This window comes from Molothrus aeneus, chromosome 13 (genome assembly GCF_037042795.1).
Source record: "Molothrus aeneus isolate 106 chromosome 13, BPBGC_Maene_1.0, whole genome shotgun sequence".
Classification (NCBI taxonomy): domain Eukaryota; kingdom Metazoa; phylum Chordata; class Aves; order Passeriformes; family Icteridae; genus Molothrus; species Molothrus aeneus.
The window spans coordinates 8,737,579-8,867,973 of NC_089658.1; the positions used below are offsets into that span (position 1 = coordinate 8,737,579).

Below are 130,395 nucleotides of genomic sequence, written 5' to 3' on the forward strand. Positions count from 1 at the left end.
GGACAAGGTAGGTCTCACACACAGCTCTGTTCAGGTGAATTAGCTGATGGCAGCAGTTTGTTCTGCAACCCTTCCACGCCATCAGGCTGATGGCCAGCAGGGGAGTTCATCTCAGGAAAGTGAAAATCCTGGTGCCAAAGAATAAAGCGACAGATTGGAATGGTCTATTTTAAAAAAGAGCTGCCATGTCTAGTTAGTATCATACAGAGATTCACTGCACACTAACAAATGGATGTTGGACTGAGCTTGGAAACTAAAGCCAAAAGTATATGGAGTATTTCAGCCAAAAAAAGAAAGAAAAAAATGCTTTTCTGCACTAAATTGCAGGGAGCAAACATTCCTATTTTACTGATATTCTCCATTTTCCTTGCTTAAATTTATTCCATTATGTTTTTAAGGACACAAGACAAGAAATTCAAGGGAAGTAAAGAGGATTTGATGTAAGCAGCAAGCAAATAAATCCATGGGCCCCTATTCAATTCAGGCTTCACCTGAAGGGATTAAATGTATCAAAATGTATTAATGTCTATTAGAAACAAATGTGACATATAATGTAACCAGTACAGCCTAGCTGAAAGGGAGTCTGCCTCCTCCTGCTGCAGCTCTGGCCTGTTAATACCTTCCTTTACAACTGCAGAGAAAAGTAACTACCAGCAACCAACACTGTCCAGACCTCTACGCACATACAGCCTAGGCACTGACATCAGCATCTCACCATCCCTGGTTTGATATCAGACATAACCACTGCTTCAGCACTCCAAGTGACTGACTTCCACTCCAGAATCAGCTGCCTGTAACATCACCTTGCAAGTCTGGAACTCATCTTTGAAAATTCAGAGCATGAACTAATATGTACACCTGGTTTCTATTGGAGTAGTCTGGGCATTTCCTTTCTTTATTCTCCCCTGTGGTAATAATGCCCCAGAAAGGCTTCCCATACTTCACTGTGTTTTCATGGAATTTCAGAAGTGCTGGGTAAAAAAAGGCCAGGTGCTAATAAACCATTTGAAAAAAACACATTTTATGCCTAGCATCAGCACCTTAATTAAAGAGCTCTCAGCAACTAGAAATAGAGATGTAAATAACTTCTGAGAGAGCTTTTAAGTACAAGAAGCATTTAGCTGAGCCAAATCATCAAGGAAATTATTTAACTGACAGTATTTGACAGAGATATTTCACACAGAGCCTCTCAGAAGCCTTCATATAGTCATACAAGCCATATATTCATACACACATAGGTAGAACTATTGCCAAGAACAATCACCCAGAGGGTGGTGAGCAAGAATTAGTTGGTCATTGCAGCAAGCACCAAAATAACCAGTCCTGAAAGACTCCCTAGAAGGGACTCTGCATCTGAAATTATCTCACTTTATCTGAGTTCACAAGCCATAGTGATACTTGAACAAACAAGCCTATCCCTAGTTAAGTGTGTTAATGCAGGAAGAAATGATGGTATTTGCATATTGTGCAGGATGACTGAAGTTTACAGTAGCTAGGAAAAGCACTCTCTTCTGTCCTTATGAAAAGATGAGAACATGAGAATATTCCCAATAGGACACACTTAGGTACTTGCCAGATGAGCTAATTACATACAGGTAGGATTGTACATCCCTGTGGACAATTGGTCTTCAGTGAAGCACAGAAACATGGAGTGCTCCTCAAATACCCTGGGAATGCTAAGAACAAAGTCTTCCCAAAAGACACCCCTCCTTTCACATAAAAACCCTTCCCCCTTTTTGCTTTTTACCCTGCAGGTAAAACAAGTCACATGCTGACACAGTTTTCAGTGGCCCAGAACAACAACCATCAAGTAAAAGCAGCACACTGAGCCATGACTTACTGGCTGAGGAGCCAGGGTCCTTATGCTGCAAAGGCTGCAGCTTCTGGCACAGAGACACAGAATAAAGCTCAAAGCAGTAACACCTCAAATTGCTTTACCACAAACCACCTTTGTCCTTTTATTAACTCCTGATGTTGTATTCCAACTTAATATACTGTTGGGGTGCTCTGAGCTCATTCAGGACCTTCACACAGGCCCTTTGCTACATGACCCAGAGAGCACAGTGGAGGTACTGCTTGGACAAGCCCAGAGATCTTTACCCTGTCACAGAAAAACACTCTTCTACAAACAGTTTCTATGTTAAAACCTTGAACTCATGTAAAGAAACAGTACAACAGGTTGCAAGAAATAATAATAAAAATTAAATTTAGAGGGCTTGTGATCAGATAAACAAATCAAAACATTATACCTCTTTCAGAATTAGAGTTTTCCATCTGCTTGTAAAAGCTGAGGATGCTGTTGGAGTCATGGAGTTCCAGCTGCTGTGCCATAGCATTGCTTGGAAACTTCCAACCAGTTCCTGCACAGAACAGGCTGAGCAGCTGCTCCTGCTGGATGCTGGCTCTGCAGCCCCTGCTGCTTGGGGCCACAGGAACATTTACCCCCCTCCAAAGAGGCACCAGGGCACCGGCCAGGCAGAACAGCTCGATCTCCCGCTGGGATCAATCAGCTGCTCGCCACTCGAGGGCAGCATTTCAGTAAAATAAAAAAGACATGGGAACAAAAAGGAAGGACACCAAACTGCCGGACTGTGTTAGCTCACCACGAGGATTTTGTTTGCGGGCTGATCTCCAAGCTATTTAAACAGGGAGGTAGAGAGAACTGAAGCAGAGAACTGAAGTGCAAGCAGTGAAGGTCAATACCAGATAAATCTGAGCAGAGACTGTACAGGCACGTTAGTTTACATATGGCTTAGCTACCTAAAGGAAAAACGGATGCACCCACACCCAAGTCTCCCACCCTTCTCCAACAGAAATATTTTATACAAGAAAGGGAAAAAGCTTTCACTCAGAGCAGCCAACTCTCTTTTGACCAGACCTGAGAAAGGTACAGGTTCTTTTACAATAGTGATTTAAAAGCTAAGGAGCAGCACCCAGTACAGTCAGCATACAAAACAATGACCCACTTGGACCATCATCACCTTTTCACTTCCAATAATGCCATGGCACTTCTAGGGCCAGAAGCCTGTAAAAAACAGGCATGAATGCTGCTGGTTTAGTGCTCCACTTACACCAGCTAAAAATAGTCAGGCCAAAAACATACTCCAGTTTTGGATACTGAATGACAACATGGGCTAAGAGGCCAATTAGGTCAAATAAAAATATACCAACAGAAAGAAAATAAACACTGGCAAACTTTGGCTGGAAGGCAAAAAGAGCTCTTGGAATAGAAACTTGCTACACAGCTTCATATGCATTCATGTAATTGTTTTGCCTTCTTATTCCAGAGCAGCTTCCTTTCACACAAGGACAGGCTGCTCTCAGAGGAGTGTCACAAGGGTCACCACCTTCAGGCCTGGGGTGCTGTAAGCTGAGGCATCCTCTGCACTCAATAAATGCAGGTGATTTCAGAAGTGACTCACAGCACATCAGTGAAGCTGCCATTAATATCCACATTACGTCCAGATTTAGTGTGTTTGTTGTTTTTTAGTCAAAAGAGGCTAAAGTAGGGTTAATTGCACTGAACCTGAATTCAGCAGGAAAAAGGAAGATGCTGTTGCTCACTGGGCACCAGCAGGCTCAGCAGTGATGGCAGAGTGGGATCAGGGTGAGGATCCTGCATATCCAGCTGTACCTGTGTTGTAGGTGCATGTGAACAGAGGAGGCTTATGGGAAGCAGCAGTTAGCATGGACAGCTCAGGCCATGTGAATAGAAACACACAGAAGCTCAATTAAAAACATGTTGGAACTCGGAAGCATTCTGCAATGGCTAATGGGCAATTTGACATTCATTTCACTCCAGAAACTGAAATCAAATATCCCATCATGAGGTCCAATGATAATGGAATGGCTCAGAAGGTTCACTGTTATTCACATACACTTAACTTCATGTTTTCAGCACTATTTTTGCCCTCCTCCCCTTCCAAAACGAGCATGATGTGCTGCCATCATCCTGCAGCAGGGTTTACACCGACAGCAACAGATTAGTAACATAAGGCAATTCCCCCAGCAAATCTCTGGGGCAGCTCAGGAGATAAAAGGTGCATTGCCAATGTCTCCTGTCACTAATGTGCTACCCAGTGCAAAAGGAAATGTGCCACTGAGGCATTGTGAAGTTAGTCAACATTGAGCCATCTGCTACAGATAATCTCAGGCTGCATGTTGTCAGTGAGGCATGAATGGAAAGAAGGCTCTAGCCTGACATTTTAGCTTTAAATTGAGTACATTTAATCCAGTAGTCATTGAAGGACAGCAGATACTGTCCCATGGCACCTTCCTAACAATTGCTTCTTAATGCAGAACAGTGATTTATGTAGTTTATGATGTTAAAGGATATATATGATGATGCTGCTCCAAATGCTTTCCCCTTCTGTACTGTTGGCTTCACTGCCTGATAACTTATTAACCAGAAAAAGCTGTAAACAATTTGATTTCAGAGATTTTATGACTTCAAGGGAAAAGTTGATAAACCATAAAAAGGGTATAAACAAAATATGAGCAAAAAGAAAGCCTGAAGGCCAGAGTGTGTCCCTGAAGAGCCAGTGGAGAGCTTGTCCCACACTCCCAAAAGCACTGCCAGCAGAAGCTCCCTGCCTGCCAAGTCCCTCCCTCCCTGTACCGAGTACAGCCTGCTGGCCCCATGTCCCAAGGACACGGCTGGTGTCCTCTTAGACCGAGATGTGCAGAACATGGGGATTCCATCCTACATATTCAGCTCTATTTTCACCTCTATTTTCAGTGTAAACAACTACAAAATTTCCAAGAACTGCCTGTCCTTTCAACATGCACAGGTAAAAAGCAAATATCAGTCAAAAGATGGAGTTAAGAAAGAGAGGCTGAGTGGTATCATCATTTTCCAGGAGATCACACCAAAAGCCACATGGCTGGAGTGTGGCAGCAGCCCTCTGGCCACAGAGAGAAACAACTTTCCCAGGCATTGTCCTGGGGAAAAGTCTGTGAGAAGACCAGAGAAAAGAATGAGACAATTCTCATCTCCACTTGCTGCACCTGTTATTGTGAACAGGTGGAACGTGTTATGGAGATTTGTTTACCAAAGGGTGGTTTCTTAATTGGCCACTGGTGATGGTGTTTAGATTGAAGGCCCAATTAGGTCCAGGTGTATCATAACTGTCTATAAAAAGTAATGGGTTTCTTAGTAATATAATAAAGATTATTGATCAGCCTTCTGAGAATCATGGAGTCAATGCTAATTATTACCAGTTTGGAGGTGCCCTGCAATGACACTGAAGGAAACAGAACATACCTGTGATAGCAGAAGTCAGCCCTTACCCAAACTGGTTTCATCCTTTCCTGTGCAAGATTGCTCCTACCAGAATGGGGCATGCAATGCTCACATTGCTAAGTAGCAGGTGATGGACTAGTAAAGCTGGAGGCAATGAAGAATAATTCATCCTGCACCACAGTCCAGCTTAGAAAAATATTCAGGCTCTGCAAATGGTAAGGAAGGGAAATTAATAAAACTTCACTAGAACTTTTTACAAAGCCAAAAAAGCTCAAAGAATGCAAACCCATAGCATATTGCAACATTGTCTTGTAACCTTAATACAGAAACCCACAGTAAACCCTGCTAAGAGCATTAAATATTAATAATGGCTCCCAGCTGCTACTGCTACATAATGGGCTTATTTTGATGAGGAAGATGTGCACATCTTAAGTAATGTGCACCAGATCAGATGATCCTACTTTCCTTTTGAAATTCATGCAAGACCCTCTCTCCTTGCTGCAATTAATTGAAGAACCCAGAGCTATTATTCTTAAAGGCAGGACTTGTCTCTGATCTTTGTCCTACATTACATATTTTTTTTTTTTGTCAGAAGTTACAACATGAGCAGAGGTGGATGGTTTAGCTTGATACACAACTCATTACCAGAGGACAGCTTTCTTTTACCCTGTACTGTCCTAATTAGTGTGACTCTGCCCACACAAATAGCCCACAAGGACAGGGTTTTCCATTGTTCTCTGTCCTACATCAGTACAACTATTATAAATAGTAATGTTCCTGGCTTGCATCATCATAAACATCAAAGCTAGGAATGCTCACTTTCCATTTATCCTTTACTAAGCAAGCTTGGGCTTCTTCACTGGCAAAGTAGGTGATGAACAGCTGACCACTAACAGAGTGATTAACTAGCCAGAAGGCATTCTCCCCTCTTCTCTACTTACTTTGCCATTAAATTATATGGCCACCATAACTAGACTGAGCTGATACTAATCTCTGTTTTAGAAGATGCTGACTATAGTCTGCTGATTCATATATCTTTAAAAAAATCATGATCACTGTGCACTTACAGATCCAGATATGAATGGTTCTCAATGATAAAATGGCAGCTAGATATCCAATACTTGTTGTCATCTTATCACAGGAGTTCCATCTTGCTGTCTCCTTATCACAAAAGTTCCACACTTTCTTTGTGTTTCTCGTGGGCAGCTCCTCAGAGCACTGACTCTTTCTTCTTCACAAAGCCACCAACTGACTCCAGTTTCCTTCTCACCCAGCCACCCCACTCTTTTATAGCATCTTCTCCTCATTGGTTACAGCTGTGGCCTGTTAGAGTCAGGCCTACCCCTAATCTTTGATATTTGGCCCAGCTGTAACTGCTTAGGGGTGAGATTACTTTCCACACTATCTTTATTTTCTTATATTCTATCCCCCTACAAATGCTCACTGGAAGTAACACAGACTTAAATACAGTTTGTTATTTAGAAGATTCACCATGAAGCATTACTAAAAAGAAAAGCCTCATCCTCAGAAATTAAGAATGACAGAAGAGGCAGTAAGTTCCTAGACATAATGATTCACTAGAGCTACCATTAACTTCTACTGCATAAGTAAATACTGAAATATATATTTTCTGGCTTTAACCAATTTCTGTCAAAAGATTTTATGTAAGAATGCAAAACTAATATTATCTAGGTCTGAACATGTCCCCAGGGTAAAAAAAATGCAGAAAGGGACTTAATCTTTTTCAGACTCAGCTCTAAGTAAGCCTTAGGTCAGAAGACACTCCGCTCATCTTGGCTGAAGTTTATGAAATGAAACCTTTCACTTCTAAAAGTGTGTTTGTAGTGTTTGTAGCTGCTGTAGTCGCAGCAATAATCCCCCAAAGGTGAAATGAGTAGCAGATGTAGGAATGTCTGCAGCCACCCTTGGGACAATGACTCTGAGGAGTGAGCTCCTCTGTTCCATGTTAGACTGATGAGTGTCAAGTCCAATCCTCAGATTTGTGACTTCAGTGAGCAGGAAATGGATTTGGACAAGTAGAGCTCCTTGAAACTGGGAGCTGATGAGGGGAAAGGGATCACAGATGCAGTAACAAGGAAACAGCAAAGACAGAAGAGAACAAGGGGAAAGGAAGTGGAGTCAGTAATGCCATGAGGCTCCCTGAACAGAGAAGGTCACGATCAGTAAACTCAAACTCAGGAGGGGGAACTGGGGAGCTGAGAATCCCAAGGTGACAGCAGGGACTCTTTCTAATGTGACAGGACACAATGGTTTATCAGAATGGTTTCGTGTCCTGACACTGAATAGTCACATCTTGAGGGGCAGGGGTAACCCTTTCCTTTTTCTGCCTGCTAGAGGATCTCCACTCTTCTGGGGTCAGACACAATCTTTAAAATGAAGTGTCACTAGCAAGACACTTCTAGTTTCTTCTGTAACTTTGAATGCAAATTAGAAGATACAGGTAACAATGCCTAAATGAAGATCTTGCTCACATTTCTAACTCAATTTTTTGGTTTAGAGGGTATTCACTTCATGAAGAAAAAGAAGCAGTCAGCTAATCAGATCAAGTATCTTGGCAACACCCCAGATGCAAATGTTCCTCTGGCTATAATATAGATTTTGAGATAAGAAACAAACATTTCCACAGATTGCTGACACAAAGAAAGGACAACCCAGCAAGTCCAGAAAAAAACCCCTCATCTACCCTTGAAAAGGTTTGTTGCTAAAATAAAGCATTCAGTATTATAACACCTGTGGTATCTTTATACCACTGCAAGGGATGCTTCTGCTGTTGTCAGAATCGTGACAGCTGATTTAAAGTGTATTGCACACACTTTCATACAAATAGAGTTTAAGATAACATTAGAGGGAATAATACTGTCTAATATTAGTGTACCTGTCAAGCACATTTCCAAACTAATTTATATTGCATGTTCATCTGATTGTATCACTAATGTTAAACAACATTTCCATTTTCTCAAATTGCAGTTCCCCTTTACTAAAAGCCATTTTAGCTGAAGTAACTGGTCTGAGTAATTCCAGCTCTAGGCAGGCACCCAGATGTTTGTAACTTCCATTAATCAGCCTGAAGAGGCTGAAGCAGATCTATGGCTCCACACTGCACACAGAGTAGACATTTTTAATAAATGCTGACCTGCAGTTCAGCTCTTTGCTAGGTGGGTCATGGCTGAAGTGCTGATGCAGTTCTGCAGATCAAGTTGTTTCACAAGGACTTGAAAGCACTGAGATGTCACAATCTGGTGCTTACTTTCTATAGCTGGTATAAACTCAATTTGGCATCCCTAGGGGACTCTTCAACTTCCCAAATATATTGTAGACTGCAGAAAAATTAAACTGAGCCTTTTCTTGCCATCGGTTTATAGTCTCTTGTACTGCTCTGGTCTGCCTGTGCATCGCCTACAGTCCCTCTGCTCAGGATGGTCACACTGGCTTTTCATGTGATGGTGAGGTGCTGATGTGTCAACTTGTGTGTCTTGCAGGGCAACTTTTGTATTTTCCTAACTTATATCTGGAAACTCGTGGCCAAATTAACAATGTTTCTGAGATCTGTCTTGATTTTAACACTGTATTCCTTAAAGAGACTCCATGACCACCACTGAACAAAATCTGAAAACTACAACTAGGTATTATGTCAGTTGATGCTTTTTTTTTCTTGCAAGTACTAGTATGAATACATACTGGACTGAGGAATGCTGAGGAATGCATGACTTTTGTGCTTAGGTTTAAGATAGAGATCTATCTTTTTAGGACTTCACAGAAAAAAGAATTACACCACACTGGTGTTACACACACAGACACTTCCCAAAATCCCAGCCTGGTTGAGGCTGGAAGTGACCTTTGAGGGACATCTTTTCCAACAGCCCTGCTCCAGCACAGGCACCTAGGGCAGGCTGTTCTGGACACTTCTGGGTATTTTGGTACGTACTATGTCTGTAGAGGATACACACATGTGCATCATTTATTTGTGGCATACAGGTTTTATTAGAAAGCTCCAGTTCAGCAACAATGGATCAGCTTTCCCAGACCACTGCCAGGTTTCTTGGTGAGAAGTACTCACTTAAGAACACATTACAATTAATTTTAATGTAAAATGGTACTCCAATACCTGAAGGGAACTTACTGAAGATGGGGCAAGACTATCTGTCAAGAGTCTGTAGTGACCAGACAATGGGGAATGGGTTCAAACTGTAAGAAGGTAGGTTTAGATTAGATATTAGCAAAATATTTTTTACTGTGATGCTAGTGAGGCACTGGAACAAATTCCCAGGTAAGCTGTGGATGCTCCATCCCTGGAGGTATTCAAGGCCAGGTTGGATGGGGCTTTGATCAACGTGCTCTAGTGGAAAGTGAGAGGTTGGAACTGGATGATCGTCAAGGTCCCTTCCAACCCACACCAAATTAGGGATTCTATGATTCTAAGTCACAAGTTATTTTCCTCGAATGAATTTTCCCACGTCTTACTGTTTCAATAAACCTGGCATAATTAGACTTTCGTATTTGTGCACTTATGGCCGAAGTCACTCCTTTTTACACTCTCTGACGGACCGCACTACTGAGCCTCCCGCCGGCAAACGCGCTGGGGTCCGACCGGCCAGGGGCCCTCAGTGCCGGCTCTCTGGCAGTGTTACAGGGCAGGCGTGCGTTCCGCGACGAGCGCTCAGGGCTGCCCACGGCTCGGCCCTGCCCCGGCCCGGCGGTGCCCAGGCCCAGCGGAGCCGCTGCGGCGGGGCCCGGCCCTGCTCGACTCAGCCCCGGGGCGGCTGTGCCCCGGCCCTGCTCGGCTCTGCCCCGGCCCGGCTGTGCCCAGCCCCAGCTCTGCCCAGCCCGGCACAGCCGCTGCAGCCCGGCCCAGCCCGGCCCGGGCGGTGCGGGGCGGGCGCTCCCCGCGCATGCGGCCTCTCCGCGCCGGGCGGGGCTGCCGGGCCGAGCCGGGGCTTCCGCCGGGGCCGGGCCCGTGTCCGGCGCGCCGGGGGCGGCGCGGGGCCGGTGCCGGGGCGATGCCCAGGGCGGCGACGCGGGGCCGCGGGCGCTGAGCGGGCGGCAGCATGGCCGAGGCCCTGCGGCAGGAGCAGGCGGGCGGGCCCGAGTCGGAGGCCGAGCTGTCGCAGCGGCTCGCCCGCACCAAGGCCCGCTCGTACGGCAGCACGGCGAGCGTGGCCGCGCCGCTGGCCGAGCGCTACGTGGAGCACCGGCTGAGCGCCGGGGACACGCTGCAGGGCATCGCCCTCAAGTACGGCGTCACGGTAAGGGAGCACCGCCGGCGGGGCCGGGAGCGGCGCTTAGAGCCGGAGAGTGGCCTGGGTTGGAAGAGACCTTAAAGCTCATCCCGTTCCAAACCCCTGCCGCGGGCAGGGACACTTTCCCTAGACCGGGTTGCTCAGAGCCCCATCCAGCCTGGCCCTGAACACCTCCAGGGATGGGGCAGCCACTACTCCCGTGGGCAAGCATCTCCTCCATAGCCTGGCGGCTGTAGCCCCCACAGCGGGAGCACTTGGGCCACAGCCGCGAGGTGACAGCAAAAAGGTGTCCCACAGGGCATTTCCTATACACACAGTGGGTAGGAGACAGCGTGGGTACGGCGTTAGTTTAGTTTGAGTATTTAAATTGCTGACATCAGGAGTGTGGCCTGCCCGGAGGGGTCAGCAGGCAGCGCTGGTGCCCAGGGCTGGCAGGTCTGGAACTGACAGCGCTGGGGTGAGCAGGGGGCCTGGGGAAAGGACTCGCACCTGCTGCCACCCGATGAACCTGGATCACACCGCTGTGCACCACTACACTCACTGCAGGCTAAACAATATAATTAGTGTCATTAAACTTAAACTGGAAAAAAGCATCATTTTGAGCTTGACACGCAGACGGCGACAAGAGAAGGAATTTCTTCCAGTAGCTTCAGGGCTAAACATTCTTCCATTGTGATCTGCCCAACCCAGTCCAGAGATGAGGCAGAGATACCACTGATTTGAAAGTGTTGCTGCTTTTCTGCTCATTTTCTAGGGAGAATGTTCATTTCTGAGATAAATGTTGGAAGGCTTAGGCCAGCCTAGGACATGCAGAGTCCAATAAAGTCTACCAGCAGGCCCTTTACTACCATTCCAGATGGGGCAGAAATCACCCACCCTGCCTCATTCCCACTTATGGGGGGTCCATATTCCAGTGTGCAGCTTCAGTAGTCCCAACACAGAAAATTGTTCAGGGCTGGGCAGCTGGAGAGGTGGCACTGGTACAGTCTGTGCCACTTTGACATCGGCTGCAAACAGCACCTTCCAGTTGGGCTCCTTCTAGATGAGCTACAGTGTAGTGCCAAACTATGAGGTTCTGGCTGGAGTGGACTTTTCCTTCTCTTGGTCTGCAGGATCTACTAAAACCTTCTATCACTTTCAACAATACAAACTGATCACTAAAATAGTAGCTTTCTAGAAAAAAGGCATTTCTAAGCTATTTACAACTCCCTTTCAGCTGAAGTTGTGAATCAAACCTGTACAAACACCTCCAAGTTGTTAACCTACCTTTTGTTTATAATGAGTTTGATAAGTTTTTGCTGTGCTAATGACATAAAATACATATGTTGGGATTTTTCCCCAACATCTTATTGGTTGTTTGATTTAATAAGTGTTCTGCTTAAGAAGCCAGAGCCGCATCATTGTAGACTGCAGTTGAGAGAGGTTAAACTGACATGAAATGCCCCTCAGAGCAATGACAAGTTCAGCAGAATCAGCCATTGTGTTTATGCTTTCATGGGTTTCAGCCCAGGGTAGGAAGGTATGCAAACACATTTGCTTTGAGCAAAATGCAGGCTGTTGTGTGTTCACACAATGACAAAGACAGATTTCCTTTAAAGAGTCCTTCTGTTTGCTTCCTGCATCATGTATTCTTGACTGGAAGTGAGAGTTGTAATGGAAACCCCAGAATTATCTTTGGCTGCCATTGCCTCCAGTATTGCTGGTTTTAGGAGTTTCCCCTGTGGTTTTCCTCACTGGGAGCTAATTTGTAGCCAGAGACATCCTGTCCAGTGGCTGCCTTTGCATGACTTGGCATAGACAGTTCAAGATAGATAAAAATACCAGGCCGGGGGAGAGGGATCAGTGTGCTTTGTTTGGTCTCATCCTCTGCCCTTCACCCCCTCCCCTGGATACTGTCTATTCATATTTAGAACTTGAATTGGGTGCATTTTCCTTTTGAGTAAATTAACACTTGAATTCATGTTTATGGTTCAGCCAATTTATGGCTCAGTGTAAGTGCTGTATCCCTTTTGAGGGGAGAAGGATGAGGACAATATTTCACTGTCAGTAGAAGTAGTTTTGATTAATTAGTTCAGCACCAGTTTACAGCTTCAGTTAAAATATTAAGCATGTGCTGAACCTTTTGCACTTTCATTATGATAGATTTGTAGCTAGTGGGCATTACTTCAGTTGTTCTAGCACTAAAAAAAGAAAACTCTTGTTAAATCCTGCTCTCCATACACCTCTGAATGTACAGAGTCACACTGAGTTGTAGGAGTTGTATTGCACATACAAAGTCACCTGCTCAGGGCTGAGGGATGTTCTTTTTAGAACCAAGTACTTTCCTTTTCATTATTGCTCTGTGCAGAGGTACAGACTTCCAAATGCTACTGGCTGGTATTTTAGGAAGAAATAACCAGAGGTAGAGTTACAGTGAAAAAGGAGAGAGAATAGCAGTGCAGTGCATTATTTATCAGCTATTGAAGCATCACCTTCCAACTCCCCTGCAGTAGGCTCTCAGTTTTCAGCTTCTGTATTGTATTTTTCCAGAAAAGCTCCTGCTAGTATTTTAAACTGTTTTTATACCCATCAAGACAGACAACTTATAGAGATTTTAACAATTGACATTTACACTAGAACCATTAGAAGTTTTACTAAGGCCAAACTGTTACTGAGTCAGGTAAAGCTTCCTTTATACTCTTCAGATGGTGCTCAGCCTGGGAGAGAACTTGCACCATTATACTCTTTGAGTCTTACTAAAAATGGTTTCCAAGCTTTAGGAGCTGGAAGAGAAGTGATCTTCTCTCGCTTGTGATACTGGATATTAGCTATTCAGTTTTTAAATGGGATTATTAAATATAAGCGTTTCAGCATTTAGTCATCTGCATCAACAGGTTGAACCCTCGTGGTAACTTTATTCCCCTTGTTTGGAGTCTGCATAATTTTTACCAGAGAGTTCACCTACAGGAGGAGCTGCTAGCAGTTCTGAGCCTTGTTCTAATCTAAATCCAAATCAAAAGTACATTTGTGACAGAATTTTTGTTCTTTGGTAGGCTGTTCCTGTCAGCCTGCATAGGGACTGCAAGGCTATTTAAGGGCAGCATCTTTAGGTAGCACAAGACTTTGAAAAAAGCAGTATTGTGGAGTCAAGTGCACATAAAGCTAGGGTGTTAGCAAGGCTGAAACAGAACATGCACTCTGAAATCACTTTGAATGCAAACAAATTCTCTCCTGAAATAATTGCTGCTGCAAAGAAAGTACAGATTTATTTTAACTAAAGGTTGTATACTACTTCAGAAAGTTAATGCTTTATACGTTGCCAAAACCTAATAGCTTATATTTTTTCTATTTTTTTCAGATGGAACAAATAAAGAGGGCAAATAAACTTTTCACTAATGACTGTATATTTCTGAGGAAAACCCTGAATATTCCGGTTATATCAGAGAAACCATTACTGTTCAATGGACTCAATTCACTGGAATCTCCTGAGAATGAAACTGTTGACAGCTCCCCTTCCTGTGATGAAGGACTAGTGGCAGCTCAGGAAGAAAGTAGCTCTTCTCCCAGTCCTCCAGAGCCTGACAATCAGCCCACTGCACCAGAAGAATTATCTGCCAAAGATTTCCTACAGAGATTGGACTTGCAGATTAAGTTATCCAAACAAGCAGCCAGAAAACTAAAAGATGACAATGTCAGGTAATTGCCACTTTTGGTGTTAAACATTGTAATCTCCCCCTGAAGGCATTGCAGTCTAAGCTGACCCCTCTTTGTGGGGTCTCAGCATCTGTGGCTTTTATTTGTCAATAGCAAGTGCCTGCTGTTCTCATGCACCAGGTACATTCAGAGCACAGCATTAGCAGGTGCCTTGCTATGGCAGTTAGAAAGGCTGCCTCACAACAGATTATTTGGAGAATGCAAATACTATTTCATAAAAGCCAAAAGGCCAGGATTCTCCAAGATGTCTTGCTGTGTAAGTAGGCAGCTATTTAAGCAAAAACATAGTTTTTGGTAGAGTGCTACACAAAGGCCTATGAGGAAGCTGATTATGTACAGCAAGGCATGATTCTATTTTTCTTTTGTCCCAAATTGCCTCATTGTGTAAATATTCTCCATGACACAGTTTCAATTAAGCTTTCCTATCTCCTTTCCCTATGCAGTTCACCCCACTTTGTGCATCCACCTATGCAGACTTCATCTTTTCTTCAGTATTTCCACAGCCAGGAGCTCCCACATATTTACTCATAGAAAAAGCAGTACTTTGTGACCTCTGTGCCACAGTAGTGGCACATATCCCCTCACTTATGTAGGTATGCTATGGAGAGCACAGAAAGACTCAGTACAAGAGTGGATTTCAGTGGTGTTTGTTTTCCATGTCCTTGGGACAAGCTTCCTCAGCTTGTTCACAGTCAATCAGTCTCTTGGGGTGGCTGGCTGCCTGTATTCCCTGCAGAAATCCCCTCAGTGGGGGATGCTGAGGTGGTCCTTCTCACAATAAAAGGTATGACTGCAGGGAACTGGTACTGCTTCTCTTACCAGAGAGCTGGAGAGAAGTTATGCCTGCAGATAGATGCTTTGCTTTTACAAATTTGTTCATCCACCATCTTGGTTCACTTCACATGCTCTGATTTGAGGGCAAGCAGAGGGTAACCTTTCAGGACCAAATTTATTGAGTACAGAATTGCATAATTTTTTTAAACTAAGAAATTATTTCAGCAATGTTAAAACTTTGTTCAGCAGACAAAAGTTTGAAGGAGAACAGTATATTGTATTTAGCTATTGGACAAGCCTCCTTTGGAGAAATATCCCCACATACAACCCTCCATTGCCAGGACACTGGTTTAGAGTCTCAGGGAAGGCTGGAAGGCTTTCACATCTTATCACACTTGTCAGTTACTTTCTTTTGCATTGGTTGCATGAAAGGAAAAATAGCTTTTGGAACTCACAACCTTCTCTGTGCAAACGCATCCACTTCCATTGTTATATTTGAAGCACCATAGAGCACCTATCAAAATATGCTGCTGCTGACTTTCAGATTATTAGATGTATGTAGGTGTTGACCCAGCAGTTAAACTGCATAACAGGAAACCACAGTCCCTGCCAGAGGAAGGCAATCATTTTAACATCCCTCCAAGAAAATAACATGCTAATTTGAAGAAGAAAATTCACTTAGACATTGCTGTACCATGAGCAGAGCCAATACAGTCAAAGTGCCACTGCACAAAAAGTGGCACTGCTGCCACTAATACCCATTTCCTATGCTGCTTCAGTTACAAATTGGGAAATGTAGACCTGGTACCAAGTCACCTCCCAAGAAATAATGTATACAGGAGGATGAGTTATTTTCCCACCTCTTGTTCAGATTGAACAGATAATTCTGTTAAATGCATGTAGCAGATTTTTACTGGTCAGGATGTTACAGGAAGCATGAAGTACAGAGCTGCAGGCAGTCTGCTGAGCAGGATGTTGCCCAAAGCTTCTGAAGAGAAATAGCTTCCTGTGCATCTGATAGTCTTCATAATATTCCCTTCTACATCACTGCCCCTGGCTTTCATTTATGGCTCACAAAAGCCATCCTTACCTTGTCCTCTCCATCACAGTTGGAAAGGACAGACAGACGGACCAAAGTCAATGCTTACTCTGCAGAGAACAGGAGTAGAGAGAGACCATTGCCAAAAACCTTGGAGATACTTTTCAGCTGTGTACCATCAGTGGTATATGTGGGTCCAGACTGGAAGGTGGCAACATTCCTTTCTGTGCTCCAGCAGCTGCCCAGGAGGCGCCTGTTCTTCCTGCCCAGCCCTTTCGTGTCCCTTGCTTGGAGCAGGAAGCCTTTGGAAATTGGACAGCCATGTTAATAAACCAGCCTCATGAATATGCAAGTTTCCTATTCTTAGAGTGAAAACCATTTATGAAATTAAGCAGTTTCCAGCTGCTCTGGCCTGTATTCAGGTTGCCTTGTCAAGGCCTGTGTAGAGCCTGATGTGCCAACATTGCCGAATGCTTCCATGCCTGCTTGAGAGTGCCAAAGGAGCACCTGGAGTTCACCCACTACCACCCAAAGGGACATTGGAGCTCACAAAACTGCAAGCAGAAGCAGACTATCAGCTCATGAACTTAAAGAGCCATAACTTCTCACCATAGCATGAGCCTGATTTGACAGATGGTGAGAACCACATCTACTGAATTGCTGTTTACTTTGGTCTCCTTTAAGTTGCCAAGAACGCATGTGCACACGTGCACTGATTTGGATTAAACCACACAGAGAAGTTTCATAGTCAGAAACTGCCCTGTGCTACAAAGGCAGCTTAGAGTGAATTATATTGTTTAATTAGAACTCTTGGAGTCACTCCCTTAAGTGCTCTTAGAGGAATAAAGCTTAGATAGAAAAACTGGGGAGCACGTAGTTGCAGATTTAGACTAGATATTAAACTGTAATAGCTGTGCAAGCAGATGAGCATAAAAGGTTATAAAATGTGATCCACTCAGTTTGTGCCAGCTGCCTTTCACTATTAGAGTTTATATAAGCACATGACTAGATCTACACATGATAGTACCTTTACTAGAGTTTCATTGAGCAGAAATCGTGAGTTAATGAGTCATTTATTAATCATGCATATTCAGCCAAGATGCAGCGCAAGGCAATAAAGCCTTTTTGTTTAGAGCAATGTTTTTATAGTAGGCCAGAAGAAATGCAAAAGGATTAATACAGTTCTCTGTAGCATATGTTATTAATTCATGTATTTGTATATTAGGAAAGAATACTCATTATAAAGCAGCTGTGATAGTTTGAGAAAACACAGTGGTGCTTCACCTGGCCCAAAGTGCTCTTACACTGAAACTGAAAATGACTTTAGTGGTGCTTTTTGTATCAGATAGTTGAATATGAGCAAGTTGAACCCCAGGTATATAATGCAAGCTGTTTATAGAGTCCTTAAGATAGACTTATACCATCTACTGTGCTTCTGGAACAGGTCACATTTTTCTGCATTCACCTTGGAGTGTCTAATTTTGAAAACCTTGTAACTGAACAGAGCCTCTCTAACCAGTGATGGTGATTCAGTATAACTGCTGTCAGCACAGGAACAGGACCTTGTACTGTCATCTGCTCACTTGCCTTGACCTCAACCTAGGAAAGACTATGGTCTTGAAGCCTTCAAAACTCACAACTGAGATAATTTGCCCAATATTTTTTCACCCTCTTTGGCTATCAGCTGAGAAAAGAGATGCCTCAACAAAGGAGGCTGTCTGTGGAGAATCCTTTCAGACATCCCAAAACTAACAACTCAGATTGCCTCCTTGTTTAATTGTGCATTCTAGGAGCATCCAAGCATTTGAGTGTACTTACAGTCGGGTGTCCTTGCTGTTACAGAAGTGGTTATTTGTGGCCTGATGCACACCATTGCTTGCAGGAGACTTCTTTCAGTTCCTGTAACCCACTGGGCAAAGCGGCAGCAGTGAACGGGAAGAGACAGCACTACAGAGTGTTGTAATGCTGTGCTGTTCCTTTTCCATCCCCTGAAGGAGAACGTTGCTATGACTTAGCACTTGGCTATTTTAAGCATCTTAAAAGTGAAGTAAATTGTTTGGTCATTAAACATACACTGCCATGGTGGTGCTTGTGGGTCACAGACCAGAGCTTTCTTACTTTACTGTCATGCCATGTATCATGGAAAGCTTCTGCAAATGATACATTATTAACATTATAGTATTCCATGGCAGTTTTGGACACAGAACTGGATATAATGAAGGATACTATTTAAATGTCTACAGATATTTGCATCCTTGGTACTTGCTTGGTAGCATCACTAATGTAAATAGATGTACATTTGTAAGGAAGGCTAAAAATCTGTTCTCAGCACTACTGTAACCACACATCCCTGCAGTAACAACCAGTTTCATCCCAGACTTGTTTTTTGGAGGTTTCTGTTTTTGGCAAGATTTTTTCAAGGCAAAGGACATATTATGCCTTTGGCTTAAGATGATAATTTTGGTGGGAAGACAAGTTACTCTGCTGTTTCGTTAGTTTGTAGGGTTCTGTTTTGGGGTGGTTATATGAAATTTAAATTGTAGCTAAATAATCACGTTTATTTGGGAAAAGCCTTCATGGTTTTGATATTGAAATATTTACTTTTTACCTTATACCATTATTAGACTCTGAATAAGCGTACCTTTGTATGGAGGTACACACAGCATTAAAAGCAACCCTTTCACAGTGTAGCAGCTGTAAAGTCCTTCTGTTCTTACCAAAACACTGAACTTGGCAGCAGCTTTAAGGCTGGACTCTCAGGAACAAAACCATGAAGCCTCAGTAGTACAAAGCAATGACCTTTGGGGAACTTGGCATCCTTGATGCTGCACTGCACTAGGTTTACATAACCCCTTTTTTTTAAAGGCAGCACTGTCAGGTGAACAGCAGGCAGACTGATTTTCTTGAGGATGTTTTAAAAGCAGCAGTACTTTGCTTTATCCAGTTATTGCACTAACAATAGCAATTGGGAGCAATTGCTTTTTCCTAAGAAAATCCAAGTGATCAGTGTCAGTGGGGATTGATGTGAGGGAAGTATACATCAGAAACAGCTTGCAGCATCAGGACACAGATCCACCCACAGCTATGATTGACTGCTCCTGTTGTTTCATTTGGTCTCTCTGTCCCTCCTGCCATTCAAAATGTTGAAACAAACCTCTAACTAAGCTTTCTTTTTTTAAAAGAAGAAATGAAAAGCAACACTGCAGGAGCTCCATCATGCCCTCCACCTTGTTATCCTTTAAGTTTTTCTTATTGATTTGATCAAGAATACTTTTTAAAATACATTCTGATGTTGAACTTACACAGCTTTCCTTGCTTTCAGCATTATGTTCTCGACATCTCAGGAACTCCAGAGATGTGTAAATTACAGTATTATATTGCAAATATTCCTCTTAGGCAAGGCTGGCACGGCCTATTTTAACCCACTAGGAAAACTGGTCACCTGCATTTTCATTGCAGTTTTACTGTTGAGAATGGTATGCTCCTGACCTGATGATCATTTTCTTTCTAGAGATGAGGAGAATGAGGAAGGTCCCTATGCAACTTCTTCGTACCACCAGTAGAAGACAGATGTGATGGCCTGAAAACTTTCCATGAAATCAGTTCTTACAGAACTAAGCAGTCAGTAATTCAAAACCCAAGTCTTTTGGACTCATCCTCTCGATGTACTTAAAAGAAGTCATGAATGGGTAATTGCACTGAAATTATGACCTCTTCTGCCTTCCATAGGTTAATGTCCTTATGTTATATCAATAAAAGGTTTAAGCCTTCCAAAACTAGCAATGGCCTTTTTACCCCTTCTGTGCAAACTGTAGCATGGTAGCAACTATATATCCCTGAGGTCACCTTTATGCAGGATGTTGATCTTTAGTAAAGATTTTGTAAATACTTGTTAAAGTGAAATTTGTTTTAAGTATTTAAAAATATTAAATAAGTTTGCTTGTAAATGACAAATGATGGAAGTCATAGGAATTTACTTATTCTGCAAACATAGGCAAGTTTACTGTGAAAGTTTTGTCTACTTCAGGGCTGCAGAACTTGCCTATAAACCTTGTATGTGTCTGTGTGTGGTTATGATGTATTCCTAGAAAGGGGAATTCAGCTTGTGTTGATAAATTAAAGCCTTTTTGCTTAAAGAACTGTTTGCATATTGGATTTCTACTCATAAAAGGGATGAGTTACACAAGAGGTTTTTTTGTGAGATATGACATTGGAATATCAGATGTGTGTTCTTGTGTGCAGTTAAATTTTGTGTGGTTTTAATTTAATAAAATATCAAAAATACTGATGTGTGTGTTCATAATGAAGTCAGCTTGGTTCTAGCCTGTTCTTAGGGAAGAATGGTTTGTCTAGTTTCACAAAGTATTAGGTTGCAATTTCAGGGTAAATAATGTCTTTACCCTATCCATCTAATTCACCCTCCTAAGTGAGACCTGCAAGAGCTATCTGCCCTAGTTGTGCAGTTTGTTAAGATGAATAAGAGGCACATTACCAAGCCTTCTCTGTTCTCAGAAGATGTGCCAGTATTCAGGTATGCAAGTGCACTCCATCTGCAGCTCAGGGACACAGAGTGCAACCTGCAATCACTCTTGCCCTGAAGTTAGGGTATTAGGAACTTGTTAAATATCCTAGATTTTTTCCCCAAGGAGTCCATAAACTTCACAAAGGTTTTGTCACTAAAGATCTGATGGATCCTGACTGAAACAGATGCAGTTTCCTATCACTCAGATCATCAGTATCACCCTAGAATAAAAAGTTTTCAGCAGTATGATAACAGGGAAACAAAAGAGAAAGTTTCATTAACTTCCTAAAACCAGAAGTAAAAATTCAAAGCTCAGCAGGAACTGGCTGCTTTTACTGCTCTACCTAGGGTTAGGGTTCCAAGAACCACAAAGCCCAGAGCTCCAGGCACACTGCAGCTGCCAAAGGCATCCCAAGGGGAACACAGAACTGCCACACCATGGCTGCCTCCACAGCTTCTTACTTGGAAACAGCCCCAGCCCAAGGCTGCTTTTCCTGCCCTTAAGAGCAGATCTGCAGTGGCACACAATATAAGAAGAATAGAAAAAGCTTAAAGTTGAGAAAAAGAAGTTCTGATTTTTCTTCAAGAGACTGGTGGATTACCTTTTGATCTTGTATCTTTCTTAGATTGGGATTGTATCTATTTCTTACATGATTGTAACATCTCTTGTCATTTAATTTCAGTAGAACATGACAAAGGCAGAATTAACTACTTTTCTAAAGGCCACCCTAGCTTCAAGCCCAGCTGTATTTTATTATTCCACAGAAAAACATAATCCTTTTCTTCTGAAGACCTGTTGTAGTGATACCCCCAGTGCTCTAGCACAGCCAGGCCTTCTTTGCCAAGCAGGTCAGAACAGCTCCCTGACACAGGAGCACTGCCCCTCCTGCCTCCCAGACTGGGCTGCCCAACCTCTGGGAAGCCACAATTCAATTGGGCCTTTCCTGATGCCTGTGGGCTACAGGACCCAAAGGACACACAGCATTTGCACCTGTTTTCCCCAACAGAAAACTGCCATAGCCTCAAAAAGCTGGGCAGTGGATAGAAAAGATGCATTCTCTTTGATACACAACAGCAGCCTTGTGCTGCTTCTTGTGCTTTAACCCCAGCTGGCAGCTCAGCCCCTCACTCCCCCAGAGATGGAGGAGGCAGAGCACCACAAGGGTGAAAGGCAGAAAACTCACAAGTTGAGATAAAGCCAGTTTAATAGGCAATGCAAAAGCTGGGCACAAAAGCAAAGGAAAAGAATTCATTCAGCACTTCCCATGGGCAGGCAGGTATTCAGCCATCTCCAAGAGGGCAGGGCTCCACCCTAGGTCACAATTGCTTGGGAAAACAAACATTGCCACTCTGAACACCCCTTCCCCTTCCTCCTCCTTCCCCAGAGGAAGAGCATGGCACACTGAGCACGGCACCACATGGTCTGGTGTTGTCATCTTATTGCAAAGCTCCCATACCTTCTCAGTGATTTCTCATGGGTAGTTCCTCACAGCACAGCCAACAAGCCCCAACTCTCTCCTCACCCAGCTAACCCACTCTTGTACAGCACTCATCCTCACTGGACACAGCTGTGGCCTGTTAAGGGCAGGCCTGTTCCTAATCTTTGATAATTAGTGCAGCTGCAAGCCCTCAGGGGTGAGATTACCTTCTGCACTATCTTTATTTTCTTACATTCTATTCCCCCACTGTCTGGGACATCCCCTGGTTAGGGTTAGGTTTGGGTTAGGAGATGGGGATCAGGTTTGGCATAGGGTTTGTGTTAAGGAATTTGAGATCAGCTGTCCTGCATGGGTCCCCTCCCAGCTTCTTGTGCACCCCCAGCCTCCTCATAGGTGGGGTGAGGAGCATGAAAGGCCTTGGCTCTGTGCAAGCTCTGCTCAGCAGAAACGAAATCATCTCTGTGTTATCAACACATTTGTGTTTCTAGCACAGATCCTAAATATAGCCCTACATTGGCTACTGTGGAGAAATAAACTCTACCCCCACCAAAAGCAGCACACTAATGTAGCTTGTAGTAAAGTGTTTAATAAAGTACAGTATCAGAAACAATAGCCTATTAGAAAAGCTGAAAAGGTGAATACCATATATATTGTACTTATTACATTTTCAGTCATAATTTAGAAGTGAAGGATTTCTGAAGGATCCAGCAGAGATAGAAACAACACAGAAAATGATTTTTGTCAGTTTTGAAACAGATATGTGCAGTTGTTGAAAATACCTTTCTTACCAGGAAGAAAGCAAGCACTATGATTTACTAATTATGGCTAAACACACAGCAGTGCATGTCAAGTTGTAATGTGCTCCAGGTGTTCCCTGCAGAATAAGTACTGATCTGTGATGCAAGTTGAAACTTGCATCATTGGTTTGATTTTATCTTGGGTAAGTCACAGCCCTTTAGGAATGCAGGGTGATTCATCAGGCTGGCTGTGTTTCACTGTCTGTTCTGAAAAGTGTGAGGTACAGATAGATGTTCATTCCATGTACCAGCAATGGAACCAGCATTTGAAGCATTCAAGGAACAAGTTTAGTGGCTTGGGCAGGATGGAAATTGGATTTAGTTTGAGGAACCATAGCTTGATTTCTGGTCCATCTGTCAGAGGCTTGCCCTGTTCTCAGCTACTCATCAGGCTGCTCCAGTTATCTCCACAGGTACCCCCAGGGATGCACAGCAGCAGGGTAAGTACAGAACAACTCCAAGAATGTGCATACTCTGAAGTACAGTCAGGGCATACACATTGTTGGGTTTTTGTTTTCCTAAGTTATGCCACTCATACTTTGTTCAAGCTATAAAATTTGCAAAACTGAGAGGTTAACAAATATCACCACACACTGTTCATAGTCACTGGTCACTACTTGATGACATCTGCCCTTTAGTACCAGACTTGTGAGAGGATGAAGTAAGAAACTAACTTCCAATGAAAACTGAAATTATTCTTATACTACTCATCATGTAGACAGGAGAAGGAAATTTGAGGTCTTTTTAAAAGTAGTCACTGGAGAAGGACAGTTTGTCCTTTTTGTTTTTTCAAGTGCAGATCCTAGGTCACTGCCACTTCCCTATCTGTAGAGATCTATGGTTAGTTACCATCCTCCTGATTTCTGTCATAAATCTAAATTTGGGAAACAGTTTGCTTTTCCCACGTGATGGTCACATAAGAAAGGAAGTCAGAAGCTGTTGCAGAATGCAACTGAAATCTACAGAGACATTAAGAAATTTGGATCTTTGGGAACAATAGCAAATGATAATAAACAAACAAGAGGGTTTAGATGAGAACAAATGCACTGATTTAAAATAACATTAATTCTTTTTACCTGATTTTTTTCTATAGAGTTTCTAAGGGACTATTTGTCAGAGGAAGCTTACATTTTTGAATATGGTTTTTACCATTAGTGACTGATACTGCAATTCAGTGATTCATGTCAGGATGTGTATGAGCAGGCAGTGATGATGTATTTTGTAGAAGCTAGAAAACATTCACTGGCTTATGTTTCATCAGTTTGCAAGGAGTTATGCTGTTACACCTCAGTGCTATCACATTCACTTAATGCTGATTATCAATAATTGATAATTTACGTTGACAATTTACATTTTGCAGGGATTCCAGAGTTTACTTCAGCTGGCTGAGAAACGTTGCTCAAATCTCCTCCTCTTTAATCTCCAGCTGTGAGGAAGGAAATGACCCAAGGAGTGACTTAACACTTACAAAACTTTGTGCTGTGCAGGCGGTGCTCTAAGTCAGTATCTCCATTCACTGGTCTGCATCAGATAATATTTTTTAACTGTATCAATCTCAGACATATCTTAAGATTTAAAAAATATCAGAGAAGGGATAACCTCAGTAATGAATGAAGAATCTGTAAGTAAAGAGTACAGGGCTTTCCTGGAGTTCCTCTACTCAACTGAGTCTAAGGCCTTACATGGGATTCTGAAATTTACCTTTCTAAATGCTTCTTTACCTTTGATCCTTTGATATTGCTTCGTTAGTTCTTCATACATCAAGTTATCCACTCACTTTAAGGTAAAAGACCTCATAAACCATTCTTCCAAAACTTTGTTAGTTGAGGAAGAAGAATGAGGATGACATTTTTGGTTTTGTTTCTTTGGGAAGTACCAAATTCTTGGCTAATGTTAGCATATATAGGCCAAAAAAAAAAAAAGTTTTTCTCCAAGATAATACTGCTCAGCACAGAACAGAGGTCAGTCATCAGACCACAGCCTTGATATTCAGAGATATTGAGATACAATAGATTCTTTAAGTTTTTCTGAAAAGCAGAGGCCCTGTTCCTAAAAGAACATCTCTAGTTGCAAACTTCCCTTTCCATACAAAATGACTTGAATTGCTTTCTTATTTTTTTTCTTTAGAGAAAACAATGGCTATTTACACTTGCTATCAGGATATTCACATCAGGAATTCAACTAATTATGCATGCACAATCATCAAATGGTGCAAAGAGAATGTCCACACATGCTGAAGAAGAGAATATTCTTCTAATATGGAAGGCAATTGTAATGTCTAAGATTTATCAATTAGCTAAGGACACTACAGTCCACATTACAGAATACTACATATAGAAATAAAAAAGGATAAAAAAAAGTGTTAGTATTTAAAACCGAAATAAATGAATATAAAATAATATTAAGATTAATGAAAACTTTATAGGTAAATTATTTTCAAATACTTTATTTAGAGAACTATGAACTATTTTCTAATAATGCCCCTTTACATAGTTGCATCTATAGAAAGCTTGTTGAGTGAAAGCAAAAAATGTAGCATTAAAAGAAATTTCCATCAGAAATGATTGGTTTAGCTACAAAAGTAAACCAAACATGAACAATAAATCAAAGAGAGCATTACAGAAATATTTACCTTATCAAATAGAAATTCAGTGTCAGAATTTGGTGTTTAGGGTTGATTTGTGAATGTAGGAAAATACAGTATGCAGAAAGTGAATGGAGCACTACAGCTCTTCATTTCTGTCTAGACTTGTCAGTACAATGTAAACAGAGCATTTCTAATGATATCCTCAAATTAACAGATCATAAGTCATTGAGCCAGGAGTGGGGGAAACTAGACTAGATTCCTACGGGTTTGGCAGTCACTACCGCTTTACAGGCTGCCATAGATGCGTTTAATGACATCAGCCTCCTCCTTGTCCAGGATGCCCTTGTCCACATAAGCATCAGCTTGCTGATCAATGAAATCTCTCAGCTTTGAAAGATCATAGTCTGAAAAACAAGAATTCATTTGCACAATGAGTCATTGCCATTATACTGCTTCACCTAAGAAACAATGTCATTGTAAATTTTATCCAACCAGTGCACTTTATCAAACATGAAGAGAGTTCTCTCTAAGTGCATCTTGTGAAAACATAAAAAACCCCAAAATATCTGCACAAAGTCTTTTTACACACCACAGTGCTTTTATTATCCAAGAGAAATAATCATCTCTTGCTTTTGATTGATTACTATCAAATGTTAAAGCAAGAACATTTTCCAGTCCAGGGATTTAATGTTCTAGTCTGCACAGCAAAAGCTGTTGTGCCCTATTATTTTCACAACTGTCATGGAATCAAAAGAAAGTACTAAATAGACTGTTTCCAGTTGAAATCCCAGTAAAATTCCCACTTGCTACCATTGCAGTGGAAATGAAAGCAACTCCCTGAAAATAGATCAAAATAATACAATTATTTACCTCGATACAGAACATAATATTCTGGTTTGAAAACTACTGCAGTGAGCAGCCTTTGTGACAGTGTTAGTGTCAGTTTTTGACAAGCTTTCTCTGTCAATCTGCAACAGAGTGCTGCAAGATCCTTCCTCCTCTTCCAATAGATGAGTGCATCTATGCAGCCTGGTTCACACCATATGCATTAAGTAGACTTTTCCTGTGCTGGAGAACATCACTATTTTCCATGAAAAGAATTCTACTGCAGAGCAATTTTTCAAATAACATAGAAAGCAAACCTATTGTGACTCTGGCAGCACATTCAGTATATTCACATATAAACACAATAAAGTTTCAGTTACATAATTAGCTGGATAAATGTAAAGCTTAATTTCTTAGAATCAGAAGAAGAACATCAATACTTTAAATGTTCATACTAAGATAAATGAATTAGCATCTTTCACAAGAATGAATAAATTCTGAATTTTTCAGTATAAATTACTTATTCCACAGAGCCTTCAGAATACATTAAAACTGATTTTTCAATGTCCAATGTATAATATCACACAGCAGTATGTAGAAGAACCTTTTTTCAAACTGTGCATTCTTAACAAAATAGACAATAATGAATTTGTGGTTTTTTAGGTTTCAAAAATTGACCAAAACAGGATAGAAATAGAAAGATATTAAGAAGAAAATTGATGCTTGTGACCATTTTTATAAAAGCATAAGGCAATTTCAAATGAGTAATACAGAAAATTTATATTCAACATTTCCCACTCCTGCAGAGGTGTCCTCTCCATATCTGAGTTAGCAGGAATTTTGCCATTTGCTGCACTGAGGGGAGGATTTCCTCTCTGCTCTGTTACTGTCATTATTCACAAGAATGTAACCTGCTTGTGTCTCCATCCTGTATGAGTAACAGGGACAAACAGTACTGAGCAATTCTGTAACTGGGATGAGAGATTTTATTCATCTTGACAGAATGAGAGTCTCCATTGAAAGATACCAAGGAATGGAAATGAATGAAGAACAAATACTAAATTAATTTAATATCCACATTTTTCAAATTAAAGTATATGTGCTTATTTTACTTCTAGAATACTTTTTCTAACTCTAAGATTATTATGTGGAGATGTGAAGGTTTAATTACTAAACATCCTGTATGGGATTATAACCATTATGATATTATCCAATTCGGGCTAATTTGTATATCTCACAGCAATTTAAATTGGGTTTTTTTCTAGAAATTGATAGCTGCCAATTTCTAATACTTATTTAGAATCTATTGTAATTGGAAAAATTAGCTTTGCATGCTGATTCACTGCCACAGCGCAGCATTACATGGAGCTGTGAAACAGCTCCAGTAAATGAAGAGAACTCTTATTTGCAGATTCAGATCAAGCCATTTGCCATTGTAATTAATGATAGGATTTACTTTCATTTCTAAATGGCTGCTGTTAGTGGTGTGAAGCTCTGAAGGACCTAAATGTTTGTTGAGCAACCCTCTCATGCTCTTTGCCTGCATTGGTTAAATGCTCAGCTCTGCAATGGTTTCAAGCACCAGGCCAGGTCTGGGAGATGTGAAGGACAGGCCCATGGAGTCTGTAGGCTGTAAACAGGCAAAACCAAACTTTGGACACAAAAGGCAATGAGCCCAAAATCCAGGCTTCTGACATGTTTATCTTTAAATCATCCCAGCCCCTCAAGCTTACTAGCCTCCTTAATAGGCAATTGATACTTCCAAACTGCAGAAATGCAAATCAACATTTCCAGGGTTATTACTCATTGAATGAATAATATCTACTGAAATTCATACAAAATGAAGGACCCACAAACATTTGCTTGAAGTAAACCTAAACCTCTTCAAGGGTATTTGGTGGGTAACCCAATCCATGAGTAGGGCTGGGAAAGTCTGGCCATTTTAATACATGAATTACTTTGAGAATTGCTTTTCTGCCAGCCCCAAGGTGCCAGCTGGAAGTGGAGAAATGATTGATGAGCACAGCAACACCACCTAATCTTGCACTGAAGAAACACTGCAATGCATTTATAGTTAGATAAGCTTACCCTGACTGTACTTTTAACATCATCCATGGGGAACTGAATTAGCATTTTACAAAAATAAAGAGTATGAAAAGGCACAATAAAGATGATGTATCAGAAGAGTAAGAATACTATTCTAATTTTGTCATAACTTGCACTCACTTTAAGGCTTATTTCCATTGCCAGAGGACAATAAAGATATTTTAGTGCAAATGAAAATCCATCTACACAGATATATATATATCTTCATGCATTCACAGGCAGATAAAATGCTATTGATCTGCAGTCACAGCCATTTTCAGACTGCAGCAGAGCAGAAGAAAGATTACTACAAAGAGGAGCAAGGGGCTGCTCAGGCAGTATGTGGGATACAGAGATAAAATCACACATGATGGAGATCTAATTACATCAATGAGTACACTGCTAAACAGAACCATTAATTAAAATTGGCAGGAAAACTCTTGAGCAAATATGTAGCCCTGCTGCTAACTGCCATCCCTGCCATTGTGTGGAAGTGATTTGAGAGATGGGAAGGTTTTTTTTATAGTCTTTCCTATTACAGATTCTGTACAGAAAAATGAATGTGTTGGGCTGCAGGCATGCACTCATCTCTGAAATGGAATTCACACACACTTCAACTCACAGAGAGGATGGATAGATGACCCAGGGCTAATCTCATCTCAGATCACCCTCTGCTTGGCTGCTGCAAGAAGGATCCTTCTCACCAGGCACCAGTCATAGCCCAGGGACAGATCCCCTGGCCAGGAACCTTCACTTCCAGAGCAGGCCATGGCAGAACACACAGCCAGGGCAGAGAACAGGGATGGGAGGCTGGTTTTATGTAAGAACTTGAGGGAAAAGATGGTATGGAGGAGGAGGAGGAATAAAGGTCTGTGAGAAATAAAGGAGAAATTGTGCTGCTGTTCTGTCCCTGCCGGCAGCTCTCACACAGCCCTGCCTCCGAGGAAGAGGCAAATGCTGGGACAGCTGGTGAGCAAACCCTGTGCAGCTGCTTCAGTCACTGCTCCCTTCTACACAGCTTTGCATGTGAGAGCTACAAGCCATTTGAGTTGATCTGGGCAGTAATCCAAGGTATTACAGGGCTACTGACATAAGTTTGTATCTCAACTGTTCCTGCTTATGGAACCAGACTTGTTGCTGTTGGTGCAGGCACGATGGCCAGATGCACTGAGCTCCTCTAGACATGTCCAGACATTTCAAATGCATCTATCTCACCTACAAAGTCATAATTAAACAACATGATGAGCTAAGAAATGAAGCACTAGACCAAGCTGGCACAGCTGCCTGGTGACAGGCAGCCCACCATGACTGTGTGGACAGCACATGAGTGACTCCCTGCTGCTCAGTCTCTCTGGGTTTTGTGGCCAGTGCCATTCCACCCAGTTTACATTAATCTACCTTAGTTCACTATTTATGTTCATTGGCTTAACTTTTACCTGACCTGTATTATTTAACTCTAACACCACTAACGATCACTATAATCTAGACAAGCACGGTTTCACATTCCTATTATTTAAGGTATAACACAAGTTATACAACACAATATAAATTACTTGCTTTTTAATGCATATGGTGCCCACCCCAATGTCAAGACCTTTTACTTCATACCTTCTTTGTTACCTTGTTTATTGTGTTTCTTCAGCCATTCTATGTTCTTCCTGATTGCTTCCAAATATGCCTCAGATTTCCCTGGAGGAAAGGATGAGAGAGAAATCAAGCACTTACATCAATGATTGATGCAGCTTGCTTAACTGGGTGAAGTTGGTCACAGCAAAGGCAGATTAAAACTATTCTTAGTTTCTGTTTAAAACCTGAGTCCTGTCAAACTCAGTCAGGCAAAATTCCCAGAGATGGTTAGCAGGTGTTGCCTGTGCAAGATTAGTCATACACAAACCTTGGATCATGGTTTTTCTGATCTTTATACATAACTTTTGGTGGCATCCACAGAAACTGCATATGTAGATTAAAAACAACCTGTAGCTTTTTGATCATCATAACTGTTCAGCAAAGAAAAAGCTGTTGAGATAGCAAGGAATGACTTAGTTAGGGCTGAGAGCTTTCAGTATCAAAACTCCTCCATACAGTAGTACTAGCAGCATACAACAAACCTAAAATTGTAACATTTTGGAAAGACAACTTGAAATGTATTTACTGAGGAAAAATATTAAAATTACTATGATAACTCCTTGTTATAGCTGAAATTTAAAGTGACAGCTATTTTTGGACCAGAAAGCACACAGGACACAATTAGTACAAGGATTACCTAATAAGGCCCCTAGGAAAATATTCCAGCTAATGGATTTTGAATTCTTAGCTTGGCTGGAGCTTTATTGATGTAATGTTCTTACATTTGTCAGGAATAAAAAACATGGTGTGATCAGTGTGTAGAAGGTTACTATTGCCAGCTATGCATGTCTGCTCCTGTTAGTAAATGGATACAGTATTAGATACACCCTTATTTTTGAGTTGGCAGCACAGTAACTTTACAGTAAGTTAAGCAAGGGCATTGCATGATGAGATAAAGAAAAAATACTGATCCAATTAGAATTTCTAAAAAGCTATTGGGCTGAAGATAAAAGAAAATGACCTGAACCAAACTGAAATGACAAACCTTCAAGAGACAAGCAAAATGTGTTATTTATCACTTCCTACCAAAAAGTGCTGAGATAACTTTTCTTTACTGTGAAAGACAGCCATCTTGAGCTATTTTCCTCTTCCATGTTGAAATAAATAAGCTACTGGAAAAAATGCCACCTTCCCTCTGTGAGTGCACTGCCCACAGAGCTGAACCAGGTGACTGATGGACTACAATCTACTGCAGTCCTGATGTCTGCCATTTATTACTGAGCAGCCTGAGTGAAAACACTGCATTCCAAAAAGTAAGAGCATCAGACAGCACTGGTGCAAGAGAAGCAATTTTGTTTAACCAACTGATTGCAAAACACTGATATTTATGCTGTACCCTTTGCACTAAGAACTCACTGAAAGGTTTCTGCACCAGCAAACATTCTCCTTCAAGAGTTCAGCACAATAAGGAGGCATGATGTCCCCTGCAGATTTGTTTTCAGATAGAGTAGCTGATTTGCACCCAGGAGACTTCAGCCAGTACAGTGTAATTCATGCTGAGGCATGACAAAAATAACTGTACTACTGTACTACATTTGCTTAGGGAGACACTAACTTACTGTAATGTTTTCAATGTTACATAAAATAGGTTGATTACTGATAACCTTTAACCTCTGGCAGTGGGAAATGTAAAATGTATCACTGCAGAACTCCTCACTGCCTTTGAGTACCAGCTTGCTCTAACACAAACTATAGAAATCAATGGGCCTGCTCAGATATTGAATATTCTGGCCATCCTGAAAAGCCACAGATGCAAAGAAGCAAAATTTCTTTGCACTACTGCATCAAACTGCATTTCATACTGTTCCAAAGGGGTCTGTGAATTCTGGGAATGTCTGCTCAGCAGTAGTGTCGTATGTTTAAAACTTGGCAGATAAATACAGTTCTGAATCAAGCTCTTGTGTGCTGACTCCCAGTGACTATAGACTGAAGATATTTGTGCTAACACCATGGCAAATCAATACCAAAGAGAAGAAAATACTCCAATCACTTGGAGGAAAAGCGATATTCTGTACCTCTGGATTCTTCACTGTTTCCCGCTGCATTTTGTCCTTCATTTTTTGTAGAATCCTTTGAAACTTCATATTCCTTTTCCATTTTAGCTGCTTCTTCCTTTGTACTGTCTGCTTCTTCACTGCTCTTGTCTAAAGAAACAACAAAAGCAAAGAATTTTGTATCAAATGCCCAGGAACATTTCCCAATTACATCAATACAATCTTGGCAAGTAAAGCATTTTGATTGCTGGTTGAGGAAGAGCCTCATTGGAGCCTGTCCCAAAGTGCTTCCTAAAGGTCATCTCTACTCCAGACCTCTGGAAAGAGGAATGCTTGCTTCTGCTCTCACAAACAATAGCTGAATACAGGTGACTGCAATGCAAAGGCACATTTCTTTGTGCAGAGAAAAAAATCTGTGAAATTTGCATTTGCAACATTCAAAGTCGACAAATAATGCTTTCTCATTATTATTTTAATCTTAAAAAGCACCGATACAGCTTGCTTTTGTATATGTGTAACATCTGGACTCCAGTGAAGAAAAAGAGAGTGAATACACTTCTCAAAGACTGGGCAATTAAGTGAAAATTTCTCTCTTGTTGTGTGCTTGGACAACCAAGCTATGGCTTGGTACAGGTCCTTGAGACACTGTGGCTTTAACAAGCAGTCTGGCTGCCAAAGCAATTAGCATACTTTTAACTGAAAAGGTTACAAAAAAGTGTTATTCCAGAAAAGAAAATTGTAGACCAAGTACCTGCTGTTAGTTTTGTCCTGGTTTTAGTGGAAGGGTTCTCAAGCTTCTTCTTTGTCTGCTCAGCTATCATTGTATCTAAGTTTTCTGGAAATCAAGGCAAAACAAAACCAAACCCCAGTTATTCTCCAGTGGATAAGATGCAGAATCCATACCACATTTTCCCCAACAGCAGTGTGAATGGTAAGTAGAAATCTAAAAGAACAGCCTTCATCCTTGCCCCTGAACAATTAATGCAGAGCCAATGCTACAAGAACAAACAAATATTAAATACTGATCATTTTTATTTAAAAATTAACAATTGAATCATGACAATGTGAGTACCAAATAGTGCCAACATGCATAAAGTCAGTAAAAATGTGCATCATATTCCATATTTCAGTCATGTAAGTCACAAAATACTGATGGCTATCTGTAGCAAATTTATTCTGATGAAAGCAATGAAAGGCTTTAATTAACTTCACAAAAAAGACAAGACTATGAAATATGTGCTTCATCCTGGTGGGAAAACACTATCCCAAACTGCCTGTGTGTCTCAATTTTATATGGTTTCATTAGAAAAAAAAAATCTAGTAAAAGGTTTAAATTATATTTAGATGAAATAAACATGTAAATTGAAGAGATGAAAACAAATACTTTCTTAAGTTGCTGAAGTCAAGCATTTACCTGAAAACCAACTAGACAGCCATAGCCATGTATACAGCTCTAGAAGACTAGAAAATGTATTTCCATGCAAATTTCAGGGCTGAATTCATCTAATTTGAAAGTAAAAGCACCTCTTCATAAAGATGGATGTTTCAGATATAAACATTGTATGGTTATGTGGGAAAAAAAGTCCTTTTGGTACCACACTTGGTAGATATTCAAAATACAGAGCACCTACAACCTGCCACGTTTCCTCAGTCATGTTATGGATACAGTGTAGAATTGTCCTTCCTTTTATTATCTTTTAAAGGTTCAGTTAAACATAGATTCAAAATTTCATACAAACTATCTTGTTGGTGGGTATTTTTGAGAGATTTAGTTTTAAAATTTATCAAAATTCCATTTATATAAACAGCTGAAATATTCAGTGTGTGATGTGGGAACTGTGGCAGAATAGATATAAGGCTAATAATATTTTAAATCATATTTTCTGTATAAGGGCAGTATTTTATCCATCAGCTAGCAGTAATTTTTCTATTAGAAAGATACTCAGCACTGAAACCTGAGGAGCAGTTTTTTAGTAAGCATATTTCTCTTTGTGGCAGATCAGCATAAGCAATTGTGCCTCCCATCTGATGAGAAATCACATAATCCTGTCTGCCTGCATCCTTTATATGTTGTTATTTACATAAAATTAAAATGTAAGCAGTATTTGTTGGCACCCTGCCTGATTGCACCCTCTCAATTCTACATCACATCATGTTTTTTTGGTGAATATTTTCATTTGGTACATATCCCTTTAATGTGATTTCTGACCTTGCCCCATATGCCCTAACCAGAACAGGTCTGGGCTGTGTTACAAGCTGGATCAGACATCCTGGTGAAATAAAAACAAGCTAGAATTATAGTGGTGGTACTGATGCCCCACTAATCACTTGATCCAAAGCTTATTGAAAGGACTGTAAACATCCCTTTCAGTTCATTTTAAGATTCTGTTTTTCATCCTGAATCAGTACCATACTAGTTTTTCAACAGGAATATAAGGATTTCTCTGTTGCAAGAGGCACATTTTTGAGGATAAGATTCCACAGTTAAGAGCTTAAAAACCCTTTGTAAACTCAAACGAATAGATTATTCTCTTTCACTAATTCATGCAAATGCAAAAATGTCACTGATTTTGGAGCTTAATCCAGCATGTTCTATTCAATTAAGCTTTATTTTAAAAAATGAAAGTATTAAAAAATTAAAATATTACTCATATATAAATGCCTTTCATGTTCTTCCTTTAAAGTGTCTGCATTTAGGCAGTAAGTTTCTATTAGCAGGAAATAAAAAGACTCCACCAAGAGACAGATTAATAACCTGCCAAGACATCTTTAGATTTAAATGTCTGACACTGATATTTCTGCAAGTTTTTGTTCTGTTGATAGACTGTAGTGTTTAAAAGTTGTCCATATATCCACATACAGCATGTGCTACTGCAGGCAATGGGACTCATACTCCTCCATTATTTATTCACTTCTGTCAGTAGCTTCAGGAATTGTACAGTTTCTCTGAGTCCTTTGATTTGGGTAACAATTTCATGTGAGTCCACTATCACTCCTTGGTGAGTACAGAATTGCTTTCCAGCCCCATGAAGCATAATAAGGCAATGCTAATGACTGAGCTTTGCCACTAAAGCCAGACTGAATACCATGATCACTGTGCTGCATTCTCAAAGCTTTGTTTTGTCACTAAGGATGCAGACACACTTACAAGACAGGCCTTTTAACAGGCACTGCATTTGACAAGAGAAGTGGTGGAGTTACCCTGCCAGCTGGATGGCACATCAACATGGATCTGAACATTTCTAATCAGCTGCATTTCCTGAGTGATAGAGTCCATGATTGAGGGGCTTTGTCTGATGTGTACCCTAGAGAAAATATTGCCAGATAATCCCAGTTCTTCCTGAACAGGATTTATTGCTCTTGCTCTGCATCCAAAGTAATGCTTTAACAGCTGGTATTGTTTCAAAACATGTTTGTACCTGCCATGTGTGGCTGGGCCAGGGCTGAGCAGTGTTTGCTCTGAGTTACACTGATGGAGTGAATCATCCTCTCGAGTGAGCTGTGCCTGTGAGCAGCTCAGCAACGCTGTCCTGGCCAGGTCTAACAAGGATTGATTACTTTTCTGGCGCTGTCTCCTTGGCAACCTCATTCGCACAGAGGAAGAGCTTAGAAAGGTACTGACCTTTCTACACTGCTGGCCACTTATTTGAAATGGCACTAATTAAAAGAACAGGACAATAACTACTGAGCTAATGGAAGTGACCCAGGCTGGTAAATAGGTCAGTGCTCTGGCACAGCTTTCTGCAGAGCAGGATAATCTCATCATCCAAGCAGATACCAGAGTCACAAGATCTGCTTTCTGCCTTGCCTCACTTTCTAACTGCTCTTTGATCTGGGTGACTCACTGAAGCATTCATACTGCAGGAGGGCTTCTGTTTTGAGTAGGCTTTCTGAGACATCCTAGGCCCAGTTCCTACACACTGATAGATGCTCTTAATTCCACCAGAAAATGCAAATTCCCAGCAGTTTTGAAACTCTTAAGTCCCTCAAGTTGGGCATCCAAAAATCTGAACTGCATAAACCCAAAATGTTTTATCTTTACTCTGGGAGAATGTACTGTGGTTACACCCTCCATGGGAAAAGATACTACATGGATAACTATTACAAATTAAATTTGTTCTTATTAGAGAGGCAGAAACTAACATATCCATCTGAGTATTTAATGGAATTGGTAATGGAAGCCTGACATGGACCTTTCTCAATAGACAGATTCATGGTGTTTTCCAAACTCTTGCAAATTTTCCTGCAAAGGGTTTTTTCTTCTGCATAATTGTCCTGTACCTGGGAGGCAGTTTCACATTCTATCCTCACCAAATTGACTGAAGCTGAGATTCTATGTCATTAAATTGCCACAGAAAGACCTGCTTTGCTGTTCTGTTTTCATGCAACATAAAAAGACTGTTTATTAAAAGAGAAAATGGATCATCAAGGTACTTAACATCACTTTTAACACTAGCTAAAAAATTAGTTTACTTAATGAGTTCATACCCTCCAACTGCTTCAGCTGGAAAGCTTTGTGCTGATGACTGCTTGTGTGACATGCACATATTCCAGGCACTAAGAAACCACAGCTCTCCTAGGGCTTTTCTGTCTCCTGTTGTAGATGATCCTTAAGAGTTTGCAAGGCCATTTTCCATCTGTGAAAAATCTCAAGATACCTCAGCATTTGTTGGGACTATTCTACGGGAAGAGTATGTCTGATTAATTCTTTGGACAAGTGCATGTCCAAGAACTGTCAATATCCATTGGATTTTCCCCAGTGTAGCCAAAAGCAGAGTTTGACCTTTGGGCAGCTATAGCTGTATCAAGCATATGTCACATAAACTACTAAAACTGTGATGAACAAGAGAAATTCCTCCATTGTGGAATTACAGATGGGTCTCAGCCTTGCAAATCTCCTGCTGCTCTCCAACTCCCTGCCTGACATGTCAAGATAGGGAATTTTCTTTCTGAATCTCCCTGTTTGACTGATTTGATGTGATAGTGTCTGAAGCCTAATGCTGCCATGAGGAGTGACACGCCAGGTGACAAGTCCCAGCTCATGGCATCACTTGTAAAGAGATTACAGGTGAGATGGTCAGAATGATCTGAAATTAGGACAGCAACAGTATCACTTGGCAATCAGGTTAAAAGCAACTCCAAAAGTAAAACACAATTAAATAGATGTGCTTTGAGGTAAACATAGCTCTAACTAAGTGTCCTTTATCATCCTTATTAAATTCCCTACCTCACAGGCTATTTCTCAGATTTATCCTTTTAATATTCTACAGGCATTTCTTTTGCATTACTGCAGGACTCTTAGAGCTGTGTGGTGCAGTCTTTTGCTAATCCTTTCCTGTGGCCTGTGCACGCATTTTCTGTGTTTTCAGAGCATGCCCTTCACAAGCATGATGGTTTGGGACTGAAGCAGCACAGAGCTGCCTCTCCTGCAGGAGTGGGATGGAGTTTTAAATGTTCAGTGACACCTTCTTTACCCCACACCCACATAATCATCTCAAACTTATGGTCTCAGTGCCCAACTGTCAACAGAGTGGCTCTGAATTCAGAAAGTAGGGAGGGGTTTATGGAGATATTAAACACAGTGAGAAAAAATAAAAGCTTTGCCCTCCTTTAGAAACACCAACCACTTGGGAGGGTGCAAAACCTAGTTTTTCAGGAACCAAGCAATATATTTGTCAAATAAGATACTATGAGAAGATGAAGATTTCCATCCAGTTGGGAAAGCACAGAAGAGGCAGTGAAGGGAAATGAAAGAAGAGGCAATATATTTGCAAGAAATAATTGTACATTTAAATGGTAGGCAGTGACAAGCAGAGGAATGAACTGTAAAGTATTTATTTAGATTCTTGAACACATGATTTGATAGTCATGTAATGTGGTGGGAAAAGCAATTAGTGAGACTAAAACTCCTGGATCTCTCCCAAAACATATCTGAGAAGATTTAGAACATGTGGACATGTTCTAAAAAATACTACACCCTCACACACAATGTCACCCTCAGGTGATGCTCAGTTTCATGTATTGTGTAGTGGGGTCACAGACTTTCCACACCATAGCCACCCATTTGTTTTATTATGCAGTGAGTCTGAATGGGGGGAAATAGGAGGTAAGATCTAAGTAGTGGAGAAAAAACCACATTCATGTGTTTATTTAAATGCAGAAGTAGCAGGGGACAGACATGGAGGAGGTTACAGAAAGGACAGCTATAAAGGGGCAGTGAGATCTGCAATCAATATACTTCCCAGATTCCAGTCTTGCCTGGGATCTTTACACACTCTCTGTCCCCACATCATTTTATCTTATCTCCATGCAGATTCATCTCGGGTTTAACTATTTGCATGTACTTTACAGAACCACTGCTGCTCCTCAGTATTCAGCTCACTTTCACCATCTGAGGTGTCTCTGATTTCTACTTTTCAGATATAGTACAGTATACTGGCATCTGTGTGACTTTAGTTCATCAGATAAAAAATAAACAGCAGAGAAAAGAGCTGCCTGAAATTAAATTACTCCCACTGGCAGCTGTATGCATCATTCACATGATAAATACTGGGTAAGGAAAATGACTAAAAGGCAAATTAAGGTAGGGAAAAATTTGTTAAATAATTTAATGTTCATGAAGAAAATTTGCAGTAGCAACAAAGAGACCTTTGGAAAAAAGGAATTTTTAAAAGAAAAAGATGGTATTATGCATAAATGGTTCCCTGCATGAAATACAGTCAGTGCCCTTCAGGGCCCAGGTGAAAATGAACAAAAGGTCCACATGACACTGTCCATATTCCACTTGTAGCCTCTGGCTCTGCTTTAGCCAGACCTTCTCTCACCCTCTGAAATCACAGTCTGCATTGGGGAGCATCAGCTTATGGTCCCAGTGAGGAGAGGAACGATGATGCCAGAGTGGGCTGTGATCTGCACTCTGCCTCACACTCTTGGCTCTGTGCCTGTTCTTGGCTAGCTAAACAAATATCAGGATCAGATCTTTGGCCTGCAGCATCTGTGCTGATGAGAATGTCAGGCATTAGTCACATTATTCACACAAGTTCTCCTCTCCCAGGAAAAGGCCAGATTGTGGCTACTGTGCACTGGCATACAATGGGGAAATCACAGAGCTTTGCCTCCATCAGAAATGGAGCTGTGGGAGGTACCAAGAATGAATGCGAGAGGCTCAACAGCTATTTCATATTCCTTAGTGTGGAGAGGCAGGGACATGTCAAAAATCAACATAGTAGACTTTCTGCCTCTTCTCCTTCCCCTTTCACACAGGCTCAGTCTGCCTAAAAGACAGCATCACAGTAAAACAATATCCCAGCAGTTCTTTAGGACAGGACCAGACTAACGAGTGCCCGTACTCCTCGGCAGAGCTCCCCATGAACAATCCATCTCCCAGGGCTCCTGTGTCCTGCAGCTTGGTCCTCTCCCTGCTGTCCACGAAGAACAAATGATGTGAGGGTGGAAAAGGTAAACAGAGACATCTGTTCATGCCCATTTCTAACACACACAGTCTCCTACTCAGTCACGGGGGACAGTGTGGATTCTGACAGTGAGTCATTGCCAAAGGGAGAGGTGTGAGAGGTGGCTGTGGTTTGGTCTAGGGAAGAAGGCAGCTGGGACTCAAACACTGCTCTCTGATCAGCTGGAATGATTTCTCTATTTCCCTCCTAAATAAAAGCCCCTCAACCAGTCTGCTGTGGGCTGTGTGTTCTACACTGTGGCTCCAGTAGTCTAAATACCACAAGGAGGTAAAAAGTGGCATCCCCTTCAAATAGAGAAAAGCTAAAGAGTTCTTAATTTTCTTCCCAGTCCTTTGCCCCTTTCTTTTCTCCAGCTGTGGATGACACAGTATTTCTGCATCTCACAGATGTATCTGTGACATAGAGAAGTACTGATGGCAAAAGTTTGTGCTACATATGCTATTCAATCCACACAAGGCTACAATGAGCACATAACTAATCTGCATTTTTGGGGTAACAGTTTATTGAATAACATATTTTTCACTTGGCTGGGGGGCAATGAATACATTTGCTACAAATCTACTCTTGTAAGCAGCACACAGCAGGAGAATATAATTAATCTACTGTGTAAAAAGGATTCATGTATACACACCGGTGTCTCTTAAGAATTTGTCTATCATCTCTGAAAGCTTTATTTTTTATGGCCCCAAGCCTCTAATTGCAAATATTTCCTAGAATGGTTCTAAAAATCACTCATTATTTTGGTCTTATTAGTGGGAGATGATTTACAACAGTATCTGAACAAATTGGCTGAAACCATTTGTTCCTGTTTCTAAGCTGTATTATTAAAATAAATCTACAAAACTATAGTTTACGTAATTACTATAAATAGAGCTTTTATCAAGAAGGTAGTGGACTGATATGCCTACATTTTAAAACTAGTTAGATAGCCTGGCATACACAGGGAAAGTCACTTGTCATACAAAAAATTCTTTGTGTGGTGTAGATGAAGCTTTTCTTTAATATTTATCTGGTCTGTGATAGATGGCTTTAGTGGAAAGGCTATCAGAGTGAATCTCCATCATGTTACTCAACAGACAGAAGGAAAATGAAGGAAAATGTGATATAAGTCACAAAATAATATTTAAACAGTACAGGTATCTATGCAATGCATGCCTTGTGCTGTGCTGAAATCAAAGTGAATTTTGCTATTGGCTCAAACAGTTCTTTTTCTCTTTTTCTCACTCAGCACTGTGAAGGATATTGTCCTTTCAGTTGTCCATGGAGTATCAGATATTTATGCATCAGTATCAGCTATTTATGCAATATAAATGCTATGAATGCCATGAATAATGAAATATTTTATGATGAATCAGTCATAACTTATCTGAAAGCCTCTTACTGCTTTCCACTGGTCACTAAGTGGGAGTGTTCCAACACTCCCACTCCCCTCTGCCACTGCACCCTTGCCAACAGCAACATCACTTCAGTAACTGCCCCAAGCCCTTCCCAAAGCTCAGCTTGTTCAGGGACAGCAGCTTCTGCCTCTGGAAGGCTGGGGCAAGCAAGAGGAGCTCAGCTGTTTGGGCAGCATTTGCTGGATGCTGCCAACAAACCCAAAGGTGGCTAAATTAATACCACAGTTGGATCTAATTCACAAGCCACTTGTGCTCCTGAGATCCTGTGTCATAATTTACTGCCTTATGCTTTCTGTACCAAACAATGTTTGTCCATTCTTTTAACTGCAAAAATGATTTTAAAGCAGCTCTTTCAATATTCAGAGGGCAGATGGTTTTTCTAGAAAGATTTCTGAAAGCCTTTGAACGGGCTAGAAATTAATGAGGCTTTCCCTCCACAGAAGGATCTGCTTTCTCTAACAGCATTCATAGCTAAGAAAGTAAAGAGTGATAGAGAGTTGTGGCATTTTGCCACAGCAGGATAATTATCCAATGAGGTGTACCTCAGCTGAACACACATTTTCTATCAGTTTGTTACAGTCTCTTTAATGCTTCCAGAGCTATACTTCTGAACACATACTGTAAAAGGTAGGCATTACTTTTTCTCCTGATTCATATATATGAATATGCTGGTCTAGGATTCTGTTACAGATTACATTTAGCATATAGAAAGCTTTTAAATATGTATTACATAATATTGAATATATGTCTTAAAAAATAAACTTATTCCTTGTGTTTCCATGTATGTGCATCTGTGTTTTTCTTGCACCACACTGCAGCTAGACCTTTTGTAACTTAAAGCTAAATCCAATAACATCAGTCACTGCTGCAGCAAAATACTTTCCCCTAGAGTAATATACAATGATGATGACATAATGCTGTGGTTTCCAAATCCCAAGCCAGCTGTTACTGGTATATGCAGTCAAATTCACTCTCTCTGCACCCCTCTGACAGGCAAAAAAGCTGCACCTTGTGACTTGATTCTGTAAATGATTTATCATTTTGAATGTATAATTCAGAGGCTTAGCTTACGCCTGGCTTCAGTCACAGAGCGGGGAAAATTAATTTAGGCAGTTTCCTACTGTAATATAATGGAGAGAGGATGTAATCCATCTGCACAGACCCAGTAGGTATTTTCCACCAAGTAGCACAGAATCTGCTCACTGATTGTAGACTGAGGAAACAACAAAAAGCCCTCAATTTTTTACATTGATTCCTCTCTCTGACAGGTATTCATACTAATTCCTTTATCTGCTATAAAAAACCACAGCTGTGTATCAATCTCCTAATCCAAACTGCACCATGATACACAGTACCTATCCTGCTATTACAGACTATAGAATTTTAATTCAGTAAGAGTGGCAATAAAACGGCTGCCGCGCTTAAGCACAGCACAAGAAGCTAACATGCTCCTGTGGATGCTCTTCCTCATTATTTGAGAGTATTAGCTCAATAAATGAAGGTCAGCTTTAAAGCAATTTCTCAACAGCAAGTCTAGAAAAAGAATACCACAGAAGCAACCTGAGGATCTATGAGAAAGCTTTTTCCACTACAGTAAGTTGCTTTGATGGAGCACAAAATCCACCTCTGCATAAATCACTCGTTTGCAAGGCAGAGTCTGGATACATCAGTTGATAGTCTTACTTTAAATCCAGACTAAATCAGACCTCTCAAACTCTTAACCCAATGCTTGCCTTCTGTACTATGTCATCGAGGCAATTTGTTTCCAGGGTTACAGTACCTATTTGCTCAAACAAAAGTCAATGTGAACAACTGCCCTGAATTTTAGCAGGAAAAATGCATTCCTAGTGTAACTCCATTATCTGCATGGTTTTGCATCAGGGATGAATTTAGCCTATTAAGTTTTGGCAATATCTGATCAAGCCATAGTATCTTCATTTCTAGAATGACACTGAAACCACTGTGCTTAAAATCAACCATTTCTTTATGTGCATCTTTCTTTAGATGTGCTGGCAGACAGAGAAATAGAGAGATGGACTGAGGCATAAGTTGTCCAAATATTCCAAAATTCAAGGAGATTTCTTGGTCAGATATATCATGAACTCTTTAGAGAGGAGGTGCAATCATGCACTGAATGTGAGTCATGATTCACTGGACCTTTTGTAGGCAAGTAATGGATGATCAATCCATATAGTTACAATTTCATCAATCAAGTATCTGCAATGTAGAAAAACCATTGCCAGTCATCTCTCTGTGACAGGCTGATTTATGAAGCTGACAAATTTCCCTGATGCAAACAAAAACTTTTTAGACTAATCCAGACCAGAAATACTTCAGAAAAATGAAAGAGTTTTGCAGAGTTTCTACAGATGAGCCCTTCCTCTGTAGGTCAGCTTGTTTAACTAGACAGGCTGCCTACAGTGAATAGAAGAGAGTTTGTCAAAGCCAGGAAAGGTGTGTGAGACACAAACCAGGCCATTGCAAATTCTCTCTTCAGGAAATGGTAACAATTTTACAAAACCTACATAGCCAAATCCACTCTAAAATGGATCCAGGAAAGAGTGCTTCAAAATCTGCTCCTGTGCTAAGATATAACACTCTTCATAGATGAAGGAGTTCTATTTGGTGGACGAATTTAGCATTAGGTCCCATCTAGTCCAGCTACATACAGTGAGAGATTAAAGGAGCTGAAGGAGTTGAAGTGCTGGATTATTTCTGGGAAATGCAGGTACCTAATCCACTTTAATAGACCAGAGAAGACCCTAATATTCCCCTGACATAAAGTCATTGAAATAAATTGTGCTTCACAGATACAAAAGTGTAATAATACTCTAAATGCATATCTGATATATTACCTTTCCTTCATTAGATGGAAATATTAAAGCAGTATGGAATTGAACATTGCTGTAGGGAATGCTCAATCATTTAAAAGCTTTAGCATTTTCAATGAACAAATCTGAAACAGGTTTCATAAGAGCAAGGAAGATGAGAAGATAATTATCACTGCTGGTAGAGGAAGAACACACCATTAATAACAGTTGTATAAAGTATGTACTCTCACCAAGATAGGAAACTCCTTCTTCTGGTGTGATTGTTCCATATTTAACCATCATCTTCACAAAATCAATCAGGGTTTTCATGATAGTTATCAAGGTCTCTTTCTCTTTTGTCTCTGTCTCTGTGTGAGGAGATGAAGCAAAACTATCAACCTTCAGGTAACTTGGAAAAAGTGTTGTGCAAATTGTGCAAAATTCATGCATCAAGAATGACCTACTCATTAAAAGAGAAAATGCTGTGCTGGATTAGAATGAGAACTTACATATATATTTCTTTTTAAGCTGTCCCTGCAAAGTACATACGTTAAAACATCAGGGGTAGGTTCTTCTTCATAGCTTTTTGTCTTGAGGGGCTGTGTCATAATACCATTGTCTTGGAAGGCCAATGGTATTAATTCCATTTTACAGCTAAGAACACTAAGCACACAAAGATGGAGTGATCTGACAGTTCAAATTGATGGTCGGAGGGCAGATATAGGTAGAGTTTTCTAGAGTATGTCATTTTTCTTTTATTTGTTTGTTAAGTATTTAGTAGATCAGTCTGACTCTGTATGGAAGAGATCTTTTCTCCTACAAGATCCACGGGTTCAATGACAAAAATATAAAGTGTCCCAAATGAGATTGTTACTTGGACAAGTCCATGACCTGCATACTGGGACAACAAAGCATTACCTGACTGGGAGGATCATGACTTCAGGATAGGATACAAAAAAAATTATTTATACAAATAATCAGGTTTTGCCCACTGCTTCTTAGCTTTTCTTTTTCCACTGTGTTTATGTGCTGAACAATATTACTGCTATTTCTGCATTAGCAGTGTGAAACTCTCCCATCACAGTCACACAGGCTTTCCCCACTGCCCAGGCTGTCACTGAAGGACCCAACAGAGCCAGGGCACTGTCAGTCAGGGACAGTCAGAAATAATACTCCCAACCTTGGCAGAGGGCCAGCCACCCTGGAGAGCTGCTGAACAGGCTTTTTATTGCTGCCTGCAATATAACACACAGCTGTAGGATGCAACTGAATCCTCTCCTCCAGCTCAATACAACCTGACAGATGAACACATAAAGCAGGAGATGTGCAGCCAGTGGGCCTGGTCCTGTTTGCTTCACAGCCTGTTAAACCCAACATGCCTGCCTGCATTGTGAGTAGAAAAAGGAGAAGAACTAGCATGTAGAATTGCCATGGGAAAATTAAAAAGAACAGGAAGAAGAATTTAAAGTTTGTCGATTGGACTTGAGCAAAATGTGGACTCAGGTTTTTTATTTTAGCTCTCCACTCAGGTGCACATGGGGACAATTTGAAGCAATTATTAATACTCCTGCAGGACAAGGGATCTACAAAATACCACCCCCCATCCCTCCAAAAGTTAGAGAGTGTGTGTGGCTGCAGAGAGTGGGTGTGTGTAGAGGGTGATGACACAGGGCAGTGGCAAGGAGCCACAGTCTTGCCTGCAATAACTGGAAGCTGTGATGTCCAGCACCGGAATAGGAAGAGACTGCAGGGCTTTCACTGCAATAAACAGTAAACCTGTGGTTTGTGGAAAGGCTGGGAGGCTCACTCACACTCATTTACTGGTACCATCACTGTGAGGATCCTACTGTGGCTTACTCGTATCTCTTGGCTTAGAAGACATGGATGTTACTGGAAAGATCTCTGGGGAAAACTACTTGCCAGCTTTTCATCATGTCCTTACAGGAATTAAAAGAATTCAGGACTCAGGAATCACACAGCACAAGATGGGAAGGGCTGTCTAGGTCACACTCTTTGCAGTTCTGAGTGTTGTTCCTGCCAGTGTTTTGCCATCAAAATCACTAATCAAACAAGTTTCTGCTATGTATCTTACAGAACATTTTCAAAGCAACGAGGGAAGCTGTGGGGAAGAGACAAGAGGAGGAAAAAACCAGAGAATCTTAATTTTTAAAATTTTTTCCTAATATTTCTGTAAACACATGACAAGCTTACCTGAGTTAAGACTTTTTAATAATGCATAAAAATTTGGAAAATATTGGAGGTCTTCAAAATTATCTTCAGAAGGCAGCTCATTTCTTCTTTCCAGCACATTAGATGATGACCACGTGTTATCCAGTGTATCATCAACTTCTCCATTAGTGAAACTATCCTGATCAGATTTGCTTGATGTCTCCACATAAGACATAATTTAAAAAAAATAAATCTTTAAGCACATTGCTTTTGATGATAGAGTTAAGAGAGCAAAAATTTCTATCACAACCTCATGCCAACATTGTCCTAATTGCAAAGTGAAGATTATACTATTTTCTCAGTTATTTCAATTGACATCTTAAATTTTTAACTCATGATTCTTTTTTCTATCAGACAATTTCTTTAAGAACACCTCTTGTTTCCAGACTGAACTAACTATTCCCTAAAAAGCACAGTACTAGTACCATCTGGTAAGCAAGACAAAATTATTAGCTAAGAAATTACCATTCTTTCCTGTTGCTTTTCTTTTGTATCACTATCTGCTCTGCTAGCAGAGTAATCAAAATCTTCAGACTCCTTCTCATGATCCTTTGCTTCATTTGCAATGAGCTGTTGTAAAACCTCTGCCACTTCATCTTCCAGGGTATAGGCCTGACTCTCCGTGATCTGTTAAAATATTTGTGCAGAATACTTATAAGATACTGTGCTTTTTCTAGATCAAACATCAGTATGAAACCTGATATCAATATGCAAATAGGTTGCTGTATGCTTGCTTCAAAGCTGAGCACAGCCAAGTGAGGTGTAATATCTGTGTGTACATATAGACAGGCAAACATTTATAACACTCCATACATATATACATAGAAATACACATCTAATCTGTGTATACACATAAATCCCACCCCTTCACACATAAAGCCTTCAAACCAAACCTCTTTAGGACTTAACACAGTGGAGTGCAGCTTGAAAGATGGAGCTGCAAGTGTGGCACCTCCCTATATGTGTGTCCATGTGTGTGTATATAGAAATACATATGCTCTGCAACACATCTATGGACAGTTGAATAATTACAACAGAATTCAATAACACAGAATGGGAAAAAAGCAAACAGATTTCTATGATGTCATTAACATGTTTTCTCTTTGCTTCCTAACATCTGTCACTTGAACAAGAAGTCTCCCATGCAGCTGTCCCACAGCTCCCTCTGTAATCAGTGGGGTGCAATACTCAGCTGCAAAATCTAGTGCTCAAAAGATAAGGTGAGTATTTTAAAATATAAAGATCCCAAATGGCAATGGCTAAAGCCATTGAGACATTCAGAGGTCAGAGACAAATCCACTTTTCCTAAAAATCAGTAATGTAAAATATCCTCAACTAGCCAGCAACATTATGTGTGTGCTGATGATCTTATCAGCATTAGGTGGATAGGAATGAGCTCAGACCTTTCCCCCTTAAGTATAGAAAATAAATTAACAATAGAAAAACACTCAGTGAAAATCAGAAGACAAATTAAAGGAAAAATGAGGGCAGACATGGGAGGAGTACAATCAGTGAATGTTTTTTCAACATCAGAAACATTCTGCAGTTTGGCCTATTTTGTTGCATCACAGGAACAACAATGTTATTGCAGAGCTCAACCAGCAAGCCCAAATAGCTCTAGAAATTTGCTTAGACCCTGAGTCCCAGACAAAGTGTGCATCTGAATTGTTTTTAGAAAGAGCATTAATCCAATCCAACACACAGTTAAATGACGATTTCCAAGATACTTACTAGCCCCAGATTTAGAAGTTTTGAAACAATCTTGTCAAACACTCCTCTGTCATTTTCCTCATAAATTCTTGCAGCAATTTTTTGAACAATGTCCTCAGCAGTTAAAGGAGTGCCATCTAATTGATGGAGGCCATCTGGGTCGTCTGAAAGGATTACAGTTTTATTGTGTGCTGACCATCCTAACTCATTTAGATTAAACATCTCATTAAAAAATATCTGCCCACATCTTTTTCTCTTCAGAACAAAACTGCATTTTTAGATACATTAGGAATATACTTTGATACACACTTTGCAAGCCATTAAATCAGTCACAAGGAAAAGTTCTGTCAATTTTCCACATGTGAAAAATATCTTTCTGAGTGGCTTTTCTGAAAGAGCAGAGATGAACCTTAGGAGCTTACTTTCCTGTTTGTAGAAAATATTGGTAGAATTTCCATATCCACTTATTTGTGTCTTCCTGGTATCTACTTTCATTGTATGGCCACTTAGTCAGAAGAGTTCATGACAATGGCACATAATCTTGTTTGAATTTCAGCAAATTAACTTTTAATTATGTAATTGTTACCTATGGCAAATAATATCATTGTGACAATGGGAGAGGCAATACAATGAGTGAGCTTTGGTCCGTGATCAGCATACTTTGATATAATTAAAAATATCCTGAGCTAAATGCTGCTTACAATTCTCAGAAGACTCACTTAAACTACAAGTCAATTAACTACTCCTGTAGCAAAGGCAAGTATTCTTTGGCCTTTGGTAATTTCTTCTAGGTTTGTGATTATGAGAATTATCTACAACTGCACATAATATTTGGAATAAATATATGTGATTTAGCTGCATATAGAAGTGCTTCTTCCTCACAAACCAGAATAAATACATTTTCATCCAAAAAAATGTCCCATTTTCCTTCCATCAAATCTAAATTGCTAAAAGACATTACAAATTACACAATCAGACTTTCCTCCACGGAAGTCTGTTGAAATCTGGAGCAATTCTTTTGTACTGTGTTTCAATAACCTAACTGTAATACAACAAGCAACTGGAAATAATTGAAACTGCACTCCAGCAACAAATAGAGCTCATGTTTAGTGGCGAAGGCAACATTCATGAAAGCAATCAGTTTGCAAGAGAAATCTAACCCAGAAATCACTGAAAGATGATTATGGAATACCTTGGAATTTATAATCCAGGCCGCTTTTAGTGGAGTCAAAGTCATCCACAAGCCTGCGGTTCTTGGTGGAGTCTGCATCATCAATGGCCACTTGCTGTTCATACAAAGAGCTTCTAATTGACTCCCTCTCCTTCTCATTCCTTTCTCTTTCTGCTACTGATTTGAGCAGGTTCAGGTCATCAACAAAGGAATAGTTCCTGAACTCTGGCTTGTTTTCTGGAAAATATATCAATATCAACATAACATAAAGTCTTATACCTCTTTGAATACTGTCATGAATATTGTTATAAAACCAGGAAAGATATTTTACCTGTGGGAGCTATTTTCCTATTCTTGTCTGCCTCAGCTTCAGCAATCTAATATACAAAAATAAAGCAAATAAAATAGCAAACAGGTAGAAGGAATAAAATGTGTGATCTCTTGATTTATCAGTATTAGCAGAGGGCTTAATGCCTGATTTTCACTCTTACTAAGAAGTTTGCCTGAATAAGTAGAACAGGAATGGGCACTGGAGACTTTCATCAGTACCATCCATCCTCTGATCAGAACCAGACATTACGAGAAGCTGCATTTTAAGATAAATGCAAGTTACATTTTCCTTCTTCATTCCAAGCTCTCATGCTATATTCCCATAGGACATCAACAGAAAGGCATGGCATATCTGTGAGCTGTTGGAGCTAGCAAAATGCTTTTAGAATGCTGGACAGTGAAAGTCTATATGCCAGTTCTTAAAAATTATTGAAACCCTATTTTGTATCTAACCCCATTAATAATCACTTTACTGACAAATCTATTTTTTACCCATTCATTAGCCATTCATGATATTCATGGATCAAGTACCTGAAAGGCTAAAAATATATATAGGAATTCCACAAAAAAAAAAAAGTAAATATTTTTATTTCACTCACCTGTTCTTCCAAAGGTCTTTCTACACTTAATTGTCTGTTGTGTATAGCTTTATCTAGAATAAACACACACACACACATATATATATATACTCAGTTATATGATACATGCAACTACAAAGAGATAGGACATTTTTCCTTAATTTACAGTTTTCTCCAATACAGCATGGTGTCTTAAATAGGATGCCAACTGCATCCTTTATTTTTTTTTTCTTGCAAAAACAATTCAGTGTTCCTAGAAAAATGGGAACACAATAAAAAAAGTCAAACCTCTAAACAAAGGTGACTGGGGCAGAGAGAGATTTTCTGCAGAAGACAGAAATACAGTTATAGACTCAGCAACCTCTTTCTGATCAGAAAACTCACGAATTGGGGAAAAAAGTGCCGGAGGAGATTGACTAAAATAGCAATAATCGGATTGGCACAAGCAAGAGATTAAAAATCTCCTCCATCCAGAATACAGCGGGAGACTGGGAGAAGCAAAGACTTGTGCAGACACTGATGTAGAATGGATGAAAACATTGCTTGGAAAAGACGGAAAAAATTCGGAGCTTTTCCCTCTACCAGCACCTATCCCTTCACTTTAATATTTGATTGCAGCTTCAGTGGTCGATGTCTTGCCGCCTTAGGATCTCATTGCTTTTAGCCAAGCCGAAGGAAAGTTGTGACCTTCCTCTATCTCCATCCCGCAGAACTTTGCCCACCCGCGGCCGAGGGCAGAAGGCTCGGGGCGGGCGCTTACCTGTGCCCGCGGGTCTGGGGAAGCCGTGCCCGCGGCTCGCCAGCAGCGCCAGCACCTGCAGCGCGACCGCCAGCCCGGGGAACATGGTGCGGCCGGGGCCTGCCTCGCACCGGGAGCCGCCCTCGGGAGCCGCCCGGCCCGGCGGGCGCTGTCCGGCCCGCGGTGCTGAAGCTCGGGGATGCCGCTGCCCGGGGCTCGGCCCCTCGAACCCGCGCCCGCAGAAATGGTCGAGCCCGGCCCCGGCGGCGGCCCCGGGCACGGGGAGGAGCGGGGGGCGGGCCGGGCCCGGAGCATGCGCGGGGCCCTCGCTCCGCGGCCCGGGCAGCGGCAGCGGCGGCTGAGGAGCGGCCCTGGCGGCACCCACCGGGCCCGGGCGGCACCCACCGGGCCCGGGAGGCTGCGCTCACAGCCGGGCTGGCAGCGAGAGGAAAGCCGGTCCCGCACAGTCGACTTGTGAATCGCTGCCTGTCATCTGCTCAAAGCCTCTCCACAGCAAAGGCACAGTCGGCCGTGATTCTTACGATAAAGAGGGGACGTGGAAAGTTTAATTATAGCACATCCTGCTCTTTAAAATTTTGGATGACAATAACCATGTAAGCTATTTCTGAATGTTTTTAATACTAAAATTTAGCCCTTGTTGGCGCAGAACACCAACAAAGCCCCGGGATCGGAGGAAGACATTTTCAGCAGTTCGCGGCAGAACAAAGGATTGCAGCGGTAGCGCTTTTCAGAACTACAGAAGCTGCTTCCAAAATAAATCACAGTGTTCTTTCTTCAGAAAAGAGCTCATCATTCTGTAGTCACAAATGCACACACTCAGGGAGCAGGCGAAAATACTTAAACATTAGAAATCTCAGTTCTTGCTGACTGCTAAAAATGGCTAAAAACTATCTGAAGACATGAAAAGGACCAGTGCTTTCACAAGTGAAAAGCAGGAACACAGCCGAACTGTTCATTCCTTTATCAATGAATATATACACAGTACTATAGCATAAACTGTGAAGAACACACAAAAAAGAACAATAATTAATTTAACCACAAGCACTAAAAAGAATTTTTTTCCCTTAGCAGCCACTGTACATTACAGTCAAGCCTTTGCATATAATTTAGATAAAATGATGCTCTAGTTTGCATCAGATTCACTTCTATAAATCAGTCTTCCACATCCAGAGCAATGAAAATAAATTCCAGAAATGTACTGATAGCCCCAGAATCCTCACTTTTTACCAGGCATGGTAATTCTTGGAGCTGAGCCAGAGTTAGGAATTACAGGATATTTTGGATAAAAATCTTTTAAGCATAGTCGCATGTAAGAAGAAAACAGCCTTATTTACACATTGCTTGGTGACCTACAAGGAAAACTATTATAATAAACAGATCCTTCCCTCATTTTAGAAGCACAGAAGACAAGCAGCTTCCACAAGGAAGCATAGAGTAACCTCCTCCCCTGCCATCTTCAGCAGATGGGTATGTACAGCAACAGGAACCTCAAAGCTACAGAATAGTGCTGATAAAGAAAAATTAAAAGATCAATTCTTACTTCAATGTGGTTTTATATTCCATTCTGGTCTGGAATTAATTCAACAGTTCATTGCCTGTGTAATGTTCTCAATGTAACAAAAACGTGGACTTTGTCTCCAGGTACCCTTCCTGATGTTTACTTCATTCCACTCAAACATTTTTCACAAGGCATTGTTAACATGCATCCATTGCTAAGACTCTACACATTTCTCATTCAGTGAAAAGTACTGAACAATACAAAAGCAGTGAGTATTTTAAACATGCTGAAAGGAAGGTGTCTGTCAAGCAGTCAGGAAAAGGAGTTCTAATTAGAGACAGCAGCATGAAGAAGGTCAAAACCATGGCTGTTTACGTGATATATCCACATATGGCTTTTTGGGTATAATGATACATCTAATTGTGTTCAAATGTGTTTGTTTTGCAGGATATCCTTTTGTTTATGTGATAATTGTTTCTATTTCTGTGAAATCATTTCTGTACTATTTCCCAGATCCATACGGTTTATTTCCTTGGTGCTGAAGTGTCTCCTGCTTTGGCAAGCCTCTCTAACAAGGGATGATGAGAAGGACAGGGCAGGGCTGGGACTGATGGTGGGGAGAGAAGAGAATTCAAAACCTGCCATCACTAAAGCTTCAGACACAAATCCTTTCCCTGTTCACGGGCACTGCCAGCCACGTGCTGCAGCTGTGGGCACAGAGCACACTGGCACTGCCCCCTCTGCTTTGGCACACTGGTCCCCCTGCTCCTTGGTGGTGCCCTGGTGAGCCTGTGTGACATGTGACAGATAATACATAATCTCTGCTAATTATGACAAAGTAGGTTTAATCCTCACAGAAAAATGACTGGGTAAGAGTGCTGTATTTGTTTCTCATTACACCTGTTTCATTTGGCATCATTTGCATCATCTACTACTACACACTCCTCTGCCCAGTGCAGAAACAACGTGATGAAGAGCACAAGCTCTTCTATTTTGGGTTCTATTTTGGCTCATACACAATCAACCCATTTTCTATTCTGGAACTCTTTATTTCCAGCTATGTGAAATGAGCCAGAAAGAATACCACTTGCCTATCAGATGCCAAGGAGAACTCAGAGGAATGGCAATTAGAGTGTTTCTTGGTATGGTGAGAGCAGTTGATACGAAGTGTAGAGAAATAACTGAAATGCAGCCTTTCAGTGTTACATCTGCAGTTGTTTTATAACCACACTTCAAAGTTTTCCCTCTAGCTGATGAAAAAAGAAGGCAGATGAAAGCAGGAAAAAGGCACAACAAGCCACCTTGCCAAGTTAATGCCTAGATGGTAGACATTCCTTACTTCTGTGGATTTGCTTTTTCTATCTCATGTAATACAAATGATATACTAAATAACACAGTGCTTAAAAGGAAAAAAAAGTGTTGGAAGAGTTACTGGTGATCTTTATGCAAGGCATTAGGTGTATCTATAATCATCTGACTATAAGTCATGTATTTTGCACATATGTGTGCACTATGAATAGTCCTCATGATTTCAATGCAATCATCAACAATTAACCCTGCAAACGCCTGAGGGCTTGTGCTCTATGAATCATTTTACACACAGCACTTATTTATACACCACCTAAGGCAAAGAGAAGGATTTAAGACTCTAGAACCATGAAAAATAATAATAATAAAAAAAAAGGCCAAAGCTAGTGTGTTTTGAGCATTTATTCAAGTTCCATCAACTTTACCAGCAGCTTTTCCTATGCTTATTAAATGTACATTTTTGGTCTGCAAAGCTTACAAGTTTTTCATGCTTCTACAATGTAATGTGATATCTTAACCAAATCATTTTGTAAAGTGAACTTTAAAAACTACCAGTCCATATCTTTCATCTTAGTTTCAAGGAAATGCCCACTTTTAATACTTTTAAAAATAGTGATCCCAGTTTATTCCTGTTGAGCTTTTATCTTTTTCTGATAATAAATCAATTTATAGCTTTGAAATTCAGCATGATTTTCTGTCCAGATGTATGTAGGAGACAGAGGGATACCTTTTCATTGGAAACACATAGCTTGGAAGGGATTGTTTCAGTTTCTTCCCCACCCTTTCCAGAAAAAGTACCTCCAAAACCAAAAACCACCTTTGAACTGAAATTCACTTCCTAGTGAAAACCTTCCCAAGAGGACAAAATGCTACCAGGGCTATGGGTATCACCTCAGATCAGCCCTTCTGAAGCCTCTCAGCCATGATGGACCTCCTGATGCTCCCACCCACTCTTTAAGAATAATATTTTTCATAATTGGGGGGTTTAGATTGGACATTTGGAAGAATTTCTTCACAGAAAGGGTGATTAGATATTGGAATGGGCTGACCAGGGAGGTGGTGAAGTCACGGTCCCTGGAAGGGTTTACGGAGAATTAGATATAGCACTCAGTGCCATGGTCTAGTTGATGGTGGTGTTTGGTGGACTCAGTGGTCTCTATCACCGAACCGGTTCTGTGATAAACTGGGGTCAGAACCGAACCGATCCCGTGATAAACTGGGGTCAGAACCGAACAGGTTCTGCGATAAACTGGGGTCAGAACCGAACCGGTTCTGTGATAAACTGGGGTCAGAACCGAACCGATCCCGTGATAAACTGGGGTCAGAACCGAACAGGTTCTGCGATAAACTGGGGTCAGAACCGAACCGATCCCGTGATAAACTGGGGTCAGAACCGAACCGGTTCTGTGATAAGCTACCACCCACCGCTCATTGGCACCCGGCTGAAGAGTCTGTTCCGTGCTGCTGACACCGGGAGCCCCGCGGGCAGACCGGCGCTCGGGCCGCCCTCCTCCCTCAGGGCAGCGCCGCTGGCGAAGGCTCCGCACCCGCCGGGGCCGCCCCGCTCCGATCGCGGGGCTCCAGCTCCACCTCCCGGCCCAGCCGCGCGGCGGGCGGGGCCCGGGGGCGGCTCCGGCCCCGCCGCCCCTCCCGCCGGCCCCGCCTCCCGCCCCGCCCCGCCCCGGAAGGGGCCGCCCGGGCCCGGCTCTTCCGGGGGTGGCGGGTCCGGCATGAGCGACGTGGTGGAGCGGACGCTGAGCGCCCTGCCCGGGCTGCTGGGGCAGCACGACCCGGGTGCTGGCCCGGGCGGTGCCGGCGGCCCCGGCAGGGTATCGGCCTCCTCCCGGCTCGGCAGCCTCATCCGGAGCATCACGGCACTCACCTCCAAGCACGTACGGGCTGCGGGGCCGGGCTCCTCTCCCTTCCCGCCCCGGGGGAGCCGGCGCGGGGCTGGGCTGGGGCCCCCGGGCGCGGCGTCTCCCCTCGGCCACGTTAAAGGCCCCGATAAATCCCCGTGTCTGTGGGTGGCCGCGTTCTGCTGCTCTGGGCACGGGCCGGGCGGGCACGGCCCCGGAGAGAGGGACACGCTGAGTGTGGGGCAGCGCTGAGTGACCGTGTCTCCTCTGGTTCTTCTTTCACGTTTTGCCTGTGATATCTATGCGAGGTTAAAACAAGTTTAATTTTTCTAGGAAGAAGAAAAATTAATCCAGCAGGAACTAACCAGTTTGAAAGCAACAGTTTCAGCCCCCAGCACAACACTTGTAAGTTCTGTTAGTGGCTGCAGGCTGTGGAACAGCACACCAAAGGTGAAGGACAGAGTGTTCTCACTCTATCACAGGTGGATGTGCAGGGTATCTGCATTATAGATATTTAATCGTCAGCATTAAAAAGTACCGATACATATGGTTTTGCAGCACGGTTAAAACAGTGAGAACACCGATTCTGATGGATGTGAATAAACTGTAACAATGTGACCCTACTGTCATTCTGTAGTTTCTGAAGTAGTGCAGACAGCAAAGCTAGGTGATGAGCTGCTTCCATCAAATAATGCTCTTTGCAGGCTGACATTGCTCTTACAATTAGTTTGTGCTTTTTAAGAAGCTGTGCTTTGTTGCATGCACTATTGTCATGTCTGAGTTTCAGGAGATGATGTATTCTGGTTTGAATTATTTAATACATATGTCAGTCCCATGAGTGAGGATTTTTGAAGGGAAAAATGAAATTTTATCTTGCACGTAGTGAGAAACCATCCCAAGTCTGGGTAGTAATTGAGGAGTAAGGTGTGATCATCATAGTGCTTCACATAATTAATATTTTTTATGTAGGCATAATTAATCTGCTGTTGATTACTTGCATACTAATCAAAATAAGAACCTTTTTAGGGGTAGAATAGGAGGACTTCTGCCTTTTTAGCAGAAATTTAACACTGCTTTGCAGAAGTTCATGGCAAAGAAAAAATTGCAAATAATGAGATTTTAGAAAAGGCTTGAATTCACGTCTTTCTATGAGATAAAGTTCTCTGTTTCAGTAGAGCAGTGAAGAAGAGCATAAAACATGTTGGACTTAAAATTTTCAGTAAGTTTTTTCTGGTATTTCAGAGACTGATGAAAGAATGCATGGTGAGACTCATCTATTGTGAAATGCTGGGCTACGAGTCTTCCTTTGGATACATCCACGCAATCAAACTTGCCCAGCAAGGGAATCTTCTGGAGAAGAGAGTTGGTATGTGCATGGAGCTGTAGCCTTTATAATGTTCTCAAAGTTTTACTGTTCTCCCAGTTTTAAAGTTTTTCAGGATTTATAATTCATGTCAAATACAACCTACTTAAAATGTTCCTCTATTTTCTTGGTCTTGTTTCGTGGTTTGTTACCTTTTGGAATTATCTAAATCCTTGGCTTGTGAGGTGCTCTGTGTGTGCTTGCAGCACAGAAGGCAGGGAAATGAATTTATTTTGGATCATCAGTTCTTTCATTGCTTTGAACTGCAACACCAGTAAACAAATAATTTAAGAGAATATTTGTTAAACACATCAAGCCGAAAATGAATTTCTGTCATGATCTGGTTTCTTTTCCAAATATTTTCTGTTTTGGTGCTGGTAGGATTTTTTTCCTTATTTTAGAAAGAGTTGTAGGGAATGAGGCAAAATTAGGGAGGCCCTTACAGCATAGAGGCAGAAGTTCCCAGAGAAATCTTGAAGGCTGTTTCAGATTTCTTTGAAATGTCATGAGATTGATTTCCTTTCCTGCCAGTGTGGCTATAAACTTGGAGGAAAAAAAAGTTGGAGGGGCCTTGGAGAAAAAAAAGTTGCTGGCACATTTCTTTTCCTGGGTTCTGGAATGGTTTCTTCATTGTTAGAAAACAACATAGGAGTTCTTGGCATAGGATGCTGGATTGACTTTTGTATATTCCAAGTTGAATATAAAATTCTTTTGAAGAGTAATTTTATTATTTGGAAAGAAAACAGAACAGCTATAGGGAAGCACACTTGTGTTGTGTAGTCTAAAAGTAATAGACTTTTCCCTGTACAGAGAAGACATTGGTTTTCCAGGAAGTGATTTATAATAGACTGGTGCTCTTGACTGTTCTTTAGCTGTAAAAGTATTGTAATGTCTCTTATTTCTCACAACTTATGAGTTCTTAGCTGTTATTTCTTGAGCTTTACTGTAACTTAAATGCAATGGATTTGCCTGGAAAATGAGAGTCTTGATATTTAAAACAGGAGCAACTTTTATCCAGCAGGGGTTTTTTGTTGTGTTTTTGTAACTGTTTGAGTTAACTCTTCTTGTGTTACAGACAATCTTAAAGTTTCTGTCATAAAGTTGTTTATTGCTTGAAAATAGTAGTGAAGTCTGCTTTCTTTTACAGGTTACTTGGCAGTTTCTCTATTTCTACATGAAAATCATGAACTGCTGCTTCTACTTGTGAACACAGTTGTGAAGGTATAGTGCTTCTGTAAAAAAAAGAAGAAAGAAAACCTTAGAGGCACAGGAGAGGCTGTTTCCCTGTGCCAGGAGATGAGCCAGTGGGGAAGTAACAAACTTTGCTGCAGCTTGGTGGGGGGGGCTGTGGGGTGAAAAACTTGGACCAATTCTTCCCATTTTGTCACACAACATCTAATTACTTTGATTAGCAAAGACAGGCTGAAATGGCTTTCCCTGCCTTCTTAATTTGATCTTGATGTTCTTGCTCTTGAAGCCATCTTTTAAAAGTTCTTCCAGAGGAGATATGCCATAAACTGTACTTTATAAATGTACCAGTTATATACATTCTCAACTCCAGGAGGAGCCATGCACGCACATTGCAGTGTTAGCTTTGGCTTCTAGCTGATGGCAAGTGTCTGTTGCCTTCTCTGAGCTCATCTGATGACTTTGACAGAAAATGGAAATACATTTTGGAGTACCACTGAAAATCTATTACTGATGTCTCTTACATGGAGCAATTATGACTTATTATAACTCTTTCTGTGTAATGTTTACTTTTTTTACTGCAGTAGGCCAAAGTCCCAGAAATTACAGATTGAAAGTGATGGTTGTTTTGTTGCTGTGATTGAAAACTTTTTCATAATATTTAAAAATATGGCTTGAAACTCACTAAGAATTAAACCAAATAAGGACTGAAACTTATCTGGGAGAGATGAACCAAGCAAGTTATATCAGCTAGAAATCTCACACATTTAATTTGTTTTGAAAAGTATTTGTAGTCTTCATAAGTTCATCCATTGGGTTTTTTTGGTTTAAGGTTACAGTGAACCATACCTACTATATTTGATTGTATTTAGGACAGAGTGAGATTGTTAGTTTTACAGGATGTTACTTGTAATTTGCATCTGCTTCTTAGGAAGTAGGTAATATTGTAATGTACAGATAGGTAATTGGCAGTATTATTGAGCTTGCTCATTTTTTAAAATTCTTTTGGCTAAATCAAAAGCAGTAGAGAGAGTATTATTGAATTCTGTGGGAAGTGACTAATCTCCCTGATCCAGACAGGGACTCAAGATATTTTTGCAGTCATTTCAGTAAACAAAAATTGATTGTAGCTCTGTGTGTTAATGTTGCACATGTTTAAAATAAAAATGTGGTTCTGTAAGAAGAGTGTGAGGAGCTGCCTGTTCCCATTCCTGTGGAGGAGAAGAGCCTGGTGAGCTCAGTGAGAGCTGGCTCCTCTCAAACCTGAGCAGGATGCTGGCTGTGGGTGGCCTCTAGGGGGGTAGGTCCAGCCTGCTTGTGAAAGATTGGGGGATATCTGTGCAGAATTTAAAAGTCTAAAGAAAAATTTACTGTGTTTTATGTCACAGGACTTGCAGAGCACTAACCTGGTAGAGGTGTGCATGGCATTAACTGTTGTCAGCCAGATCTTTCCACGGGAGATGATTCCAGCTGTTCTGCCCCTAATAGAAGACAAGCTTCAGCATTCTAAGTAGGTATTCATTACAGAATTTCAAATGGCCTTGTACAGCTGAATAACTTAATTTTGTAGATAGTTTTAGTATAAACTAGTGTTTCTCTCAGTTGGTCTTTTCTAGTCATCACCTTTAGAAATTAATCCTCTCCTTGTGTTTTTTCTTGGATTCTTGTCTCATTTATTTACAGCTTGACTGAGTATTGAATAGATAGCAAATTTTTTCATAGCCAGTGTGGATAGGTGAATGTAATTGAATTTATTTGCTGGAGTCCTTTTAACCAATATGCATGAAGAAATGTTTGTTGAGTAGGTGGGGAAACAGATCCAGATCCTTGAACTTCACTGACACTTTTTTCATAAAGGTCTTTAGAGAAACTGATAAAGGTATATCTGTGGATACCCTTGATTTGTTTGAATTGTAGTTTACTATATCCCATAGAAGGGACAGTTTTCAGCAAAGTTTTCCCATAGAAGGGATAGTTTTCTCAAAGAGAGGAAAATGCTGTAGTTATTGATTGAAAAGGGAATTGCAGAATGAATTAATTCAGTAATTTCTAGATGTGTATTTTTTGGAGCTGCATGTGTTTTTTGGACCACAACAGATTTGAGTCATGGCCTATTTCATTGTTTATTTGGTGGACATTGTTTTAAATCACCAATCTGACATCCATCCTGACTAGGCTTTAAAGCTGGCTTTGTCACTTCCTTGCTTAGGTGGTATTTGCAAAGTCATTTTACCAACATGTAAAACACGGCTTCTTTTCTTTACAAATCATGATCTGGGGTCTGGCAAGTTTTTTTTTTGTATAGTCAAGTACTTCAAGTACACTTGTTTTGTGAAGTGTAAATCTCATTTCAGGGAAATTATCCGAAGAAAAGCTGTTCAAGCTTTATACAAATTCTATCTCATTGCTCCTAATCAAGTTCAGCACATCCACGATAAGTTCAGGAAGGCTTTGTGTGACAGGGATGCTGGAGTCATGGCTGCTTCTTTGCATATTTATCTGCAAATGATTAAGGTAGGCAAAGAATTAGAAGCACAATTGAATTTGGGAGATATTTTTGTGTTTCTTATTTTAAATACACAGTGTGCTCTACAAAGGTTTTGCAGAAAAAAACTCACTTGTAGTAGTTAGAAAAGTTAATTTATACAGTCAAGTGTTACATTTGTTTCTGCCAATCCTCTATTTAACTGGGCAAATCCACTTCTTCAGGGTCTGAATGCTCAGCATAGTTGGGTCCTTAGCTAGTGGATCTAAGTCCTACAGTGGGTTAAAGGGAAATTTCCTTGTAAATGTGTTACACCTGCTCCCTTTGCAAATGTGTGAGAAAAGAGCATAGGCTTAAAGGGAAGAGCATATGGGTGCTGAGGGTTGAGAGCAGAAGTCAGATTTCAAGAAATGATGCCATCAGTGTAGGTATTTTGATCTTACTCAAGTTGTGGATTGTTTTTATTTTTGAATTGTTGTATTGAAATATTTGAGTTGAATTTAATTTTAATTATGTAGGAAAACTCATCTGGATACAAGGACTTGACTGGGAGTTTTGTAACCATCCTGAAGCAGGTGGTGGGAGGAAAGCTCTCTGCTGACTTCAACTATCACAGTGTGCCAGCACCATGGTTACAAATTCAGCTTTTAAGAATTTTGGGGCTGTTGGGAAAAGATGATCCAAGGTAACCAGATTTTTCTCTGTAAGTAATAATTTGAAGCACAGTAACAGCCTGCACCTCGTAGACTGTAAGAGGCTTTCAGTCTCGAAATTCTTGCACATTTGTCTTTAACCAATAATTAATTTCTGCAAAAGTAGTTTCTTAGCTTCTGGATTGTATAAACAATTGATTGTTGTGTAATATGATTAAAATGTAATTTTACTGGGACTTCTGTTACAATGTTACCAAATAACAGTGAAGAGCTGGAGTAAAGCTATTTTAAAAGAGTGCTGCCATTTTGTTAGGACCTGGTTGTCCATGATCCTTTTCCTATTGACCTGTTTATTTGTGCAAGCAGCAAGGGAAGTGTTTTTCTTCTTATAATATGGTAAATGTTTCTTTTGAAAGCTTCAAGCATCCTGTTAAATTCCATTTAGGATCATGTTGTAGAGCTCTTCTGCGTTATAGCAAATTTGTGGATATGAATAATGTGTTACAGGTTTCAATAATAGCTCTGAACTGTTTGGCAAAATAAGACTACCTGCTTATTAGTGGTGCAATTAATTGTAAATATTTTCTTAAATAGGACAAGTGAATTGATGTATGATGTTCTAGATGAATCTTTAAGAAGAGCAGAGATTAATCATAATATTACATATGGTGGGTAAGGTTATTTTATGTAATTATCAATATTTGAAAAGATAGAAAATGAGTAATTGATTATGCTAAAATACTTACACAGTACTTTTGAAAAATCTAATTATAGTCTTAACATTAATTGTATTCTCAAGTGTCCAACTAGTAAATAGTAGCACAAGTGATGCATTGCTGTACAGCATTAATTTTTTATCATTGAATTAAAACACATCTATAAACAGGGAACTCTTTTTGGCTCAAAAGCCTTTATCCTGTGTTTGCATTGACCCTGTCCTTAAATACACAAAGTCAGCTGCTTCATGAAAGCTTTTATTGGACATTGCTTAAGTTGAAAAAAGCAATAAAAGAAAATCCTGCTGCTACATCTCTGTGGTAGAAATGCTTTGATTTCTCTTCACTGCCCTGAGAAAAGCAATAGTGTGCAGAGACAGTGTCAGTTCCTTGCAGCTGTGTAGGGTTTCCCCTCTGGGCACAGTTAATAAACATTACACCTCCAGAGTTCAGTGACAGTGCTGCCTGTGGAAGGGTGTCTTTGGCACATGTCTCAATTGAAAATTCCTAAAACCTAGCAGAAGGTTCATTTTGGTAGAAGTTCTTTGTCTTCTCAGTAGAGAAAGCTGGTTTTGTTGCTACTACAAAGCAAAAGGAATAGTTGCACTGTTAACTTTTTTCCTGCTAAAAAATTGAGCAATTTATTTGTCTTTTTTCTTTGTCTTCTCCTCCCCAGGTCTGAATGCCTCCCCAAAATCCCAGTTTTGATGATCTAGAACCCTACTTTAAAAGCTGTTTCACTACTAAGAAAACCTACCACCCCAATTTTTTTGTTGTTAAATAAAGCCCTGTAGATGTGCCCAAATCCGTGTGCTAATGCAATAGAAAGAAAATTGACACTTTGTTAAAACAATAGTGAGGGGTGAAACAGAAAAGGAACATGGCTCAAAGCTGTAGATGTCTAACACCTACATCATACATATGCTGTAAAGCATTGTGTAAGCCTCACTTCCATAAAAAGGGCAGCTTTGGGGAAGTATTGTCTTTTAGTAAATAATAAATGAGGAAGCATCTGTCAGATGTTTAGAGTATTCAGCTGATTGCTTCTATTCTTTTAGTAAGAACATACAAGTTAGTAGGAGATGTGTTGACTTTTAATACAGGCTATTTGCACATGCCAAGAGATAAACATTAAATTTGTTTTGAGAACTCAAGAGGACAAAGTGGGCAGTTCATCATGATTTGTACAAGGACATAGAAGTAGTTTTTGTTCACCTATGGCAAGCATTTTATAAAACTGTAGTTGATAATCCCAGACAAAAGAAAAATGTAATTCTGAGTGATTGCTCTTTCTTATAAAGAGTCATTGGTTTTGGCATGTTTCTTACAGGCAGTTTTGTTGTGTGCTAGTCTTTATATTTAGTCTGTAATGGCTAAGGAAGAGAGGGGCTATCTATTGGACAGTTCAGTTAGTCACTGATTTACAAGAACAGCATCATGATTTTAAGCCCTAATTAACTTGGGAGACTAACTTGGTCTGAATCTTTGCCCAAATTGTTGCCATAAAGGAGTAATTACTTTTTGTGTATTGTTAGTTTACTTCTAGATTTTTCTCAAACAACTGTACAAAGCTGTTGGTTTTTTTTCTGGTTTTGTTTCTGTTTTAATTTTTCATTGGTTCTTTTTTTCAAGAATGTTCTTGAGATGATTTTGGCTGTAGTCGCTAAGAAATTATATGAGTTACCAAAAATAATTTGTCTCAAATCCTTTATAGTTGTTTGTTGGCTTTCTGAAGACTGTCCCAGTCCAGTGCCTTGAGCAGCTGTAGGAGACTTCAAGGTTGGAAGAACTTTAAGGACAGAAAATTGTTTGCAGGGGCTAATTAAAACATGTATGTACAAAGGAGATAGACTTTTACCTTATGTCAGATGGCACTCTCTGGTTAGATTCAGTGGGAGTGGGATAGCACTGCCAGTCCTTGAGGAACACTGAGCTCGTTTGTTTGTTAAAAATTTTGGATTATAGAAGTATTCAATATGCATTAATTATGTGTCTTCTCCTCCTGCAGCCATCTTGTTTGAATGTGTCCAAACAATTTATACCATTCATCCCAAATCGGAATTACTTGAAAAGGCTGCCAAGTGCATTGGAAAATTTGTTTTGTCACCCAAAATTAATTTGAAATACTTAGGTAAGGATGCCTGATTTCATTATGGTGTCTTTAATTTGGCCTTAGTGGTAGCATTGCCTTACATCACTTGCAATCTTTTCCATTCCAGGTTTAAAGGCTCTGACCTATGTTATCCAGCAGGATCCAAACCTGGCACTTCAGCACCAGATGACAATAATTGAATGTCTGGACCATCCAGATCCCATTATTAAGAGGGAGGTCAGTGAATTTCTAAATGTCAAAAATTTAGGTGATTGTAAGGTGGGGGATAAGTTTTGTAGAATGAGTTGTGTAAAAGTCTTATGTTTCCATAATTGTGAGAGAACAGTTAAAAACACAGCTAATGTGGCAAACTGTGTAGAGAAGCAGTGTATTTAATTTAAGAATGGTTGCTCAATTGGATGTACTAAAGCTGCTGTTTTGCTGCTGCTTTTTTTGAGTCATCAGAACCAATTAATTTTTTTGTGCTTTCTCTTTCAGACCTTAGAGCTTCTCTACAGGATTACAAATGGGCAGAACGTAATTGTCATAGTCCAGAAAATGCTTGACTACTTAAAAGAAAGCCAAGAAGAATATGCCATCATCAGCTTAGTTGGCAAAATAGCAGAACTAGCTGAGAAATATCCTTTTATTTTTCTGAACTAGCTGAGAAATATCCTTTTATTTTTCTGAAACTTTGAAGTCAGAGCTCAGGCACCTGTAGCAGTGATACCTATCAAGCATCTTTCCTGATCTTGTGAAGTAGGAAGTGTTAGAGCTATGCTTCCCATCCTTTCAAATGCAAAAGAAAGCACATACAATAATGACTACAGCGTTTCTTGTGTTTCACTGAGAGAAACTAGTTGCACACAAATTTTGGCTTTGGAGTTTAGCATTAAAACCTTGTGTTTTAAATTCCAACTTTGAAGCCTTATACCATTGCATAGAGAGAGATGTCTCAGTGCTACTTGAAGAGCTGTTCTGTAATTGTGGGACTGATCTTCCCTGATAGAACTCTTCATTGGTGTATGGATTTTAAGAACAGCACACTTGGATAGAAATAAAGAAAAGATTTTTTAAAAATGCCATAAAAGATGAAAGTAATGATTAAGGATTTGGTTTATGATGTGCATTACTGTTAGACCTGCCACTGCCTGATTTCTGTGTGTGATTTTGTCTGATATCTTCAGTTGTAAGCTTTTGATAACAGAGAGCTGCCTTATCATCCTGTTTTGCAGTGCTTGGCATGGAGTACTCTACTAAAAAAAACCTCTGTTGTCCTGCTGTATGCAAAAACAAATGCAATAACTCTGAAATTTCTGTGCTGTTAAAAATTTCCACTCATTAACTGTATTTTCAGGACTTATCTGAGAGAAGGCAAAAGCCAACTTTCAAAGTTAACAAAGGCTGATCAAAAGTTAAATATATTAAAAAACCAGTGAGGATTTATGTGGAGTGCTTCAAAATGTTTTTGTAAAGTTTGTAAATCAACAGCAAAGCACTGCTGAAAAACACTGTTTTCTTATCATTGATCAAGTGATGCTGGGTAAACAAAAGATTATGTGGAAGCCTAGTACAGGACAAGTGTGAGCTTAAAATAGAGTAGGACAAATGTGAACATATTGTTCCTAATGTGTGAGGCCTGCATAAAGTCAACTGTTTCAACAAAGTAACTTCAGGCTTTTCTAACTGATCACCAGTTTTCATGAGATTTCCAGGAAACACTTCCTAAAAGATCCAGGAATATTTCCTCTTTGGTTAGATGGAGCTGATATTTGCCCATCAGATCCCCAACTTACTGGGGAGATCACAATGGCCATTCCTATGGAAATAGACTAAAAAAGAAGGAAAAAGTTATGCCTTAGCATTTCATTCCTTAACATCTGGACACATATGCCCCTAACAATGAGTGGTTCATCCAGACAATGAATGCTGTGTTCTCAGTTGGAGGTGATGTTGTGCATTCTGATATCCCAAACAACTTCCTGAGGCTGTTGGCTGAAGGTAACTCCCCACATGCTCTGAAGAATTAGACATGTTCCTTATTAATCTGGGTTTTTTTTTCTTTTCTTAAAATGTACTTTGAAATATTTGGTAGGATATGTTATTTGTGTTTCACAGAAATGGTGCTGTTTTCTAGGATTTGATGATGAAAAAGAAGATCATCAGCTACGAATGTATGCAGTACAGTCCTATTTGGCATTACTTGAGGAGGAAGATAAATTGTATCCACAGAAATTCCTTCAAGTTATGAGCTGGGTAAGGTAGACACAGGTCAGAATTCCATACACAGATTTGAGGAAGCTGTCAAAGGTGATAATGTTTCTAATAAATATTTATTAAACTTTAATTTTCAGTCACTTGTACTTGAAGTCAAGCTAACATGCTGACATCTATTTTAGTGACCTCTTTGGTGACTGAGGACTGTTAACTTGTGGTTTGTGGCAAAGCTGACTTGCTCCCTTTTATGCAGGGATGGGTTGGCAGCCATCTGAATCTGGCTGCATACTGAGAGCCTTTCTGTCTTCATCCAAATTAGCCAGATGTGGTTGTGAAATGCTCTTGTAGCCCTGCAAATGACTGGCCAGGTGTTGTGCTGGTGTTGTCTGATACTGGGGAAGCTTCAGCTCCCACCAAGGGAGAGGCTGCAGTTTGAGGAGCTGGTGGTTTGTCAGGGCCTAGTTATATTTCTTTGCAAGACAGTTATTTGATTTTTAAAAAGCCAAACGTTGGAGTCTGTCATGGTGAACACAAAGGTCACTTCAACCCTTTGACATATGAAACACAACATGGTAAAGAAATAATTTGGATAAAATAATCTCTGTTTAAATAATAGTTTCTTGAGTGTGAGGTGGATTTATTGTGTTGTTATTTCAATACTATGTTCCAGTTTCAAAACTGAGAGCACTGCTCTAAATGCATATTTTGTCTGTTTTTTGTGAATAGGTGTTGGGAGAATATTTCAGTCTTGTTACAGATGTTGATCCAGAAGTTATTTTAACAAAGCTGCACGGCCTGCTGAAGAAGACTTTTGTTACTTCTGAAACTAAAGCATGGATAATGGCTGCAGTCACCAAGATAGCATCACACACTTCCTGCTCAAAAACAGTGGATGAAATAATCCAAGAACTCAGCAGCTCTCTGGATACATGCCTGAGACAATATGCCTTTGAACTGAAGCATCTGTGTGAAGACAAAGCACTGATGAAAAGCTTGCTTCCATTTGATGCTAGTTGCAGTGACCTGGTGGTAAGACACATTCCAGGTTCTTTTTCATGAACCTCTTTGTGGTCCAGGGGGATGAATATTTTGGTGAAAAGGTGTTTCCAAAATGAATGGTATTTGCAGTTCTTACTGGATGCAAGTCTGCCTAAAGTGAGTTTTCAGAAACTTCTTCAGGCATATGGGATGAATCATAGTGTTCTGTACTGAAAGATAAAGAACCATGGTGTTTTAGTTAAGTAAGCTGGAGTAGCTTTTAGCAAAATTATCATTTCATACACTGGTTTATTTTTAGTTGCCTTTTGTTTTTTTTCCAAGATGAGGTAGGCCTGCTTTAGTGATACAGTACTGCTTTTGAATTCAAAGGGTTTGCCTCCTATTTAAAAACCACTGATTTTGACCATGAAATTTCCACAGTAAATGATGGAAAAGATTCTGTCTATATATCATCTTAACTGGTAGATAAGGGACATGTGACATGAAGGTCCTGATTTGCTGATAAGACACCATATTCTTCTGGTAACATCTGACTCACATAGAGCAAATATTTTCATTGCCTTTTCATTCCTTTAACTTCTGTGTAGGTAGATGCTTCCTTATCTTTTCTGGATGGGTTTGTGGCTGAGGGACTCGCTCATGGTGCAGCACCATATAAGCCTCATCACCAGAGACAAGAGGAGAAACTTTCTCAGGAAAAAGGTGACAGTTCACTGCATTTATTTAATACTGGTAAATTACCTGAGAAGTATTAACAATTAAAGTGTACAGTTAATTGATCTTCTTAAAATAATAGTATCTCAACACAGCTCTTGTCTGTAGACAAGAGCTAAGTTCAACTTAGATTTTAGTTCCCCCTTTGTCTAGCTGATGTATATAGATTGTTGTTCTGTAGGTGAGAAAGTCTTACTGTAATCCTTGCTGATCTAGAGGATTTGAAATTTGTGGGGATTATTAAAGTGAAAGCCTGAGAAGTCCAGCAATACAGGAATATCTCTTTTCAGAAATATAGATTTAATTCTTACTTTTTTTTATGCCTCCTTGTAACTTTAAAATTGTCTGTCTTGCAGCACTGAATTTTGAACCTTATGGATTATCCTTTGCTTCAAGTGTGTCCTCATCTGGTGTCACTGGCAGACAGTCCCCCACTGGTTTATCTTTTGGCTCTGATATATCTGGGAATAGTGCTGAGACGGGGCACAAAGAGTGAGTTAATTTGTGTTTGAAGTGAAGCATGTTTAGGCTTCTGTTCTTGTTGTTATCATGGGTCTTTGTTGCTTCATTGCATGAAATTAGAAAGGGTGCAATTGAACTTGGAAACTTCTATCACATAAGAAGAAAATCAGCTGGAGGCGTCTGTGTAATAAGTAGGAAAACAGCTGTTGTGGTCAGACTCTTCTGCCACTTTCTTCACAGACTGCAGTTGAGGTGATAGTTAATGCAGTAATGTTGGGGTAGGATTGCCTGATGATTACATTGTTTATTATTTTTTCTGATTTTTTTATTTCTAAAGACAAAAGTGAGGCTAAGGTTTGCAGTATAAGATGCTCCTTTTATTTTTAGTGCACTACACATTAATTCCATATCCATAGTTTCATACAAATTAATAACTTCATTTATACTCTGCTAAACTGGTATGCAGGAAACCTTTCCAGAATCTTTATATTTTACTGCTCACTCTTATCTATCAAAGCACCAAAGTAGTGAATGGTGTTTGAGTGTTGGCATGTTTTTATGAACATGTTCCTGTGGCTGATCCTGCTTTGTTTTGTTTGCCTTTTTAGGACAAATACTCTGAAACTCGAGGGAGTACGCAAGCTGTGGGGAAAAGAAGGTTACCTTCCAAAGAAAGAAAACAAAACAGGGAAAGGCAACGAGCCACAACCAGTGCCTTGTGGCAGCTTATTAGCAGGGCAGGTGGGGGAACCTCCTGCACTGCAGCCTGAGCAAGGTGCCAGCCTGTCTGAGGAGGACAAAGAGAAGCAGCAGTTAGCATCAACTTTGTTCATCGGGCTGGGAGCAAGTGCTGGTGTCAGCCTGGTGAGTGATTCTTTTGAGATTTAACAGTTCAAAGTTTACATATGGTCTTATTGAAAATTATAGATACTTGTATGCAAATGGAGATCAAATTAGTGATAAGACAACCCCACCCCCCCAAGTCATTGAAAGACTATTGAGAATGGCTTTTGCAGTGTGATATTTTATTGAAACCTGAAACAGCTTGATGAACCTCTGAGGCAGATCTGATTTGGTAACTGGAGCTTTCCTCTGTTTACATGTTGTGCTCCAAGTTTTAGTGTTAGTTTTCCTGAACAACTGTTCCTTGACCCAGCCTTGTAGAGCTGTCACTATTCATTTGGATGTAAGGCTAGACTTTGACAGCCTATGTCAAGACCATTTTAAATTTATGTATGGTAGTATGTGGAACATAAAAGAATTCACTATTAGGTAATATTTTAAGACTGGCATTGTTTTAGCCAGCTCAAATCTTGGCACTTAGCACTGGTTAACCAGAGACTGCCTTTGCTTAGTCTTTTATTAATAAGAGCTTTTAGTTAGGTAAGAGAATCTTGAGTCATTCATGCATTATAAGCTAATTTAGTCCTCTGTAAGAGACACAGCAAGCCCATGGATCCATTAAAATGTTTGGAATCTCTTTGTATTTGTCATCTGTTTTGATTCCTTGGTCCTTCCTCACCTCCTCACTGCATGGTATTAACAGTAACACAGCTGATTGCTAGGAACTTTTCCACCCATTTTTTTTTTCTCTTTCCTTTTCAGATGGGCAAAGCAGACACAGCTACTCAGAAGTTCAAAAGGAAATCAAAGATAACTGAAACTCAGCAGTTGATTGAGGAGGCATCAGTCTTCCAAAACAGTGCTGCTTCAGATTTTGGTCCCTTACTTGATACAGTACCTATTAATGTGGAGGATTCCGAGGGAAGTATGCACACAAGGTTAAGGAAAGCCTCCCCTTCTTCTTCAGATATTGTAGAAGATAATTTAACATTTGAAACACCTCAGTCCCTCAGAAAATCTGTGCTGGATGACAGAGTTTCAGCTAACAGGCTGTCACAGTCATCTTTGTTTGCTGATAGCGATATTGAAATTTTTCAGCCTTCTTCAAGTGCTCAATGTGAGAGTGCCAGTGAAACACCATTGGTCCCTTCCTTACCAGAAGAACTTGAAGAGCTTCCTCACTCTGAAGTAGTGGGACTTTGTCAGAGTGATGCCTTAGCTCTGCATTTATGTAAGGTGTGGACAGATGACTCTCTGTTGCTCATTGTTTTTGTTTCAAATAAAAGCACTGCTGCACTTCATGCTGTGAACTTAGTGTTTGAAGAAACAGAACACTTTCAGGTAAGAAACTTTGTTTCCATTATATTTTAAATTCACTTGGAATTTCTTGCTTTTTGCTTGCATTTAACTATGCAATATTTGGTTTAATGCGGTAGCCATGCCTTTTTCCAAAGTATTTCCTTAAAACCCTGTGGTACACCTGTTACACATAGCTTTAAAAGGAGGTGAAAGAAACCTCACTATAAACTTACTGTCACTGGCTATAAAAGTTAGCCTCTCACTTTTTCAGTTCACCTTGATTTTGTTTGCCTCTGTGTAATGAATATGTGTGATTTTTCCATTCTGAATGCAAAGACTAAACCAAATGCAAACCTCACTGGCCCTGCTTGGAGTGGTATGACTTGAGTTCACCTCACTGTGTAGCTTTCTTTTGTCTGAGTGTGGCTACTGTGCTTGTGCATTCATTTGTATTTACCTGATAGGCAGACATGATTCTTTCCTGACACCAAATTTGTATAAGCTTCTTTCAATTCTTTTTTCAAAGACATCAGTCATGGTTCACTCTCATGCATTTAGTTGAGAGTGCAGATTTTTTACATTGGCTACATTTGGGATTTAAATATGATTGGTAAGGGCATGTTATAGTCATAAATAAAACTTCATTTAAATATTTGGAAAGATATTTAGGAATTGCCAATTGATTGATCTATCCCCAGATTTTGCTTAAAAGAAGCACAGAATTATTAAACAACTCAGCAACCTGAAAACAAGAATTGAGTGGATTGTTTCTTTTAGAATTTAGTTAATCAAGGCACTGCTAATTGATTATGGAGTCCCTTTCCTTTCCATTTCTGAGTTGAATCAAACTTGTCTTGGCATTGATAGAGAGTGAGCATCTCTTGTCTAGATTTTTCTAGTAATTCACTTAAATTCCCTCCCAGACCACCACCATGGACAGAATTTCTGTTACCAGTTTGTTTGGTGAGCCAGGGCCTGCTGAGTAATCTAGAAATCCTCCTTTTTATTAGGATGTTTTCTCAACTTCTTGCTTTAGTGTATAGCTTGATGTGATGCTGCTTGCTTGTATATTCATTTGTTGGGCCTGAGCTGCAGAATTCAGGTTCCTGGTGCAGTTCTTTAGGGCTGGGAGAAGCCAATTGTCAGAGATCAATTTCATTGGTGCTGTGTATCCCATAGAATGTTTGTAGGTGTTAGTGATTGATTTATCCTTCATGAGGGCTGACATATGGTGGCTCTGTTCTCTTGTCAAATACTCCAAGAAAAATCAACAGAAATAAGAGGCACTTACACGGTTTTATAGCTGTATCTGAATCACTTGCACAACTTGACAGCAAGACTTACATTCTTTATTTCTTTTATGACATTCTACAGATTTTGGAGAGTGCCACCTCCCAGTTTCCTGTAATTGAAGCTCAAAGTGTGGAACATTGCCAGAAATGTGTGAGGATGAACAAAGTTTGTACACAGGCAATTCTTCCTGCCTCTGTTAGTTACCAGTCAGAGATGGAAACTTGCCTTGAATTTTCAGTAACTTTATCATTGATGGACTTCATCAGGTAAATAGAATAAACTGCAGTTTTTAAAAACACTTGTATACAGCTCAGTGTTAGACAAGGGCAGGATGATTTGGGTATTGACTATGAAAATATAAGGTTTCACCTTGAGCAGCTAATTCAAATTTGAGATGGTTGGTAAAGATAATAAAGGGTTATTTTACACTTGTGAAAAAGGGGTGAAGTTCCAGCAAGAAGTACAAATGCAGGGAGAATATTGACTGTAACTGTTTTTGAAGAGACTAACAGAACAGAGAACAGAAGGACATGATGCTTTAAAATATGGCATAATGTAAACATGTCAAGAGGAAACAAGTGGTTTGTGTGCAGAAACCAGAACACTTTATGAAAAGGTTGACAACTTTTCAGAGGAAGAAGAAAGCTCATTCTTTTAATTTTTGAACACTGCATTTATTTTAGGAGTAGGAAAAAACAAGTGTCCTTTGTCCAACAGACTTTTCTTTTAATGTGAAATTTGAAAATTAATTTTTTTTTAATTTAGAAATCTAAAGCAAGGCATAGAAACATTTTTTAAATGTTAAGCTGAAAAGAGGAGGGTTTGATTAGACTAATACATATTTACTTATTTTGTGCTCTCTTGTCCAGTTGCTTCCATATACAGGGTTTTTTGAAACCAAAGATATTCTGATTTATAAATATTGTTTGGCTAAGAAATGTGGTGAACTTCCTTTTAGGCCAATGGAAATGACTACAGAAGACTTTGGGAAGCTGTGGTTGTCTCTTTCCAATGATGTGAAACAGAACATAAAAATGTCATCTTGCCAAGATTCCCTTTCAGCAGCCCTGGATACATTGCAACAGAAGCTGAAACTCCACAGAGTTGATGTTATAGGTAAGTGAAAGTACACTGTGGGGGTGCTCACAGGATAATATGTCCCAGGAAAACAAGTACATGGAAGAGAGGATCTTGCAGGTTTAGGGAGGGAATGTTTGGGAGCATGGTGAACAAGGGACTGGTGTCCCATGGACTTTGTTTGCCTCACTCAGGGGTCTGTGGGAAGGTGATGTAAGGGTACAAGTGTTCAGCAAAGAGTGGATTTTACAAAGGAGAAAACTTGCACTGTGAAGAGTTTTGGGTAGCACAAAAAGGGAATGAAGCTGTGTGACAAAGGTGGGATTTTTGGCATGATTTGTGGTGATGTGTTCCATGAGGAACACAGAGGTAAGAGAGGGGAAAACAGCAGACATGGAGTGTGACAGATGCATTTTCTGTGAAGTCTGCTATAGCAGTTGCTGCTTGCTAATTGTTACTGCATTTTTCCCTGTGGTCTCTCAGGTAATGAGGGAATCCTGGCCTGCCAGCTCCTTCCATCTGTGCCCTGCCTGCTGCACTGCCGTACTCACTCAGGGATGCTGGCCCTGTGGTTCAGGTCCCCTTGTGCTGCTCTTCCAGATGGTTTGCTCTATCAGTGTCAGAAGGTGATGGAGGAATCCTGAGAACAATAGTGCCTGCCTTAATCTATTTGGTGTGTGAAAGCAAGTCAAAGATTTATACAGTTGCACAGATAATTACCAAAGCTAAACTAAGATACTGCTTCTTCAAGTATTAAAAGTTTTCTTTCAGCTGGCAATGTCCAAGTGGACTTGTTGGGGGAAAATGGTGACCTAAATTACCCCTGCAAAAACATGCTCAGGACTGTACAGTACATTAAAGTATTGTTACCTGTGTAAGTGAAATGTATATTAATTTTGTTGTAAATGACTGAAAGTATTTATTTTTATTACACAGCTTTTATAGATGCCAACACTTATTCTTCATGGCAACTACTTAAATATGATTTTGAAGAAAACATATTTCCATTATGAGGTCAGACTTGATCAGTTATTTAATTTTATTTTGATAATTTTTCTAAAGCTATTTTTAAGCACTGCTGGCAACAAGACCCATATTGGTGGTTATATAAAATAACTTATGTAGCAGCAAATGCATGGTTTTAAAACAGTTAAAAGATTCTAGGGAGGAAAACACTTCCCATGATCTTTGATGTTTACCAGGGAAGGGATAACATCTAAATAGGTTTTTGGTAGGAGTCAGGCATGTGAAATTGTTTGGAAGCACCTCCTGGGGGATTAGCTGAAGCCCTTCAGGTTATTCCTGTCTGCAGTTCTTTCTGCCCCAGATTTCAGTCTCATTCCCTTTCCACAGGGGTCTGTGACCGTCACTGAGGATTTGTGCATGTCTAAGCTGAAGTTCCACGTGGATCAGCTCTGAGTTGACTGAGCTGGGGGCACTTGGCTGTGGACATGTTGACTCCTTGATTTTTGTTTAGTGAACATGTTCATTGCTTTCCAGTCTACCCTATAAATTTGATCTGGCCAAAATCCCTGTGCATGAAAATTCACAAGGGGAAAGCTTCCATTTATTTTTACTTCTAATTATTTATAGCCTGGGTATGACTCATCTAAGGTCTGACTTGCAGGGATGTGGCTGTGTTGTGTGCATGCCTGGGAACTGCAGCAAGGCATGAGGGACTAAATCACAGCAGCAAATGTGGAAAATGTGTCTGAGCAGATTGTCTTCTCTTCCTGAAGTAACCTCACAATCTTGAAAGTCCAGCAATCTGAATTTATTTAGATGATAAATGAAAAATAGTGCTGGTTAGTATTATTTATAGCTGGTCATGTTTTCTATTGAAGCATCCAAGATTGTACACACAGTTCAGACATGGTACAAAGGGATTCTGTGGTAGAGTTCTGTACTTTGTGTGTTTAATAGTAACAAGGAGCCTCTCACATGTCAGCATTACTGATTCTCACCTGATAAGCACTGGTTGTAAAGGAAAACAAAGTATTATTTTACTTTGATGTTTTGGTAAACGTTCATGAAATTGTTGTAAGAATGTTAATGTGCTGATAGCAATTTTTCTTTTAAGTCAAGCTACTTGTGTTATCACAAGTATAATCATTGAAGCAAAGTTCCTTTTTTATTGTTGTTTCAGTACCCTCTTACTGAGGAATTTAAAGTGCACTGAACCTGTAAATATATTTAATGTTCTGCATACTTAAATGTTTACTTGGCACTTCAAGACAGTTTATATAAATGAAAACTGATTTATAGTGGAATAATTTCCAGCAGATGATTGCCCTGCTGGTAAATCAGACTTGTGTTATGCAATTGGACTTGTGTAATTATAGGAACTCTGATACAAATATCTGTTTGTGGCCTATGCATCTAAAGCATTTCAGCAAGGAGATGTTCAATGTCCTGGTGTTTAAAGAACTGCAAAGACAACAATGCCTTCTGTTGTTAATGTAATGTTCTCTGTAACCTTGCTCACTGTATGAATAGTGTACGTTAAGGTGTCAGTATTCTGATTCTAATGGCTTTATGGTATCATCACTTAAAGGATTGTGCAGGGAATTGTACCTGTGTCAGTCATTATTTTTGGATTGCCCAACAAACACTGATCTGAATCTATCACCATATTTGCATTTCTTGCAGTTTAATAAAATTCAGTTTTATTAAAAAAAAAGTTTGATACTTGTTAAATGTTCTTTTCCATCACATGTAGCAGTGTTTCTGTATATTAAGAGCTAGTTTCTATTTTAATTGTTTCTCTTTGCATCTGAACAGTGAAACATCACAGATGAACCTGTTTTCCAGGAAGGAAGAGAAGGTGCAGAGAAGCAGGCTAGAAGGAAGAGAGCCCATAAAGAGTTTACATGAAGGAGTTGGCCCAAGAGGCACCCAGAGGCCAGTCAGTCTGTGCTGACCATGCTGAACTGGCAGGTTAGCAGGGACTGGACCAAACCTGTAAGTACCAGGAGGCCTCACTGTTCCACTGCTGTGTGCCCTGTGAGTCCTGGACATGTGGGAGTCAGCAGGAAAATGATTGTATTGGATCCATCTTTCAGCTGTTTGGCCAGCTTCTACCACCTTGCCCCAAGTATTTTCAGGTATTTTTACTGAAACAAACAGGTAGGAAACTGGAGGAAGTGCAACATGGCAGCTTGAGGCAGGATGTTTTCTTAGATACAGTCTAAATCTTTCGGATTTTATTACTTTCTGCTAAATATTCCCAAATCCTCCTCATTCTGTAAGGACCCAAAAGAGTAAATTTGTGTAATGGATGGCAGGATCTTGAGGTTTTCCTGTACTTGCAAGTAGCTCATAAATGACATTGATGGTTTCTAAATATTGGAAAAGTGTTTCTCTCTTGTAGAGTCCCACCAGTAGCTTTTCAGCATAAAAAGCTGTATTATCTTTTTCTGTGTAGGTAAAACTCTGTGTGGTCTTTTTCTGGCATTGATTTATGTAAAAACGAAAATAGACCTGCTTAAGTTGTCCAGTTAAAACTTGGTTTTTGCATTTCTGTTGCTGTGGTGAAACTTAATTTTGCTTTACTGCTTGGTGGTCTTCAGGGCCAGCTATTTATGTGCCAGTCTCTGAGACTATTTCTCTAGCACAAATCAGATCACATGTTCAGTATGATGTGCAGCTCTGTGGCACAGGCACCATTTCATTAACATGTTACAAGTAGCACTCCCATGAGAGTTTGTTAAGCATTAGCATTCTTGTCTTTATATATTAAAGTTGGCAGTGATGAAGCAAAGAAAATTGTGTCCTGCCATGATATGATTCATAAAATTACCCTGACAGAAATGTTTTACCAGCAGGAAGGCTCAAAGCACCACTTAAGGAGATTGCTTTAACTTTGATTTTAAGGTAGTTGTCAGTTTTCTCTTTGTGCCAGTATTTCACTGCTTTCAGTATAATTGCCATGTGAGCTGTTTGCAAATCCTGAGCTCTTTGAGCCAAAACAGTTTGCCTTTTCTGGGAATAAGGACAGGAGAATAAATGTTTCATGTTAAAATGTTCTGGTAGGTTCCAGCAGCTCCATGTTAAGGACAGGGCTGTGGCATCTGTCAGGAATATGTCTTCTATCTACCTTAAATCACATCAGGCTAAACTGGGCTGAATATATAATGGAAAACTTGCAAGAAGGTCCTTGGAAGAGTGAGATTTTGGCTTGTGGCACCAGCTTTTTGCTGCTGACATGTGCTTGTGATACAATAGAGGTGGTAGGATAAATAAATCGAAAGGAAACAAAAAGGGCAGTAATCACACATTTTTAATCCACAAATGTGATAATACATAATATATTTAAGGTGACCTGAACATTGCCCATATTTTAGCAATGTTTTTACATACCAAGCTACAAGTACAAAAGTAAACAATGAATATAGAGGATATGCAAGTATGAGAAATACTTGAAAACATATCTTTCCTTAAGGCTACTCAGATTATTTTTAAATAAAACAACAGATGTTCAGCTGGTGTGTTTAAAATACCAGAATCTGAATATTGATACTTGAAACACACAAAAAGTCACAAATACAGGATATCCCTTTCCTTTAGACATCTTGAATGTTGAATAATCTTTTTCTGGCCTTAAAAGAAGAACTTAAATTTGTTTGCCACAAATGAAACACACAAAATCTGACATGTGCACTGGGACAGGAGCATTGGATACAAGAAATACAGTTCAAAAGCATCAGTTGACAAGTACATGCCTGGAAGAAATGCAGGTCATGATGCATGTAAATATGGCTCTGCAATGGCTGAACTTGCAACCCCAAATGTTGCTGTTTCATTTCTGTGTTGCAAAGGAGTTGTCCATCTTCATTGCAACTAAATCTACTTTTAATGGTTAAAGGAAATATGTGGGGGAAATTTACACCATCAAAAACTGTTCTGCCAATGTCTTTCATTTTTACTGTGCTTCAGATGAGTTCTCCTGGGAACAGGTAAAAATCCATCTAGGACAACCCAAGTGAGTATATGACCTGGGTGTGTGTATTTTCAGCTGTATAAAGGTGTGACAGTAAAAACTTGTTGCAAGAGATAAAATATAGTTATTCTGGGGTGAGAAAAGACAGAAGGATAATAAGAATTTTGAACGGTTTTCTATTAATACCATAGTATTCAAGAATTTATTTTAATGAGAAACATGTTTTTGTTTTTTTTCTTATCCTAAAGTAATGAGTGATCAACCTGTAAGTTTCCCTTAGAGAGGAATGGCTTTCAAATATATTTTCTTGTCCTTGTCAACTTTCAGATACATGCATCTCTCTATTATAGTATACATGATATGGAAGGTATTACCCCCAGATGATGGCACTGTCTGCTCGCTGTGTCAGCTGAAAGGAGAGGGCTCCTGACACTGCAGTGTCAGGAGATAGAGATGAGTCTGGAGGATAAGATGGAGAGGACAAGGAGAGGGGAGATTTCTGAACATGTGTTTTTCACTCTGGATCAGTCTCCACCTACCCAGGTTCTGCAAGTGGCAGCCAGAGCATCCGCTCTGCTCCCACACTCCCTGTGTCCAACCCTGCCTGCACAAAACCCACTCTTTCTTGGCAAAATGTTTTCAGTTTGAAGACATCACTATATCTTGTTTCAAAAAACACTCTGAACAACAACTCACTCCAGGAACTCACCAGAGTCACTAAGGCTGTTCTGTTTTGACAACTGTGGATATGCTACACTTGGAGGCACTGCACAAATAGTGGATGGGGTTCCTTTGTATCCCACCTCTGATTTACTGTAGGCACAAATGTCATGGGTACATTAAACCAGGAGTATTATCTAGGTTGAATATTTTGAGGTTCAGGGATGTAAATGTTGGTGTCTCAGGTGTGCTGCTCCTCACAAGGGCAATTTCAAAATCTTCACAAAGAGTATTTTGTTCTGCCAGGCAGAACAGTAAGAGCAGCACAACCTTCAGTCTGAGCTCACCTGCTGTTACCCAATAGACAAGGCCTGAGAGCAGGGGAATGCTGGACTCCTTTATCTGCCTTTGAGTATGAACCACTGAGCTGCTTTTCAAATTAAAATGAAACCTCCTCTCTGTTGTTAGCAGGTATAGAACTAAACTGATGAAACTGTTGCTTCATAGAGCAGTTCTTCAGATTTTCTCCTGCTTGTATGATTTGTTACTCTCTTATTAGATTTATATACCATGTAAAATCAGAGATGTTTTCTCATATTGATTCCTGATTCTTTTGAAAGGAGTGAACTTAATCCATTACAGACCTACTTTCTGTCAAAGCCTTTTCAGTTAGCGTGGAAATAATAAAAATATATGCACTGAGGGCCTTGGGGGTAAATTCCATGTATTGCTCTTGCCTTCATCTGTCTATTTTTACATAGCCATGCATCTGAGTTTACTTTCTGTTCACATGTTCAGCCTTGAACACAAAGCTAGCGAGATCATGGTGAATAGCAATCTGTGTCTGAACAATATATATCAGCAGCCTTGTTCACTCTGCTCCTTGAAAAAGACTGAATTATCTGAACAAAGCATTAAAATCGACAGCTTTCTCATTTAAGTTTTCCACTTCACCACGAGCCTGGTGAGCACCTTCTGGGCCCTGCAGGGGATTGTAGTAAGACTGATGGGAAGGAAGCTTGCTTGCCTACCATGGCTTAGGAGGGGTGGCCAGTTCTAGAGAGAAGTTTTTGGTCGGTTTCTTGCCTTCGAGCGCGGTTTCAAAGAACCTTCTCATCCAGCAGTTTGTTGATGCCGTTGCAGATCTTTTTGAGGTAGGGCCGGCAGTCCCCATCCAGGCTGTAGAGGGCAGACAGGAACTCCACGTCTGCAAAGTGGTTGAAGACGTGGTTGATGCGCCCGTGGGACCGCGCCGTCAGGTGCCGCCCCACGAGTTCGTGCACGAGCTCCTTGCACTCGTTCAGCAGTTCTGCCAGCACGTTCCTGTCAAAGGTGTACTCCACCTCGTAGAAGCTGACGATGGTCATGGCAGTTTGGTTCAGCTTCTTCCTGAACTTGTCCACGATCTCCAGCTCTTCCTGGTTGAACTGGTTGTTTCGGTAGAGGATCCCGATTTTTATGGCCACTTTGATCAGGTCTTTCATGATTTTATGGGCTTCCTTTTTGTTCCTGGTGTGCTCCTTTGTTACTTTGTACAGCTCGTCGAAGATTTCGCTGCTTGTGTCGTCGATTAGCATGTTAGCCATGGTTTTGGTTGCCATTTTACTCAGGATCTTTTTCTGGGCTTGCAGTGCAAGATTCTTGGAGCTGAAATAATCGGGACCTGGTTTGAGAAAGAAAAACAGGGGAAATGTTAATTTTATTTGGTGAATTATTTTTGCAATCAGTTTAGAAAAGTAGTACCTGCATGCTTAACTGAGATCTTGCACGTGTCAGTGACCAGAACAGTCACAACTGCAGGAACACTCCACACACGATTGCCAGGTATCCTTGGGGTTCCACACACCCATCTTTCAGGTCTTGCAGCCTCTTTATTTTGCTTGCAAACAAAGAACAGAATATTCTGGCAGGGGATATATATGCTGATTCTGTGATAGTAATTTAATTTTGTAGTTCAGTATGAAAGCTTTCTTGGCAGAGAAATCTGCTGAGATGTGGTGGTTGAAATAATACATGAAGTATCAGAGACAAGCTAAAAGATATAGTGACAAGTAATATACGAACCTTCAGAGTTACTCTCTGGTCATTGGGAGGCACTGTTGTTCCATGGTAAGGCTAAGCAGATTCACAAGAATGCATTTATTTTGCCTTAATCTGTAGTATCAATGCCTTGCCCTTTTGTTATCAATTTGCAAAATTATAGAATATGACTTTTATAAAATGTTGGTGCCTCAGTGTATGCAGTTCCTGACAGACAAAAATATCTGAACTATTTACTCTACATTTATCAAACTAATATTTTGTATTTTTTGTCTTTTACTCATATCTGCACATTTCACTCAGCAGAGCACTCAAACACATGGCTACTGCTGGGCTTTATCTCATGAACTTCTGTAATTCTTGGTCGAGATTAATTTGACCTTCCTCTGTTCTTCACATTAATGTTGGCTTCTAACCGATCCTCTGTGGACAAAGCAAAGGAAATATGGCTATGAAATAATTGTCCAGGTTAATACTGGGGCAGCAGAGCCTCTGCTGGATCAAAGGGCACTTTACCACTGTAGCCAGGTGTTGAAGAGGGTGTGTACCTGGGGAGGACAGCCAGTGAGCCCTGAGTGATGGCAGAGTGGCCTCTTTGGGCCAAGACACCTTCCTTGCCTTTCCCTCTCATCTCCCCTCAGTCTGTGCTCCTGCAGGGGAGGTGCCCCTGTGTCCCTGCCAGCTGGGGACCTCGCTCTGCTCACCAGGACACTTGGCTGCTCCCAGGGGATGGAGGTAACCGTGTCCTTCACCAGCTGCTGGAAAATCAAACCACTAAGAGATTAAAAATGACAATAAAAATCAAATCTTCCAGTACTTATTCGATTGTGGGGCCAGAGTGAGTCTTTAAGCTGGTGGGGTGAGCTCCAAGGCCCTTTCCAGCCTTCAGCACAGGAGTGCAGTCACTTCCCCTGTGACATTCCCCTTCCTCATGCCAGGAAAAGGGGTGCTGGCTGCCAGTGCTCACTTGGACTTTAAAGTCCTCTTTTTAATTCTGATTTTCAAGTTGGCTGGAATATTAAAGTTGTCATCTTTGTGTGCCACAGCTGTTAAAGAGTAACATTTAATTTCAACTGAACCACCACCTGGAAAAAATAATTCAATGTGCTTAAAAGAATTGCCTGTCATTTGGAGAGAAAATTGTGGGGCTGAGCTGCTGTCTGGAGGAAATAGGAAAAACTGTGATTTAATTTAGAAATGATAAAACCAGGATGAAAGCATTCTTTCACTTAGCAGTACGTGGGCATTTAAATAGTATCCATGATGAGTAATTATGTGCATTTGACACACTGAAATGGGAGATTATTAGTGTCTGTTTCTGTAGTGAGTGCTTGCTATTAATCAAGTGGATGTAGTTGATGAACACCTGGTTTGATCAAAAACTGAAAAGAATTGCAGTAGGTTTTTAGGATATTAATTTTCCTGAAGTTCATGATACTTCAGCCTCGTGTCCCTTTGCCCAGGGGAGAGCCCAGCTGAATCCTTTGTGCCTGGCCCTGCTGCAGGGACAGCTCTGCAGAGCTGCTGCAATTCTGTGCTCCAAGCAAAGCCAGCAGTTGGGGTGAAAGAAACCTCCCATCCCCATCCCACACCCTGGGGGGGTCTGGGACCAGCAGAGCCAGCAGCACCTTAAATACAGACACATGCAGCTTCCCTCCCTCCTATGTGATCTCTGAGAAAAAGCTGGACTTTAAATTAACACATAAAAGCTCTAATGAACTTTTCAGAAGGGAGAGTTGTCTGGCACAGAAAATAAAGTGTGATATATGTTTGTGTGTCCAAAGTTCTGTCTGTTATCCACAAAACTGGGCAGTGTGACCTTCAAACATGGGTCTCTTTCCCAGGACACACCTGGGTTTGGTAGCTCAGACAATGATACCACAGCTCCCAGTGAAAGGTGCAGGCTGTGAAAAGCACAGCACAGCTGGAAACCATCAGGCCAAGTTTTACTCAATGTTAAGGCTGGAAAGCTTTTCCACAGTGAGCCCCAAGTGTGGGATCTACTGTTTAATAGCACGAGACTGGAGCTCCTCCTCATCTTTCTAAAAGTAAAATAAAGAAACGTATTATTGCACTGCTGCTGTGGCTCCCTCCCCACTTTGTGCTCCTACCTCTCCATCCTATCCTTCCATGGCATCTGCAGCCCCCCAGCCATGCCATTCCTCAGGATCCAGGCAGCCCCAAATCCTTTGGGCAGGCTCCTTTCCCCTGGCTCCCTCCATGACCTGTGCTGCTCTCTGTACTGCACAGTCTGCAGGAGCTGGCAATGGTTTCACCACCAGGGCTGCCTTGAGCTGTATCCCACTCAGCTGTACCAGGCAGAGCAGGTTCCAGGGGGCACAGGCAGAGCCTGGTGGGACACAGATTGTTGTGCACTGTTGAATACAGAAGCTGCAGCTGCTGTCACGGTCCCTGCACCGTGTCAGGAGCTGCTGCCAAGCTCTGGAGGAGGTGAAGGGCAGCATCCACCTGCCCCAGGGCTGCCAGCAGAGCCCCAGCACGGCCTGCCCTGCCCAGCTCCTGCTGCTGCACTCACACCATGTGTGTGGGATGGGGAGAGGGCAGGCAGCAGCCATCAGCCCACTCGTGCATCCAGACAGCGGCGTGGGGGCTGCTCACAAAGGGCTGTGCTCTGATTCTGGGTGTGCACAGCTTTGCAGCAGCATCTGCTGGAGAGGGAGAGAAGCTGCTTGGATTGATTGTCTGGATTCCTGCCTCCAAAATCACACTGTGCTCAGACACCCAGGTGACGCCTTGCCTTTCAAAGATCACAAGTGGTTAGCCACATGATCACATTCAGGCTTTCGTGGGGACAGCATGTTTACCGTGGCAGCCTTTTCTTACTGCAGCACATTGCTCACTACACAAAATACATCTTCACCTCCTACATACAGCAATTCTATTTTCTGCTTTCTTTCATACAGCAAAACAAATCAGCAACGCCATTATAGATGCTATTAGCTTTCAGGAACATTTCATCAAGGCTAAAAATGAAAAACCACCCTCCAAGCACACTGCTTTGTTGGCTAGTGATTAGCTTCCATTATAGAAAATCTGACATCTTAATTTTTACTAAAGAAAGGGCCAGTTCTGCTTCAGATCTGCTCTCACCTTCTCTCTGTCATCTAGAGAGCTGTGTACGATAAAAGCTGTTTAAAAAGCTCCTTGTGGTGGGATTGATCCTACAGCAATCTTCCATCCTCCTGGAAGTGCAGCTCTCCAGCCATGTTTCCCCTGCTGTGGTGCCCATGGAGGGGTGGGAGTGCCCAGCTGTGGGCAGGAGGATGGGGAGAGGCTCCCTGTGCCCAGGCAGTCCCATGGTCAGGGCAGCACACCACTCCCCACCAGTGACCACCCAGCTCCTGGCATGCAGTGCTGAACATGACAAAGATGTCTCACATCCACTAAACTTAATAACATGATTGCTTAATAACAGAGTTGCTTAATAACAGAAGTGCAGAAAAAGTTTGGCAACTCTAGAGAGCGGATGTAGGAGTTTTATATTTGAGGAGTTTTTGAGACTAACACACAAGAACATCTGTAATATTCTCCAAACATTTTGATTGCAGATGGCTGTACCAAGTACAAAATGGTCAGAACTAAATGCTCAGCAATACTATTTTTATGTAAATCTGCATTCAGCTGCTCTGTACAAAACACGGCAAATCCACTCAACCAGAAGATGCTTCCACTATGGTGAGGAGGGAGAATGGTCAACATTTGCTGGAAGCAATTATGAGGATATGGAAAGCAGCCTCCTGAACAATGAATCCATTGCCCCCCAGTTAGCCACTTAGTCAAAGCCATGATACCATTTTGCAGCTAGGATATTTTCTCCCCTGGCTAATGGCTGAAAGCTGAGTTGAAGTGAACTCTGGAGAGAGTGTGGCTTCACCACAAAAATGGGGAGAGGAGGAGTTGATCCAAAGGGTTTCTGTGGAGGCTGTCCAGTGCCTTTTTAATTGTTTCAGCAGGCTGGCTGGAATTTCACCTGACCCTGGGAGCTGTTAGCCAGTGCCTGCTGCAGCTTGTCCTGGGCAATCACTCACCTCAGCCATTGGCTTCACCTGCTCCAAAGTGAGACACACGTGGAGCTTTGCCAGATTTCCCACTACACTGGGTGTGACCCCAGCTCAGAGCAGTCAGGGTGGTTGTGTTTTCCAGCCAAGGAGTGCACGTGGTGGAGCTACTGAGTAGGCTTGAGAGCATCCTGGAGAGGTGAGTGGAGCTGTTTTAAATTACAGGTCTGAGCTAAAATCATGAGGAGGCTGCAGGTCTGAAGAGGGTTCCTGCAGCTTGGCAGGAATGGGAGGTGATGGGAACCAGAAAAGGGTCCCTGCATCTGTGCTCCAGCTGTACTGGAAGTAAGCAAAGGGCTGAATCTTAACTGAACAAGATAGAAATGCATAAGAAAGTAAAGATGATGAAGAGGCTGAAATATTTTTAATACTCCTGAATCTTCACTTTTAAAATGCAGCTTCTGCAGCAAAAGACAGGCCTCAAAGAGTCAGCAGTGCTGCTGGAAAGGTGGGCATCCCTCCAGCTGCTAGCATTTGCTCAGGCTTGTGGGAGATGGACCAAGCCAAGGGCCAGGCACACTCTCAGAGTCTGCCACAGAGTGAGGTGGCTGGGTTGTGAAAGTTGTTGTAGAAATTTGCTGTTTTAATGACTTGTGTGACCCACTTTGAATGCATCTGTGTACTTTAACTTAGTGATATACCTGCCCCTGAGCCTGGAGAGTCTGGGAATGGCAATGAGGCAATTGGATTGTAAAACTCTTGCAGTTATACAATATATAGGATATCTGAATGGTTAATCCAGTGCTGCTGCTGATGTTGATAATTTACTGTTTCTTTATAACCTAAAGATTTTCCTGTACTGGCTCCTTTTCTTGACATAAATACAAAAATGCTTAATTTCCATCATTCAGGCAAAATGTTAGAGGAAATGAGCTGCAAATGTGTGTGTTTTATTTATCCATCAAGTCTTACTTGCATGTTATAGGATTGATTAGAAATGTGAACTGCAGGACTTAGGATTTCAATGTAACTCTAAAAAAAGTCCACTGAAGCCACTTGCAGTGAAGTGTTTTAGCCCTGAGCAGCCCAGGCACGAGCTCTGAGTGTGTGTATTGCTCTTGGACAGCCACAGGATCACTGCAGAAGAAACATTCAGTGTTTCCAGTAACTTTAAGCCAAGAAATCCAATAGAGCAGATGGAATACATCAGCTTTCAGGGAGGGCCAATTTAAACACGTGTAAGCACCAGGGGCCCAGTGCTCAAACTTTAACACTTCCAAATTGTTACTGTGAGCATCAAAGGGTTGCTCATATCCGCAGTGGAACAGGAGATTACAGACTGATAATTATATGATCCTGGGAGAATGTACCAGTGCCCAAATGTCTGCAAGCAGAACTTGGACATGCTGGAAAGGGCAGCAACAACCCTGTGCAGAGGAAATATGACTGAATGGAAAAAAAGACCATTTTTCCTTTCAGTGCTTTAGATGAGCAGTAGTATGCCACAAAAACAGCCTTTTGTCTGGGAACCTGGGGATTCCAATGGACAGTCTTATTTCTGCTGCTGGTTTGTATCTGGCATTTACTTTTCTAGTTCTCTATTGTTGCTACATACTGGAGTTGCCTTTCAATACCTGGAGGAGGTGGTGGAAGGCTGGGGTGCCCCTTCTGTAAAGAGAAGAAGAGCAGTGAGAGTGAGTGGATAGACTGCTGTCCTCTGGGTAATGCAAGGAGCCTGTCCAGGGGAGAGGAGCTCAGCTGCAGTTTCCATCAGCTCTGATGGAGTTGCCAAAAAAGGGTCTGGCTGAGTTTTGCTCCTGCTGCCCCTGGTAGGTGGCTGGGAACTGAACTGCGCTGCTGTGCTGCTCTCCTGGCTCTGGGAGCAGTAGCTGGCAGGTGGTGTGTGGATGACAGCGCTGTCCCAGAGCTGAGCCTGGCTCACAGGGTGGAAACCCTCCCAGGCACTCCCTGGAATACATGGCAGGGCTGATACCAGGCTGGGATTTTGTCTGGCTGCTGTTTGACATTACAAATGAGACATTGTGCTTGGTCATATCCTGCAAACTCACATCCAGCCTGTGCAAGAGGAAACCCCTCCCTGCCAAGGGGCTCACTGAGCATCATCTCTGCCCCTGGGTCCCACAAACCAGTGGGCTGGACCAGGCAGCAAGACCAGCCCTGCTCCAGCTGGGCACATGCAAGCAGCACACACCTCTCTGAAAGTGGCCACTAAAGCTTTTAATTTTATTAACCTGATAACATAAACCAGAACCAAAGCCTAAACCAGGCTGTGGCTCAGGGAATGGTGTCTTTGTAGGGTGACTTTCAAGAGTTCATTTTCAGCTTTGCACCTTGTATTTAGCAGCTCTGCCAAGGCAGCAGGCACAGCTGGCAGTGAGTGATGCAGAGCTCGGACAGCACCTGGGGCACACCCAGGGTGTGAGCAAGGCTTTGCTCCCAAGTGAACAGCTCAGGAGTTAAGTCTGTCTGCCAGGAGTGAGAGTGAAATACCAGGGTGTTTGGGTTTCTAAGCTTTGCTATACACCTGAAAGAGGTTTTGATAAACTGACCACTGTATTTTATAAACAGGTTTAAAGTCTTTTGATGTCAGTTTATGTTCATGTCAAAATACAGTGCAAAGAGTGAACACCCCTATCCCAGAAAAAGTTTGTTTAGCTCTGCCTGACACTGCCAGACAAAATGGTTCCCCACTGACAGCAGAGTTTTGACAGGGGAAGATTGGTTACTGCCCCTTGCAATGGCCTATTGATCCTGTTCTAGTTTTGAGACAGTCTTTATGGCTATATAAATGTGGGGTTTTTTAAATGCTAGTTTTACTCTAAAAGACTTCTTTGGACCAAAGAGGCATAGTGGCATACCCAAAACACTACAGCCAGATCTTATTTAAGCATGGATAGCTCACCAACCCCAGCAGCCCATGCCTTGGTGGCACTCAGGGACATCTTTAATTGGCCAGGAGTTTTTGGCCTTCAAACTGTCTGTGAAGTTTTTTTTCCCCAATATAGGCTCTCCAGAAATCTTGGGCAGGAACTATTGAAGAATTTAACTCCAGTCTCTGAAACATTTTGTGTTTCATGTCCTTTGCCTTTCCCATGATTACCACATTTATTACACTGTCCTTTCTAGAAGACACAGCAGGGAAAAAGAAGCTATCATGGGGACTGTGTGGCAAAAATACCCAATTAGTCAAATAATTATTATCTCTATAGGAAAATTATGCTTGTTTTAATGTCTGGCCATGTAATTTTCACAACAGGATTGTAATGAGTTCTTTGATATATGCTAAGGGGTTGTTTATTGCTTAGAAGGGACAGAGGCTCTTGGGGAATATCAGGCACATAATGAATGATAAACAATTATCTTGTTAAGGAATGAAGGCTTGTAGGCTTCTTTGAAAGGATTCAACCATCATGTTCTTCCACACTAAGGTAACAATTATCCAGGAAAGAAAGGATTTTCTTGCCAAAGTGTTGTTTGTCACAGAGACTTAAAAGCCATGTGAAAACTTTGAAGATCTTGCAGCTGTCCTGTTTTATCCAGATGCAATTGTTGTAGCAGCTTCTCTTTGTCAATGATCTGTAGAACTTGCTTGCAGTGGTTCCAAACAAGATTTGTTCTGAACAAAAACTTGAAAAGCTCTTTGAACATTGTGACACTTGCACAGGTCTTGGGGGCTTTCAGTCCAGTTTCATGAATGACTGGAATTCTTGATGAGGGTGTGCATGGTGTTCATGTATTCTTTTATCCTCTCCTCTGGCAGAGTGAGGGATAGAGGGAGCCTGTGGAGGCATCTGTGCTTTTGTGGGCTTGGCGCTTGGCAGTTACCACAGGCACCACTCCTGGTTAAGGGGAGGGTCAGATTTCCCCGTGCTGCTGCAGCTCCAATGCTTTCTGTTCCTTCCAAAGAAGTCTCTTTAGCATGCAGGAGCTGGTTGTTCCCAGTAGGAACAAAATAATATGCTGTTAGTAAAGCAAGGCCCATCAATATCAGCTCTAAATATTAAACAAGGCCTCTGTGCAATCTGGGTGCTTTAAATAGTTAAAGTGCAGCTATGAAACAAGCTACTGGGGACTGCTTCACCAACTGCTATTTTTTCCCCCACCCATTTCTCATCCTCTCAGGAAGAAAATGTTGAGGGTTTATTTTTGTGCCTTCAAATTGCTTGCTGTTGCACTACACTGCTCTTTCTCCGGAGATAAAACGCCCTTGCCTTTTACATAGAATAATTCTATTTTTGACTCTAATATATTAAGAATGGCATGAAAAATAACCACGTCTGTGCTCTAGGGATGTACAAAATTCCATGAGAAAGCAAGCACTTGAGACCCCAAGGGTAGCTGGTCTGAAGATGCTGTGAAACTGAGATGGCATTTCTCTGTAGGCTGAAAGAACGTGGGAAGGGGGAAGCATTTCTGCCAAACCAGGTCAAGGTGAATAAACTCCAAAGAACCCACGCCAGGATGCAGCTGCAGCAGGTGTCCAGCTGCTGCTGACCAAGTGGCTGTGTGAGCTGAGCCCTGCCATGTCCAGAGGGAGAGGATGGGGCAGCAGCTGCATCCATCCCTGCAGAGCTGTCCCAGACACGCTGCTTGGGGTGTGAGAGGCACAACTGTAATTCTCTCTGCTTCTGTGGTTCTTGTCTTGGGTTTTAAAAACAGGAAAAACCCCTGGCAACAGCACTGTGTCTTCTCTGCTTGCAGTGCTTCAAGCACTGAGCCAGTGGGAGCTGGCTGGGCTGGGTAACACCTGACAGGGTGTGTGGGAATGGCAAGAGGCCAAGGGGAGGGCAGGGGAAAGACAGGCTGTTGGAGCTTGATGTGAGCTGATGGCATCTGTGTGTCTGGCAAAAGAGGGAGATACTTTTTTAGGGACACTGTGTGCTGTTGTTTTCCTAATTTGGTATTTGGTTGCTTGACCACTTGGCTTTGAATTAAGGTGATGGATGGAAGGGGAATAAACCAATGCCAGATATCAGGTGCAGCTGGAAAAACATACTGTTGGTCCCTGAATAAAAAGGCCAGAGGAACTGTTAATTTCCACATTTAATTCCAGCCATGCTTCCAAACTCTGTTTATACCAGAGAACAAAGTCAAATGAGGGGAAGGTGAAGAGGACAATAATGGCAAGAAATGTCTGACAGCAGTTCACTTTCCTAAGTCAGGAGCAGACACTGTAGACTGATCACAACATGTTTAAAACTATTAAGGGAAGAAGGTTTCCTTAACCTTTTGCATAGGCTATTTATTGTCTAATTTTTATTCTCTGTGTATGTGTTTTGGGAGAGTCAATTTAAAAAGAAATATTTTGAAGCTGCTGATCAGTGCTCACAGCTCTGGGAGATAAGGGCTCCCATTTGGAGCTGCTGTTTGACAGTGCACAGAGAGGCACAGCTGTGGCTATCTTACAGCTGGGAGGGCAGGACTGATGTGAGTGTCACTTAGCAAACCAAGCATGTCAAACCTGCTCCAACAGGAGAGCCTGGTATGGGCATAAGGGAGCTTCAAGTGAGGTTTATCCCATGATGGACTCATGTTCCTTAACATATTAAACAAAAAAAACCCAAACAAACCCAAACCCCAACCCTCCCCCTCAATAAACACAGCCCCTTAACCAAACAGAAAATCCCACTCAAAACCCCAGCCCAAAACTGCTGCTGGAAGAGGCTCTGTAGATGTGTGTGTCTATTACTAAAGGAATAGCTTTCTGAACCCTCCCCTTAGTGATATTGTCTGTGTCACAGAATCATTACTTACAAGGTATGTGGGTGCACTTGTCTCTGTATTTATAACAGTTTTCACTCCCTCCATGAATGCAAAGGCCTGGAGTTGTAAAGGCATCTAATTTATCACTGACTGCAGTCCAAAATTTTAGCTCCTATTCTGAGAAATGTGCATGAGGCAAAAAAGGACTTAAACAGATCTGGAAGAGTTGATGCAAATTGTGAAGTCTTTTGGGGTAAAGAAGATGCTTGGGATTAATTTGTGGCTCCCACTCCTCATGCCTCCCAGAGCACCCCCTGCTCCCTGTGCCCCAGGCCTGTGTCCCACTGCAGCCTGGGACAGCAGCAGCATTTCTGAGCCAGGTGTTGAACTGTTGCTCCCACAGCAGCTTTCAGGTGCAGACCTGAGCTCCAGCGTGGCAGTGAGGGTTTCACTGCTGCTTGAAGCAGTTTTGTTCCATCCAGCCCCAATTAATTGTTGACTGTGCTGCAGCTTTTTGAGCCCAGCACAATACCAGATGGGAATGTTGCTTATGCAAGTTCATAAAAGACCTAAGGGTACCCTTCCTTTCTGAGCAAGAGCTGCTGATAATATCAGTTTCTGAATGATGCCTGCTCTGGTTTCTTTTAACTCTTTTGAAGTTTTTGGGTTTTCTTTAACAATTTCCTTACAGATTTCTAACAGACAATCTCACTGTGGCCTTGCTGAAACAAACCCTGCTTGCTGTTTGATTATAACCACCAAGACTGATATTGCAGAATCCTCCTACAGTGAGCTAGTTCAGTGATGTAGTTATAAATGAACTCGTGGTGTTACAAGTTTAAAAGAGAAAATTTATTCTTAAATGTCACTGTCTTCTCCTTGCTGACAAGCAAATGAGTAAATTCCTTTTCCTTGTAGTTTAGGCATTTTCCCCCTTCTTCAACAGAGAGGAGCTTAAGTCTGTGCTATACTGAAACAGCTGCCCACATATGAGCACTGGAGCTCTGCACACCTTCACAAGCAAATCTGACCTCAACATGCCAATATCCTCAATGCAGGGTGAAAGCAATGCCTTGTTTCCTGTCCGAGGGTGCTAGAAAAGAATTTGTTAACAACAGCAAAGCTGAAACTGAAAGGACAGAAGATGTGACTACTTAGAAGAAGAGTTTGCTGTTTAGTGTTGTTCCCCAAAGAGAACAACAAAACTAGAAGAGTCTCCATTTACTTTTTATTTTGAACAACGCTTTACTGTTTGCCTGGTCATTCAAAAGAAAAGGAAAGACATTTTTACAGTTGCAGAACATTAGGCTGTGTAGAATCCTTGAGTAATTTTATTTTCCTTTTCTTTGTTTATTCTTCCCCCTGTCCCTAGAGAAGGATTAGTTGCTGGGGAGATGGCCAACCCAGATTCTAAATGGAAAACTCCTGAACAAAGGAAAAATTAATGCTGGTCAATGCAGCTGGGATTCATCACACTCTGCATCCCTTACAAGTTTTTGTGCATCTGATTGGGAATTTATTGGTAGGAACACGTTGCCTTATGCCTCAGATGTGATCTATAACCTTGTTTTCCTTTAAAATGAAGTCTGATTTGGACTTTAATATATCCTTTGTGTGATCTGCTCTGCACTGCTTGTCTACAGTGTCAGGTCAAGCATCTGATCAAGATGCACAAAACACCAGGAATGAATATGTGATGAATTCCAGCCCTGTGGTAAAAAGGACACAGGTTAATATATCTATGTGCTCCACATGAACCAGACCACCTGCTGGATTCTCCGCACTTGTCCTTGGCAATCCTGCCACAGGGAATGACCACTGTGAGAAACTTAGGCTAGGCTAATGAAAGCTGAGCCTTACAGTACAAGCAAAAGATTATTTCCTTTGGAAGGACCAAAAACCTGGGAAGGTAGAATTGCAGTCAATTCTGTTCCTCTTTGGTTCAAAATCTGCATGAATATTATCTGCTTATTATCTGCTATTATCTGCTAAATTTATCGTGTCTTAGTGTCTTACACCAATGAAAGAAAAAAATCCTGAGTTTATACTGGGAAAAAAAAAAGGAGGAGAAAGCTGACAACTGGTGATGGTTTCCTTGTTATGGGTTTAAAGTAAAGTGCTAAGCATGGCATCAGTATCTTCACAGTGAGGTAACTGACCCACGCAGCACAAACAACACCTGACAGTCAGAGCTCCTGCAGAGGATAAACACTAATGAAAATAATCTGGTTTTTTGCTTTTACCTTGTTCATTGTGTGTATACATATTGCAAAGTACATCGTGCCAGGAGGGAATTACTGATAGCAGGGATGCTTTTGCTGTCATCAGTCTCTAATAACACTGTAACAGCAGTGGCTGTAACCACCCGTGGTGCTGAAGTTCACTCTGAGTACAACTCTGTATTTCAGGAAAGCAGAAATGGGAAAGATGCTGGAAAAGTACTGAAAGGGTCAAGACAGTTCATAGAAGGTCTGCTTATTCTGAGGCATGTGAGTAACAGCAATGTGTTATGTGGGGGTTTATATATATATATATGTATATATGTATGCACATGTATCCTCATTACATAACACTGCAGCGCCAAGGAGTCAGGACTGAATTTGCATCGGAAAAAGCCAAAACTCACTGCCTTTGCATTGCCTACAGGAAAGCCTGACAGGACAAGCCTCAACAACAAACACAGATAACCAGAACGTGCCATCCCTGCTGGTTTCAATTCAGGGACATCTCTGAGCACACAGGCACTGATTTGTGATGATGCCCACACGTACAGAGAGCACCCAGCTGGGCCATGCAGAATGGAGCCTCTGAGTGCAGCAGTGACATTGGCCTCTGGAGAGGCTCCCCAAGAGCTGCATCTGGCCCAGGCTGATGCTAAGAGAAAGCCCTGCAGCTCAGCCCACACGCTGCTATCCTCTGGCTGCTCCAGCTGCAGCAGAGCTGCTGCCTTTGCCTCTGGTTGCTGGTGATGGAATGGCAGAGTCCCACAGCCCTGGGGAACGCTGGCATCACCAGCAGGAACTCATTCCACCCAACAACTGACACTTCTGAAGGGACTTTGGTCAATGCAGCCCTTTCTTGATCTCAAACACGAATTTTAGAGTGTCTGTGGTACCTGCTGAAGAAGCAGAGGCACTGGCCTGTTACTTCTCCTTCTGCAGCCATTTTAAGCATAGGCAGCTCCTCGAGGCTGACCTAGAAAGTTTCCAAAGGTGAGTTTAGAGCCATGTTATCTCTCCTGGAATTGACAAGGTATTCAAAGACTGGGCACCCTGTGAAACTTTCTCACATAGACCAGCAGCCACCTGAGGGAAAATAGTGCTTACTTTCCTCTTGCTGCTTTGTAGGACTTGATAAATCCTTCTTTCCTAGAGAATTCCTTGCATTTCTTAGTCCTGCCTAAGGACACTGGGCTCAGTGCTCTTTCTGCCTGAAGAAATGTGACAAAATCCAAATTCTTGCTCCGCTCTCATCAGTCCTGTAGGAAAAAATTGAATTTTGCCCGATCCTATGTTTCCCATTCAACTTCTTATACAACAAAGGAAAGTGTTAATTCCTTTCATGAAGGGGGGTTTGGGCAGTTCTGGCATGTTCTGCTGCAGATGGGCAATCCCCAGAGGGGACTTTGTCAGGCAGGGATGGGCCAGATTGCCTGGAGCCCAGTTCTCACACCTGGCCCAGCTCCTTTAGTGAGGGGGTCCAGCAACCCCCATCACGAACACTTGGCTGGAGAAATAAGAGTCCCATGCTCCTGCCTCTGTAGGGTTTGGATTTTCCTGCAACAAGGTCTATCTGTAGTTCCTGCTTGTGCTCCAGCCATTGCCATAGCATAACCCAGGGACATTGACATCTAAGTACACAAGGAATGAGCAGAAAGCAGAGAGCTTTTGATTAAATAGACATTTCTATGCTTTTAAATGGAGATAGGAGCCTTACAAAGGAATGACTATATATGTGTAATTTATTACCATTATTTCATAAACAATAATCTTAAGATTCCTATGGGTTTGCACCAAAAAGCCTAGAGAGTGATAATCCAGTGTTTGAGCTCTGAATATAGGTGTTGCTCATAGGGAGTAAACTGCTGGCAGAAACACTTCAATAATCTCTATCATCAAGCTGAATGATACTTTAAAATAATTGTTTAACTTTTACTACCAGTCATTATTAATTTAATGAAGTTTCCCAGGATGCTTTAAACCAAAAGAGAGAATGTTTGCAGTCCTCTGCATGGAGACACTACACATTACATATTCAACAGGAAAGGTCTGGCAGAGGAGCCCTTTTGTTTATTCTTATTTCCTTTTAGCCAATGCTAATCTGAGCTCCTAGTCTCATGCTGTTAAGCCCTACACTTCAGTATAGCTGAAGCTTCCCCTGGCAAATAACTGAGCAGCAATTTAACCCTCACCTTAGTGAGCTGGGTCTGCTGCCAAAGAGAGCTGGCCTGCTTTTCTTTTTAAGGTTTTTTTCCCCCTTTTCTCCACCCAAGTCTATTCAAATAATTTCTTTTGCAGCAATCTGTTCTCTTCCTCTGGGCCTGATGCTGTTGCTGAGGTGCCCTTGGCATGGAGCTCTTCAGGCCTGCCTTTGCCCATCTGCATTTCCTCAGCTCCTGGCAGCGTTGCTCCCTCCCTGCCCAAAGGGCTCACAAGGTTTGTTTCAGGAGCAGCACCTCCCCATCAGTCAGCTGTCTGTCCTTCCTCCAAGCATAAAGCCAGAAGGTGCTTTGCCACTTTTCAGTATTTTTTCCCCAAATACTCTCATGCTTACAGAGAAAGCACACACAGAAGCTTTAACTTAACAACCAATGCAAAATACGTCTGTGATAAAATTGCATTTTCTCATGGCAAATGGGCTCCCCAGTGTGTGAGCTCTCATTAAGTCCAGCCCAGTGGTGGGAGTGTAATGTTGCTTCAGTGGGCATTTATTTGACTTTAATATACACCAAATTGCTTGTGGAAAGCTTTTATCAAAAAAGTAAAACTCCGGGTACCATAACTCTGTCTCTTATCTAATGAGAGATAGCCTATAAATCCAAGCAGCATGTTGGAGATTGCAAGATTTCTGACAAATGGAAAGAGTGGGGTAAAAATAAGAAAGTCAGCTGTCACTGTGTGTGCTCTGGTCCCATGTTCATGCTTGTGGCTGGCTGATGCAATTTCTTCTTGGAACTCACACAAAGGATCCATCCTAAGACAGCAGCTGAAGAGGGACTTGTATCCAGTGATTTTGGTTAAGTGAGACCATTAACGCTCTGAACACAAGTCTGTAAATGTGATGATATGCCACAGTTTATTCAGGGCAGCTCTGAGTTTCTTAATCAAGATGGTTATAATAATGATACTGCTTTGGAAACTGGTCAAATGGAACCTGATAAATCTTATTAACAATCTGATGGGTATGGTTTGTAACATTCTAGAGATGCTTGACGATTGTACAGCAATCTGCTTTGTTCCAGAATAAAACTTGGTCCAACACTATAAAAAGAATGTAGCATATTTCAATATTCTATATTCTACACTTGGATGTCTTAGTTTGGGCAGTCCTGTAATGGCTTCTTCTAATATAATTTAATTGCTTTCTTATTTTACATTTACCCATAAAAGTTCTTTACGTTACAATCAATGAAACTATATGCATTTGAAGGCAGCTTTTTTCCTTCATTTTCTTTCCAAGGAAAAATTTACAAAATTGAAATATATGGCCAAGATGTTGTAGTAAGGAAAATCTGCTGCTCAGATAAGCTACAGAAAACAAAATGTTTAAAGAAATTACTTGCCTTTTTTTCTTCACAAAGGTTAAGAAAATACTGCCTTGTGGAGGAGCACTTGCTGTATGGGGATCTGCCTCTGAAATAGCTGGACATCCCAAAGGTCACATATGAATAAGATTTGGGACTCCATTCTACTTCCTTTTACATAGATAAGAATTATTTTGCTATATTCAGAATTTCATGAAAGAAAGTCTTTACTGATAATGGCCTAAAGTGGCCAGGTAAAATTCTGATGTCACATATGATGACACAGAGCTTTCTTTTTCCATGATGTACTTAGGTTTGACTCAACCACTTCTCATCCAATTCTGATTTAATCTCCAGCAGGTCCTCTTTCCTAATTCTCTTAGAGGCAACTCACTATTTAAAGCAGACATATCCCAGTCAACCATTAAATTTTGGGTGCACTTCACCACCTTTCTCAGAATGCATTTTGGTACAAGACATTTGATGTTATTGTTCTGATTTCCCACAGCTACCAGAGCATAACCCTGCATTGCACAGTGGCTCCAGTCTGAATTAATGTCTTGAATTTAAAAAGTATGTCTGTCTCATACTCAGGCTCTCACCCTCCCCACTGGGGACTGAATCAGCAAATAAGAGAAGGACTATTTTCTGGTTTCTTTTAGTCATGTTTATTTTTCACTAAGACAACTTCTCAGAGAACAAGCTGAAATCTTACTGTGTCTGCTCTTTCCTCATTCTTTTTTTTTTCTTCACCACAAAATAATATAAATCATATGGACTATGGGATATAAATTATTTATGTCAATGGCTACATTTAGGAGTGACTTTTAATGGCATTGTCTTTGCTTCAGAAGTGAAGAGACCACAGGCATAGGTCAGTAAAGCAGTAAAGGAAAAAAATAGCTTCAGGGACTGGAATGGAGAAATGTGTGCAGTGGATGCTTTAAAGTTTTGAAATATAATAGGCTAATTCCACCAAACTCTAATGATTTGTAAGATCTCTGAAACTCTTAGTTCTATGCCATTTCTTGGTTGTCATTTTAATCACGTAGGCTGATTACTGTATTTTGGTTAAATATGGGCAACTATAATCACACTCTGTTCCTCCAGTCCTGCTTGTACAATCTCTCTTTGTCAAACAAGGAAAATGGACTTTCATCTTCAAAGGTTTACGTGGGACCTTTAAAAGATTCCATGCAAAAAGTTTCCTCTGATTCCTTGCAGAGTTTGCAGCGTCACATTGCAGCTTTACTCCCATGAATGAGCTCCAGAGAGTGAAGCTGCTGGGGCTGCTTTCCCTAACTGAGATGTGCAGAAATGAACTGAACACTCTAAGTGGAACAAAGAGATCCTATGTGGGCTTTTTTGTGCGAGTGTAGTGTGAACCTTTTTGTGCGAGCGGACCTTTTGAGGTGCTATGACAGTCTGTGAGGGGTTGGGCACACCAGCAAAGCCACCCCCACACAGAAATATAAAATCCTTATCCCTTGAACAGCTGCCATAAGGAGCCTTTTCTCCTCAGTGAGTCCTGACTAAGGCACTGAAGTGGGAAGGAGTGAATGAAAAGAGGTTTTGCTCTGCATTGCCAGAGAACAGCTCTGAGAACAGAGCTTTTCAGCAGTACCCTGATTGGAATGGCTGCAGGCTCAGGGGACTCCCTGTTGCCAGCCTTGGCACCTTGCTGATTTTCAGCACTATTTGTTACTTTTTTTAAACCCAAAGCCAGTTGAAACTAATGAAAACACACTTCCTTAGCAGCCAGGGATTTCGCAGCCAAGCGCTGCTTAAACTTTCTAATGTAAATAGCTTTGTCATTTTATAGGGTATGTTCTGAGTTAAATGAGCAGACCTTACTGGGAAATTGAATTAAAAAATATTGATTTCCCCCCTTCCTCATATCTTTCCAAATATGCCCTTAATTTTTGCCAGTTCTAAGGTGACCCTGTTCATGCAATCTAATGTTTAATAGCTATATTGAATAATATCCCAAAGATGAGTCACAGCATGGCTGAAATTTGCACTGAAGTCATAGAAAAATATAACCCCTGAATCAAAAATAATTTGTGGTCTTTCCTATACCCTCTGGCCCTAGGCAGAGAATCAGCCTCTGAAAAGGTTTGCTTATCTTTAAAATAAGCTAAATCCTCTGGTGTACACCAGCACAATTCCACCTGTGCTGGCACACTGCTCCAGTTCTGCACCCAGAGAGGGAGCACTCCCCTCATCACATTTATTTTTAATAGGTTGTCTGAAGAACAATACCCACTCTGCACCTAATGAGACTTAAGACTGGACAAATACTACAACTTTATCTACTTATGCAGTTAAGAACAGGGAAAATCACAAGTTACAGACTGCCTCTAGCATTCATATAAGCTGGAATTCTTCAGCTATTTTGACAGAAAATGTTGGCTGGCTGAAATATTGTTGGAAGTGCATGTATTTTTTTCTAACATCCCTAGTGATTTCATGTCAATCTCTAAAGTTTTCAGCCCTTTCTTCTTGAGTCTGCCATTTGAGTTAGCCTTGCTGCACTGATTTTGGCTGAAAAAGTGAATTGTTCCCCCATACAATAGGGAATCCAGCTCAGTCCTCCTCTTCAGACTGAGAGCTGATACTGACCTTGGTCACGTACACTTGGTGTCTTTTTGGAAAAAAATCCCAAACAAAACCATCAAAACAAACCAAAAACCCCAGAAAATATATATATATATGTATATGCATAGATATGTTACACAAATATATTTTTTCAGGAAATTTTTCATTGTCAGTGACAACACAGCACCGCTAGATTTTGCAATGCAAAGACTGCCTTTAATCAAATCTAATCTTGCATACACTTATGTAGATCTCCCAAATGATAATTTCATCTCTGTGACACCACAGGACTGGTAATACTAATTGTTTCAGCATGTTATTATTGTTTCAGTTGTTATTGTTACAGGACAGCGAATGCATTTATTGGGATATCCTATTTCTAAAATATCCAACAGAAAAATTATTGTTATCATAAAATGTTCTAAATGTATGAAGCATGAAAGGAACAATCCTATTTCTCATACACATTGAAGGGTTAAGTCACATACTTTGGGAGCACTGTCGCTTATTAAAAAATTATTTACGAGTTGAATTGTATCACTTCTAAATATATAAAGACTTGGGATGGCTTCCAACAATTACTGAAGAAGCCAGCCAAGTGATGCTTTCCAATTAAATCAGGCTGAGTTGTTTGTTTTTTTTTCTTTTTTAACTTCTCAGTGTCCTGTGTTCTTGCTTCTGTTTTTGATGATTCAAACAGACAATGCATTAACCTTGTGCAAGTGAAGTCTCACACGTCTCCTCTTTGGTCTCTTTCATGTGCTGGGGAGCAGGAGGAGTCTCTGTAGGTACTCCCCACATGAAAGGTGTCTTTCTTGTCCATAGAAGTGCTGCTGCTGGTGCTTCAGTCCTTGCTTTTATTTAGAACTAGTTGTTATACAAAGCTTCAAAGCTTTAAACTTCAGATAGCTTATTTATATTTGTAATGTTCAATCTTTGATAATGACTGTGTTAAAAAACCCGAGTAAGGAGTGCAGAGCTGAAAGCACTGACTTCCGTGGAAGTCAGTTCAAATTATACAAAGAGACAGATGAAAGTCCATGATGTCTAATTTATTAGAGGGGAAGTAAAGAACAAATTAATTAAAAAGAAAAATGCTGGACCAAAAAAAAAATCACTAAGCCCTAAAGTATTCCCTTTCCTCCTTATATTGGATGAAGCTCAGATGTTTACAGGGATGTCATGCACCGCTACTCACGTGTGGTATCACACTGGTACCAGGTCTTGATAGAGAAAAAAATTCCACAATTCTCCACTGGTTTATTTCCTGGGTGAAGCATATTATAGAAGGTTACATCTTTATATCCAGGCTGAGTCCCAGACTGTAGACCTGGAGGATATACCCAGACCACAGCAGCCTATGAACTTTTTCCAAGATGTCCGAGAAAAAGGTAATTATGAAAACCTAGTCAAGTCTTTATAAGCCTAAATTTACTGTAAGCACTCTGAACTGAAAGAAAAGTTATGTAATCTGCAAAATTAAATAGAACACTGAAAACACTGCAGCAGACTATTGAGTGCTTACTCCTTGGGAGTGATGATTGCTTCCCATAGCTGGCTATAGTCATCATTGCTGCAGAGCTCACTTTGTTTAATGCTCAAGGAATATGTCAGCTCCAGAGAACATAGGGCCTGCCTTTATTGCTGGGGTTGGAACTTTGCCACTCAAAGATTTAATCAGAATAGTTTATTTTTTTCACCACTCTGGAATAGATAACAAACTCATTTGGGTATCTGGCATATTTATTTAGCTCTGTTACAGGTTCACCTACTCACCCATGATGGTTTACAAGGTTTAAATAAAGGTTTCTCCTTGATTAGTGCTGGAAAATGAAACCAGCTTGTGCAACTTGGAAAAATGATTTAAAATGATGGAAATTATTCTTGTATGAGGAAGACAGAAATAGCCAAGACAAGTGCATTCTGCAGTTGCCAGTTGAAACAGCAGCCTATTTTGTGCTGTGCCTTTTACTGATTCATTTCTAGGGTTGTTCTCTAAAAGGAATCTACAGTTAGTGGATCTGAACTGCTGCTTTCTGTCAAGTGGAAACTGAGTGGCTGTTCCATAGCCTTTTCCCAAAAGCTTCCTTTGAAAGCTGAAACACTGGAGCACAGAGATGTGCCAGAGCCTGCCACTGGGAATGCAGGATTGCAGCCCTTGCCCAGGGTCTGCAGTCCTGCCAGCTCCTCCCTTTCTGCTGGGACAGCTCAGATGCTGCAACAGAGGCTCTTGCTGCCCATGCCACACTCAGGAGCTTCAGCCAGAGGATTTGGGAAGCCAAATCTGTTTGTCACATGTCTGCATCTCCACCAGCCTCTCCAAGAGCATCCCAGGAACAACGTGCAGCAGTTCTGCAGGTGGAGTGGGGCTTGAGACACACTCTCCTTCCCACAGAGTGGAATTGCCCAGCCATGTTCCTGTCCCTTAAGGGATTGGCCCTTACAGACCTGTCTGCTGTTTTCAATAAAGATTTCTTTGGTTGGCTTCAGGAGCCCAAGTTTTCTGGGCACAGCAGTACCACCCAGCGATAGACATTCTTTAGGTCCTTATTGAAGTGCATCTTATGGGTCTCTTTTTTACCCATATGAATTTCACAGTCTGAGCTGGGATCAACAGATGAAAGAGTGGGAGAAAGGGAAGTTTTATCCCACTTCCACCCCCAGTTCTGCTCAGTTCACTCATTTCATTATCCTCCTCCCCTGGGTCAGGCTGCATCCTCCCCTGCTTTAACCTCTTTCTGCCCCAGTGACAACAGCTGGTTGTTCAGCTCATGTCCAAAATAACACTGGGCTGCTCTGAAAATTACCATAGCTTCTCCTCTGGGACACAGCCAATGTGGCCTCACTCAAACTATTTATTTAAAATACATCTTAAAAGCCCTCTGACATCCCAATCAGTAGCAAAATGAAATAAACATTGATTTGTTACAAGATGTATGACTCTTTCTACCATCAGGGAGAGGAAGGAAAATAGAAGCTTTAGAAAAAATCAGAGTAATAACTTTTGAATCCTAGTCTGGAAATAGCAACACACACAAAAATAGACATTTTTAACTTATAAAGATCTAAAACATATTTTCTACATTTTTGTAATTTGAAGGCTCTCAAAGCATAATGAACACAAATATCTTTTTGTTTGCAGTGTATATCCTGCTTAATAAACCATCACACAAAGCATTTTGGCTCTTAAAATAACTACTAAAATGAAGGCTGTCTAACAGAGCATAGATTGAGATGGTTATTAATGCTAACACTTGGCACCTAGATAGTCTGTCAGAGTCTCTGCTCAGTAAGAACTGAGAAGTTCATTGCACTTGTCTTAGAAATGTCTCTCCATAATATCCATATTTGGAAAAGAAATGAGAAAAGACACTGAAGCAAAATATTCTTTTCCTCTCCAAGCAGAACTTAAGAAAATTTTATATTATGTCAAATTGTACTGAAAAAATGCTTTCACAGCAATCAGATTCTGAGGTGTTTAAAATTCTCTTACTTGACTTAGTTAAAAAACAATCTCACTGCTATGTCAAATTTGCTAGAAAGAGAATGACAGATCTGCCCTGAACTTCACGTATCAGGCACTTGTTCATTGTTCTTTCCTAATGAAATATCAAATTTTCACTCCTGTTTGGAAATCAAATGACAAGATTGTTTGACTACAACAAAGGCACTAATTAGAAAATTCCCTGGCAAATGACACAGCCAAGACTGATTTCTGTTCAAGAATATGATGTTTACCCTTGTTTGGGTAAATAAGAAATACAGAAGACAAGGATAATCAGTTATTTTGTGTATTCTAAACATTTTAGTCCCAAAAAAATTCCACATAAAATTATACTTTCAAGTCTTCTAAAAAATCCCAGTAGCATCTTTTACTTCCCACCTTCTCCTAAGCTGCAACCCTTTTCCTGCTGTATATGTTATCCATGTCAGAAAACAAATTCCTTTTGTTTTAATTTATCTGATCACATCAGCCTTGTTTGTACCCATTGGATTTGACACTCAAGCTGAGAATTTTCATTAAGGCCTGCAAAAGGACAGATTTTGGGACACAGCTAATCATGATTCCTTTATCCTTCCCATGTATTACGAACCACTCCAGGAAATGTCAACTTTCCAAAGCTTTTTAGCATTTGAACATTTTGATTGAGAAGGAATCCTCAGCCTGTCAGTGGTGTTGGTTTGTGCTTTTAAACATGAACGGTGTCTCTTTCTGCTCATGGCAGGGATCCCACTTCACACACCAGCTAATTAACCACAATTTACACTGAAGTACCAATGATTACTCTGCTGTAATGCTGCTGTTTCTTAGCAACCATGAAAGATATGGTAAAGGATGTGAGACAGAGACCCAAATAACATCATTTCCAGATTGAGAACTTCCACCTAGACTAACCTACAAGTGGGACAGTAAATTAATTTTAAATTTCCATTTCCCTACTTCAGTGCTATGTCCCTTTTAGGCTCTTGACAGTGTGTTTTCCCAGTCCATGATTACAGGTAAGCATTAACTTCCCTAGTGCTACTCCAAAAAAGAACCTTGTAAGGTTTAATTAGAAAAATATTTCCTGCATTATTCCCACATGATGACTTATGTCTAGCACTAATTCCTCACTTGATGGGAGTTCTACCAAACTAAAGCTGCAAGGTTAGGTCTTGCTTCAATGTTACACAATAAACAAAAATCTATTTTATTAGTGGCAAATTGGTAGTAGGTCATTATGGTTTTCCTCATAATCCTAATAAGGTATTTTGAGCATTTAAATTGCCTGACTCTGATCTGAAGAGACTTATTTTATGTATTAACCAACTTTATACTGCAAGACAATTCTGTCAATGCTTTTCAAAACTATTGACAGAATTTAAAAAAGTCTGACCACTGAAAGTCCAATTAAAAATCAAATTCCTTTAATATTTGATGAATCCTTTTATGACTTGCTATGTAGTTCTGCTCTGTGATTGCTACTTCCACATGATGATGTCAAAAGTGCAGATTTAATTTTTACTCTGGAAGAAATGGAAGATTGGTTTCTGTGATCCTATTTATATTCTGCTTTTGAACACAGGAATGACTGAAGTAGAAAACCAAAAAACAGACTTTGAAGTACCAAAGTAGGACAAAAACTGATGGCTCAAACTCAGATGATGCAGGTGCCCACATTTTGGATTATGTGTGCGAGGCACACAGAACGTGCAGCCATGGGAGACACACGTGGTAACGCTCCCAGCCCTGGCAGCTGGGAAAGCTGCCCTGGAAGGGATGAGCTTGAGGCAAGAACTCATCTCATGGGGGTCTCATGGGTCACGTGGGGGGCACAACCCCTGCAGGATGCATGTGGCACTCACATTTTCTGGAAAAATCCCTTCGCCCAGGATTTTTCTCCTGGGAAGTTGAGAAGCCTCAGAGAAAAGGGAAATAATTATTATCTCATTTGCTTCTCCTGTGTTTTGCTCCTCTGGAATGTGTTTGGAGATTGTTTACAGGTGATTGTTTCATTGGATTCAGGTGTGAGTTGTTTTCACTCATTGGCCAGTCAGGGCTAAGCTGTGCTGGGACTCTGAAGAGAATGAGGAGTTTTCATTATTATCTTTTTAGCCTTCTGTAAGTTGCCTTTCTGTATTCTTTAGTATAGTTTAGTATAGTATCCTTTAATATAATACAGTATCTTAAAATAATAAATTAGCCTTCTGAGAACATGGAGTCAGATTCATCATTCCTTCCTTCAGTGGAGCAAATACAACAGATGCAGAACTCCAGTGTCTGCACCACCACTGTGCTCAGCCTGTGATGGCAAACTCACCAAGGGCAGAGCAGGGGTGCCAGGAGGGAATGGGGCACCTGCCAGCCCTTCTGCAGTGGCACCTTCCTGGGACAGAGCCTGACCCCAGCATGGTGGTGCTGTCCCCCCTGGCACCAGGTGTTTCTCATCAGCAGGGCCAGGGCTGCCCTGAGCAGCTGCACCTGGGGCTACAAATGTGGGAGAAGCAGGGGAGGGGGTTATTCCTGTAGGGAAGGCTGGGGGAGAAGGTGGCTGTGGAAGGCTGGAGTATGGGACACACAGCTTGCAAGGTGAGTGAGCAGCTCCTGGTTCTTTGTCTTCTTGCTTGGGGCTGTTTGTTGTGAGAAATTGCTTTTCTGGTATCACAATGTACTCAGTTGTTGTTTGGGGTTTTGCTGCTGTTAGAGCTGGTGTGCTGGGCTAGAAGGAGCCCTGGTCCCACCTGGGCACTGCTCTGCCCAACAGTTCTTGGGCAGGCAAAACCTCTGTGAGAGAGGGTGGCCTTGTCACAGTGCCCCAGTCTGCATAGGGCAGGGCTTTGTGCTCCTTTTTGCTGCTGTGGCAGCAGGGACAGGTGGAACCTGGGGCTGCCTGCATGGCTGCTGTAGGTTTGTTTCACTGTCTCCTGGAACTGGGAAGGGATCCAAGTACTTGTGTAAGCTTTTCATTGTTTTTGCTGGAAGAAGTTAAATGTAGCAATCTGACATTACAGTTCTTTAGTCATACATTGATAGGGCATTTGGCAAAGTTCTACAAGAACCAAGGAGTCAATTCCCCTGGTACTGTGTGTGGTAACACCTCCACCAGCCAGTCTGACTATGGGTTTAAAGGACACCTCTTCACTCTCTGACTTTAAAAGGAAATCTGGTTTGGCAATGTTTGGATTTTTGCTTGTTTAGATTGTGTGGTTTTCTTTTTTGTTGTGCTTGGTTTTGGCTTTTTTTTTTTTTTTTTGGTTGGTTTGTTGCTTTTTAAAGCAGAGATATTAATTAGTAGTCTGAAACAAAGAGAGGAAACTATTGGATTAATCAGTATAAATAAGTACACTCTCCATACTCAAGAGGAGTTCACAGAAAGGGTATTTTCTTGTAGAGCAAGTTGACATGGTCCTTGGGAATACTGTTCTATTATCATTTTAGCTGCTTTCTGTTGAGGTATTTTATTTTCATCTAGAAGAGCAATGAACATGTATCTCCTTTAATACTCAAATGAATATCATCAAGGCTTGATAAGTTTATTTCTGGTAGCAGCATGGCTGAACATGATACCATGATGCCAATCACTTTGTTATAGTAATGTTGTTTGGCATTGCACTTCAGTAATTTTGCTCTGATGTGCTTTTCTTGTACAGCTCAGAGAGACTTTGCAGCTCTCTCCTTGAGAGGAAAAATGACTTTCCCCCTTGTCTTCCCTCTAGGCAATAAAACTTCAGAAAACCTTTTTTTTCTCTCCTCCCCCTCTTTCAGTCTGTTTACATTTTTCCAGGGAAAAGTTAGAGCACTATGAAATAAGGATTAAGGCTAACTATAACTCATAGGTTCTAACATTCCTTTTTATTTCTGGTTAAAAATCAGATTCCCAAGACAGATGGTGTGTTTAGTCTATCTTAGGTCACTTCAGGAACAGGTCTACTTTAGTAAGACTCTTTTCATTCCTGGTATATATAGCTGTGTTATAACAAGATTAAAATAAAAACCCCAGATGTTTAATGTATAAAATTACCTTGTCCAGTTTGACAGAAAGTGTGTCTGCTCCTCAGCACCTACACTTGGTATTTGTCTCCTGGCCTCACTGCACTGTTGAGCTCTGAATCAATGTATAATCAGTTTGCAGGCTGGGGGTAGATGGTGTCTTTTTGATTAAAACCCACCTTCCTTTTTTTCCAGCTGTAACTTATACCCACGAAGTGTTTCCAGTAGGCATTAGTCAAGTTGCATCTACAACTACCTATGGGTGATAAATTTTGCTATTAATGAAGAGGGAGAGGTTTGCCATGAGGTGTCAATAGTGGCTATAGGGCATGGAAGTATAAATGTTATTGACAGACCACCAGGTACAAGCTGTGATGATTTGGACTGGCTCTTTTGCTGCTTCCAAAGCCAGCTGGCCCAGCAGGTGGCTGCACCTGGCTCCTGCAGGGACATTGGCTCCCAGACAGGTGAGGCCAAGCCAGGCTCCAGGGCACTGCCTGCTGCAGCAGTACCCGAGGTGATGCTGGCAGGAATCAGTCTGGGGAGATGAGAATGGGTTGGGAAAGTGTTCTGACAGCATGGGGTGCACCTGATCTCATGGCTCAATGCCATCTATGGTTTTTGGCTGCTGCAGATTGGAGGATCAGGATATTTGAGTATGTTGGGTTGTTTTTTTTAATTGTTTTTTCAGCTCTGTCTTTATGAGCCTCTGCAACTGAACTGTCTGCATTTACACCTTGGAAAGCAATGCTTGTGTTAAAAATCACCTGCAATGTCATTAGGTAACTGATCACTGAATGAGGTGCAGCTGGCAGGGTCTGTTTGGCTGATATTAGGATGGGGTAATTTACACAGCTGTGAACTGAAGGAATTGTACCCTCCAGAACCATTGGAGGCTTTATATAAAAGACTATCAGTGTTAAAATGAGATGGAGTTAAGGAATGAGTATTGGCAAAGTTTATTCTGTGGGCTCACATGGAAAGTGAGTCAGGTTTGATGTAGAAAATGATTGTTTACATCACTGAGCTAAGGCTGTGAACTGCTGTGTACTGCTCCAGTGCCATAGAAACCTGGGGGTGAAGGAAATGAAACTTTATATAAATCATCTAATCCATTTCTTTCTCTGATAAGGCTAACAGCCTAGCAGAGATAGTTGTCTGATCTGTTCCTAAAGGCCAAGGTTCCTGCTCAGGGGTTGTAACTCTGATTTTCCCAAAGTCAGGCTGAATCTCCCTGGCTGCAAACCTGCTGGGTGCCTCTTGTCTCTCCAGCAGACACTGATCCCCCTGTGCATTAACAGGGCTCAGCATTCCTCCACTATGTGTGAGGGTGGAAAATGTTGTCTTGCCACCATTTCATTTCTAGGTCAAATAAACTGATCTTGAGAAGTGAGAGAATGACAATAACATTATCCACTACAGCTGCTTACTAGGAAGTGTTCAACCTGTGTTTCTACAGGCAAGGTGACTCTCAGAGCTCTGTTAATGAAAAGCTGTGTTTTGGCTGGAGCTGACTTTGGAGTTTGTTGTATTTCAGGCCAGGTTTGTTGTATTTCACCTGGCTCTGTAGAATTTGAGGGTTAGTGCCAGGTTACCAGGCCCTGTGACCTTTGAACAGGACTTACTGTTTCTTGCACTAAGGCACTGCCTGAGATGAAGCAGCGTTGGGCAGATGGTTTTAAAGCACAAATTCACACCCTAGGAAGCCAGCTTCCTGCAGGGAAGCCTTAACAGACAGGACTGGAAAATGTCCATGTTCCTCGGCCTGCACACAAGGGAGCTTGGCAGCAAGCACCTCTTGAGGAGAGGATTGTGTAGGTGGGTTATCAATGTGGAGTCCACACAAACTCCTTTATGTGCAAGATCTGAAAGTTGGGCTGCAAAGCAGGTAGTGCTCTCTGTGAGGTGGGAGAACTTTTCCCTGTGGCTTCCAGCAGGTTCCTCATGGATGCTGGAGTGTTACACCATGGTGTGTGCACAAAGGCCAGGCAGGAAGGCCTCTGTCCAATCACTTAATCAGGATCTTTTTTTTTTGTGCTTGATCCCACCTTGCAAAGACTTGTATCAAAGAATACACCAGCAGGATAATGCTGCCAAACTCCTTCTGGTAAATTCTCTCTGGGTGAATGGCTTTCCTCATTTCAGAAAGAATATATTTAAGGGAAAAGCAAAACAAAGTAACACAGGATAACTTCAAATTGTGGGGTCTAGTTTGATTCCAAACATATTTTCACTGCCAGAAAGCAAAACAGTTGGAATCAGAAACAAATGGGAAAATGGGGGGGGGAAAATGTGTGCTCCCTTTAGCTCAACTGATAAAAATATGAATTTTCTACTTTTGCTTGTAACATTCCTTTGTCTTATGGTATGCAGTAGCACTGTTTATTGAAAATAATTATTTCAATCACCTGATTAATGTGACAAAAAGTCAAGTCTGGTTAAGATAAAGTAGTGTACAAACTGCAGTCTTTGTCATAACTGAAAGTCCTTATTGAATGCATATGCATCTTTCACATTTGAGATGATGTGTGAACTGCAGAAGTGCAGATTTTTTCTCTGGTAGGGAAAGAAGGCCTCTGATAATAGACCTATAAAAGTATCATGAGGGACCATGCCCTGTATTGATATTAGTATTTACATCCTTTTCATAAAACACCTCAGGGTTCTTACTGCACAAGAGTAATGGAAGACATTCCTCATCTAAAAATAGTGAAGGTAAAAACAGACAAAGACCAGGAATGGGAGGAGAAATAGACACAACTGAAAAACTTGCTTAAGGCTGTCATTAAGATCCTGCTGACAGCCCAGCACTTTATCCACCAGATTTTGCAAAGTTATCATATGGGAGGTTGCACAAAGAAATTAGCCCAGTATATTTACAGTGTCCTTAAATTTCCAGTTTTATTTGTTTTGAAATTCAGGAAGGTGTTATTTAACAGAAACCTAAAGCTGCAAGGTGTATTTTGAAAGATATACAGATTACAGATGCCTTTTACAATGTACTAAATTGGTTTAAGATGAATACAGTGTTATTAGTGCACAAACCTAACTGGGGTGTCACACAAAGAAAGGATTCCTGCCACTATAGGTTTTTTGGGGGTTTTTTGGTGTTTTTTTTTGTTGTTGTTGTTGTTTGGTTTTTTGTGTATGTGTTTGGGGTTCTTTTTATGAAGGAAAAACTTATTTGGCTATTTTCTTTCAATCTTTTTTTCCAAATGAGCATGTGAAAACATGGCAAAGCTTCTCAAGTACTGCCATTCCTGTTACTCTGCATGTCTGTCCCTGAGTTAGAACATCTCTGAATTACATAAACCCCAAATCAGTAATCCATCTGTTGAAATCTGACACATCCATGCACATCCTGCACTTCCTAAACCCTTTCAGTGCAGCCATCTAACATTTCTTCTGTGATGTCTGCTCCACCTAAATAGCTGCTACTGCAGAACCAGTCCCCTGCTTTCAATGGCTCGGGCAGCACTGTCCCAGGGTTAATTTTCATTTGCTACAGACAAGCTTCTGGTTCCCCTTTGTCACCATGAAAGCTGTGTGTCTGTGAGCCCAAGTGAAAGTAACTTTAAATACCAATTTTGTATGTTTGTGTTCATATTAACTCCTTTGTGGTGTGTCTGCTAAAAAGAAAAAGAGAAGGAAAAAATCGAGTAAGAGCATCTGGACCAACTCCTACCACAATCCAGGTCTGCCACCCTCAAGGGCTGGGGAGCAGTTGCAGAGGGTCTGCATGCAGGATTTTTCCCTCAGCAGCAGCAGCACTGTGACTCCCTAGGGATGCAGTTTCCTGGCCATGGTGTGCCTGGGGCAGCTCTGGAGGGCAGAGACTGCTCTGTCCCCGCTGCCTCTGCGGTTCTGATGGCACAATCACACCCTGTACCATTCTTTCTTCCCCAGAACTGTTATTCCACACTATACATCTCAAGAGCTGTGGAGGCTACACCTTCTCTGGTTTATTCAGGTTGTGACATTTATTAAGAATATTTAGAACTTGGTGTTACCTACTGGTGTGTGTGCAGCTCCCATTGATGGTAAGAGGGAATGATGATTAGCAGAGTGAAAAACGTGAGCCAGCAGGATAAATGACTTCCACTCTGCCCAACACTGTTCTCTTTACTAGGTGTTTATGATGTTCTGTATGTTCCTGTGCAGGAAATTGCTTTTTTATTGTTTGTCCTCCTGCCTCCCTGGGGATGGTGCTAACAAACCTCCTGAAGTCTATGACTTGAAAGTCTTCAGATTTCCTTCTATATATAGCATTTCCTTACTAAGGGAAAATCTTTTTTGTCCACTTTACATATGTATAAAAAAGCTGAGTTATATTCTATCACATGCTGTTTGTATAAAAAATGTTTTCACCTCAAAAAATGCTAGACCAAGGCAAGCTTCAAACCAAATGAATTCAAGTAGATAGCTGTAAAACTTCTTCAGCAACAAGATTACTGTGAGCTTTATGATCTCATATGTATTTTTATCACTTTATCATAGTAAAGAAACCACATTGCTTTAAAAGCAAGCTAAGTACTTATTTAAAGATTTGTTTTCAATCTCTTTAATGGCATATGAGCAGAGATTGTATTTTAGTCAGTTATGAAGTGACTAAGTATAGGCCTTAACTGTCCCTAAAATAATGCCCATAAGAAGTGTAACTACTGCCTTAATGCCTGCAAAAGAGAGGAAAGAAGGGAAGTATTCCAGAATTGGTTGTTTAACATAATGGCATGCATGCTATCTGAATTCCATCAGAGGAGGCTACAAGGAAAAAGGAATTACAAATATAGAAAAGCTTCTTCAGTGACAAGTATATAATTATTTTTAAACAACCCCTTGCAGTCTGCACGGGTTATTTGCTATGTCTAGTCATGCTTTATTTCAGTGCTCAGCCAGAGGTGTTCCACGTGCACACTTCTGCTTGTCATTGACTGCTGTAACTTCAAGGAAATTTAATTCTGTTATACCAAAATATGGAAAACACTGAATAATCTCTCCCCCACCATCACCCTAAATTCTCTTCCTACATGTCACATGTCTGTTCTTTAATACTACTCAGCTGTTGCTAAGGCATCGCTTCCCTCAGCAGGTCCTGGCAGGTAAATACAGAGAGCTCAGACAGAGCAGGGCAACTGTACCCACCCTGCAGCCATGGATGGCAAAGGCACACACAGCCCTGGGCAATCTGAAACAGGTTCTGGCTGCAGGATGGGAGATTGTCCTGCTGCCCTGTGCCAGGCCAACGGGGAGGGCAGAGCTGTGCCCTCCCTGCCTGCCAGGCAGGACTCTGTCCCTCTCTGGTCACTCACGGGGTGCTGCTGACCCAGGACATGTGGGGACATGGCTTGGACAGAGCCAGCAATCCAGAGAGAGATGCTGTGGTGGGAGATGGGGACCCTGCTTCTGGGCACCTTGTTTCTCTTCCCCAGTGATGGGAGAGGAAACCTGAGAGTCAGGGTGGCTGCTGACCTCCAAATTTTAGTTTGAATTAGCTCAAGCCAGTCAGTAGCAGAGTGGAAGGGTGGATGTGGCACTGTGCTGGTGCTCTGGTGAGGCTGTACCCACTTGGCAATCCCTGTGCTTCAGCCCTTACCCTGAAGCCTCCCTCAGTGCATTCCTGTGCTCTCATCCTGGTCTTATTGGCAGAAGAAAATTGAAATAGACATTCTTGTCCCAAGTGAAGATGAGTTTAGTTTACAGAAGTGTATTTTGCTTTCACAGTTGTTTAAAGCTTCTGATTACTTTCCAGAGCAGTTTCTGTGAATTCTCTTCTAATATTTTTTGAATGAAAGTATATTGTCACTTTTTAATAAATATAAACTTGTTACCTTGTGTGAGGGAGATCTGCGTGCTGTGATTCTACACAAAGCTCTGCAAAATGGCAAGGCTCTGGTTTCCTTTATTCCTGGTAGTTAAGCTCTGTCAGTAGAAAACAGTGTCCTCCTCTGACCTCCTTTGATCAGTGCCAGTCACAGGCTGCTGTGTCTGGTGACAGATGCAATTCTACCCTGGACCTGCTCTTCAAGCCCAACTATTTGAACTGAGAGGGGTGAGGATATACTGTTTCTTCAGGGAGTTGTTCATTCAGGAATGCATTCTGGAAATAGCTGCGAAGCCCTTGCTGTCTGTGAAGATGCTATTCTCATTTTCTGGAAAATATTGCAGCTACCTGTTTCAGTATTTCAAAATCAATTTAACTTTCCTGATCCCACTTGGAAGCCCACTGTCTGTATTTTTTGTTTGCTAGAAGAAGCATGTTAGTTCCTGTTTCTAGAACCTTTAATTACAATGCCAAGTCAATATCTTACTTCCATCAATTTCCCCTTTCTTCAAATATAACCTAACAGCATTTATTCTCTTCTTTTAGTGGTAGAAATCATAAACCAAAGAGCATTTGAGAAGAAATGAGTTAAGGAAGAAAAATCAGATCAATACTTGAAGCTTTGAGGCTTGAGGGGGAACAGCATATTGGCTGGGATACAGAAGTGAGAAATCAGTGAAGTGCTAGGAAGATGTGGGTATCTGGAGAATGGACGCAAATTGTTGGTGTAAGATATGAGGGTGGATAGGAAAAGAGAGAATTTAAAAGTATTCTAGAGGTTAGGAAATGGAGAATATAGCCAAAATGTGGGTGCCTGCCTTCCTGCAAGGGCCTTAGCCTCTGGTGGCAGGGGCAGTCCAAGCAAGGGTGCTTGAAGGAAACTTTAGCCCTTCCTTGCTCTGTCCCTGTGCCTTTCCTCAAAGCAGGAGGAGTTTCTGCCTGTCCTCCCTGTCCTGCTCCTGATGGAGTGGAAACATCCATTTATACCAGCACAAGTGTGTAGCAACATAACACTGAATGTGTCTATTTTCTGTCTGTCCCCAACTTTCTAGGCTTTCAAACTCCTAGCATGGAGTAAAATCAGCAAGTTTAAGAGAAAGTTGTGCAAAAGTGAACGACAGCAACTAGTTAAGAGCCCTAGCTCACAGTTTGGCCTCAGAACTGCAGGAGATATCCAGGTCTGGAGGATAAACAGATGCCAGCTGATTAACTACTCAGTCTCGGGACTGCTTTAAACCCTCTGGCATCTGATTTAATCCAAACTACGAAGTTAAATCATGGAGTTGTGGAAAACATTGGTATTCATCTGTCCTTGAGACAATTTGTTCTTGGCTTCCCATCAGTTCTGTATGATTTCTGTAAGGGGAAGTGCTCTACAGAGAAATGCCAGTGGTGACTGTTTTGGATGAGTGTACAGGTCTGGGGGTTTGGGGTGGTTGTTTTTGTTTCTTGTTGTTGCTTTTGCATTTGGTCGTGGGTTTTTGATTTGGAGGAGAGGAATGGACAGGAGTGCAGGCAGGAGCAAACTCTCTTGGGGCTGTATCTGCCCCAAGGATGGAAAGTGTTACATCCTTCTTATGCAGGATAATCTGACCTTTAAGAACTGGTATAGAAATAGACTCCTAAAAACAAATGCAGGTAAGAGAGAAGCCACAGAAACCTCAGCTGAGGTCAGGCTAGATCCATACACCAGAAATTTCTGATACAGGTGAGGTTTTCATCACTGAACAGAAACTTCCTCTGTTATACAGACCCTGGTGTATTTAAAGAGCACTGGTCAGTCCAAAGGGATAAGAAGGGGACACTGGCACTGTATAAAATTTGTGCAAGTGGTTTTTATGTATACTTAGGCTTGAACTTTTTTATCCCATTCTTAAACCTGTAATTCCAGTTAATATTTTTCCTCACCAATTCTTTATCACTTTCTAATTAATCCAGTAGCTGTGCATCATAATGACTGTACTGATTACTTTTATATCTACGAGTAAACATTCTTCCTAACAGTGGAGATGATTAATAATGTATAAAAATAGTGAGGTACCAACTATAACCTGCTTTGAAGTGAACATGAAGGTCATTCTTGATACCTTTAGCCTACTTCCTTCTCACTTCTGGGAGTCAGAGGGAAATGATGCACAAAAACACAACTCTAAAATTAAATGCAAGTAAACGAGAGCTGCAGATAGTCACCTGGCATAACACTATATGGCACAGAGCTTTTGTTGAAAAAATAATCTGAAAGATAGGGTTATTTTTAGTTTTTTTAATTAAGATAACTGACTTGAAAAGTCTAAAGAAACCTGTATTTGTTTGATCTGCATCTGTCAGTGATTTGACCATGTAAACTATAGGCTCTAGAAGTAAATGGAAAATTATTTGGAAAGGAAGCACTAACACAATAATAGAGTTAAATTCTCTCTTTGAAGAAATGTATTAATTTTTCCTGCAACACAAACTGCTTGGATAAACAAAGTTAATGCCAGGAACGAGCTGGTGATAAGTGAGGTATTATGCTAACTTTTACTATTAGTGTTTCAGAAGATTGCCTTTCATATTAAGCTAGCACTAGTCAGAAGACCTAGGAGAATGGTGAAGTGTTTGTTTCATAGATGGCATCATCTTCCTGCCCTGTTTTGTGTTGTTATATCAACAGATGTCAGCCAAAACCTACACCTGTACAGAGGGACTGGTCAGCCTGTTCCTCTGCAGAAACAGAGCAGAGCCAACTGCTCAAACCTGACATAAACCAGCATCTGTACCAAGGAGGGATTAGTGACCCTGAAAGGACATCCAAGTGACTCTTGCCCTTTCCCAGCCTATTTTGTTAAAGATGTCTGCCTTAAAGAGCAGAAAAACTCACTGGCTACCAGCCCATATCTGAGCTCAGCTTGGCTCCTCAAGTTGATGTTTGAGGCTTGGCTATAAAGTTGTAGTTATTGCAGCAAGTCTCAGCCTCCCATGAATCTCCTCCAGCTGCACTTGTCAGCCCATGAAACGACCTCCCATAATGTAACTGGCAAAGATTTCTGCAGGCAAACAGCAAATAACACACTTTTAATTGGGCAAGGCTCCAAACCCAGGTCTGAGCCCAGGGAAGCTGCCCTGAGCAGGGTCCCTGAGCAGCCTGGACAGCCCTGAGCATCAGAGACCACAGCAAGAGTGAAGAACCTCTGCAGCCTGCTCTGACCACAGGATGTCTGTAAATACACCAGCACAGACCCTTTTGTCCATGCATTGTCCTGCCATCTGGATACAGGCTGAATTCTTTCCCACACTCCAAATGTTGTTTAATTCATACTGGCCACTGTTATCCTCTGTCTCATGCCAGGACATTTAGTGGGAGGCTATCTAGCATGGGCTGAAACAGTGCCAGGAGGAGTATTAATAGATAAACAGTTTAGAGGATTGTGTACCACTGCTTGGGCTCACAGCCAGCTCCTGCTTAGTTTACCAGATAAAACAGTGAGGTCTCAAAGTTACAGGGTTCTCCTGCCTTCCTGGGAGGGCCTGTCACCCTAAGGCTGATGCTGTGGGTAGAATGCAAGTACCAAAGGTCTCAGAGTTTTCAGGAAAACTCTCTCATGTGTCTGGCACACTGTTGTCCTTTTTACCTGGGATTTATAGCTTGATTGCCCTGTTACCAGCTAAATAAGGTGACATACTCTTCCCACCATGACTTTTTAGTCTTTGCTGTAGAGAAGATGAAAGGCTAAAAGATTTATTTCTTCAAAGGGGAAGTGTAAGTTTTTTGAGGCAGTGCACTCATTCCTTTGTACAGGTCACTCCTTACTGCCAAAATATCACTTTAAATAGAAGTCAGTCTCATCCCAGACCTTTGGCAAGGCAGACAGGAACGGCCAATAATTGCTGTGTGGCAGCAATTGCTTCATATTCCTAGTTATGAGTTTAATATGCCATCATAAATTCCTTGTCCATACCCATGTATTAGAGATTGGAGGCTTCCTGCTGACTGACTGCTAGCAGCCCCAAAATTTCAGGTGGGGGAACAGCTTGATCATGATCTTGCACAGGCAGGCGAGCTTGGGCTTCGATCCAGTGCTTCATGAAGTTCATATTTCCACTTGATTTTAAGAACAGAACCCATAACAAACTGACTTGTTCAAGTGAATTATTGTTTGTCCAAGGTGTCAATTCAATTTGACAAAAGTGGAATTATTCATGGTCTTTACTATCCTTACTGTGTGATTAGAATTTTTTCCCTTTAAAGTTTTTACTCCTTTTTTTTTTTTTTTTTCCCCTGCTGGACAAGGCTCCCTGACTGGCAGCTGCTGTGCTAATGAGGGCTCTGCATGCAAATCAGCAGCCCAGGTGATTCCTGGAGGGAACACTAAAAGAAAAAATTCACCCAGCCAGGCTCTTGGCTCACATCCTTGCCCTGGCTGTTGCTGCCTGCTGCCTGCTCATCCCAAAGCATCTCTTGCCCACTCTCTTGGCAGACAGAGCTGGACCTGTCTCAGTTTGCAGGGTGATGCAGAGGCTCTGTAACAGTCTGGTGCACAGGTCCCATGGCATGTTGGCTCATGTCTGTTGTCTGTCCATCTCTTTTTTTAATTAGCTCTGTTTTCCTTTGTTGTCCAGCAGAAAGCAAAGGGAGAGCCTTTATTAGATAGTTGCTTGAAAGAACTTCATAAAAATTCTTTGCTTCCAAAATATTTTTCTAGTTTTCATACCTAGAACATGTTATCTACTATTTCTTCTGGCTTGTCTGAAGTCTAATAAATATTATTGTTTATCTTTGGAACATTCTATGTAGAATCAAAACAAGGCTTTGGTAAACCAAACCCCTCCTCCTTCACACAAGTATTCCTTGGGGCAAAGGCTCTGTTTTTCAAATGTGTGTGTGATAGAGCAAAAGGTTAAACAAGGCTTACTTGCACTATATGTCACATAAGCATGTTACTGATGCCTCAAATAATAAATCTTAAATGTCCTCATTACACTTTCTAATTAATTTTGTATTTACAAGAATATATTAACACTTGAATGGCATTAACTCTGTAAAACAGTGATTAAAATATATAACAGGCTTCAAAGATTAACATCACAGAACTACAGATAGTTCACATAACATGATAAATAATTTGCAGAAAAAATTACTCGCTGAGCATTGCAAATCAAATAATAGTGCAGCTCTAGAAAAATTATTCATGTCTGTAGAGGTCATTTTCACCAGTAAATAATGTTTAAATCTGTTGGGCTTTTTACCAAGTATATATTTATTGTCCAGGGGAAAGCTCAGATAATTTATCAAGTAATTTTAAATGCATTACCATTTTTTTTGTGCTAAGAGTTCCAGGGTAAGATGTTGGCTCTGTTGAAGATGTACTGAAGTAATAATCAGGGTCCCATTACCCTTATGGACACAAGTCTGGTGATAAGGTCCCCTTCATCTTGTTATGCTTCCATTATACAAAGCTGTAGGCTTCACACTGTCAATTCTTAAAAACCTCAAAAACCCAAACCCCTGCCACCAATTTAGAGCTTTACTTGGGTACAAGCTGCTCTTTTCTAGGCCAAACATCTTTTGACTTCTGTGGAAGGAAAGCCAGAGAAGGGACCAGCAACAGTTTGTTCTCCACAGAATGTTAAACTTCATGAGGATAATCTGTATTGTTTCAGAGGCCATGCAGGCAATTTAGCCTCTGGTTATCTTATGTTACTATTGTAACATAACAGCTCCATCAAAACAAATATGGAAATCCATGCTGTGACTTAGTGGCTTGTATGAAGGCTGAAATCAGTGCAGATAAGAGCTACATGGCCAAATTCCTGCCTGTTTCAGCCAGGGAACCTAGGACAAGGCACACCAAATGAAGGTCTCACACCTTTATTCTCCTACATGCAGAATTTCCAAACCCACTGTGAAATAATTTCTGTTGGTGATGACCTGAATTTCTGTGAAATATTACTCTGAAAGATGACATGGAGGATCATTCTTTCATGTGGCAGGATGACTATGAAAGAGTTGAGGGAAAGGAGACCATTACTCTATTGAAAAGGGCTTTTTTGAAACCCAACCTCTCAATAGGTGGACATTAAAAAGTGAGAACAATGTTCTATTTTAAGATTTCCTGTTCAGTTCTCAAAAGCTCTTCTGTAGGACAAGAAAAAGAATGTGACTAGTCACCTCAACAGTAAAACTAGAAATTTCATTAGCTAGTAAGCATGTAACTTTTCTTCTTTTGCACCAGAATACATAATTTTTTCAGAATCATGAAGACCTGTTTAATGGTTTAATAGGAGTCTGTCTCATGAGTAACCATGTTTGAAAACCAAAGATTTCTGACCCTCTAGACACCCCAAGTGCAGAGCAGTAATAGATGGGTGTGGGAGGCTTGTGGGAGCCAAGGCTGTAGAGCTGGATGTTGTTAGAGGTGTGGTGGTTTTTCTGTTTGTTTGCTTTAAAGTACAGCTGACATCTTGCGCTGCTCACATATAAGGAGTCTTTTGTTTGCACCATATGAATATGAAGATGCTATTGTGACAACATGTTCAGAATAAATACAGAAAAAGAATTTCTGCCTCCTTGAGACTCAAGTTTGAAGAGGGCTACTAAAGCCAAGAGGCTGCTGGGATGTTGGAGCAAGACTCCAGCAGGTTCTTGGAAGCCCTGTGTGTATGGCAGATGGTGAGGGGCACTAGGTATCCTCCTGCACACCCCTGTGAGCCCAGGAATGGCAAGGGTGCCACTCACTGGGACAGGACAAAGGGCTGGGGGAGCACTGCACGAGCAGCACAATCCCTGAATTGGGCTGTGCTTAAAACATCTGTGCTGCATCAGCGTGGTGGAGCCCTGGAGATGAAGCACTCTGCATCCCAGGGGGCTCAGGCATGGGCCAGGCTCAGCAGCGCCTGCAGGGAGCTCGAGCTGTGCCAGCTGAAGCCTGGGCAAGTGTGAGGACTGGTAATGAGGAGAGCAAGCTGAACACTGGGCTGCTGTCAGCTTCAGTGCACAATTCTAGCTGTACTAAAATCAATGTCCAAAATCAAACCAGCAGCAGGACTTCATCCCAAATTTTCCTCCAAGACACTGTGCTTGCCCTATGAGCTGTGGGGTGGGCGAGGGGGTGGCTGAGCCCCACACTGAGCCCCTCAGCTGCTGTGCCTGCAGCAGTGACTGACAGCCTGACTGAACACCCACGTACAGAGAGAGGCTGCACTACACATATGGCAGAGAACAGAAAAAACACCCAAGGAAATCTAGCAAAAATATCTCTTTTTCAGAAGACGGTGGGGGATACAAAGAACATGTAATTCTTTAGTGCAGGAAAAAAAAATTGCAGCTGGGTAAGACAAAACATCCAAGTTTTCTCTCTATTCCAATTTTATTCTACTGCATAGGCATCTGCCATGTATGGCCAAAATACCAGATTTTTCTTCTCTTAAATGGAACAAAGGAGGAATAGAAAAGAGGAAAGGAGACTGATGAGCATCAACTCTTGGCAGCTAGCAAGTGATGACATGAAAACCACTTATGGCAATCTCTGAGCATAGTTATTTTAATTTATTTAAAAGAAATTCCTATTCAGAACAGGAGTAAATTGTTGGCAGGAGCTCTATTACATTAATTTGTCTATAAATGTAATGTTTGTAACTTGCTCTTCATGCATGGCTTGGAAGATTTGTTTGGATGAAAAATTATAGCTGTTGGTGGTCTTTGCAAGTAAGCTCAGTCTACCAGAGCTCTGTGAATATAAGGAGCTCTGTGACCTGTTGCTGGTCTTCTTTAATTCTTTAGATCTCAAGTAAGAAAAACAAAGCAAGATATCAGGAGTAAATACCCCTATATTTAAAACAGAATTAGATTTCAGATTACGCTATGAAATGTTCTGCTGGGAGACTAGAAAACACATTTATCTTATGACTTCCTACTGTTGTTTATCACTGCTGTATTAATAGGACAGGTGAACTATTAAAAAAAATATGCTTTTCTGCCTTTGTAGTTAGAACATTGGTGCTCAAATTCTTCTTTTTGGGGATGCAGGAGGGTGTTAGCTGGCATGAAGTACATGTCCAAACTGGACTGGTCATGGTGAGAAGATTTTTCTCAAATATCTAATAACATAACACAGCAACTTTGTATTTGGATTTATTATGATCACTGGCACTATTTCACTATTCCAATTGCACTTGCATCTGATGCCAGTTAAATGTCTTCAGAGAAGGCTGTCTATGACTTTCACTGTGGGAAGCTGGAGGTCAAACAGGTTCCTTCTGCACCTGGTGCCAGTGACAGCCCCAGCATCTGTCAGGTGCCAGCCGTGTGTGTGACACCCCTGCAGCCTGGTCCTGTCTGTGTGTGACACCCCTGCAGCCCAGGGCTGTCTGTGTGTGTGTGTGTGACACCCCTGCAGCCCGGTCCTGTCTCTGTGTCTGTGTGTGTGTGACACCCCTGCAGCCCGGTCCTGTCTGTGTGTGTGTGACACCCCTGCAGCCCGGTCCTGTCTCTGTGTCTGTGTGTGTGTGACACCCCTGCAGCCCGGTCCTGTCTCTGTGTCTCCGTGTGTGTGACACCCCTGCAGCCCGGTCCTGTGTCTGTGTGTGTGACACCCCTGCAGCCCGGTCCTGTCTGTCTGTCTGTCTGTGTGTGTGACACCCCTGCAGCCCGGTCCTGTCTCTGTGTCTCCGTGTGTGTGACACCCCTGCAGCCCGGTCCTGTCTGTCTGTCTGTCTGTGTGACACCCCTGCAGCCCGGTCCTGTCTCTGTGTCTCCGTGTGTGTGACACCCCTGCAGCCCGGTCCTGTCTCTGTGTCTCCGTGTGTGTGACACCCCTGCAGCCTGGTCCTGTCTGTGTGTGTGTGACACCCCTGCAGCCCGGTCCTGTCTGTCTGTCTGTGTGTGTGACACCCCTGCAGCCCGCTCTGCTGCGGGCAGGGTGATACCCCCGTTGCCCCAAGGCTCGGGCACCCAGAGCTGTGGCCGGGAGGTGACAGCGCATCTCGGGGCCACGTGCTGTGCCGGCAGAGCGAACCCATCTCTGTGTGTTTCACACGAGTTTGTTGTCCCCGGTTTTACCATGTGTGCGGGATGGCCTTTGCCTACGGCGCATAGCCCATAATTTGTTTCGCGTAAGCCACAAGAACGGGAACGTTTGGAAAAGGCAGGAGAGGTTTTTAATTTTTTTTCCTTCTGTCTCATCCAAGAACTATGCGGGTTGCAGCAACCCAACAGCATGGTTCCTGTGACAAGTTAAGACTTGAAAACAAAAGCCCAGCATGCCGGGGGCTCGGCTCCGGACGGGGGCGGCCCCCCTTGGGTACGCGCGGTGCTCCCGGAGCCATAGCGGAATAGCCGCGACCAAACCCCCGAAAACTTTGCAGCCCCTGGGTATGAAGCATCAGCTAGCGGCAGCACCGCGGTTTAATCAGCTGTCAGGGCACAGCCCTTGGGGCAGCTCTCCCGCACCCCGGGCGCAGCGGAGCGCAGCCCCGAGCCCGCGGTCCGTGCCCGAGAGCCGCGGCAGCGCGGCCGGACCGGGGGCGATGCTCGGCTCCGCCGGGGCCGCGGCAGCGGGGATGGCGCTGCCCGGAGCCGCCTCACGGCACGGGGACCCGAGAGCGGGGATGGCGCTGCCCTGTGCCCTCAGCCTGGCAGCGCTGCCCGGAGCCGCCTCACGGCACGGGGACCCGGGAGCAGCGCACGGGAAGGGACCGGAGCCCGCGCCCGTCCGCCGCGCGGCCGGCGCTTACCTGCGGGCGAGACCAGCTCGCCTTCGCTGAGCTCCGCCGAGTCCGAGTCCATGCTGCAGGCTCCGCGGGGCCGCCGCTGGCAGGCAGGAGCAGTGCCCGGAGCGGCGGAGCGCTGCCCGCTCCCTCCCTGCGCTCGCCGCCGCCGCAGCGGCCGCCCCGCCGAGCGCCATTGGCTGCGGGCGCAGCGGGGCCGGGCGGGCGCGGCCGGGGCGGAGGCAGCGGGGGCGCGGCCGGGGAGCGGCTCCTGCCCCGCTCTGGCACGAGTTGGGCTGCACGGCCCGGGGCGGCTCCCCAGGCAGCGCTGCCGAGCGCAAAAATACCGAAATGACCGTCCTGTACATGGCCATCGCATCTCCCGTCTGTGTTTCCAGTCACTCTTCTTGTAGATGTCTCCCCTGAGTTTCAGTCGCCTTCTCTCTTTTCCCTGGTTCTGTCTCCTTTACCATAAACGTCCTCAAAAATTAGAGAGGAAGCCAATTGGCAAGTGCCAGTTCTTGTCGGGTATTAGTGCCCAGAAGAATGGTGGAAGTCTGAATTCTGTTGCTTCCTGATTATATGTTTTTCCGAGGGAGACAGTGCAATATCTGGTAAATGGCCATGCCATTAGATTGTTTTGAAATGCAAAATTGTGTGTTAGATTCTGCAGGCTTTGCTTCTGTCATACAAGCTACTACAATCATAAGCCATCCCTTAATTCAGAGGGTTGAGGTCACTTGTTCAGCTCTGAGGTTAGTCAGATCTTACCCTTTACTTTTATTCACTTCTAGCTTTTCTTCTGTTATAGGCCAAATCTGACTCAAATTCTAGTACAAAGATCTCAGAAAAGTAGTAGTAAAAAGTACTTTTTGAACTGGGAACCAAACACCATCCCTAAAACAGGCCTTATAGATCTGATGGATCCATGGCTGTGTCACATCCTAAAAGCTGCCCGGGGCCTTCAACACTTACCTGCAGCATACTGAAGCTCCAGCCAGAGGTTTATGCCTGTAGCTGTAGACCAGAGCTTTAGTCTGGAATTCTCTCCCCAAAACCACACACCCTTTTCTGGAAAAAGCCATGTCTGGGTGCTACTTTCAGGATGCATGTAGAAAATTATCTATTGCATCAGATCAAGCTTGACACTCTTGACAAGTGTGAAGACTTTTTCTTAACATATAGCATGAGATTAAAATAAAGTATTTCTTTTAACTCCAAGGGCTCTGTCAAATTCTTTCCAGGGATGGCTTATCTTGTGCAATGCTACAGTAATAAAATGAAGCCCATTTTATGTTCTAAGGTCGCTTCCCTGCCTTCAAATCAGGTTGAGCCTGAAGAGACAAAAGACCTCAAACTACCTGACCTTGGAATGCACACAGTGCTATGGTCAGTTTAGACACAAAAACCTTCAGCCTCTGGAGTGAAAAGCTATTTCTCAAGTAATTTGGGACATTGCTGTCATAGCCTGAGCCCATACTGTTAAGACTCTTATGGGTTTTATTCCATGAAAACAAATTCTGACTTTTGTTTGTAGATGTTTTCATTAAGTTTAAAATGACATTCTAAATACTGCTGAATATAATTTCATAAATTTACTCATGTAAAGAGAAACATCTAAAGCAAAATGATTCTAGGATGTTGTTGTGAAAAGCCAATGCAAAATTTGTCTGCAGAATATGTGGGGAATCTACAGTCGTGATATAAACAACACAGCAACAGAAAAGTCCCAATATTATATTACAGAAATAATCCCAGATGCCACACCAAGCACAGAATCTGAGACCTGAAAGGATTTTAATCTCTCTTATTCTCTTTTTATTGTTCTTGTTTGCATTTATGATTGTCAAAAGCAACCTAAATCACCTCCCCAAAAAGCACAGTTTAGTAGGAAGAGCAAGTTTGTATTTTAGTACAATTAATTAATTTTGTGGACTGTCTTCAATTGCTAGAAACCAATGATAATTTCTAACCTGAAGAAATTCTGACTATTTAAAGGCAATGGCTGTAATCAGATAAGCAGAGGAACGTGGTGGTTTTTTGAAGGGATGTGTCCAGCTCTGTCAGTGGCAAAGGGGGCTGCCTCTGCAGTGGATTTTGGATCATGCATGGGGCTGATACAATGCAGCTGTGGATGCCTTTCCAAGGTGTGTTCCCAGCACTGGCCTGACCCTATTTTCTGTGTGGGATTTTTTCTTTTCTGAGTGTGGAATTAAATGTTAAGGTCTTGAATAGTCCTACTTCTCTGCTACTGATCATAGTCCAGTTAGTAGAAGGAAGTTATTTTTCATGATCCTCTCAAAGATGGAAGTCTTAGCATGGAATACTTAAAAAAAAAAGATCCAAGCCCCACTTATTTTAATTCCTGTCAGTTTTTTGTCCTTGTATAAGTACACTAGTGAATATAATGATGGAAATGGTATAACTCAATCAATACTGTATTGCATCATGCTTGCCATACATACATTGGCTATTCTCATTGCTGTAATTATTTGCTACTTGACAGTAAATTCTGCCTCAAGATTACTTTCCCTTTTTATTACTGCTAACCATAAAGCAGTTAGAAAAGTTTTCAGCTGTAACAGAATGAGCATATTGTTTCATTTCAAAGCATATGGTTAGAATTCAGGGTTTTTTTCCTTTCAGTGTTCTCTGCCCAGTGCAGTCCTGCACTTGGTTTAACATGTGACCTGGAAAATTCCATATGCTTAGAGCTCTGAACTTCATAGTTTCCACTCCTTACAATGCTAGTGCAGAGAAAAAGCACAAAAAGTTTATTAACAGCAAATATGTACTTATCTAGATGCCTGTTAAATGAATCTCCACATGGAGAAAGCTGGCATTTTGTGATTTATTTTTTGCATTTGGTACAAATAGTGCAATTACATATTCATTGTTATAAACTGAATCTCTGTGACTGTAGCTCTGCAACTGCTTCCTTTATTCCTTCATAAAGACTGGGATGTTTAGAATCTGAAATGTTTTTTCTCAGGGCCCAGTTAATATATTTGTCTATAAATCTTTACCAATAGGATGTAGCAGGGGAGCCAGCAACATTGGAGCTGCCCCATGTAATCCCAGTTATATGATGCTACATCTCTGTGTGGCTCCTCCATTCACATTTCAGCTGCATCTGGTCTTGATCTTCCTTCCATATGGAACCTAGCTGAAACTCTCCTCTGCCCACTCATTGTGTGAGTGCTGGAGATGTGCCTATGACAGCTTTTAGGACTCATGCTTTTGCAGTGTTCTATTGGCAAATCACACTTGCATGTTCACACAAATACAATTTCATTGTATTCTAAATGCTTAGGGTGCCCAGTTACCATTCCATCCATGTCTTACATTTCTCCTTACAGGCCTGCTGTGAAATCAAGATAGTAGTATTTTTCTTTTTTAGAGGGAAATGAGGTACTGAGAAACTGTGTTTAAGGTCAAATGTAGAGCGCAGACTTTCTCACCTGAATCCCGTGAGCTGTACCTGAACTATCCAGTTATCCATTTCTGCTGAATGAAAGGCTGGTAAGCTGCCTCTGGTTTGCTACTCAAGCTTTCCTCCTTGCAACTGAGCCTTCAAACCTATGATAGAAACCAGTCTCTTTTCTTTCCATTGTTACATGTAACAGAACCCCCTCTACCCTCTTTTGTTTGACTTGTCTCCTTTACACTGTCCAGACAGGTGTGTAGGATTGTATATTCCTCTCAGTTCTAAATGTAAAAATGCAAGGTTATATTTTTTACTCGCAAATTATTTATTTAAATTTATCTACCCTAGGTTGTACTGCTTCTAAACTTGTTGCCTGATATTTTGTTACACTATTTTATTATCTTTCATACACGTTAAGGAACTTTTCAAGTCTGACCATTTGTGAGGCTCTCTGGCAATCACACTCCAGCCAAACAATGCTAAGCACCATTGCTACTGAATGTATTAAACAGAGCAGCATCTCCCACAGGCTGACACACAGTTTTGTCATGTTGGCAACTTAGGCTCTTGCTGGTGTTTGGAAGCCAATCAGCATGCACTGCAGATATACATCTTGTGTGCACTGCTAGGAGATTTTCATTGCAATCATGCATCTATTGTGATCTGCAAACAGTCTGATTTGATTTAGAGTTCAAATGATGAACAAGATGTCTGTGTTATTTAATTCTTTCTCGTGGACCAGTAGGCATTCAAAGATTGAGATTTTTGTAACACATGATGTAGGCAGTGCTTGAACATCCTGTGTTGAGAGGATAAATATGGAAGAGTTCAGTATTTTCTGTTCCCTCCCTTTTTAAGTAACTGTAAGAGATGGGGAGCATCAGTTCTGGATACCTACCATAGCATGGACATATTTTTAGCCATTGGTCTTCTGAATTATGTTCTGCCTCTGGTGCTGACTTCTTAAAGCAGAGCTGAGGAAGCAGTCACAGGCTAGGACTGCAGTCTGGTACTGCTGTGAGCCTATGCTGTGATGTTTGCAATACCAGATTTAAAGACAGGATTGAAATTCAGCCTCAGTCTTCTCAATGCCTTGTAAGCTGCTCTCAGGAGATTTTAATTCCAAGTGAAATAAAGTGAAAAAGCAAAGTAGTAACTTATCCCATTTCCTCTTAGCTTGTAGAAACAGGACTCCTATGGGAACTGAACAGCAGAAATGTTCATGCACACTTTTGGCCCTGAGGATGTTGTTACTTTTCTGTTCAGTTTTAGCAGGATTTTGCCTGTAGAGTAAGGCTTTCTGTATTAAACTCTAAATTGGATTGCCTGGGCAGTTCATTGTTTCCTACTACTTTAGTGGTATTGGCTTTTATTTTCTTACAGATACTTGACCATTCCTTTGTGTGAGATGGTGATTTATCCTGTGCTTAGAAAGATATAACTCTTTTAAGTTATAGATACAATTACCTGTATATTGGCAAACTCTTGAATTCATAACCTGGCTTTCTAAGTGATTAAAGAAATGAAAGCAACTTTCCTAATTGAAAAACTACCAGTTAATTCTGTTTTTGCTTTCTCTGTTCTGGAGGTGGGGAAATTAATTTTAAAGAATTTTTCTGAAGGGGATCACTGTGAAATATAGGATAGACCAGGGGATTTTCTTCTGTTCTATTCCCATTCTGATGCTGTCTAGGGAAAGTGGAGGGACAGCTGCCAGTCTAAACCTTTTTCCTTTCTGCCATTTTCTTTGTGAATTATTTTTAATTCTTGTGGTGGTCACTGAAGCTATTTTAAAATATGTCACATTCCTTAGTTTTCACGTGTTATTGAGTTATGCCCTTCAGTACAAGGGCTGATTACCCTATGGCTACATTTAAGCCTTTGACCTTGCCCAATATGCAAATTAAACACAGTTAAGACAGCAGTGCCTTTTTCTGAGCTGTGTTTCAGGATGCTTTGAGGCAGTTTTATACTTCTAGCCTCGAAGATGGGTCATCCTTGTTTTCATTCCTGATTTCAAATTGTGTGTAGGAGGATTCCACAACTTCACCATACTCTGAGAAAGCAGAGAAAATTTTGTTGCTAGGAAACCATGGAGGATCTATACTGTACTGTCTTTCCAGAATGTTTATAGGTAGCATCAGTTACTTAATTAACTTCTCTAATCCTGTTCTTTATGCTAGCATTCACTTTTTATAGTCATGCTGTTTGTTACATGCTTCTGTAGCCTAGAAAATGCATTCTCGCTGTGGTTATTTCTGTATAGCTTTATTTAACACACAAACCCTAACTTCCCTAGTATTTCAAATTAGGTTGTGTTTGGAAAGCTGTTATTTATTCACATAATAATGATTTATTTATTCACATAATAATGATACCTATGCATCCTGATTTATTAGAACAGGTAGGTCACGCTTTCCCACAAAAGACAAATGCTGAAATCCACAGAGCTGCACAATTTGTGCAGAACTTTAATAAATTGGATATCACCAGGACAAGTGTTAAAGCATTCAATGTTTTACAGCTGACTGGCTCTGGATGCTTCTTTACATTTGGTGCTGACTTTGACTTTACAGCCATGAGTGGGACCTGCACACTGGGCAGATGACAGAACCCATGATGAGGATTTCAGCCCAGGATGCTACAGCTGGGACTGAGAGGGTGATGCAGCAGCTGGGATTGGCCTTGGGGAAAGAGTTTCTGATAAGAAGTGTAGCACCCCTTGAGCTGAAGGGAATCATGATCTCTGAGAGGCAATCAGAGAGGCAGGAATCAATATTTTGTGAGCAATTCACTCACATCCACAAATGGATCAGAATGCTCACATTGTTATTATGCTCATTTGTGGTTTCTGTAGAGCTTGATGTGATTTTTGGAACAGCATGGAAACATCGTCTTCATCTGACTGTGTGGGCATTACTTCATGACCATATCTAATAGCATGGCAAAAAGCACTCTGCTGCCCACCTATCTATAAATAACGAAATATCATCAACCCAGGAATAAAATTGCATTTTATGGGTTGTCTTGGGAACATGCAACATAGGCAATTAGATTACATGTAGTCCTACAACAGTTCCACTAAAGGGAATGAAATTACTTAGAAACTTGCTGTCCAGGCCACTTGCAGGTGAATTATTTCTCTTACACAAACAGAGGGCTTCAGAATACCCATAAATACAATATATGAGGAACTTGAATTCAACTTGGACAATACAAATCTGTCTTTAGATAAGATCTACGGACTTTATTGTTTCTAATGAAATTTTTGGATTGTAGATCTTGGGTCCTTTTTTGCAGCTAAGACAAAAGACTTAAAACATTATTTAAATATTGTTGGGATCAGTACTGTGGGATGTATCAGCCTAATAATATCTACTCAACAATTTTATGTGAATTCTACCTATTTCCAGTATAGAATCACAGAATCATTAAGATTGGAAAAAGTCTTGAAGATTGAGTCCAACCTTTGGTCAAACACCACCAGCACTGAGGTGCCACATCCAGCTGTTTCCCTACTGCTACAGCTGTTGCTATGAGGGGTCATGGTTACTGTTTATGCTCCTTAGGAAAAAGAAATACTAATCTGAAGGAAGGAAAAAATACCTTGAATTTCTGACTCTCATTGCTGCTCCATGTTAAGGAACTAGAATAGAGAGAGGGGGTTTGGGACAGAGCTGCTGTGGGAAGAATTCACATTGTGATGCTTGAAGTCTCAGATTGTTTTCACTGCATGATGGACTCTCTTTGCTCTTCCAGTGCTTTATTTGTCAAAGACATGCAGAGAAAAGTAGCTGGCAAAAACAAGATTATGCAATGCATAATGCAGTAGTGCTGCATTTAACTGGTGTAATGTGTGTGGCTGCCAATGAGGCTGTAAAGGTACTTGGGATCACAGGACAGTCCAGGCTGGAAAGCACCTCAGGGCATTAACCAGTCAAACCTCAGAGGATACAGCACCAGTCTGCAGGACATCTTCCCACTTGGTTTGTTATGCACCTGTAAAATACATAAAAATTAAAGAATTAAACCAAAAACTGTAGGTAGGAGAGAATCAGATCCTATATCTGAAAGCAGTTTAGAGCCAAAGATGATAACCCAGCCATTCCTATAACAACTGTTTCTACCGAGGTTTTTGTCATATTAAAATGGCAATGTCTGGGTATTTGAAAAGAATGCCAAGTGAAGATTGAGTCATGAGGGAGGCTGAGCATTTCCCTCATTTTCAGAAAAACAGGTGGAAGTGGAGGCTCAGCATCTCCCAGGAAGCACTGAGCTCCACAAGGGGTTGGAGAGTGCCAGGGAAGCTGTGTTGGTGTGAAGGGTGCTGGGGTGGGATGATCAGATGAGCAGCACGTGGTGCAAAACCTGAGGAGGAGACAGCTCTAGGTGTTTTGGAATGTGAGATTGCACACCCTCTCTGTGCAGGACTGAGAGGCCCAGTCCCTTCCTGAGAGCCAGAGTGAGGGAACAGATCGGTGCTGGTGCCCATGGGTGGGTTGTGTAACATCACTCAGCTCCCATCAAGAGTTCAGGGAGTAGCTGAGTCACTGCAGAGACTCATTGTGAGAGCACAAGCCCAAGGGCAGAGCAGTGGCTGCAGCAGGTGTTAGAAGAGTCTGAAGAAGCACAGAAAATCATCCCAAAGTCAGTGAACTGAAATGCTGCAGGGGATCATCAGGGTACTGAGGCAAGCGTGCTCCTGCCTGAGATTAAAGAAAGTTCCCCACCATTTTGAGTGACAATGAACCCTGATTGAACCCAATAAAGGACAATAAATCACACCCAGAGAACACCAGTCTGGCTAAATGGGACCACATAACCCTAAACAGAACATTCAGAGCCTCATTAGAGCCAACCAGGTGCCATGAAGTTATTGATCTACTGAGAATTCAGAGAGAAGGATCTATAGTAGTAGCTGATATCATTCTGGAGATAAAATTTTATTTGGGGTAAAACTGAGCCTGGCTACTCATGATTTTACTGAAGGACAGCATTCTTTGTTCTAATGAGTTCTAGGGATTTAAGAGGTCTGATAAGCACTGAAGGAGGCAAAGATCCTGGGCTCTTGCTGTCATCTCAGAGCATCACACAATAGGAATGAAGACTGAGTCAAATGTCCGCAGCTGGGGTACAGTTGCAGCTAAATTTTTATATGAGGTACTGGAACTGTTAGAAGAGGAAATCCTTAGTTAGCTGGTGATGTAACTTGTAAATGTTTTAAGCTATGCATAGATTTAAGAGGTAGAAATGAAAATAAATATAAATAGTACAAGGATATTTACAGTTATCACTACAAAGCATCCAGGACCACACTGACCACTAGCCAAACCTGCTTTGGGATAACTGCCTCAATTTCAGAAATGGGCTTTAATTGTTTAAAAGTGAGATGCTGGTGATATTGAAAAAATGCTATTTGAAAAGGCAATCTTGTACAGTACTGGACAAAGTGTATGTGGGTTGGATTTAAGCAGTCCATTTTTTGTATCCCTCTAATGTGCTGTGATAAAATGAATCCTGAAATACCTTGTATTATGACTCATCTGATATTAAGATGTGTCAGTGTTCATAAACAATGCTGTTCATCTTCTGTGTGTGTGCATGTGTAAGAGGTGTAGGTGGAAGCTGAAGTTTTAGTTGTGATGACTCAGCCTTTATACACTGTTTCTCTTATTTCTGATTTATGAAGAAATTCTCTTCTTTCCTGTGCACTTAGATGGGTGAGGTTCAAGGGCTCAGTGAGGAATGTAATATGTTCATTTCCTGGAACAATCCTGAGATTTTTATGTCTCAGATATTTGACTATTGAAAATTCCACCTTCTGTCCCAGGCAGCCATCTGGATTTTGGCCCTCATTTCTTCACTCCC

General features: G+C 41.4%; 4 protein-coding genes across 5 annotated transcripts; 2 read left to right on the forward strand and 2 right to left on the reverse strand.

Annotated features, from left to right (window-relative positions):
- The first annotated feature begins 10,264 nt into the window (after window positions 1–10,264).
- LYSMD2 (LysM domain containing 2) lies at window positions 10,265–20,290 on the forward strand. Its single transcript, XM_066559045.1, has 3 exons — window positions 10,265–10,506; window positions 13,838–14,175; window positions 19,518–20,290. Exons 1-3 carry the CDS (start codon window positions 10,309–10,311, stop codon window positions 19,567–19,569), a joined length of 588 nt encoding a protein of 195 aa, XP_066415142.1. The 5' UTR covers window positions 10,265–10,308; the 3' UTR covers window positions 19,570–20,290.
- A 2,243-nt stretch (window positions 20,291–22,533) lies between these two features.
- SCG3 (secretogranin III) lies at window positions 22,534–50,569 on the reverse strand. 2 transcript variants are annotated; one of them, XM_066559154.1, is made up of 12 exons: window positions 50,339–50,569; window positions 49,600–49,652; window positions 49,002–49,047; window positions 48,692–48,907; window positions 47,521–47,663; window positions 46,255–46,416; window positions 45,772–45,949; window positions 43,812–43,928; window positions 32,633–32,716; window positions 31,903–32,031; window positions 29,882–29,950; window positions 22,534–25,755 (listed from the first exon to the last, which is right to left on the reverse strand). In XM_066559154.1, exons 1-12 carry the CDS (start codon window positions 50,421–50,423, stop codon window positions 25,637–25,639), a joined length of 1,401 nt encoding a protein of 466 aa, XP_066415251.1. In that variant the 5' UTR covers window positions 50,424–50,569; the 3' UTR covers window positions 22,534–25,636. The 2 variants fall into 2 exon arrangements, with proteins under 2 accessions (XP_066415251.1, XP_066415250.1); XM_066559153.1 differs by having other exon boundaries at window positions 29,870–29,950; window positions 50,339–50,567.
- Window positions 50,570–54,874: 4,305 nt separating this feature from the next.
- AP4E1 (adaptor related protein complex 4 subunit epsilon 1) lies at window positions 54,875–74,969 on the forward strand. The gene is made up of 21 exons (XM_066558597.1): window positions 54,875–55,036; window positions 55,334–55,405; window positions 56,243–56,366; window positions 57,511–57,584; window positions 58,940–59,061; window positions 59,906–60,065; window positions 60,555–60,721; window positions 61,284–61,357; window positions 63,414–63,536; window positions 63,625–63,734; window positions 63,996–64,135; window positions 65,386–65,498; window positions 65,635–65,753; window positions 66,441–66,743; window positions 67,301–67,415; window positions 67,784–67,919; window positions 68,498–68,753; window positions 69,495–70,073; window positions 71,406–71,590; window positions 72,283–72,440; window positions 72,885–74,969. Exons 1-21 carry the CDS (start codon window positions 54,875–54,877, stop codon window positions 73,043–73,045), a joined length of 3,453 nt encoding a protein of 1,150 aa, XP_066414694.1. The 3' UTR covers window positions 73,046–74,969.
- A 1,693-nt stretch (window positions 74,970–76,662) lies between these two features.
- TNFAIP8L3 (TNF alpha induced protein 8 like 3) lies at window positions 76,663–121,289 on the reverse strand. Its single transcript, XM_066558938.1, has 2 exons — window positions 121,128–121,289; window positions 76,663–79,663 (listed from the first exon to the last, which is right to left on the reverse strand). The coding sequence occupies exons 1-2, from the start codon at window positions 121,177–121,179 to the stop codon at window positions 79,101–79,103; spliced, it is 615 nt and encodes a 204-aa protein (XP_066415035.1). The 5' UTR covers window positions 121,180–121,289; the 3' UTR covers window positions 76,663–79,100.
- Window positions 121,290–130,395: the final 9,106 nt, after the last annotated feature.

Bases quoted from the DNA above. Each gene is read 5' to 3' on its own strand.
- TNFAIP8L3 (XM_066558938.1), bottom strand. From the start codon at position 121,179: ATGGACTCGGACTCGGCGGAGCTCAGCGAAGGCGAGCTGGTCTCGCCC. The intron at 79,664-121,127 runs GTAAGCGCCGGC...TTCTCAAACCAG, and splicing joins CGAGCTGGTCTCGCCCGCAG to GTCCCGATTATTTCAGCTCC.
- AP4E1 (XM_066558597.1), top strand. From the start codon at position 54,875: ATGAGCGACGTGGTGGAGCGGACGCTGAGCGCCCTGCCCGGGCTGCTG. The intron at 57,585-58,939 runs GTATAGTGCTTC...TTTATGTCACAG, and splicing joins TTGTGAACACAGTTGTGAAG to GACTTGCAGAGCACTAACCT. The intron at 67,416-67,783 runs GTGACAGTTCAC...TCTGTCTTGCAG, and splicing joins GAAACTTTCTCAGGAAAAAG to CACTGAATTTTGAACCTTAT.
- SCG3 (XM_066559153.1), bottom strand. From the start codon at position 50,423: ATGTTCCCCGGGCTGGCGGTCGCGCTGCAGGTGCTGGCGCTGCTGGCG. The intron at 49,048-49,599 runs GTGAGTGAAATA...TTTGTATATTAG, and splicing joins AAAGACCTTTGGAAGAACAG to ATTGCTGAAGCTGAGGCAGA. The intron at 32,717-43,811 runs GTGAGAGTACAT...CTTGATTTCCAG, and splicing joins AGAAGGAGTTTCCTATCTTG to AAAACTTAGATACAATGATA.
- LYSMD2 (XM_066559045.1), top strand. From the start codon at position 10,309: ATGGCCGAGGCCCTGCGGCAGGAGCAGGCGGGCGGGCCCGAGTCGGAG. The intron at 10,507-13,837 runs GTAAGGGAGCAC...TATTTTTTTCAG, and splicing joins CCCTCAAGTACGGCGTCACG to ATGGAACAAATAAAGAGGGC. The intron at 14,176-19,517 runs GTAATTGCCACT...TTTTCTTTCTAG, and splicing joins CTAAAAGATGACAATGTCAG to AGATGAGGAGAATGAGGAAG.